The 144,179-nt window shown below is 43.3% G+C and overlaps 1 protein-coding gene across 1 annotated transcript; it reads left to right on the forward strand.

The window, feature by feature from the left end:
* The first annotated feature begins 26,436 nt into the window (after positions 1 to 26,436).
* On the forward strand, positions 26,437 to 91,340 carry LOC138249536 (heparan-sulfate 6-O-sulfotransferase 3-like). The gene is made up of 2 exons (XM_069203486.1): positions 26,437 to 26,462; positions 90,124 to 91,340. The coding sequence occupies exons 1-2, from the start codon at positions 26,437 to 26,439 to the stop codon at positions 90,830 to 90,832; spliced, it is 735 nt and encodes a 244-aa protein (XP_069059587.1). The 3' UTR covers positions 90,833 to 91,340.
* Positions 91,341 to 144,179: the final 52,839 nt, after the last annotated feature.

The raw sequence follows: 144,179 nt of genomic DNA on the forward strand, positions 1-144,179 counted from the left end.
ACTACTACCTGCACCGTGTGATATCCTTTCACCAAACCCTTCCATGTGTCCTATGCGGTGAACAAGCATGTTGACAATCTTACACCGATTGTTGTGCAATCATGGTATATGCGTTACTGTACCTCTTGTTGCACATAAAATTGACATCAGTGGGGATGCTGTGGTAGCTGTGGTGTCCTGATGAATGTGACTGCTCGGCCCCAGACCTGCCCTACCTCATAACTTCAATTCCATCCAGTGGTGAATTCCTACAGTCCTCTATAAACTGTTGTACTGTGTAATTGCTCTGTGACAGGAAATAAATTGTTTCCATGCTCATTAATGGCTTCTTCAAAACTAAAGAGGGAGTGAGATGAATTAAGGGTTCGCTACACATGCGTAAACAAGCAATAGTGCACCAATCCTGGCTCCCCATCCTCCCCATGTATCACAAGAAGCAGAGGCAGGCGCAATACAGCAGGTCAACTTAGAACCAAGCCAGGTGTTTAACTTTTCTAACATCACCCTTTCCTAACTGAAGTGAACATACTTAATAAAGGTTTAGATTTTGTGCCTACTCCGGAGCACATTTCCTCAAAATAAAGATGGAATATTATGAGTCGCAGCAAGATTTTTCTTCAAAACAACCCTGAATTGCCCTGAAATGGAGGTCTAATTTTATACCTCCCCACTAGTCCTCTAAATGTTTTAGTCTTGGGTAAATATATGCAATAACTGGAAACTAGCCCTCAACAGGCTTTCATAGGCTTTTAAAGAAGCGAAAGTGAACCCTCAACTAATGATGCTGATTCAGCGTATATTAGTTCTATAAGGAGGTGTATGTAGAGAGTGTCTATGGTAGTGGCTGTGTCTGCACGAGGGAGTTCCTTATATGGACTTTTATGGACTAGGTGGTCTCACACACATAATAGTGTCATGCTTCATCATTTGACCACCTCCCTATAGAACTAATATACGCTGAATCAGCATCATTAGTTGAGGGTTCACTAATCCAGTTTTACCCTTGTTCTGACCACCCCACACTTCCAGTGGTATATGGATGTGTTAATTCCTCTTGGGAGTATGTGTGGGGCGGTATTACTCCCACCACTCTCTTTTGTGTTTTAATAAAGAAGAGAAAGAACTGTGCACAGTTTTTTTGTGAAATGTTTTACTTCTAACACTACATTGATATTATTAATGATATCAAAGATGTAATAAGTGCTGTAATTTGAGGGGTAATTAGCAGTTCATGGGGAGGGCACGAATTATAGTAAACTTAGGGCATGAGTTATAATTGAGATAACTCTAGCTATAACAGGTGAATTTCTATGGTTTTGTAGGTTTAAAATGTGAGCCTAACTATAACATCCCTTTAACCTTTGTTTATTAAGTGAATTTCAATGTTATTTGAAATTTGATTTCCTAATTATAACGTCCCTGTAACCTTTGTTTTTTTCAGTGAATGTTGATGGTATTTTTAAAGTAAAGTAATTTTAATCACTATATGTTAAATTACCCAACTCCGCGTAAGGCCAAAGGCCATGCGCGGCAGAGGCTGGCCATTGCGACCCTGCAACAACCCCCTAAAATCACCCAACCCCCATGTTGCGCACAGCCTTCAGCTTTGGTTACTATAGGCTAATTCAACCACTGCTACGCACAGCCTTCAGCCTTTGGCCAGGCCCTGCGGCCAACCCTCTATAACCACCCAACCTCGCTGCTGTGCGCAGCAGGGTTGGTCTCAGCAGCAGTTGGCAAGAGAGAACCCACTTGTCACAGTCGCTACATGAGATATTGCGCTCGAGAAAGGCAAGGATGAAAACTCATCCACCAAGGATGACAGATAACTTTCCAAGGTGGAAATGCAGAGAAAAACATTTGCTTTGCCTTGGCCATGCACACAAAGTTAGGCTGATTAGTACTTCACAGAAGTGGAGCTTCAATATGGGCATCTGCTTTGTTTGTGTGTGTAAGTGCTTGCCGCTGAGGTTTGATTTTGGTAAAATGAGCATTGTGCCAGAATGAATTCTGTCATTCATATTTATCCAAGAAGAGGCCACCATTTTCTGCAAAATGCCTGCCCAACTGGAATACTTTTGCACTGGCCATTGAGTGAGTCCTACCTCTTAGGTAAATGTATAGTGCACCTCCTACACTACAGCTGTTCGGAGGATGGTGAGGAAATGTCTCCATTGACCTTATGTATTTGCAAACTTTGTCAATGTGATTGCTCCTCAAACATCTTCATTATATAATTTTCAAGGTGGAGCTGCAAATCTGCAGCTCCACCATGATTTTTTTTTGGTTAAAAAATGTCGGGGGACTGCAGGGGGAGCCTTAATTTCCCCACTGACCCATTGCTCCTGCGAGCATGCAGGGAAACAGATGAAAACTCCCCTTTCTGCAAGCGGGAGCTGTTTGAGCTCCCGCTTGCAGAAAGCTGAGATATCTTTGCTTTTACTTGGTGGAAGCTGTCAGCTACAACCAAGCAAAAGCAAACAGCTACCTCCTGAGATTGGGCACCTCAGGAGGTAGGAGGAGCCGGCCCTGAGGGTGGCAGTCCCCCGGGCCATTGACACCTCCATGTCATTGTTTAATTTAGCCAGGGGGAGGTGGCTGTCCCTGGGGCTATGAGGGAACCATGCAGCCCCTCCATAAATTATGTTTATTGCCCCATGAAGTTGATTGGCTCCAGGACTGCGGGGGGCTGTGGTACCTCCCCCCGTTAAAACAATTGTTGCCCCTAGGAGGTGGTGGTACCCAGTGCCTGGGGGGGTGTCTGTGAAAGTCAAGTCTCAAAATGGCTGCCAACACTTCCCTGTTGAAGTGGTGGCAGACAGTCATATCTCTGCATGAGATCGTCAGTATTTGCGAAGACTTCATGACCTTAGATATCCGAATTTGGATTTAATTTAATTTCTCCTAAACTAATGTTCAGATTTACAACTAATAAAAAAGTCTAATTTACGACCCAAGAGATACCTTTCTGTCAAATTTCGTGTAATTCTGTCAGGAAATCCTTGGTTTCTTTGGCTCTTCCTCTCCAGGTTTTAGGGGTTCTTCGAAGTTTGAAACACCCGCACAATCTGCAGGCTTTATTATGGAGAGTTTCCAGGAAGCGGAGGGCTCTCAAAATGGTGGCCCCTGAGAGTCAAGGTTGCCACTCTAGTGTTGCGGCTGGAGGAGCTCTTGTGGACAGCTGAGTGATTTGAAGTGCGTGCGCAGCCTCTGAAGCGGTGCACTTCACTGAGGAGATTTTGGGAGACAGAAGCCTTTCGGAGAAGTCGTTTATTTGTTTTTCTGAGCCAATTGCTTTACTCACGCAAGTATTGAGAGAGAGAGAGAGCGAGAAGGAATTCTTAAGAGTTCCGGTTTCAAGCCATTAAAACCTTTACTTCCTAGAACATTTGTTTTTGTCATGAGAAACTAGTAAAGAGCAGGAAGGACAGTATTTTCAAGAACATTTGTTTTTTGTCATATTAAATATAGGGAAGAGCAGTTATTCCTAGAGCATTCATTTAGTCCTGAGAAAAGAGTACAGAGCACAAAGAACAGTTATTTAAAAAACACTTGTTTTCTGTAATATGCAAAAGGTGAAGAGCAGTAATTCCTAGAATATTTGTTTTAGCCATGAGAAAACTGTAAAGAATGGGAAGAGCAGTATTTTGAAGAACATTTGTTGTAGTCATGAGGAAACTGAAGAGCAGAAAGAGCAGTTATTTCAAGAACATTTGTTTTCTGTCATGTGAAAATTGTGAAGAATGAGTTTTCTCCTACAATATTCATTTTCAATCACATCCAGTGTGCTGAAGAAGAGGAAAAGAATATGAATACAGAAGTTGTATAACCTCATACCAAAAAACTCCACAAGTAAAATTTCATTTTAAGTTTTACCATTAATTGCAAACACAGAAGAAAAGTTAAAGCCTCTCTACACTGGGGTGGGTCATACTAAAAGTTACCTTTTAGAAAGAAAAGATTAATACCAGTTAAGAAAATAGAGAAGGAAGGACTTAGTGAGAGTATTAATGTTCCGCTTTATCCTACAGCTTGAGTAACATAACCACTAAGCCCTCAAAAACAACTGGCAAAGTGATAGACGAGCGTAGAGTAGAGGACGAGGCAGTCTCTTCTTTCATCCCCAAACCCTTTCCCCTCTAAAAGTTTTTTAGTCTCCGGATAAGAATATAGTCGGGGACTGAGAACTTTAGAGAGGCACTGGGTTCAAGACGTCATTCTTCTCCTGTGAAGATTTGCAATAGATATCGCTCGGGACAAATTCCGTCCTGCGGTTTGGACTACAGGCGTGTCTAAAGAGTCTATAGGAGACACAAGTTTTTTGACTGCACCTTTTTCTCAGCCCCCACTTGACATATCACCCCAAAACTTTTTCTGCACAACAAGATTCTAGGGAGTATGTTTTTTGGACGTTTTCGTGAAGACTTGTCAAGCGGTGGCAAAGATATACGCAAGGCAAAAAACACTTTTTCAATGGAAACTAGGTCCTAACTATAACTACTTACTGGCTACTGCCAGTAAGTTTTATGGGTGTGTGTGTGTATATATATATATATATATATATACATATATATATATATATATATATATATATATATATATATATATATATATATATATATATATATTTAAATTTATTTAAATTATTGATAAATATAAAATAAATGTCAAAATAATTTGATTTTTAGTGCCCATATAGGGTGTGGGTGTTATTTTAGTTCCTTGCCTCCGCTGTACTCCATGAGAGTGTGTTGCATTATCTCTGCGTGCCTAGGTATAGAGCTTTACTTACTCCAAGGCTGTTTTGGAGTGCAATTGAACCTGTTTTAACACCTTTGGGGCTGTAGTAACTTTTAAAGTTTAGTTTGTGAACAGTGATGGACATACTTTTTTGCAGGTGCATGTTTGTATTATCATGTCCTTCCACAAACCTGTCCTTAAATTTCCCTAAACCCTTCCCAACTAGTAGTAAGTTCCCATAATCCAGCCATCCCCCTTATCCCTCCCAGATTTACTACGAAAACGTAGACCTGTGTGTGCATAGATCTCCACGTACTAAAGGTATGAGTGGCGGAGGTGGATGTCTACGACCCTCGGTTTCTGAATAGCATTTTGTAGTGGATGAGGAGTAGCACTGTAATACTACTTTATGTATTACAAAAGGTAGTTTGTGAATAGGCCTCTTGCCCCCTAATTAATATCAGGCTGCCAAGCACATGCAATAATGGGAGCTTCTATGTCAATGTGAGTAAACTGTTACATTATGTAGCAAATTTTCTAATGACGAGAATTTGTAAAGTCTTTGTAGTCTGCTTCACAAAGCTCTTTGGGTGTGTACTCACCATAGGTATTGGTCCCAGTTTACAAGGAGAGTGTTAGTGGAAGAGGAAGGTCATGAAAATGCTGTGCTGCTTTTCATATCCTGGGCCTCCTGGCATACTAAAGCGGCGGGGAGCTTATTCTCTTTGGCATTCAGCTGGCCCCAACCAAGATGGCAAGTGTTTCTCTCGGGTTGCTTTAATTCATTTTTCACCATGCAACACATTTTTTGCATACGTATTATTTTCAGATTAGCACACAAGCAAAATGCACGTTTCTCCAACCCTGCTCCAACACAAGTTGTAAAAAGAAATACATGCTTATGAATCTGGCCCTTTTTGACAATTCAGTTCACATATCTTTTTGCGGTTTCGTGGCGCCAATTATTCGGAAGTCTAACTAGCATCTCCTTCTATATCTGATTCTAAAATTTTAAATAATTAATAATATGGTTGCTTGATCAGAAGATGGCCTTTCATAGGATGACAATCACATGTGTAGAGTGTCCTGCCCTTGTATGTGCTATATTTCCAGAAACTGTCCTAAAGTGCATTAACGAATGAGAGAGCAACCAAGTTCTTGCATATTGTACTTGGAGGCATGATTTTGGCAGCTAGAGATAATCGGCGTGCTTCTCTTGCCAGTTGAGGTGAAGGGCCATTGTTGGACCGGCTGTGTTCAAAGAAGCGAAAAAGCAGAGCACTTTTCTGCTATTATTGGAATACATTAGCAAGGTAAATTGGCCTTTTTTCTGCCATAAAGCACAATTCTCTTCACATGGGGCAAAGGTCTGTATCGAAGAGAAAAAGAAAGTGAACATCGCACATTTATATGTCCTCCACGTCAGCCTTTCAGCACACACAATATTTTCCATGTCCTTCACTTCAGTCTATTCAGGTGTAAGCTCCCTACTGTTATAGTGCAGCAGACATTTAAATGGCTCATGTATTATAACTGCAGGGGGGAGGTGTTTTCTTGACCTAAAACTGGATGCCATTCGGTTTGATCCTCACGCATCAGACAACAGGATACTTTTGTAACTACTGAAATACATTCTAGTAGAATAACACTATAATAACAAGGTAGAACTTAACAAGTTGCTTCTGCTGCAGGGCACAGCGGTCTAATTCTGGAACTTGATTATTTTAAATAGAGCAGACCCATATTGGGAATTGAGTGGGTGAAAAACGTCCTAAATCATTGGAGCCAGCGCGGCGAATGAATCAACCAGAATCCAGCAACCAAAAGGTGGCGTGCAAAGCCTCTCATGGCTCTTCCTTCCTATCCACCCCCTGTCACCACGTTTACATAGGTCATCAAGCAATGCCAATTTCACCTCCAAATGTATGCAGACGACATGCAGATACACCACTGGCTGGATAAAAGGTTTGAGGTCCAATCCAACATCTCTCTTGTTCTTGTGAACTACATTCCCAGGTGAAAGAAAGCTGCTCAATCCAGAGATTGACCAAATATGCCACTAACACTTTCGTGACCAGAGTCACTGGAACCTCTTCCAACTGCAACACAAAAGCAAAAGTGAAAACCTATAAATGATTCATTGACTGATTTTATTTGTTGTTTGTTGTTATTACAACACCATGGACTCTAGACGACTTAAATACTGTTTTTACATGATATTGAGATTCAGCATTACATCATAGGTAAAAAGACTTCCCCTTGTAGTGTATTCATGAATACTCTTCCTGATCTGACCCACTTTTTAATACAGGTACTGTGGGGTGACTCTGAACCCATAAATTAACTACTTGTAACTTTGTCTTTGTGAATGCCTAAAAGTAGTAAATGTAGACTAAAGTGTACAAATTGGGTTCAAATTAGATACAATTTTACTTCCTAACACATGCTTCCTGGATAAACAGCTCTCTTCGCAAAATTGGAGGATAATATAGCTGGTTTCATCTATCCTTAATTCCACCATGAAAAGCCTCCAGGATGCACAGAAAGAGCACAGGTTTGCAGGTTAAAAACGTGGACTTTGACCCGCTGTCTGTACAAAAATTCCTCTTTGTCGGTTCTCCACTCTCCACATACATTTACCTCCGTAAAAGTGAGTAAGCGTTTCAGCAAGTTTAAATGATTCCCCAATCCACTCTGCATCGGCGCATTAGGCATTTTGATGGCCTACCAGGTAAACCTAAGATAGCACAAAACACCAGTTAAACTCAGTAGGGTAGTGCAGATGCCATGCACCCCGGTGCAGGCAAGGAAAATGGCCCCTTTGACTCCTGTTGAGATAGTAAAATACAGCAGTTATCAGGGGATCATTGGGCCCCTTAATACTCTGTGTCAATGCAACTGCTGCCCCAGATGTAGCTACACCCCTGCTTCAATTTGGCTGCAAAAGCTGATGTTCCAATGCCAGCTTCACTCTTTGTTCATAGAATCATCTAATTTTTAACTGATTATGTAATATCCTACTGCAACCATCTCCTAGTCCCCGGAATTGTTAATAAGAGCAATATAACCCCACAAACGGTGTATTCTGATACTATGCTAATTACATGTCCATTCAACCTTCCCACAACATCTCGATTTCTCTAATCCAGGCATTAAATAAATATCATTCCGTTTTTTTACACAGCACCTCATGTTTGAGATGTTCTTGTTGCCTTAAATATTTACTCTTCTAAGATCTTCGCGGCTCCCTGATGAGAGGCGTGTGATGTGTTAAATACATACATTATGTCATGGTTTAAAGCCCTTCTTCCAGAAGAAGCTTCCACCTATGTTTTTGTTATGACCAACAATGAGGAAAATCAGTGAGCAGCCATGTCAGATATTCTTGCGGGACCCCCTCTACCATACTGAAGCGGGGTCTTTTATAGAAGGAGGACCTGTTTCAGAGTTTACAAATATGTCTTGTAGGGAAAATGAAAATCTAGCAGATCGACATCTGGCACTTTCTAGTGCAATTTACTGTGTTTGCTGCTTCGCCATTAAAAAATTATAGTACATTTGTTTTTAAAATCTATACATAAATATGTTGCACCGCTAGTGTGGGTCTCTGCAAAAAGCACAGGCTGGGGAAAATGATCTCTCTGCCCCACTTATGATGGGCCTGACAGTGAGGGTGCGTGAGATATTGGTTTGTTGGTTGAAGGGGCAGGCGGGTGAAACCCGACTCAAGCAACAACCAGAATCCTCCTCTGGGTGAATAATAGTAAGTCATTAAGTTAACCGGTGTTTAACCCTCTGGTATGGTGGCACAAAAGCAGTCAGGCCTAACTTAGAGGCCATGTGTAAAGTATTTATGCAGCAATTAAACAGTAATAAAATGAAAACACAACACAAGAAAAATCCCACACCAATTTCGAAAAAAGAAATACATTTTTAATAATATGATTTGACACCAAATGTATAAACATCGAATTAGTAGAACTAGAGATACGCCATTTTAAAGGTTTAGGTAAAAGTAGAGCATAAACGCACAAAGCACCAACTATGGTTATCTGGTCTTGTATGACCAGGACGAAGTCACAAGTTCTGACTGGCCGTGATCAAGCGGGGACTAAATAAAGGTATTAGGGTAGGCTACTGAGAATTGCACCTTATGTCCTTGATGTGTCAAGGTGCTTCATTATTTTCGATGAGCATTCTGAGTTGTATCATGCTGCGTGGGTTGCAATGAGGAGCTACGAGGGCTGCGTTGGGTTGCGTCATTCTGCGTCAGTTCTGATGGGTGTCGAGTCATGATGGTGCAAAGGAATAACCACAACATTTTGAGGTGTATTTTGAGTCCTTTATTTGAGTATTCCTACGAGAGCATGTCTCGCCCCCTCTCCTCTCTAGGCTGCTATTCCCATGACTGCCTCCTCCCTTTCTGGTTCCCCTTTATGACTTCTTCTGCCAGTGTCCCCTTTTCCCTTGGGTCCTACTGTTCTGACGTTACCGTTCAGCTACAACATTAGATCTCCCTGACTCACAAAAGTTGATTCTCATTAACGGATATATATCTTTAGAGTCCTTTGACAAATTAGTCAGCTTTTCACGATTGGCGTAGTGAAATTGGCTCCATTTGTGCTGCAGCTACAAGGGTGACTACTGATTCCTTGCTCACACTTCTTCTAATGAGAGGTGCCTCAGGTTATCCTTTTGTCATTTGTGGCTGCCATGATCATACTTACTTTTAAATTGGTCATTTGTAATGGCGGTTTATGATCTTGGCTATCTATCTTTTTCTCTGCTCTTGTCTGACTAGGTCCCTTCCTTTTCCTGGATAGTTTTTGCTTTCTGGCAACTGCCCACATATCCTTTCCATCTTGATCTTTTTGCTGAGCTCCTGCTCTGCCATCATTTCCTGGTCTCGAGCATGATGGACATGATCAGCCTGATTCTCCCAAGTGGGAATTCCGGTGTGCACTACTCAGCCTTCTGCCATGTGGCACCATGCACCTTCTTGCAGATCTGACATTTGCAGTGTTGATGGTAGTTCTTCTTTGTCACACCATAAAGCAATCTCTTCTTTGGTGTCTACCTTTTGGTTGGTCCTGCCTCCTTCTAGCTGTCTCCCTATGTCCATTGTGAGATGATGTGCCACATCTTGAAGGGAGATTTCTTCTGTGGTGACTTTTGTGATGGTTTCAAATGAAAATGTAGGAGGTCTCGCTAGATGTCTTGACATGTAGATGGTGGGGTTCCAGCTTTTCCTGGTTTGTGGATTTTGTATAGTATTTCCACTAACTTCAATCGCACTGAAGTGGGCAGGCTAAGTAAGCAGCCTACTGTTCCTGGTTCATCAATCACATGGATTTAAGCTTCTACATTCAAAACTGTCGTAGGCTTGGCAGTGGCTCTTTAGGTATCCAGGCATACACTGGCACCGTGGATTTTTGTAGATTTGGTTTCGGGTTCATCTTGTTGTAATCCATGACACAGATGTAGTTGAGAGATGCCCCACTGTCTAGTATGTATGAATTTGGGCGGGTTTTTCCCCATTCGTATCTGCAGTTTGGGGTATTTCTTTAGCTGTCATGATCAGCGACCATGCAAGCATATTAATCACTGTCCTAAGATGTAGCTGTGAGGGATCTCAAGTCGCAGAACATGGAGCGTTGAGATCTGTAGGTAGCGTGCAACTGTAAACTTGATCACAAACAGCTGACATAATGTTCTTCCCCACCACATACTGCTTTTGCATGATGCCAAGGTCTGGACTTTCTTAATATTTTCAATATGTCTCGTTGTGGTGCCTGACTGGCTTTCTCAAAATGATTTTTTTCCCATAGCACTGACATTTTTGACCTATGACAGGGCATGGTCCACTACAGTGATAGCACTCCGTTTTGTGGTCTTTTGTTTTGTCATTGTGCTTTGGGCTGAGACGATGATCTGTGAATTTGGGTGTATGTTGATACTCAGACTGACGTCGGTCCTTGTGGTTAGTCTGGAGTCAGAATGCTTCCTCCTCTCTTTCTGATTCCCTTTTATGATTTTCCCTGCCAGTGTCCTCTTTTGCCTTGGGTCCTACTGTCCTGACGATACCATTCAGTTACAACATTACAATAGGGACCACAGCTGGGCTGGCATGGCACCTTTATCCCCATTCCTGTGGGTCTATGACTGGGGAGGGCCTACTTGGAGGGGTTAGTACTCACAGCAAGCAGAGGCCAGGTGCAAGGCTCAAGGGTGATGGAGCCTGTTGTGTCCTTGTAGCTCAGAATAGGAGGCCTGCCAACTAACCCTCAAAGACACTTTGGTGGTCCTGGATTCAAGGTGCAGGTCCAGTCCTGCTTCCTCAGGTAATAGTCAGCAGAGCATCAGAGAGCTGGATAGTCCTTCTTCCAGCATGGTAGCAGGGCAGCAGAGCAGTCTTCCACCGGTCCAGAAGTGATCTGAAGAGTGGGCCTCAGAGTCCCCTTTTTGAACCCGGTGTCCACTCTGAAGTGGCAGAATCATATGGAGTTTTCTCCTACAGAGATGCCTGGAATTTCCTGCCCCCCTGCCCTGTTCCCGGTTTGTCTGGGGGTACAGTAGGCTAGTGTGAATTCCTTTGTGCCAGCTGAAATGGTGCCCTAGAAGTGCAAGTGTGGTAGGTGAAAGCTCTGCTGCCTCATTCTGCCAGAGATTGCCCATCCTGCCAATATCCAGACCCTCTAGTGCAATACTGTCTGTGAGGAATACTAAAAGGTCAGTAGCCAACTACTCCTAGTCATGTGACCCAGGAAAAGGCTACAGGCACCAAATAGTTAGGACAGGAAAATGAAAACTTTCTAAAAGTGGCAGTCTCAAAATTGTGACTTAAAATCCAACTGTACCATTAAAGAGGGTCTAAAATTACAGTTTCTCAGGCACCACACATGATGTTCCTACCTGCTCCCAATCACACATTATCACCTATTAAATGTAGTAAAGAAAAGAAACATATTATCACAAAACAATACACCAACAAAAGCAGAATAAAAACACAACAGGTTAACTAAATACACTAACACAATGCAACAACTTACCAGTACAACATGATGGTAACAAAAGAACACAGAAAACTATAAAACATCAGTACAATATGCAAAATCAACAACTAAACACACAATCTAAACACATACCCTCACAATACCCAAACTACAAAGCACCAAAGCTCAACAACACAACAATTACATGGCAGCATACTAGCACAACACAATAACACATAAAAGCAAAATAATAGCACAGCATCACACAATGCAACATGGAAATACAACAACAAAGTTGAGTTATGTTTTGAGGAACCCTAGGTTGTGTTGTGTTTTGTGTTATAATGTGGTAATGTGTTATAGTGCTGTTCTACTGCACTTGCTTTTGTTGCCATTTTGTTGCTCTTATACTTATGTGCAACATTTGGGTGTGGTTGTTCCATTGTTTTGTGTCTGGTCATTTTTCTTGTTTTTTTGTCTTGTTTTGTGTTTTTATGCTGTTACTTTGTTCTGTTGCGATAAGTAGTCACTTTGCAGACCTTACCAAATGCTGTTAAGTTTCTGGAAGAAAGCAACATATTCCAATAAAGTTCAAGTACAAAGCAGCTATTTATCTGTGTCAAAGGTGGTAACACCTTACACTACTTAGCTCTTTCCTATTCGCAATGTGACAAAACAAAATGTACAGTGTGTCCATGGAGATCAGGGTAACCAGACACCTTTCTTGACTGTAGGTGCAAAATATAGTCCCAGTCCTGCAGTTGTACATCAAAGCTGTCTCCACTGTTACTGCCAGGGTGGATCAGGATGCATTGGTGACAGAAGAATGGACTGCTTTCAATTCAGTGGAGGTTTGGGGTCTAATCTGCTTCCTGCTTGTAATACACCTTTTTATAGACATTCCTCTTATCATGTAGGATTGACCTCTCGATCTAAATATTTTCTTTTTACCATCTTCTTTTGCATGGTAGTGGATAATACAACAGGGCACAGCCAGATTTGTAAAGGCAATTCAGTTAGACTTTTAGGGTACCAAATCACAAATTCCAACCCCAGACCTTATGTTACAGTGTTGCATTTGAGCTACCTGGCAGTTGCTCACTTAGGACAAGTTTGGAGCAATCTGAAAGACAGCTCTGAGTGCCCACTGGAATAGATCTTCCAGACAGAGCTCCTTTGCTGGGATCAGATTAGACCTTCTCCACCCTCCACCACCCTCAACAATAGGTCTGATAACTACCCCAACATCTTCCAAGATTTCCGTGTCTCCCAGGACTGCCTTTCCAACTTCTTACTAATCATCAACTGTCTGTGTTGCCACTTGAGCCATATGCAATCCTATCTTGCAGTTATAGTCTCTGTAGTTCAATGATTTCCACTTCCTCTGTCCTGTTTCCTCAGTTCAATATGGTTGGGAAGTTACAGCTGGCACATGGCCCTCCAATGGCAGGTTTGATGTGCTGTTCAAGGATCTGGAACCAGCTGTGATCACCAGAGGTTGTGGATCACAGACTGTCAGGACTTTAACAGTAGAAGTTTGGGTCAATATGGCACTCATGGATGGAATCCATGGGGTCAAATGTCCATCAGATGTAGTGATACCGCCCCTGACACTACACATCAGACATACAGGTCCCCACCCAATCATAAGTGGATTGATGGTTCCTTCTTCATGGCAACAGTCATGTTGCCAGCTGCCATAAAAGAATAGTCTATCTCTTTCTCTCTCTCCCTCTCTCTCACACCCAGTAGACATATGGGTAGTTGTTTTTGGTGTGGATGGGTGCCTCTCATGAAATTAAGGAACTGGACACACTTTGTTAATTCATGCAGTCGCATGCTCATAATGAACCATTTATTCTACGGAAATATTATTCTTAGCTTTCTTCTAACTGCTCTTATGCTAACTGCTTTATTCTGGTGGTTTCTAATTTTAACAGATCCTTGTTGAAACTGCTTGTAAGTAAATTGTTTAGGCAATATGAAACTGTTGTCATGTAAAGCACTCCGACTCCAAACTGAGTCTTAATCAGATGATATAAAGCTCCAAATATAAACAAATTAAATAAACATATGCATTTACAATCCACATGCTAATGCCATCTGAATTGTTGCTCTACTTTCTAAACCATTGCCTCCTTTGCATTTTTTGCTCATGAAGCAGACGTCCATCACAGAACTCAGCTTTTTCCAAGTGCCTACATAAAGTTCTGTATCTGGCCATGTTACTGTTAGGGTAATGTGCCACCATGTCTGTGGTGATATTTTCACCATGCTCAATATATATATACCTTAAATGACTATTGGGTCTTTGACTCAGATGTATATGTTGTGTAGTAATTGATGTACACAGGAGGGTGTGGGAGTGTGTACTTTACGGATTGGATGTGGCACATTTGAAGAGAGTGCAATGTGCTAGAAATTATCCTTAAGACATTTATTTATGTTTAACATTTATATTCCACACCTAGATCAAATTGGTATTAGGGTGCTTTTAAATTAAACATTTTAAGGTGTAGGTTCACATTAAGATGAGGAGGAAGAAGAACATCAAAAAGGGGCTGCACCAGTGAAGGTTTGACTCGGAGCAGTAGATGTTCTTCGGTTTTTAAGGAGAAGAAAGTTATGATGTCTTGAAACCCTTTGATCTCCAGAGATCTTGAGCATTTTGTCAGGTTAAGGTGGTGTGCAAGATAAGGTAAAGCAGCATGCACGTCAGAGGACTCTCTGAGGGTCCAGATGTCAAAGACCATTGACCTGAGAAAGTATTCGAGTAGCAATACATTGTGGGAAAGGCTATGAACCATGGCTAATGTGAAATAACCTATAGAGGATAGTACATATAGTGCATTCAACACTTCTACTTCAATAGGCAGTGGCTGGTTCTCTATGATTCAAGGTCCATTCTTGGATCAGTTCTCTTGTTGAATTTCACTTTTGACTAGGCTCCATTCTAGAATGCCTTTTTGTGCCTGTATGTGCACCTGCTTCGGTTTTTCCTAGGTGTATGTCAGTTTTCAATTTGTTCAGTCGTATCTGCAAACTTTACTTTTGTGGTACATATCACATGCAAATTGCTACTAGAGATTCATCGCTATACCTTGCATGACAAGTCAGTACTAGCCTTGTGCTGTGATTCTTTTTCATTGTTAACATATTCTCTTACACCTGGTACTAGTTTCCTGTTTCCTAATTATTAGTTGCTTATTTAGATTATGTTTGAGTTTCTAAGATAAACAGAAATGTACTAGTCCTGGAAGCATGCAGTTGGATCTTTCAGTTGATCATTTACAAATGGTTTCTAATGGAACTAGTTGTTGGCATTTGGAAATGTGCACATCTACTGCACTCCTAATAAGAATGTTCCATTTGTTTTTAATTGGGACTGGTAATTAGTGAAGACGTCTCTAATGAAATTGTTTTATTACCTGTTTTATCATGTGTGAAGCCCTGCTCCTGCAAGATCACATACATTTGAAGTTAGGTGCTACTTAGCACCATATTACATAATGTAAGGGCTTCTGCATTCCAAAATTGTTTTTTATGTTCTAAGTAATGTTTTGAGATAAGAAGAAACTTATGTTTTGTTGATGTGGACAACATTATAACGTTGATATTTGCTGCTGCATAAAAGAACTTACCTCCAGGAAATTAAATGGGGCAAAATAAGGCTACGGTTTTATCCAGGAATATATTACATATTATGGAGGGCTTTATTTTCATTTCTTTTTGTGCACCGTTCATCAATGTTTTATATTTTGTAATTATGAACAAAATATGCGGTTCGATTTCTGCTGCTGCAAACACTGACTGTTCCTCAAACAAATGGGGAAAAGTAGTATGTTACATTATTGAAAATAGTGCTAAACAACACTTTTGTGCAGACTAGCACTACCTGGGCATTCTGTAATCCGGCCTCTTGACTTTAAGCAGTGACATTTTGAGGATTTTCAGGACTCCTGGTGAGATACATTTTGGGTCCTTTGTTCAGAACAACTTATCACTTGTCAGCTAATAAGCCTTTTTGATACCAACCAATAGTGTATTGTATGTTAACCTTTCAGAAAGTGAGCCCTGCGAGCACTCATTTTCTCTTTAATTATATGAATAAACAGTGTTGTGTGCAAGTAGGGGTAGGTATGCTGAATGCTGGTGGCATAGGAACTGTAATGAGAAAATTACTGATACAGTACCAAGTTTTGCAAAATGTGTGAAGAAAATCCGACACCTGCTTATTCAAATAAGAAGCGGATGCTTCAGAACAACACTTATGAGAAGTACTGAAGGTGTTCACTGAAGCACTGAGTCTCCGAACTGCACCCTTCCTACTGATACACCTTTTCACCCACCTCCTGCAGCTAGTGCCACATCTCTTTCACCCAGGGAACACCAGGAGAGCCTGGCTGGCAAAGGTGGACAGGCTGATTTAACTCGAAATATGCCAATAGGATCTGTTGGTAAACAGCAGGGTGTCCCAGGTGAGTGGGCACTGACAGATGTGGGCTGCCTTGAGAATGTTTTAACTCACCAGGCATGAACAATATATGTACCAGCAACCCAGGCATCGCTCCCCCCACACACACAGCAAGTGCACCCCACCAGCAGTAAATGTTTCACTTACATGCAGAAATGCTACTTCACAGGCAATAGCAGGAACCTCTTCCTTGGCACACATAAAAGGGACAGCACATGTAGGAGCAGAGAAAGCAGATCTCTCACACTGAACAGATGCAGCACAATTATCTGGAAAACACACAGAAGAAGAGTACTTAATTTGAGCCAGTGGTAGCTGATGAGTGTCTCCTGCGTTTATTTTAGGGTAGCTTGGCAGTTTGTATTTCTCCAACATGGCAAGATTGTCAAACATTACAAGTAAACTCAATTTGAAACTATTGTACTGTTATGTCATTAGTAACACCTTGAGGCACAATTACAAACTGCAGCCGGTACTTCTAGACATGAAGCATTAACTATTCAGCATAAATAGGAAACTTCATATATACTGGGGAAATGGTTTTGTGGCTGATTGTTTTAAGTGCCTTAGTTTCAGCGACAACCAGAGTTATGCTTTAGTTTCAGTATATGTAGGTTCCTATTAATTACAAGCCCATGTCAGTAGTGCAAGCGGCAGGGACAGCCTAAGAAAACATGGAGACACCTGCACTTATTTGTTTTACAAAGTAAATACTGAGAACAAGTGGAGCATTAAGAAAACAAGTACATAAGAAACTGCGTGAATCCAGCCCCAACCCACATGCACATATGCAAACATGCACCCTTTTGTAGCACGGTTAGACCTGGCATCTTTTGGCATGGTTCTCCATTACTTTTTGCTTTCTGACTCCTATTTTTACTGTGTGATGAACTTCGTTTTTGCCAGCTTTTGGACTCTATGCACTTTTTCACTGCTGACCAGTGACACATGCAGTGCTAAAGTGCATGTGTCTAAAACATGGTGACGCTGCTTCTCCATGATTGGCATATTTTTTTAACTGGTAAGTCCCTAATAAAGTGCACTATGTGTGCCCTGGGCCTGTAATTCAAATGCTAGTAGTGGGCCTGTAGCCCTGATTCTGCCACCCACTGCCGTAGCCTGGCAAGTGTACCTACTTGCCAGGCCCAAACCTTCCTTTTTACTACATGTAAGGCCCCAAGGTAGGCCTTAGTTAGCCCCAAGGGCAGGGTGCAGTGTATTAAAAAAGTTGAACACGTGCCTTTAAGTTAAACATGTCCAGTTAGTGAAAACCTTGGATATTCGTTCTTGACTATCGCATGGACTATCTCTCCCATAGGCTAACCATGGTATTGCCTTAAAAAATCTTTTAAGCGTAATTTCCGAATGGGAAATGATAGAAATATGGAGTTTGGTGACTCTGAACTCACATTTGAAAAATACATCTTTTGGTGAAGGTGAAGGTGGTATTTAAATTGAGGGTCTGAAAATGCTACTTTTAGAAAGTTGGCATTTTCTTACTTTAACCATTCTGTGCCTTAGCCTGTCTCTGAATACACATCTAAGTTCAGGTGACAGTTACATTTTTCCATTCTCTTCAGCCAGCCACAAACAGGAAGGGCTGGGTGTGACAGGAGATACATCTGCATTTACCTGCATACTGATAGTCATCCTGACCAGGGAGAGGGAGAGCAGGACACACTTAAATCTGAATAGGTTGTGTCCTGCCCTCACACAAAGGGCTGATTACCCCTACTGGTAGTCAGGAGCCAGGGCTGGGTTGAAAGAGATCCCAGTGCACATCAGAGAATTCTTTTGAAGTTACTTCTACATCAAAGACCTTTTTGGGTATACGTACTGGGCTCTGACACCATACTCTCAGGACACTTCTAGACTGAGGACATTCTACCACGAAGAAGGACTACGGTGCTGCCAGGAGGGACTGCCACTTTGCTGTTTAGTTTGCTGTGTTGGCTTGCTGAATGATGCTTCTTGACTGGGAGTGAGAGGACTGGATTTAACTCTCTACCTTCTACAAGCTAAAGTTTTCCCAAGGGCCTGACTGAGCTTGAAGTCTCTGGGACATCAAAGACCTCACCTGCATTTTGGTAGCAGCACCTAGGCTCCTCTGCTGTGAGTCCTACTCTGCCAAGTGATGCCAAATCCAGTCCTGGGCCCTTGGAGGTGAGTGTGGTGCTACAACATAAGAACTGATGCAACAACACCGCACGTCACTTGGAACCGATGCATTCCACTTCAGAAACAATACTTTGATGCTGCCTGCACCGAAGCAGCATACATTGCTCACAGACTGTGCGATGCAACGACCCTGACTTACAGAACAGCCCCTTTTGCCCGATGCAGCCCCAGTGCATCGGAACCAGTACTCATTGTTTCTGGACATCGATGCGCCAACAGCATTGCCCGATCAGGAAACAATGTATCTCCTGCAAGCATGATGCATCCTCTCCTCTGGATCATCGCATCATCAGCAAGTATCAACACAACAAAGGTACTGTCAGTGGATCTGCATGACTCCTATATGTGGCCCGCCCTCCATAGAGGTTGGACTGCACTTTTGGATTTGCCCTGGTCCATCACAATCAGATAGCTCCGGTTGGAGCTATTGCCTTCTAAGCACTGCATTTTGATTTAGCCTTTCAAAATTCATACCTTGACTTGTGTATGTTAGATTTGTGTTGTTATGGTCTTGTTTGACAGATAAATATTGGCTATTTTTCTAGACTGATGTGGAGTCCTTTTGAGGTGTTTTCACTATGCTACTATGTGTATGCACAAATACTTTACACATTGCCTCTTGCGTTTAGCCTGACTGCTATGTGTCAAGCTACCAGAGGATGAGCACAGGTAAATGTTTAGTGTGTATAGTACTTGCCCAGACTACGATTGTGGTCCTACTTGGACAAAGTGTATACCTCTGCCAACTAGAGACCCAAATCCTAACAAGCACTGACAGCAACAGTGCAAGCGTTGCCCCCCTAACAAACACACATATACAATGACTAAGTGGGCATTAGCAATGTTACAACTCCCCTGCCCAAAAATCTGAAATATAGAAAGGCTAGTTTCAGACTTGTAAAAATCTAACAACCAGATTTTTCATCACCTGAAAGAGTGCCTGCATTCAAAGTTGCACTCATGTTTATTTGGAAACAAATAATACAGTAGGTTTGAGAAAAGAAAATCACATTTTTAGGACTGCAGGATATGTAGGAATGTTGGAAAACTGTAATAGCGCAAGCACAAGAACTGGGTCACTTCTTTATATTCTGTACTAAAATGAAGTATTCCAATGTGAAAGTCAGCTTTGACCGTGAAGAGCATGCAAAGATGTATATTGCTGGTGTATTATCTCACAAAATCATTTAATGAGATTCTTTTGAATTTCTCATTGTGGTACAAGCAGAAACTGACGTAGCCTGTAGCTGTTCCAAAACAAAAAAGGTCAATCTTAGCCACCCCTGAGCCTGTTGTCTTGTCCGCTCCACCACTGGCATGCCTTGCAGTTTGAGCAGCAGAAAGCTAAGGCAGAGTAGTCTCACCTAGGCCTGCCAACTTAAAAATAAAACATACCTTATGAGAGGGGGTGTGGCCTTGGGGAGGAGGGGCTTTATGCTGAGAACTTCCTAAAAAGCCCTTCTTCTCCTGTCCCCTGCCCATCAGCCTCCTTACTTCCTTCCTTCCATGAAAAAAACAAAAAGAAAACATTTCTGAGGCTGTTGTTGATGTCCAGTGTTTTTTTTCACATCCCTTAAAAAGACATCAGCAGCATTACAACTACCAAAGAGCTACAAATCCACTCTTTGCAGTGGTTTCCACCTTGCCTTGCTGCCACCGTGTTATATCGGCTTCTCACCGGGTGACCATGTCAAGGAAAAAGATATTGAGTGGCACACACTCGCACTTTGTGAGTTGGTGGGTCTGCTCACTTGTTGTTGCTGAGATCACATTGACCTTAATAAAGGTTTGGTAGAGCGGGGTTTCTTGTATCATAATCTCTAAGGAATGTCATAAACAAAAACATGAAGTGGTCATGTGGACCTTTAGTTGCGCACTTGAAGTGAAAGAAAGGAGGTAACATCAGAAATATATTGTAACACTGTGAAACCAATGTGGCTCCACAAAAAGGACAAAGGGGACAGAAAAATATAGTAAGAACGTACATATTTAAATGTTCATGCCATCTAAACTTATATATGATCAAAAAGAATATGTAAAACAGAATGACATATGGGGAACAAAATATGACCCAAGCAGGTTTCATAAAGGATCTTCGCTTTTATAAATATAGCATATAAAATGGCAAGGGTGATGAAGGTGTCAGCATCAGATGAATCAGATTTAAGGTTCAATAGAAAGAGTCTGAGTATTCAAGCATGAAGTGTAACACTCTGGACAGGGGAAATCAGCAGTCTAGAAGAAGTCTTCTCTCAGCAAAGTCAGGATAGGGTCTGGTCTACTATTCTAAAGAGCTCACAATTAAAGCATGACAGAAGTATCCAGAAAGCTTCTTTGTATCATCATCCACCGAACAAACCAATCAAAAGACAGTTTTCTCGGGGACCAACTCGTTTTTCAGCTTTCATCAAAGAATCAATCATCTGGATGACCTTGGATGTAATGTCAGTCCTATTGTCCTGGTACAGGATGGTGTCTCCCACCGTCTCATGAATAATGTATCAAATCTAAGTTCATGAGGACATAGATGCACCTGCAAAGAAAGGGAAAAACAAGACACTTGCAAAACGTTTTGTAAAATATAACATATGCGCTGGGGCATAGTAACAGATTTGGATTACACTTGATTGAAACAGATTCTAAATTAATATTGTAAGGATAAGTGATTATATCAAATTAAATTTTAAAGAAAGCTAATATTTTCTTTCATTGTGAGTACATTATTGTAGTATAGTAAAATGTGTAAATGGTTCTCATTAAAAGGAAGATACAGCAACTTACTGGAATGGATTAATAAAACGCACACACATTAATAGAGTTAAATATACATTAAGTATATACATTGCATATAAAAAGGGTTGGGCACTAAATTATGCTGCTGCAGGTTTGTTGAATGACAGACACAACACAAGTGGGGCACATAGTCCTATAATGGTGCTGGTGGCCACTAGGTATGTACCTTCCACACAGATTAAATGCTTAGAACACACCACATCAACACCATTGCACACAACAGCAAGGAACTCTTCACTGTGAACAAAGAATTCACCAAACCCGGCACAGATACCACAGACATCCCCCTCCCAAGACCTGTGCAACAACCTCGCCACCTTCTTCCACCGCAAGATCTTAGACATTTACAACAGCTTTGCAACACAAGACCCATCCACCCCACCTGCAACTACTGCACCCAAAGGCTCCAGCTCTAATTTGACCCTACTCAACTGGACCACCCTCACCACTGACTCTACCCTAAAGATCATGAAAACCATCCATTCTGGAGCCCCTTGGACTCTTGCCCCCACCACATCTTCAACTGAGCCAGTACCACCATTGCCCCTGAACTCTGCTGCACTATCAACTTCTCCCTCAAGTCTACCACCTTCCTGGCAGACTGGAAACATGACGAAATCAACCCTCATCTGAAAAAACCCTTTGCTGACCCGACAAACCTCAAAAATTACAGACCCATCTCACTGCTCCCCTTTCCAGCCAAGGTCATCGAGAAGGCCATCACTGCCCAACTCACTGAATCCACACCCTGGACCCCTCCCAATCAGGCTTCAGAAGAAACCACAGCATCAAGATTGCACTCCTCGCCGCAACAGAAGACATCTTCACTCTCCTTGACCAAGGCAAAACCGTAGTCCTCATTCTCCTGGACCTGTCTGCCGCCTTCAACACCGTCTCCGACCATATTCTCTGCACTGGACTCTACGAGGCTGGCATCCATGGCAAAGCATCAGAGGGGATCCTCTCTTTCCTCACCGGCCAAACACAGAGAATAAGGCTCCCACCGTTCTCCACAAAACCTATATATATCAGCTGTGGAGTTCCTCAGGGCTCCTCTCTGAGCCCTACCTTCTTCAACATCTACATGGCAGCGCTCACAAACATCATCAGAAACCACAGACTCAACATCGTCTATTACACTCACGACCCCCAGGTGATCCTCTCCTTCATCACTGAACCTTCAGCTGCTAAGAGCAACTTTCACAACGGGATGAAGGCAGTCGCTGCCTGGATGAAGGACAGCTGCCTCAAACTCAACTCTGACAAAACTGAAATCCTCATCCTGGGCTCCAACTCTCCCCCCATCTGGGATGACTCCTGGTGGCTCGTGGTGCTTGGAATGCCCCCACACCCGCCGAGCACGCATCATCGGAATCATCCTCACTCACAATGAACTGCCAAATCAATCCTGTTTCATCCTCCTGCTTCCACACGCTCTGCCTGCCTCGAAAGATTTTCAAATGGATACCCACTGAGTCCAGGAGAACGGTTACCCAGGCACTCGTCAGCAGCAAGCTCGACTACGGCAACGCACTCTATGCCAGCACCACCCAAAAACTCCAAAAGAAATTGCAGAGAATCCAGAACGCCTCAGCCAGACCTATCTTGAACATACCCCGCCACAGCCACATCATCAGTCACCTGAGAGACCTTCACTGGCTCCCGATCAACAAAAGAATCCCCCAAGCTCCTCACGCACACCTGCAAGGCCCTCCACAACATCGGACATGCATACCTCAACCAGCGCCTGTTCTACACACCCACCAAACATCTCCGCTCTGCTCAACTAGCCCTTCCCACCATTGCAGGGATCTGCAAGAACTCAACTGGAGGAAGATCCTCCTCCAACCTCGCTGCACAGACCTGGAACGCTCTACTGTTATATCTCAGGCAATCACCCTCGCTGCTTCAATTCAAGAAGGATCTCATGGCCTGGCTCTTCGACTAAACTGCAACATACCTCTCCCCTAGCGCCTTGAGACTCTAGTGGGTGATTAGCTGCACTTTACAAGTACACTGATTGATTGATTGAAAACAAATGTTTATTGTACCTGTCTGGGCAGGTGAACCTTAACCCTCTTGTGTAATGATTCTAGTGTCAACTAGTTGGCACTTCAGCTGGCTGATGCTGGTGGCACTGAAATGAAAAAAAAATCTATGATTATGCACACAATACTTACAGACTTTTTAGTGTTCACATGCTTTAAACAGCTTTGACTTAAAGAATTTAATTACCAAAGATATTTTTATGATTAATTTCGTCTTACTCCTGTCTTTGCATTGTACCAGAATACAGTGGTCAACATACTGTATAACAAAAATATTGTGTCGGAAATATCGTTTGACAAAATATTACAAATTGGAGTTTATAGCAGAAAAGCTACATCCAGAAGAGTGATATTTTTGTAAACAATATTTTGACCATGATACTTAAGTCACACAATAGCTTTGTTATGAATATTCTGACATACAACTCCTGTCTTAGACGTGAGTTACACCTTAATATCCAGGCCTCATTCACTAAGTATTTTCTACGAGTATTTCCAGGAGTAAAAATCCATTCTTACTCAACGAGTTCTCGAGTATGAATTTTTCGCCCTGAAAATTCATGTTGTCACTAAGCCTGGGGAAGACACGCCTACTCCTAGAGAGATGTTTGTGAATCGGTTAATCATTTCAACCTTCACCTTACATTTATTTAGCCTAGCTGCTTAGGGAACGTACTTCTTGGTCATTGAGGCACTATTTGTTGATTGTGAATATGAAGAGCACAATTGGTAACGCGAAAATCCGCTGTATCTGTGTATAGGCTGAGCCAGGGAAAAGATCTCTCAAGCACAATCGGTGTTAGTGGCATGTTACCAATGCTGCAAGCGAGCATTAATTCAGTTCAAGCCATGCACTGACCTGCTCAGTGTTTCGAGATTCTTCTTCAGCCATTTTCATCACATTGGGATGGGAAAGCGTGTGGCACTCACCAGCAACGTGATCTATTAAATGTTAAAATGACATGAGATCGAAGAGGACCTGACAGCCTTGTTTATAAAAATAGCCTGTCTGGGAATCATTTTAGCGCTGGTATTGATTAGTGGAAGATAAATGTGTCTTAAACTGGGATTATTCGGTCTAACATTGATCTTCTCACAGCTTCCCCATACTGCTGCAAGTGCTTCCCTGATAGCACAATACGTCATCACCTGTTAATGCGCCATGATAAATAACACAAGAGCTCATGCGCACTTTGTTTACGAGTAGTTGTTCATGTAAATTATATCTAACTGTGTATTCCTTATCACTTATTTTTGGTGCTTGTACGACTGCCTGCAGACTGAGCGGTAGAAGCAATCCCTTTAAATTACACTTGGGCTCACAACATGTGCTGCAGAAATTTGTTCTTTTATAAGGCATACATTCCTAGCAAACCTTTCCCGTGGCTTCAGATGTACGATTCACTGTGACGGTATCTGGGATAGTGCAATATGGAGGCCGGTTCATTTGGACACCGCAGTCTGCCTACATGACTTATCTGGGAGGCCATGCTACAAAGTCTAAACGGGTGGTGCACTAGCCCTCTCAAGACAAAACAACCTGTATTTAAATTTAAGCCAGTAATATCACGTGACAGATTTATTCATTCTTTACGCAACGCAGCAACCGAACTTGGGACCACAGCGATGCAAAGTGGGGAGAATAACAGTGAGTTCTATCTACTGAGATTGGACTACTGCTGCTGTCATCCCTTACGCTGGCACTGAAAGGCTTCCTTGAGTGACATACAACCTCAAACAGAACAGTGTGCTGTCTTGACAAACAGAGAGGGATCCCACTTATTGTGTGTGTGCAGTGCACCTCAGTACAAAGCATCGTGATTTTACTAAGAAATTAAAACATTCTCTATGTTCGCACCTGCTTCAACGAAAGATCAGTTTTTGATGCAGAACCTAGTCCAGTTACCTTAGTAGATCAGGCTTTACGTCAAAACATATTGGTGTTTGCAGTGATCCACTCAAGTAGCATCCTAGTAACTCCCTTGATACAAAGTGGTGCAAATCAGTGCAAAGGGGCATTTGCATTGAAAATAAGGCCCCTTTCCAATGCAAAATGCCCAGTGAGCTGAAAAGTAGATAATTTGTTGCATTGCATCATTTTCCATACATTTGTAACTGTGCCTTTGTGCCTAGTATGCTCCTTACTAGGGTAATATATTGTGTTATGTATAATGCAGAAATTGATCAAGTGTATGTATATAAGGGCCAGATGTAGCAAAGGGTTTTACCCATTGTATGTCTATGGGAAAATGTGTTTGTACATATGGCCCTAAGTGTGTAAGTGATGCAAATTATAACGTGTTACCAGGAACATAGTATAGGGTGTTTACAACACTGCTGACTGCTAATTTCTCATGCCAGAGACCCGATTACTATTTGGTGTTTTAATACCTGCCTCTTGTGCCCAAACCGTTTTTAACATATTCAGGGTCAGCATAGTTATAGAGAATATTAGTACGCCTCTGTTGGGCTCGGTGGGTGGTGGGGTTCATTGTTTTCAATGTTGGATGAACTAGGGCCCATATTTATACTTTTTTAGCTCTGTATTCGCGTTGTTTTTTTATGCAAAAGCGGCACAAACTTACAAAATACAATTGTATTTTGTAAGCTTGTGCCGCTTTTGCATAAAAAAACGACGCAAATGCGGGCCAAAAAAATTCTAAATATGGGCCTAAGTGATTCTCAACCCATTCAACCTTGTGAGAGCAGCACGCCTTGGCCCATATTCATACTTTTTTTGCACCGCATTTGCGTCATTTGTTTTACGGAAAAGCAGCACAAAGTTACAAAATACAATCGAGGCCCATATATATACTTTTGTAGTGCCAAATTTGAGTCATTTTTTTATGCAAAAGCAGTACAAACTTACAAAATACAATTATATTTTCTAAGTTTGCACCGCTTTTGCGTAAAAAAATAACGCAAATGTGACTCTAAAAAAGAATACATATGGGCCTTAGTATCACCAGCTGTGGGCTTCTAAGCAAAAACCTAGGGCCCAAACAGTTGTTCCTCTACAAATTAAGCACTGGATATTTCCCACTTTCTATTCCTTTTCCAAGCTTTTTCTTGGGCAGAAGTAGGAAAAGCATAAAGGCTATGACAACACTATTCAGAGGATCACATTGAGGCATTTTGCTCTTCTGCGAAGCAGTTAGTGGCAACTGCTTCTTTCAAGTGTAGACACTCAGTCAACTAATGTCAAGTTAACATGGCCAACTGGGAACTTGAAGGCTGGTACAGAACATAAGTGTTTTGGAGGCATTGGCTATCTCTAATCCAGGAATTATGGCTCCAGTACTACTTTAAGAAAATTAGAAAGTTTCAAGTGTAAGTAGTGTGTCATTGTAAAAGGGAGACATTAGTAGATGTGGAAGGGAGTGGTGATGTACAAAGGGGTGTGGGATACGTGGGGTTGGACAGGTAAACTGGTGTTATGAGTAATCAAAATGAGATACATATATCCCTTGATACTGAACAGCAGCTAAGGCAAACATAAATACCATACTCCAGGTCATTTCTTTGTAATATCTCTGATGGGAGTGCACAACCTTCAGGGATTAGCTGCTGCACTCCCCCTACCAGTAGTCCTCCGATAGAGTGGAGCTACCTTCTATAGACAATCCACAAATTGAGCAGTTGATGTGTGCCTTTCAAAACTGCACACATTGGAAGCACACAATAGACAGTCCATCAAAATAATTCATGTTTTCTTTATTTTTATACACATTATTCCAACTGCACATTTCATTTCCTTTCAATTGGAACTTCTTCAGGGTTGTGATCAAAATGGAATGTACAAGAATAAACAGTTAAAAAAGATGATAAAAATATATATATTATTTTAGAAATTGCAGAAATTTGCAAAATCCTTGAACCTATAAGAACAAAATAACATAATTTTCTGTTCTGAGTGGTAAATGCCATTATAGATTCTAGAATCCATAACTATAATATTTGAGTCCAATAATTTATTTTGCACAGTTGGCATGACATAATGCAATAAACACACATGAAAACAAAATTGATGTAAATGTTATGTGCACTGTGAACACATACTAGTGCTTACATAATTGTCAAAATGTGGTTTGTTAGACTTTTCATCCTTGGCGTGGTCTCCCTTAACTTTTTGCCTTTGGTTCTCTGGTTGTTGATGTGTGCTGGACTCTGATTTTGCTGTTTTTGTTACTCTGGGCACCTTACCACTGCTAACCAGTGCTAAAGTGCAAGTGCTCCTTTACAAAATGTGTACGTAATTGGTTTATCCATGATTGGCATATTTGATTTATTAGTAAGTCCCTAGTACAGTGCACTAGAGGTGCCCAGGGCTTGTGAATCAAATGCTACTACTAGTAGGCCTGCAGCACTGGTTGTGCCACCCACATACTTTACTCTGTAATCATGCCTCAGACCTGCCACTGCAATGTCTGTGTGTGCAGTTTTAACTGTAAATTCGAATTGGCAATTGTACCCACATTCCAGGCCTAAACCTTCCCTTTTCTTACATGTAAGCACCCCTAAGGTAGGCCCTAGGTAGCCCCAAGAGCAGGGTGCAGTGTATGTTTAAGGTAGGACATATAGTAATGTGTTTTATATGTCCTGACAGTTAAATATTGCTAAATTCGTTTTTTACTGTTGCAAGGGCTGCCCTCTCATAGGTTAACATTGGGGCTACCTTTAAATATGATTAAAGTGTTGATTCCCTGTGTTTATAAAATTTGGATTTCTGGTAACCAGATTCATTGAAAGAGTTTATGATGTAAGGGAGTGTTGGATCAATGAGATTAGTTTTAGCTTTGGACATCAAAGCTTCGGATTTGAGTTTCAGAAATTGATAGAATTCAATATTTTCTACTTTGTAATGGGATTGTAGATTATTGAAAGTGAGGGGTGAGGTCTGTCTGCCAAGTTATTATACAATGAATTCCATTAGTGTTTCAAGATTTTCCAGTAGAGAGGAGAGCCTCCTTTCTGAAATGTTGGGGTCTACAAAATTGAGATGAAGTTGGATTGTTTTATTGGAACGTCTAAAAGGTTGTCTACCTGTAATATTGCATTGTTAGCATTTTTAAAAATGTATTTACACAGTTGTGAATGACTAATTTTAGTGGATAGTAGCATAACGGGATCCATGGCCTTTCAACCAATAGCCAGGTTGTAGTATAAGTTTCTGGTGAGGAAAACCAAAGGGTTCACTGTTTGGCCAGGAAGGCAGACTTATAATTTCTAAAGTAAGTTAGGTTAACACCACATAAATTGATTGGAAGATGAAGTTGTTTTAAATTATATCTTAAGTCATTTATTTTGCCAAATAAAGTTAACTACAAACATCATTTTTTTTATTGGAATCGTCTGGTAATGTGAGGGGAAACATGCTGATAAAGTAGTGAACTACTGGGGTGATCATCATCCTCATTGTCTCTATACGTTCCCACTAGGTAATGCATTTAGTATTCTAACCATCTAGAAGCTTTGTTACTTTCGTTAGTGTAAGTTTTGTCTTTAGGTGGAATAGTATCTATTGCTTCAGAGCCAAATTCCAGCCTAATTATTTCAAGTGGAGATTATGCCACACTTAATCTGTATCTCCAAGGTTATCCTTAGAACTTAATGCATTAAGACTTCTGACTTCTGATTTATCTTTAAAGCCTGACACTGAACCACAGTTGTCAATTGTGTAAACTACTTATTTGTCCTGCATAGTGTTTTTTATTTTACACCATCAGGATCAAAACCCAATACTCATTACTGTATCACACACACACACACACACACACACACACACAAAACAATATGGCCCTCATTACAACCCTGGCGGTCGGTGTTAAAGTGGCAGTAATTCCGCCAACAGTCCGGCGGTAAAAGAAATGGGATTTTGACCCTGGCGGTTCCCGACATCCAACACCACCACTTTAACACACCGACCTCCAGGGTGGTAACGGCCGCTGGGCTGGAGACTTCGATCTCCAGCCTGGCAGCCATCACATTCCCACCATCGGGATTAAGACCCAGCCTACCCCCATGGTTTTCGTTCCAAACTTACCGTCACGAAAACCATGGCGGTAGGCACTATCAGTGCCAGGTAATCCCTTCCCTGGCACTGATAGGGGTCTCCCAGACCCCTCACCCCCTCCCCAGAGTCCTCCCCCACCCTCCCCACCCGCTCCTGCCCCCGCACATATACACACACGCATCCATATACACACATGCACACACGCATACCCACCTCTACCCACACATGCACACATACATACCCACACACCACTACACACACCAACATAGCTTTTCACACACATGCATCCACAACACACAACACTCACAATCACTCATTCACGCATGCATCCAACGTGACTCACCACTGCATCCACGCATCCCAAAACATACACACATACCCCCCCAAATACACACAACACCCTCCACCCCCGCTCCAGTCGGAGAACCTGACTTACCTGCTTGCAGGGGGGTCCTCCTGCTGGAGACGGTCTGCAGCACTGCTGTCAGCAGCAGCGTCCACCAGCAAATCACCGCCAGGCTGTATCATTGCTCATGATACGGTTGGTGGTGTTTTGCTGGCGTGGCGGTGCTGCTGTCAGCAGCGCCGCCTTACCGCCATCTGCCGCCATGGCCGTCGGCGGTGTTCTGCCAGATTTCTGGCAGAATACCGTTGGCAGTCATAATACGCGTTGCCGGCTGGTAGCCACGGCGGTGGAATGTTGGCGGCCGTCGCTGTGGCGGTAGGCGGTCAATACCCCCAATGTTGTAATGTTGATTTCTAACTGATGTTCTGATAATTGCACCTACAAATAATCATTCTAATTCTTTGTTAACATGTTGAATTGTAAATGATATAAAGGTAAACTCAATCTAAGTAATGAAAAAACTCAAAACAAGAAACCTGTTTTTGGAGTGAACTGAAAACATTGACTACCTCCTAAATTCATAATCTAAACTTTCTTGACATTTTATCTGGTCCTGACGACAATAAAACAAATTGTAACCAGAACCTACAAGATTACAGAAATGTTTATGTGATATACCAGGACCACTAGATTCATCTGACTTGAGATTGACTGTCAACTGTCTTGCTGAAATAGAGTCAGACGATATACCTTTGGTCCATATTTTAAAATAACATTGGTATGGTCATAAGCTCTAAAACATCATAATGAAAAGTAAACTGGTGACAGGTCATGTGAGGAGCATAGCCAGAAGCATTAACTATTACAAATTATTTATGAAGCCCATACAGCTCACAGAGCTTTTGTTTCTCCCCAGTGAACAGGAATGACTACGGAGAATACTCCTGATGTATTTTTTTTTTAAATCCAAAAGATCTTGGTTCTGTCTCAATTTATCACTCACCAAAGTTATAACCAGAACAGGATAAATAAAAACAGACAAGCCCTCTAACCTGTACCCAGCATTTTATATATAAGTGATTACAAGCTGCTACTGTTCCTGTGATGCTGTTGAAGTTGCCTTACCTTATCAAACATTAGACAAAACATTTTTCTCTGTTCCAACTGAGCCAATTAAAAAAAATGAGAGGTATAAATCACATATTTATTTCATTGTTCATTAACAGGCTGAAATGCTCATATGCTTATAATTAACAGTTTGCGCAATAGCAATATTAGTATTTGCATTCCCCTACTATAAGACCTTGGCTAGCAGAAATCAGGAGGCATAGTTCTCTGTCTGCCTTATCTTCAGCTCACACTGTCACCCTATAATGCAGTAGAAACCGCCCTGCTGAAGCCAAGCCAAGCCTCCTACAAAATGTTCTTTAAGCCCTCGCCACTCTATGAACAAAATTATAATGTCCTAAGAGTGCTTGAAAATATCTCCCCTTCTCCTTCTTCCTAGCCTAAATGTCTCCAACAAACTTAACATTATCACATTTTTGTTTTGCAGCAAACATGTTTCCATCACTACAGAGACTTAATCCCCAAAAACGTTAGGGCCACTACTGGACCTACTGTCTTCTTTGATGCAAGCGGAACCCTGCCCACAACTTCCTGCACAACTTTCAGCAACTTTGGCTTCACTGCCCCCACATGATCTGAAGACCCATCTGCTGTCCTGGGGCTCTGAAATCCTAAGCTAAAACCATAATGTTATCCCTTACAAATGTAGTTTTGCATCATCTTGCTTATCGGACAACATCAACTTTGTCTTTACTGCCCCCACATGCTATTGAACTGAAAACCCATCTGCTAGTCCTAGCGCTCTGATATCCTAACCTAAAACCATCATGTTATCCCTTGCAGGTGTAGTTTTGCATCATCTTGCTTGTTGTAAAACAGTCACCAATAATGTAAAACATACCCCTTAACTGCATACAAGTATTTTCCTAATTAGCCTTGCTCTCATCTCCTATGGCTGGCTGGGACTGGCAAGCACCCCTTTGTTCTTCTTGTAGCCCTCCAACCTTGGTGAACAGTGGATGACTGGATACTTGTCACCACACTTACAGTGCTCATGTCTAAACCTGCAGCAATCCCTGTTGAAAAAACCTTAGTTAAAAACATGACCCCTTATAATATCTGACCTCTGCCTGCTCCACCAACCTCGATGTGGGTGACTCATACATGAAAAAGATAATAAACTGGGAGACAGCTTGTCATATAAATTGGCAATGCCAGCCTTGTGGGTACCATCTATTGTAACTGTAGGTCCATATCACACTCTCTGCTTTTCTTCAGCGTGCACTACCATAAAAGTCCAAAACTCTGTATTATTATGGATCCACAGTAATCCACCAAATGTTATCCACAAGTTCTCAGTCATATTGCCATATTGAAGAAGCACCACATCAACGTTTTTGATGCTAATCCTGCAAAGCGCCAGACTAGCATAAAAAATTCTGATGCTAGTCCCCTAACTACTGCCATGGTGCGCCGTATTTAAAATATGATGTACACATGGTTGCGTTGGAGGGGGCGCTAAGGGGCACAAGAAAAGTGGTGGAGCACTGTGTGCAGCGCCACTTTTTTCAAATATGCCCCATAGAGCAGTGCTTAATTTTTAAATAAAAAGGTGCCGATGCCCAAAGCCCTCCTCTTAAACATGCGGCTGCTGCAATGAAATGTGAGAACATGTAATTCAGAGGCAGCGTAATCCTGAAGCCATCTCGGGCCTCTTCAATCCATTTACAGGCACTCGCTGCCACTTCAGCTCAATCTTGCGGATTTCTGATTTTTCCCACTGTGACTCTTTTTTCGTTTTCTCTTCCTCCGTCTTTCGCATATGTGTCTTTTTCTCACAGTAAATGCTTGAGGCAGAAAAATAAGCACTGGCCCTCAAAAATAAGTGCTGGTGCTCCGCACTGGAAACAAATTAAGCACTTCCATAAGGGCATATTTAAGAGCCCCTAGTGCCATTCTAACCCCACAATATTGTCATTTCTTTACACTAATGTGGCGTTAGAAGGCCAAAAACGTTGTGCCATATTTACAAAGAGGCGCAATGCATGCATTGCTCAACTTTGTAACCCTTTGCCCTACAATTTGCCTCGCCAGGCATAATGTATGCACAGGGGGCATCCTCCTGTTAGGGGGCAAAAAAATGACCAAAGAAATCTGTCAGATTTCTTTGCGTCATTTTTTTCCGGCACTTTTAATGCCTGCTCAGATCAGGCATTAAAAGGAGGCTTCCATTGGTTACAATGGGCCTCCAGGTGCTTTGCAAGATTATCGTCAACATTTTTGACACTAATTCTGCAAGTTGATGCAAGTCCCCTAGGTAGGGCCATGATGCGCCGTATTTTATATATGATGCACACATGGTGGTGTTAGGGGGGGCGCTAAGGGGTGCAAGAAAAGTGGCGCTGCACTTTGTGCAGCGCCACTTTTCCTAAATATGCCCCATAGTTCTGTTTTTTTGCAGCAGGCATATTAACCCTCTATGCTACTTTATGTTGAATCAAAGCTGCCACTAGGCAAAGCTCCCATCTCTCTCTCTAGCAGGAACATTAATCACAAGAGGTATCTTGACATTTTAATTGTTTCTTGACGGCTAAACGCACAAGGAACATTTCAGCAGGTGCTTTTAAATCGCAAGTTTCGGAAGTTATTGCTAAACACAGCGCCCCCTGAGGTCAGCGCCCGGTGCGGTTGCACCGCTCGCACCACCCAAAAGACGGCCCTGTCAAGCCTGCATATGTTTGGATTCCACCTCATGCCTCTTTATTCAATACATGCCAACATTTTAATACACTAATTAGGGAGATTTTGGAAAAGTTTTGGGGAACTTTATTTCCCACAATGAAGTACATTGAAGTAAAGGCAATTTTAGGAAGGAGAATGCTAAAATAAAATAATTGTTGGCTTAACAAATTAGGACGCTCCCTCTTCAATCGGTTCCGTACCATTTATGTTACTTCATCCCAAAAACTCCCTGCCCCTTTACCTCACTCTAGCAGGTTTCCGCTTTCTCCATTTGTCACGTTTTCCCATTATTTCTCCCTACTCCTTTCCCCTCGTGTTTTTTCTCTCTCCTGCTTTGAGTCAAAGTCTGATCTAAAACATTTGCCAGTCGAACCATGGCTAACTTCTGGCTCAAATTAAGCACTGGCGAAATTTCACATTTCCTTAATAAACTTTAGAATGAAGGGGTGGTTTGGGGGTAATTGTCTATTATATTTGCAGCTTCAGCTCGCTCAGTTTCTTTCCGCGAGTTGAGACACTTCCCACAGACAGTTGAAGCTTATCCCCCTCTTTCTCACCACTCTACACTCTTCGCTAAGTCATTTAACAATAAATTACAACACTGTGGCTGATTTAATGCAAAGATAATGCTGTTGTTCTCATAAACATGGTCTCATCCCATGTAGGAAGTGCGACGTGTGATGTTTCCAAGAACAGGCTCGCTGATGGAAGGCGCAGTCTGGCGATGGGCATGGGTCTAATGCCAGAGCGCCAACTGCCTGCAAATGGCTGTGTTGCTCCTGCCTCTCTGGGTGTGGTGATTAACGCCCTGCTGGTTGCAGCTGTAGGTCTGTACGCAGCTTCTGAGTCGGGTAATGCGCGGGGAGTACATGATCTCTGGGTCCTCAAGGCTATTTATTGCGCATGAAACAATCCGAAGCAAACATTTTCTCTTGGAGATCACACAAGGGATGTATTTCTGAACACACGGCTCACGTCTTCCCAACGAATTCCCTGGCAAAACAAAACAGACTTCTAGATTCACTTCAAGAAATGTATTGATTCCAACTGCGGAGGCGTCTCTCTCGAGCTGTGGTGGGAAGTGTTGGACTCTGTGCCCAATGCATTTCATGCCAGGCACGAGGCAGAGCCTGCTTAGCCAGGATTGATGAGCGAGAACATTTGTCAGTTTACCCATTTCAGGCAGGTGCATTTTTAACTAGGATTAATAAACATATGTCTGCTGGCAGCTTCTGCGTGAAGTAGTGTTTTGTAATGGAGAGGGAAGATTTACTTCTTGGACAGCTGGTGCCTTTTCTGTCAGCAAATCCTTTAGGGGAGACACATTAACGCGATCAGGAGGTGTGAAAATGTACAGAATTTTCCTCTGCTGACATTGTGTTTTTTATTCTTTGTGCTCTGGAATTTGCAGACTCCTAATCAGGCCTGAATCTTCATTATTCTCTCAGCCCCACACTTTTCAGTAATAATGTACTACAGTTTGTTTGCTCTAATCAAAAAAGAAGTGTGACCGTGTGTCAGGGAAAAATACCAACAAGATGAATCACGAAAAGATACACGCGTTGTTAAGACCAGTAAAATAAATAGGAATAGAACGATGGCAAGACGAGGTTGGATAAAAATAGTGTAGTGTAAGAAAAGCGAATGAACTTGCATACCTTTAATATTTTGCATGGCAACCATTTCATGGGAATCACTAGAATACTCCTGGTCATCCAAAGCTGCAAATATGGCCTGGACATGCTGATATTATTCATTTTTAACGTGAATATGTTAGACACGCCGCTGATGCGTTCCGTTCAAAAACAGACCAACAGTGCCACCATGTGGTAAATTGTCTAGTGTTGAGAATTAAGTGCCGGTGCAGAGCACCAGCAAACACTGACTCAAATGAAGCACTGATGAATAGAAGTCCCTAACCACTCTTGTACAGTACGCTGCCAAGAGGTTTAATTTCACTGTCATTGAATATGAACGGATACTGAATATTATCATCACACTTTGATCTATATTATTTAATATATGAACTTATTCCTACAGGTGCTCTCCTCCTTTTTGTGACCTCAGACCACGATGGCATGATTTTAGGGTTACAGGGCACATTAAAGATGCTTTACTCATTTATTCATTAAGCTTTTATTATGGCATCAGGGTGGCTAGGAGGCCATTAGCTCAAACTCTAGAAGACAAGCCCTGCCTTCCACGCTTCTGTGTTTGATAAAATCAGTACCTAAAATGGGTAACAGTAACATTTGTAACTTCCAGTGCCTAGAAATGACAGAAACGCACTTTTTAACACTACACAAAACAATAAAAGCAATTTATTATTTTATTGAATCAGAAATTATTTTTAGATTGCACCTCCACCAACCTCTTCCCTAACAAAAATGATTTTTTTATAGCTGTGTCCTTATTTCTTGGTACAGTGCAGAGAAATCAATGTGTGTGTGAATTTTACTTAATTTGCTTTTGCATAATTATGCAACATTTCTGAAAAATTACACTAAATTAAGAATAATTAAGTGAAATGCAAATCCATCATTAAGCGCTATATTTTAGCGTGAAATGCATTGTTGCATCAATTTTTTATGTGAAAACACATTTTGCCCTAATCAAATAGCACTGAAAACAAAATTGTTGCAAACAGCTATCACCTTTATTTTAGTTGTTCATGTTGTCCTCATGACCCAGTGCCTCATTTTGCCACAAATGGCAGCATAATGAAGCAGCGTGCCATAATAGTATTATTTAGGGAAATTGTACCTAATAAGCATATTGTGAAATTCCCCAAATCACACAAATTACGCCTTTGTAATTAAAATTTTACCCAGGTCCACGAAGAGGCTTTTTTTCTATTCTTTAACGAAGATGGAAAAGCATGTTTCTACTTCCACTCAGAATCAGTAATTGCCCGTGAAAGGCAAGTGGCAAAGTTAGTAAAGAAAAACAAACATAAACACAGAAATATGTCACCATACCTTATCCATCATGCAATAGTTTGTGCAACTAATCATGTCCAAATTTAAGACAGTCTGTCTCATACAATAAACTGGTACAATACAAAACACTTAGGGCCTGCTATGCACAGATTACATTGTCAAAAAGTGTTTGCAGACTGCACACCTACTTTTTGGGAATGTATTCTTATCTTTCAAACTGATGTATGTACACGTAGGTTGGTTCGCACAATGCCTAATCACAGAGGGGTGCAGAATGAGCAGCCAAGTTAACATTCATTAGGCAGTTCTAAATCTGGGACACCATGTGCTTTCCCACAATCACATGGTGGTGGCTTGCAAAGGTCAGCAAACCACCATGTCTGTGACTTTGTTTAAATAAAGATAACTTATTTTGTGATGCAGCCCGCTTTCCTTAACTGCATTTATACTTACAGGTAACAGGGCTGTGTTTTAAAAAAAGTTTTTTTTTTTTTTAAATTTCACTGACAGTTGTCAGTGTTCCTATGTACCACTGCCCACTCTCCCTGAAATATTTTTCAACACAACAGTCACAAAAGGGGAGGTGTGCCCACTGTGAATCAGTTATCACCCTAGCTTGAGGGTCAGTAACTGATCAAATCAATGATTTGCAACCAGAGTTATGATTGCAACCCATTGATGCATCAGGGTATGAATCTAAATTTTGAAGTGAATATCACAACATTGCCCCTTACAAATAGCAATTTGTAATCCATTTGTAAGCCCACTTACAGATTCAAAAACACTTTTTTCAAAGTGTTAAGGGTGAATAGTGAATACAAAAATGCTTTTTAACAGTTGTAGACCCTCCTTTGTTGCAGTTAAAAAGTTTTGTACATTAGGTCCCAAAGTGTTCTTATGGCACTCAACAAAGGGACCCAAATATCCCCACAAGTGTCAGCAAAGTCCCCTTAGAAAGTCCTTCAAAACAGAGGACCATTAACCTATACATGCAAAGCCAGGGCCATATTTATATCTATTTCATGCAGGGCAATGACACAAGACATCTCTCTGCTCTGCATGAAAGGAAGAGGGCAGGAATGTGCTATATCTACAAAGATATAGCGCATTTCCCCCCCCCCTGCAGCTTTCTCACCGTGAATTGTTGCAGCCGCCTGCCATCTCCCATGTTGAGAAAATCTCGCAGGGTGGCCTCCTAGCATCTGAAAACTGTGCTAGGGGATGCCAATTCTCATTCGGGCGGTGGCGATTGAAAGCATGAGAAAAAACTCCAGCACACAGCAGCCTGCTGAGTTTGACTGGGAATCCACACTACAAGCATAATACAGAGTCATCAAAATTCCATGAACTCACCCAGCGGAGTAGAATTCATTTCTCACCCCTACTTAAAACTCAGTAGAGTGTCATTTATCAGCTTTTGAAGATATTTAAAACAGAGACGGATGTGTGTGTGTATTTGACTGCATGTATATGTAAAAATCTCAAGTGAAATCTGACAAACATCTCAGCATACCCGACTTAAAGCACTTGTACCCAACTATTTACTATAGAATGCATTTATGAAGAGGTGTAAAACCCGCCAAAACCTAAACCCCTGCCTTCAGTTACAATGGAGCTCAAACTACGAGCAGCAGTAGGAAAAACGCAGTGCACAGGCAAAAACACAATAAATATGCCTGTTCAAACCAGAGAATTTAGATTGATGTGGATTGACTGGCTACGGCACATAAAAACTATAAATCCAAGGTGCAACATTAAGTGTGTGCACAGAAAAGCTGAATTAGAGAAGGACTGCCCCAAGGGCAGCTGATGATGAAGAGGGCATTACAGGTAAGAAGAACATAGAAGAGGAAATGGACAGAAATAGTGAGGGCTCCCTGAGAGAAAAAGGGGCAAACAGCTAAAAAACTAAACATCCACACAGTAATGCAAACTCAGATGAACCCAAGTGTGACTCAAGAACACTTCATTCGTCCCTCAGGACTCTTAGGGGCATTTTTATCAATCATTCATGCAGCGCAACACAGCAAGCCACCTTGATGCACTGTGCTGCATGAAAAAGAAATGGAACCATACATGGGTTTACACATCTAACCCTAAATAGCCTGGGCATCAAACTAATGTAAAACAAATAGAGTAAGCAATCTGGGGACTGATAAACAAAAATTTCACTGAGGTGAAAACTTGAATTAATCAGCGGTATATAGAAGATATAAATCATCAAACACCTTTATTTTACAAGTTCTATATACAAGCTCAAAACCCGGTACTCTAGTTACTTATATTCGAAAACACCATGAGTTTGCACTTTACAAAAAACATGCAAATACATAGACACCACAACATAATTCAAATCATACATAACCAAAATATAAAAAGGCATATCTGCTGCCTTCCATTCTCTTGTGTATATGTGGCTTAGGCAATTCTTTAAGAAAAAAAAGTTCACAGAGGTCGTCAGAATTACATTACACACTGCCCTCTTGACTATGGGCCTCCTCATGACCAAAGAAGAAATGCAAAAATGCCTATGACAATATGGGGCATATTTATACTTTTTGATGCAAAACTGCACTATAGCAGTTTTGCATCAGAAAGTTTAGCATCGGCTTGTGTCATTCCTGAGTGCCAGCCTGGTGCCCTATTTATGGAATGGCACATGCCGGTGCAAAGGGTGGGGTAGCGTGAAAAAAATGGTGCTAGCCAGGTGGGGGTGGCGGTATGGAAGAAGGGGGTTTTGCACCCAAAATTACATTAGGCTGGTTAGAGGCAAAAAAAATGCCTCTAACCAGCCTAGCGTCATTTTCTGATGCAAAACCATCCATACCACAAGCTCCTGTCTTAGAAAAGACAGGAGTCAGGCCCACCACCCCAATGGCCAGCTCAGGGGACCAGTGTCCCCTGGGCATGGCCACTGCACCCTGTGCCAGGCAGGGGGCCCCAAGTTGTGCCCCAATAGCACTTTATTAAGAAAAAAATACTTACCTATACTTACCCTACTTACCTGGGTTCCCCATCCTCCGGTGTCCCTCTGGTGTGGGTAAGGGTGTTCCTGAGGCTTGAGGAGGGCACCTGTGGACCCATTCCATGGTTTTTAACCACAGAAATGGGTCCACAGGTCCCCCAACATCTGCTTTGACCCAGCTTTGCACCATTATTTAGCCCCTTCTCCCACCTGGGCATCATTTTAGCATGGGGTGATAAATATGGGGCTCTGGGGTTAGCACCAATTTTCAAATGGGAATGCCTACCTTGCATCTCATTGACGCAAGGTAGGTTCATACATCTAAAAAATGGTGCAAACTCCAATATTTTGATGCTGGACGTGTCTAACGTCAAAATATAAATATGGAATCATTTTTGCACCGAATTTGCATTAAAAAAATGACACAAATTCGGCACAAATGGAGTAATGCCCCTAAGTAGCCAGGAAAAGTGAAGTTGAGATAAGCCTCTGTGCTCTTAAACCTTTCTTGGATAGGTAAATATCACACTGAAATGCCTTTGCATTGCTGAACCAAAGCCAACCACAACTCCACAAACTAAAGATCTGTCAATCCTTCCACCCCCGAACAGGATTCAGGATCCAAACAAAAGAAATGATTGGCTTTCTCAAGTAACAGAGCCTCATAGATCCAAATGGAGAGTACTCAAAATGCCTCGTGTGTGAGGTCAGCATTTTAATGGAAAATGCCGGAATGTGCCATATTTAACATTAAATGGAACATTTCTGTTTTTTCCTTGCAGTGGTGCAATTTTGTCTCCCTAGACTCAACTTATGCACCCATGCATCATGTTGCAATGGTGCCTGCGCTGTGGGCAGGATTGTGTTTGGGCAGGAAGGGACATCTTCTTGTATGAAAACAATCTTTGCTGCATCTTCCTCTTTCTACATGTGCCTCAGAATGTAGCACACATACAAAGAGGGAAAATGAGGTAAAATAAAGATGTTTCTTGTCGTTCCACTTCCCCTAGTGAGGTGTAGCATTTTGACACATTCCCAGGTTTACCACTTATGGTAAATCTGGAAATGCACCAATATCCATGGGTGGATGCATGGGAACACCCACGTTCCACCAATGGTATGCCTCCCTGGGGCAGAGTAATGCAAGGCGGCGATTTGTGCTGCCTTGAGTTTCTCCAGATTTATCAAGCCATGCAGGGCCACGCCTTCACAAAATCCAAATTGTGAAGGTGGGGTTCAGAAAACTATGCATATGTATAAACTCCTGATTAAGGGGGTCAACTTTTCAAGGCTACCGAGTGAGATGATGTTAGCATCCCCAAATCCCAAGACACATCAACCGTGTTCCAAAGGAGAGCTAGATCTTCTGTTTCAGAAGTCCACTGCAACCAGGGACCTCTCAAAGTGTGCCAAAAAGAAAACCTAAAGGGTGAAACTTTCAACCAGAGTTGAACTGCTTTCAGCAGCCAAAATCTACAAGAGAAAGTAAACAGAATTACATATGTTCCAGTGGATTGTATAAATCCAGTGGGACTAGTAAATCCCTTTACTGACCACAACAGAATAAAGGGGCAACTTGGAATGTGGGCCAGTATGTGCTAATGCATTTCTGGTGTTAGCACAGAATGTTAGCCTACCTTTTCTGCTCTACTGCAGGGCTCATCTGCAAAAGCTAAAATAAATGTTCATGAAAATATGCTTGTAAATGCAATGCTTTGCCTCCCATTTGGGTAAAGGAAATCCTGTGAACCTGGTTAAGTGTTTGGCCAGCTATATTTCCATTCACTACCAAGGACGTACATGAACATCTGGCATTCATTGTATTCCCTTTTTTGTTTTCTATTGTCAGCTGAGTTCATTAAGAAGAAAGCTCCAGCAGAACGTCTACCAGTGCTCATCTCTGCTGGCAAAATTGTTGCCACTATTATTACACCCTAGAAATGTAATGTCAAACTGGGATTACAATGTCTGTATCAACAAGTTTAGTCTCCCTAACATGTCCGAGCTGTTCTAGACAAGTTGCCAAAACCTTACATCCCTTGCAGTGAAAGTCTAACTTCTTTCCATTGGCAGTATCTCACAGAGGCATCTGTGCCAGATGTAAAGGATGGCTAGTCACTCTAGATTAGAGTCAGCCACAATTTCTGTCAGAGTTTCCACTGCACCTTGGTGGATTAGATGATGGAGATGAACAAATTAGAGTGGATTATTTATTTCCCAGTTTCAGAACTCAAAGTCAGCAACTATCCTGCTAACAAGAGTGTACAGGTAAATCTGCTATTATCGGTTAATTTATTGTTACCCTCATACAACTGCCAGTTTTCTTTCTTTCTATGTTTTGCTCACTTTTCCTAACTGATATGAAATGTTTTCTGATCTCTGTTCTGCACAGCAACTCATTACATGCATATTTCAGCTTTCTTCAATTGAACACAATGGCCCTCATTACGAGTGACCTGATAAATAGGCTGGGTTTTCCCCACCCCCAAAGTTACCAATACTAGGCGTACTGGTAAATCCAGGGGTGGGGAAAATCTGGCCCATTGCAAGTAGGACAATTAGGGTCCACTCAGAAATAAGGAATTAAAGAAGCAGTAGATAATTTCGGGTCTTATTCCCCTGCTAATTCCTAATTTTAGGATAGACTTTCACCCTGATATTTTGGCTGTTTTTAGCTGACAAATTGTCTAGGTGAAAAAGATCTGTGGGTGTCTTGGCAGATCTCATAATCCCAATTGGGCCAGTAGTTACTGTTACCTACCCCATCTGAATTAAGAGGCTATTTGTAATAATGGCAAATGTCTTCAAAAGAGTGAAGTGTGACTACAGTGTTCTGGTTTGTATGACAGGAATGAAAGTCTTGCTTAACTTTCATATTACTCCTGTCAATCCAACTCTTCACTTTTCTGTATTACGTTCTGCAGAACTCAAAAAGTGAGGAGGAAGATCCGATGTGTTTAGGGAGGTTGTTCTTTTTCTTGAGAGTTATATAGGAAAATGAGCAACCCCCTGTTTTGCTTTTGCAAATACGGGGAGTGTGTGTGAGTGAGATTGAGGCAGAGCATGGACTTCTGGTGGGTTGCTGAAAGTGAATGCAGCTGTTCAGGTATTCTGGTCCTGTTTTGTGTAGGGCTTTGTATACGTGTGTGAGAAGTTTGAATTGGCTTTGCTTGTGAATAAGACCCAGTGAAGCTTCCTGAGTTGCAGTGTGAAGTGAGTCAGGTGTGAGAGGTCAAATATGAGCCCTGCAGTGGTGTTCTAGATGCTCTGGAGTCTGAGTTGGAGTTGTTTGGAGATTCCGGTTTAGAGACTATTGTCGCAGTCCAGCCTGCTGGTGATGAGTGCTTGCCTGACGGTTCAACCAGTTGGAGATTTTTTCACAGCATCCATAGAAAGTGGAAGCAGGGAGTGTACACTTCGTTGACTTGAGAGCAAAACCAACTAATATGGCATTAAATGCAGTACTACAAGTCCCATAGTACCTCATGTTTATCAAGAAAAAGTTGGAACAACAGAAGATAGCTCAGAATTCTGCTTAGAAAAGATGAAGGAGGAAATGCACGCTGAGGTATATTTCAGACAAGACATGCATAAAGAAGATGAAATCTTATCTCACTTAGAGCAGTGGTTCCCAACATTTTGACTTCTGTGTACCCCCATGTTATCATTACTGGAACACATGGACTTCCATTGAATCATTATTGGATTCTGGAGACCCCCCTCTGAGTCATGGGGACACACTCTGAGTTATTACTGGAAGATGGGGGCCCAGCCTTATACATTGTTGATGACTTGAACTGCAAAACAATATACAAAAATGCAGAAACAAGCATTCCATCAAACACATACACAAATGACAACACATTTTATTTAATTTGCAAACAAGTAAAATAAAAAAAATAAAACATTTTAATAGGAAGGTTGGAGCTTTTCTAAATTCAATTGATGTACACATCATCCATTCTGTAGTCTGTTTGATGCAGCTGCACTGCTCCCACAAATCAATTTGAGGATACTAATTTAATTTTTATCCTCCAATTTCAGTTTCTTTGACATTTACAGTACGTTTTAAAATTCTCCATCGTACATCTAGCTACTTTATTCATATATACTTTATTAATCTGTTAATATTAATTAATTTACTAAGCACTCATAGATCCCCTGAGAAGCCTTCGCAGACCGACTGGGTTCTCGGACCACGGGTTGGGAACCACAGACTTAAAAGATATGAAAGTCAAGCAAAATGGTTACTGTCAGGCAACATATACCTCGAGCTTACTATCTGCCGCAATGATTAACAAGGTGATATAAATGAAGTATAAAAATGTGAAACGTAGTTTCAGCAAGCACACAGTATATGTAAAGGAGTATGGAACTAAGGGCCAGATGTAGGAACGTTTTTGCAAGTCGCAAACAGCGAATTTCGCTGTTTGCACGTGCAAAAACCACATTGCGATGCCCAATCCCCATTTTGCGAGTTGGTAACCTGGTTACTGACTCGCAAAACAGGACTGTGAGTCGCAATTAGGAAGGGGTGTTCCCCTTCCTAATTGTGAGTCGCGGCGCGATGCTGCATTGCTTTGTCACCTCAAACGCGGTCGCAAAGCAATTGCAGTTACCACCAGTGACCAGTGACCACCACCTGCTCTGAACAAATGAAACTAAAATGTTTCATTTTTTCATTTTGTAATGCATACCGTTTTCCTTTTAGGAAAACGGGCTGCATTACAAAAAAAAAACTGCTTTATTTAAAAGCAGTCACAGACATGGTGGTCTGCTGTCTCCAGCAGGCCACCATTCCTCTGAGTGCTGCGAGTCGCAAGGGGTCGCAAATTGTGACCCACCTCATTAATATTAATGAGGCGGGCCTTTGCGACCCCCTTGCGAGTCGCAGATGGTGTCAGGGACACCATCCTGCATCCTGAATTGCGAGTCGCAAATTGCGAGTCTCTCTGACTCGCAATTTGCGAGTCGCAATTCAGGAAGTTCGTACATCTGGCCCTAAATGATACTCAAAGCGTTCCTCTGTTGTAAATAGCGAAAAATGGAAAGGGTCAGAGAGTTTGTAATGACAGGCTGAGCTAATTTTATATTACCACCGCAGAAAACAGCACCTTCCTATGTGCCTTTGATAGCAGAATTTGTTTTGGCACAATAGGCCTTCTTGTATTTAGGTTGAGCTTAGCCGGCACTTGCACCGTCTCGAGACGTGTAGTATCTACTCTGTGAGCTTACAGACTGCCTCTTTCTTGCTATTTGTTTGTTAACGTCTCCTCCAAAAATCCTTATTTCCAAGTGGTTAATGTTTGTTTTTTTGTACTTCCCTTTTGTTTTTTATTCACGCCTATGGAGCAGCATCCCAGTACTTGTCAACTTCCACTTATCCTGTTTTAGTGTCTGCCTCAGGGACTCTTTTTAAATTTTAAATTGGGAAACTACATTTCTGAGGAGTGTTTGGTGTTTTGACTAAATCTCATTCATCTCTTTCTTCCCCACTCCCTAGCCAGTCCATGCTGATATCTTCTCTTACCCTACCCTGCTCATTGATGTTGCCAATTAGCTCGTTAGCAGCCTTTCGAATTGCCTCTTTTAATCATCACTTTCAGAAGACCCAGCAGTATCAATGTTCAGTACAAGCCTCCTGGGAGTTTGCTTGAAGCTCTGTTGTTTGCCTCACCTAGTCCACATCTTATCGGCTGCAGTGGCCATTCTGGTGCCAAACTCAGAGCGTGACATCCAGTACAACTTCTTGCCATTTCATATCTGGGCTATGCCATGTTCATTTAATTTGTAATCGAGCATCCACAGCGCTACATTTAATTCCAGTCCATAGGAATATGGAAGCAGCCCAGCTCCTTGCCTGTGTTGTTTTCGTATCCACCCCCCCACCCAACTCCATTGTTGCTTTCACACTTGTCTACCAACCCTTCCCTGTGTTATCTCTATGCTCACCGCCCACCCCTTTGTTTTTATTCTCTGGGCAGAGTTCAGCCTCTCACCCACAGCAGAAACAGTCCTACTGCAGTCCAAACATTCTCTGTCCAGACCTCCTGGGACTTTGCTCCAGGCTCTCCTGTCTGCCTCAACCGGTCCGCAGTTTGTCACAACGCTGTTGGAGTGAGGAATGCTGCTTCTGCTCATGCCCCTCCACATATCACCCCTGCCCCCGGTGCAGTATGGTTCTGCAAAAATCAATTGTCAAAGCTAATAGGTCCCGAAGGCAAGACCTATGAGCTATGCCAATGTGTGTTCTTTTTAATTAGGAGGGTTTTTGAGGACCACTACTTTTCTTGGCACAGTAATTCTGCTGTGGCTCATCGCTTGAAAGTGAGATAGTTGTTTCTAACTGGGCACAACATATCTGTAATGGACAAATAAAAGTTTTTTTTACAAACTCTCAATGTACAGTAGCTTCAAACTGTGAAGTATAAAATTATTTCTTGAGGTCACGTCTAAAGCTATCTCTTATATGTTTCTGATGAGTTTCTGGGCTCACTCAAGTAGGGCGTTTTTCCTCTGTTTTACAGTCTCAAAGGCAATATCAGTAACATAGCCTCTGAAGTTATTTTTGTTAGGAAATTGCCAAATAATGAGCAGGGTTTTGTGAAGAGGTGAACTAATATTCAAAAGGGAACGGCGCACTAACTAGAAGTTGGATCACTTTTAGGAAGTGGGTCTCATGCAACAGGGCACACCTAAGTTGCAACATCACAGTTTCTCAGGTTTGTGTTTAAAAAAAGACCACTGTTAGTTATAATTTCGTGAAAATATATTCCAAATACATTACCTCACCATTCTGCCGCTGAATGATTTTGTCCCATTTGCTCCACTTCTGCTTCATTCAAGAAGCTCCTGAATTTCTCATAAACCCTTTAATTGGAGTAACGTTGATGGGCAGCACTCCCGAAAATTGCTCCAGTGGCACTGGAATGTACAGAACCACTGTTTACACTAACAACTTTACTCAAAGGAGAAATGTCCTTGCTAAAAAAAAAAAAGAACTAGCATTGTTTAAAGCACACATTATATCTGCTTTATACAGCGAAAATCTTGGGCAAGCGATGGTTAGACAAAGTGACCGCCCACCTCCTTTGTTCTGCCACTTTTAACAAGTGACTCGGTGAATGCCTTGGCGGAGTAATGTAGAAAAAACTAGATTGTAAATGCAAGGTACAAATACACTGTCTCACTGTTAAACTATGTAAATAAGAAAAACAAAATATTGTCTGCATTTGCAATGCATGAAAGTGGTAATTGCAGGAAACAAAATGAAAAGCTGTTAGTAAGTAGTCAACTGGAAACAACAAAGCAATGCTCATAAGAATACAAATTGTCGATGATTTCACTGAACTGTCTCCAAGGTAAAGCCGTCCATACTGGTGTGCAGCATGCAAAAGGATTTTGAAGAAATACTGCACACTCCTGAATCGTTTCGTAGGACCATGGTACAGTAATATAATTTCACAAAAATAGTAGTGACATCAGAAGCTGTTTAGATCTAATGACATCACACAACCTCTTCTAGGGCCAGGGGCTATATAACATTCTCAAACAAAATGAATTCTTCGGACATCACCAAGTTAATAAGCGGTAAATCCAGCAGGCATTAACAACCAGATATTGAAAGCACAAAGAAAGGTAAAGGCGCACTTACTTTTAAAACAACAGGTGCTCGAATGTTCAACTAATTAGGATTACAAAATGGTGCACATAGTTTCCTAGTCGCATCCTGACATTTAAAAAAAAAACGATGGGGCTGATTTATGAGCCCCTAGCGTCTCCTTGCTCCACATTAGCGTAATTTATTTTCAGTAATGTAGCCCAATGAGGCCAAAATTGCCATGCCAAATGTGTGCATTGGCCCACTTTGTAACCCTTTGCGCTACATTATGCCTGCACCAGGCATAATGTATGCAAAGGGGGCATTCCCCTATTAGGGGGGCCGACAAAATGATGCAAAGACATCTAAAATATTTCTTTGCGTCATTTATTTCAACACTTTTAACGCATGCTCAGAGTAGGCGTTAAGAGGAGGCATGCCATTGTTTTCAATGGGCCTCAGTGGGCTTCTCAGGATTAGTGTTCACATTTTTTACGATAATCCTGCAAAGCCTGAACAAGCGTAAAACATTTTGACGCTAGTTCCCCCAACTACCGCCATGGTGCACCATATCTTAGATTCAGCATTTACACGGTGGCATGAGGGGGCCACTGAGGGGTGCAAGGAAAGTGGCACTGCACTGGGTGCAGCTCCACTTTTCTTAAATCAGGACCTATGTTTCAATGCAAGATAATTTCGTTTTTAAACTAACCACACTAAACATGGAAACCCATAGATACTAAGGCCCATATTTATACTTTTTTTGCAACGCATTTGCGTCAATTTGTGACGCAAAAGCGGTGCTAACTTACGAAATACGATTGTATTTTTTATGTTTGCACCGCTTTTGCGTCAAAAAGTGACGCAACTGCGGCGCAAGAAAAAGTATAAATACAGACCTAAGATTGAAAAGGGTTAAGAATGATGTGTAGGTTAGAGTCAGGACTATGGTAAGAAGGAGGGTTAGAGTCCAAGTAAGAAACACACTCTTACAAGGGTAAGGGATAGGATGAAGATTCTGGCTAGAGTGATGCATTGTCATTTTACGTCATGTTAAGTCATTATGCTTTACTGCCTTATGTTATGAAGTGTAATGTAGAATATGTCAACCAGTTACGTGACCCCTAGCACTTTTCCTTGTAGATGTATGTGTGTGCTGGTGTAGGGTTTTCTGCAGAGAGGCTATCTGTGCAGCTATTCAGAGACCAACCATGCTCAATATATTAGGAGTGGATTTGTGATGAATGTTGACTTTTACTTTTAGTGGCTTTCCCATAAAGTGTGATCATTGCAATTTGCTGGTCGAATCCAATTCAAGATGTGGTGTTCTTAGGTTGCTTCTGCAAAGCATATTACACTGGGAGTGCTGATCATTTGACCCTCTCTCAATCCATGTTACCTGTATCAATTATTGTATCTACTTGGGATTATGGCAGAGCTAATGCTGTACAAGTAGAGCTGTAGTCATCTAAGTGAAGGGCTTGTGTGAATGGATGAGTGGGGGTAGTGGGGTGATTATATTGTGATTTACCTGGACTGTTTGCAAAGATTCTAATGCCAAAGTACTCATTTAGTGATTTACATAGTCAGGAGTAAGATCAAGGTTATTGTTAAGCTGTGAGTTAGGATGAGGTCAGTTAATGAGCTACTGACAAGGTTAGGGTCAGGGTTATGTTTAAGTTAGTGAAAGGTTTAGGCCCATATTTATACTTTTTGACGCTAAACTGCGCTAACGCAGTTTAGCGTCAAAAAGTTTTGCGCCGTCTAACGCCATTCTGAAGCGCCAAGCGGGCGCCGTATTTATGGAATGGCGTTAGACGGCGCAATCAGACCGGCGCTGCCTGGTTTGCGTGGGAAAAAACCACGTAGACCAGACAGCGCCGGCGTAGGGGGAAAATGGCGCATGGGCGTCTTAAAATGGGGCAAGTCAGGTTACGTCGAAAAAATCGTCTTAACCCGACTTGCGCCATTTTTTAACGACGCCCATCCCCCATCAACATGACTCCTATCATTGTAAAGATAGGAGTCATGCCCCCTTGCCCAATGGCCATGCCCAGGGGACTTCTGTCCCCTGGGCATGGTCATTGGGCATAGTGGCATGTAGGGGGGCACAAATAAGGCCCCCCTATGCCACCAAAAAAAAATATAAAAAATAAAAAATTATACTTACCTGAACTTACCTGAATGTCCCTGGGGTGGGTCCCTCCATCCTTGGGGGTCCTCCTGGGGTGGGCAAGGGTGGCAGGGGGGGTCCCTGGGGGCATGGGAGGGCACCTGTGGGCTCATTTTGAGCCCACAGGCCCCTTAACGCCTGCCCTGAGCAGGCGTTAAAAAGTGGCGCAAATGCGCCGTTTTTAGCCACGCCAACTCCCGGGCGTCTCTTTTGCCCGGGAGTATAAATACCACGTAAAGGCCTGGGAGTCATTTTTTAGACGGGAACGCCTCCCTTGCATATCATTAACGCAAGGAAGGGGTTCACGCTAAAAAATGACGCACATTCCGGGAACTTTGGCGCTATTCGCCTCTAACGCCATAGTATAAATATGGCGTTAGTTGGCGTTAGTTTTGCGTCGAAATTGCGTCAAAAAAAACGACGCAATTTCGGCGCAAACGGAGTATAAATATGGCCCTTAATGTTAGAATTGGTGTTATGGCGGCAGTTATGCTGCAAGACACTAAAAAAACTGCTTTGCGAAAAAAGAGGAATTCTTTGCACATCATCACTGTGTTTCAATTAAATACTGTAACCTATCATTGGCTAATGAGATATCCATCCATTGTATATAAAAATCCGAATTTTATGTTGAAATAGTTCGCCATGAAATAATTGCAGCACGCTTTTATTTAGGTACAATGTACCGAAATAAAAATTAAAGATCCTTGGGAAAAGAAGCACAAGTTTACAATAGCTACAGGTCTAAGTATGCTTCAATTACTGGTCCTGCGTGTATACGAGAAGTTTTTATTGTTCCTTTTAGCATCCCTATTTTTATGATCTCTGCATTTCTATGAATAACAAAAGTAGTTACTTGTGTCTATGACATATTGTGTTAAACCTTTGCCCATGAGGGGGCCTTTTGGTGCAGTATGAGAAGACTGAATGAGTTGAAAACCAAACGAAATCACTGCTGGAGCATGATGGTTTTTATGAATATCAAGTGGTGCAGCACGGGTGGCTGAGCATTTCATTTCTGAAAAAGCTTGAGACAAATCATCTATCTTCAATTTTACTTTTACCAAAACTGTGCATTAATAAGCAATAGCAGTCAATCGACAAACTATTCCTTCTGGCACAATGTCTATTAGCTTATTAAAGTGAACAATTGATGTATTGTTATCGAGTGCCTTATGTACCAGATTAAGGAATGTAAATAATAACAGTACACATCAAACATTTTCTATAGCATTAGAATGCTAACAGCACAAACCCAAAGCAATGTAGTTGGCTAAGTGTTGAAACCTCAGCAGCACATACATATCACACCATTCAGAATATATTTGCATGTGCACATCTTACCCACATAATTGATAATAATGGAAAAATAGGACGGCTGACTCTTTTGTCACACATATCCATACACGTAACACGCTACAAAAAATCAGTGAGAGGTTTGGAGTCCATTATCCAATACAAACCATTTCAATCCAAGACATTGGACAGACTTGGAAGAGGGTGGAAATCACCTCATAAACAATATTAATATTTTTCAGCACTATTACTGCACCTTAGGTGATGGACCTTTGAGATGTTTAATGAGACAAATAGATGTTGCAATCAAAACCTTCATAAATTTCAATTTTAGAAGGACATTTCTATTAGGAGTCAATACTAAGAGTTTTGTAGAAGATTTAGGGCCTCATTAAGAGATTGGCGGTCCCACCACAGACCGCCAAACTCGCAGGGAGGACACCACTGCCCTATTACAATGTTCCCACTGCTTAGCATTGTAATAGAGCATTCCCAATGGTCAGACTGGTAGGAACAGTGCTATGAGATAGCAAAGCAGACAGTGCACATTCTGATAGTGCTTTGTAGGATGGGGGCCCCATGGCCCTCAGCACACCCTCACAGCCAGCCTTTCCACTATGGTCAGACCGCCATAGAAAGGATGGCGGTGAGGAGAGTTGTAATCAGCCATGTGGCACTGAGTTCAGTGCCACCCTGGCTGAGTACAACTCTGACCACCATCATGCCATCGGGAACCATGTTCCCGGTGGGGAAAGGTGGTCCTTTGGCAGGTCTCCCCACCAGGTTTGTAATTGGACAGACCGTTTGCCTGGAGTGCAGGAGACCGACCATCAACGCGAGTGTGGCAGTCCTCAGACCGCCGCACTCATAATGAGGCCCTAAGCATTTTATTTTCAGTTTTTTTTCTTAGTTTCTCATCTTTATTGACAGAATCAAAAATCATTTATCAAGGGTAACAGAACAATGCATAAAGCACATTCCATATTATTTGATATCCTGATCTAATCTAGAGGATAGTTTTATAGAAGAAGGCAAATCATTTAGCTATAGGAAGCCATAAAGTGTTCATAAATCAAAGATGTGAAAGCATTTAGGAAACTCAGTAGAGCTTTAGAGTAAAACAACGTTCAGGCAAAAAGTCTTGGATTGATTCTAAGTGTCAAAAATAAAGCAGCTCAAAGTGAGTCTGAGTAGTATCTCAGACAGTGTCTGCAAGAGAACAGAGTATCCGAATGGAGGACTGAATCGCTGCTAAGAAGCCTTCTGAAAAAAGAAAAAGCTCCCTACTTGGCAAAAATCTCAAAATGTTTCCCACACTACTCTCGGAACAGGCTTTTATATGACTCAATTTTGTAACTTGTATCTTCTTTCTTTATCTCTACCACTTGCTCAGCCAATCAAAAGCAATGACTTCATGAGAACAGGATGGTTTCCATTGGCTAATCATTCTAGCAAAACAGCTAAGAAACCTTTTAATTCAATTTGTTTTAACATTGCAACTAAACTATCTACTGAATGTCAGTTCTCAGCCGCTAAATTAATAGGAGAGAAAATGTTCATGATTAATGTAATGCATTTTCAAAACATCATCTCCTCTTTCATGCACTCCTTTCTATCCATTATGACATTGTTAACATTTCTATTCAATAAATGAACATATGAACAGGTGAAGGTCAAAAGAATTATACATTTCACAGCATGGTTTATTGGTAATGTTGCTACAAAAATTATTACAGTTATACATAATACATTTTGACCTTGGTTAATAACGACAAATCATAAAAAATATGTGATCAATTTAGCATTCTTTAGTTAAAGACTACAGTTATTGCTCCTTCGTGTTTTCAGCTACTGGACTGTACAGAAACAAAAAGAATAAATGCATTTAATTCTCGTTTTCAGGACTACATACATTTCTACACATTTAGGGCCTGATTACGACCTCGGCGGAGGGGATTACTCCATCCACAATGTGACAGATATCCCACCTCTGTATTACAAGTACCATTATATCCTATGGAACTTGTAATACTGCGGACAGGATATTCGTCATGCTTGGGACAGAGTAATCCCCTCCGACAAGGTCATATTCAGGCCCTTAATTTTTCACATATAATTTTTGTTAATTAGACCAATGTTCTTTAAGAAGCCTAAATAAACAACAGACTACTTTGATCCAGAGAACGCTACTAATACTCAGAAAGCACATAGGGGCCATACAAGTGGCAGAAGTGTGCTATACATGTGCTGGTACGATAAGATAACATAGTTTAACTAAAATATATCACCAGCAGGCTATGAAGATTCAACTTAAGTATAAACAAAAAAACCTGCATCAATACATGTCAAATGTATCAGTTAATTGTGATATATTATTGATATTATAGATACATTATAGATACCTTATTTGCAGAATTAATCATCTCAACCACATAATGTTTTCTTTGCAACTTAAAATGTAACAGATTCCTTCATAGCCATTTATATTCTTGAATTTACTGCCTTCATTTATTATATAAATAAAGTCCTTTATCAATCACGCTCAATTTATGTAACAAAAATGTTTCATTTTCTGCCTCAATTCAACATATTCAGATGGACCAAATCAATATTAAGTACACATGGTATGCACTCTGACAGTTTTTACAGTCCTTAAATGCTCTTCCAATCATTCTTTTAGTGGTCTGATAGTAAACCATTAGTAAGCAATAAGCATACTCAAAAAATCATATAAATGCATTGCCATAGTATTGCAGTTCAAGAAATCCATAATTTTAAATGTTCTTGATCATTCAATATCTATTATTTTAAATTCCTTTATCTCCGTGTAATTACAATAAATCCAAGGCTGTGGAGCTGAGAATTTAGGCTTTAACAACATAGGTCAAGATAATGAAACTGTGGCAGTGAGTGTGAACGGCTAGTGGGTGGAGGAAAATTTAAAGGGGGAGCAAAGGGGTCTAACCAAGAGAGTGGTGGAAGGTTGGGGTAATGGTGTACTGCTTGGTTCTTACCAGAAAAGTATGAATCCATTCAAGAGCATTGTCTCAGATTCTGAGTTCAGCATGGCAAGACAAATTGATTGAGTGGTTACAGAAAGAAAGGATCCCGACAGATCCAAATAGATGAAATTATTGTCCTTTTTTTACACTGCGACAATCTACACACAGCCAATATCACTAAAAGGTTGACAAATAAGTTATTCAATGACATGGAATGTGATCATTTCCAGATAACCAGAAAATAAAAATATATCCCATATTGAGAGCATGTATTTATTATGACACCCATTTTAGGACATACCTTCTCTCATCCATCATTCCTCGTCCGTCATCACTCATCTAGCATTCAATATTCCTTATCCATCATTCCTTGTTCATCATTTATCATCCCTCTTCCATAATTTCTCATCCACAGCCCCTCATTCCTAATGTATTATTCGTCAACCATTATTCATAATTCATCATTATCCGTCATTCTTCATTTACCAATCATAATCCTGAGAGATGAGAAGCGGGGGTGATGAATGAAGGATAGGCATGTCCTAAAATGGACAGCAATGTGTTGATTTGGACATCAGATGTCCTCCAAGTTTCTCATAACTCCTTAAGTGAGAAAGAGGGCTGATCAGTGAGGAATGAGAAGTGACGATGAAGGGTGATGGATGCTGATAATGAATGAGGAATGATGGATAATGGGTGAGTGAAAAAAAAAGGTGGTTGAGGGATTTGGAATGAGTAGTGATAGATGAGGGATTAGAAATAAGGGATGAGGAATTATGGGTGAGAGTGAGGGGTTTTGGATGATGGAAGATGGATGATGGCTGAAGGATGGTGGATGAAGAATGATTGAAGAGACATGAAGATATCCTAAAATGAATGCTGTACCTGTCAGGAAGGGCATAAATCTCCCTCCATCCTCCATGGATACTTTTTGTGCAGGAAGGTATCCCTTCCTGCACACAGACAATCCTGCCAACAACGTGGACACCCTTGCACCATAGTGCAAGGGTGCCTGCGTAGGCTGAAAGGACAGGAATGCACCTCATCTCATACATATGGTGCATTCCTGCCCTTTCAAATTGGCATGAGGCAGCTCAGCAAAAAGACTTGCTGCACTGCCCTAGGCCAATTCGTTGTAAATAGTCCCCTATGTCTTCAAGGTGCTCATCCATGACATTTGCTACAAAAATATATACCTGTGTTTGTGGAGATCACCTCTACCTTGACAGAAATCTCCACACAGAAAATATAGGAGAGATGGAGGTCTCCTTCCACAGGTTTGCCAATAAAATGTTGGAGTACGTAAGTAGTACTGCTGTAATACTACTTAATATACTACAAAAGGCAGTTTATGCATTGAGCCCATCAAGACTTGACAGGTTATCCTCTGTCCCCATTGTCCACTATAATTATCCTTCATACTTCATTTATCTCAAGGTGGCATTGAAAACTCAGTTTTAAAACTATGCTTGTGAGATTGTTTTTATCTTCTCTCATATACATGAAATGCAGAATTATATGCTGGATAGAAAAAAGATGTTAACTACATGATGGAATGTTCACTATTTGAAAGAAAATTGGCAGTTGACATGTGAGCTGTGTAGTGCAGGTAGCATCTGTGGCATAGCCTTGCTTTATTTATGTACATATTATTTAACATACGTGTCCTTTTGAGTGCAATCCCCTGTACCCTCCAAGGCATGTTGCCTTAGAACTAGCCTTTTACCAAAATTTAAAGTCCAACTGAAAAAGCACTCAAAATCTTAAGGTTCAACACTTTAAGTTAGATTAATTTATTTCCTATTTTTCCATCTCATGAAACCATATCACAGTTAAAAAAAAAATGTTTGCTGTAGTCTAGTGTGTACCAAATGTTGTAGAACCGCAACCCAATTTTTACAACAAGAAACTTTAGTGACCTGCCCAGCTTTAAAGGACATGAGGCAGGGGTGATTGTTAATGTATTAGTAGTCCTGTTTTCAAAATGGTGCTATTTAGCAAAACAAAATACTCTTTACAATTATTTGCATTCCTCTCTAATTGCAATTGTCTGTAAATGTCACAACCTTGCCCACACCCTTTGATATGCCTTTATTGGCCAAGCTTTTGATATGCACCTAGAATAGGCAGATGGTGAAATGCACTGCAGCTGGAACACGTTTCAGAGTCAGGTGCTGACCTGTGGCATCCATACACTAAAATCACAAAGGCTTCTGAAAAATCTTAGAGGCATATTTAAGATCCCCTAGCTCCACAATTGCGCCACCATAGCATCATTTGTTTACACTAAAGCAGCGCTAATGTGTCTTTTTCCCCGCAACATATTTACAAAGTGGCACAATGCATGCAACCCCTTTACTCATGGTTCCATGCTTGTTATCTTACACATGGGTACATGTTAGTGTGCTATGCTGTGTTTGAAAAATGATTCCAAGCACCAAGGATTTTGTTCAGTCCATTTCCTCCATTCAGTTTAATTACCTTTTGAGGGGGCTTGGTGACAACTGGAAAACATGTCCCAGCTGACCATGCAGAAACTCTTGGGAAAGCTTTAAATGTTTAGGGAAAGGTTTTTTTTTCTTTTTCACCAAAAATGAAAAAGGGGTTTACATATCAGGTCCCCGCCTACATTTTGTGTGCTATGCTGAAACACCATTGTGGGGCAGATGGAAAACTGATAATTCATTCAATAAGAGACATTTTTATACTGCAGCAGTGTAACAATCGAATGGAAATAGAAATCTATTTTCCTCCACTGTGGGCCAAGTTATAAGTGCAAGTGAAGTTCAGCTTCTGTGTTATGGCCCCAGGGAGCTTCTGTGGCCAGTATTACAATCAATTGTGACTTCTCTCACCTTAATTCTTTCTTCCAATCGCCCCCACAACTGTTCGTCCTTACATGCTTTATTCCATAATATTTGAAAGCTGTCAACGATCGGTTGTGATACTTTAAAAAAGGGCAAGCCATTGAGTAGCTTTTGTCCCCAATCCTAATGGTCTGCATGTGTTGCAATATCCTAGTCCTCAATCTGTTAATAGTATTGCCAACAAACAATTTATTGCAGTCACACTTTAAAACATACACCACATGATCAGCATCTCATGTTATAGAGTCATGTGTTTTGATCATGTGGCCCTCATATGTTTGGTAGTTTTTCTGGTTTAATCTTTACTTGCAAGCTTTGTAGGAACTGCGCTTAATAAACCCAGTCATTATTTTAGACAACCAATTCTTCCCTCCTTTTGATTCATAAGAACTATGAATAAAAATGTCCCCTCAAGACCTTGTTTTCTTAGATGTTATATGTAGGCCTCAGCCACTGACGTCTTTGATGTGCTCATCCTTTTCAAGTATTTTCCACTTTTTCAGCAGAATACTCCTAATACTTGATTTTGCAGGGCTAAATTCCACGAATAGTCGTTTCACATGATTGTCCACTTTACTACGGTCAATTCTTTGTTTACATAACACTTGTTCCCATGTCTTATACTCAACTCCCTCCTTGGCATCCTTTAACACACTTAGGGGTATCCTCACTGAGTGAATCTTTTAATCATTACAAGTGTCTCCTTCTCATATTCCTCAGTGGTTCAGCATATGTTTTTCACTCTCAGCATTTGGCCATATGGAATACTCCACTTGAGTACTGCTGGGTGGCCACTGTTTGCACGGAGGATTAAGTTTGCAGCTGTTGCTTTCCTGTGCATCCTCATTTTCAATTCCATATTCTCAACTGCCAATTCTATATGTAGGCATTCACAGTGTTGTCTGATTGCACTTGTCAATTGGATGTTCAATGTTTTGGATTTCAGTTTAGCGATGAGCATCTCCAATTGTGAGACATCTACTTCCCAGAAGATCAATCAATCAATCAATCAGGAATTTGTAAAGCACGTTACTCACCTGTGAGTGTCTCAAGCACTGAGGAGGGGAGGGGTGAGAAGGGGGGGTGATGCTACTGCTTGAACAGCCAGGTCTTGAGAGGTTTCCTGAAGGTGAGGAGGGTTTTGGTCTGGCGCATGTGGGTGGGAAGAGTGTCCCACGTTTTGGCGGCGAGGTGTGAGAAAGATCTACCGCCGGTAGTAGTTCTGCAGACACGTGGGACGGTTGCGAGGGCAAGGTCGTCGGAGCAGAGATGCTGCGTCGGGGTGCAGAAGTAGAGTCGTCTGTTGAGGTATTCTGGCCTGCTGTTGTGCAGTGCTTTGTGAGCGTGGGTGAGGAGATAAACAGGTCATCAATAAACCTGGTCTATAACACATCATTTCTCATGTGTTCGTTATTCACCTCAGTGCAGGCCACCTCCTTCTTCCACCACCCCATGAACAAATTCACATAGTTGGGGGGCGAAGGAGGTACCCGTGGCTGTACCTTACCGTTGCCAATAGTACTTTATCATTTAATGTAAACACATTATGTGTGAGACAGAATCTCAACATCTCAATTATGGTAGAGTACTACAGTTTGGGAAAAGCTGCCCTAGTCTTTATCAAGGCTGCTAATGATAATCACAATTTGGAAAGCACTTTAAAAATTATTGGAAAAGAACACCATCTAATTTGGTTATCATAATGTCACATGTATGCATGGATCTCTTGCACTCTCTTTCTCTGTTTCTCTCTCTCTCTCTCGCTCTCTCTATATATATACATATATATGTACATGTATATGTATATTTATATATAGAGCTACATTTAAAAAATCCTAGAAATTCAATAAAAAAAGGTCAAAGTGATGTTATGGTTAGGTGAAAATAACACTTAAAATGTTACATTTTAAACTCTAAAAACCACTAAAATTCACCATCATAGTCAACTCAAGAAACTATAAATTGGGGCTCTAGAATCACTTAGTGCCCCCCCCCAACCAACAAGGGCCACTGAGAACTGGATACCTCTGCCCTGCCCCCTCATATGTTTTTGTGCTTATTTTGAGGACATGGGAACCCAGCACCTGAGTCCTAAAATGGTGTTGCAACATTTTTCTTCCTTTTGTGACCAGCCAAACATCCCTTGGTTCATTGGGACCGGTCTTGGTCCCAAGGATCCAGTCAATCAATATACTTTGTTTTCAATTTAGTACCTCAGTACTTCTCACTACTGTCTCGGCACTACCTCTGTAGTACTGTGTCACTAGTTATTATAAAATGTAAAGTTTATTTCTCTAAAATGGCTGAACGCATTTTCACCAAATTACAAAAGGCACACTTTTTGGGCAAACATAACGTTTTCTACCATATTTGATGTAATTCTGTTCAACTGTTTTAGCTGTAAAATTGTCTAAAGTTTCTATGTGAAATTTTATGGGGAAAACTCAGCTTGAGACCCTCCCTTTTGTTAGGCAGGTCACCCCAAAACTTTCCATGAAGTTGCTGAAGAGGCTGAATTTGTTTTTGAGGAATGTTTTGTGAACATTTGTGAAATAAGGCCAAAGTTATTTTCAAACCAAAAAAACTATTTCCTATAGAAACATGGTCCTAACTATGACTAACCAGGGGTGACTGCCACTGGTTAAAATAGACAGATAGATAGATAGATAGATAGATAGATAGATAGATAGATAGATAGATAGATAGATAGATAGATAGATAGATAGATAGATAGATAGATAAAAAACTGTTTAAAGTGAAGTTACATTTAAAAAAATGTATAGTTAGATGTTGAAAGAGACATGAGCTCACAATAAAACCCCCAAAACACTGAAATGCACCAGTTCTAGTTTAGTTAAACTATAACTTATGCCCCATCAAGCACTTGTGTTCAGCCCGGCCCTGCACCTGTCCATATGCAAACTCTCAACCCACATTCCCGTCCCTTTTTTCATTTTCACGTGTCATAAGTGATGTTATATATGCAGTTATAAGCAGTGGGTTTTTTTTGCATTCCTTTTGGATTGCAGCAAGTTTTGAGGTTTCTTCCTTTCACCGGAATTACTGTCCACCTGTGTGAACATTGGTTTATATACTTAAGCACATTGTTTACAAAGCTCACAAAATATTAGGCTCTACAGCAGGGTTCATTTGTCAGCTTTTGATCCTTACTTTTGCATTGTGCTGAGACTCAGAATATTTGTAAATATTTTGCGGAAACAAGATATCACTGTACCCGTTAATTTCTGTAAATATAGACAATGTTGTAGTGGCAGTGGTGATGCATCTGGGTTTAATGTATATGAGATCAAATGAGATAGCACCATATTTTGCAGTCATGTATTTTACTTGATTATTGTGCTCGGAAATGCAGGTATTTTGCAGTTATGATGATCCCAAGCATATACCTGGTCTTCTAAAATATAACCATCATCCCACTCTAGGAGAGATAGCTAATTACAACAGACAACAGTGGAAAAGGTGTTTTTAAGAACAGAGATCTGAACCAAGAAAAACAAACCCTGTCCATATCTTCCAGATGAGAAACCATTTGTCTTCACTAATACATTATAAAGTCTAAAAAACCTACTACTCTTAAACCACACAGAATTTTTCCTTGGCACCCTTTCAACAAAGTCAGCAAATTATTTATTGTTCTCGGTATTTGCCATCACAAACACAATAAAATAATACAAAAATGACTAGAAAAATAAGACAACTGCTCAATACATATTTTAAACATTACAAGGTACTAATAACACTATACAGTTAAAATTAGCTACTTTCCCATTTCCCCGTCAAAATTCAAGCGCCCCAAATAAACATAGAAACTGCATGGTAAATCTCGGTGTAATCTGTTCTGTAACAGAGAGCTAAAGTGTCCATTTCATTCAAAAATTATAAGTGTAAAATAAAGTAGCAAGCCACTTCATGCCCATACTCGCTGCATTTCCTTTGCAACGTTCCTCTAAATGCAACGCAGCCCTCTCAACCAAACCTGTTGTCACTCTGAATCTCCTAATGTGACCTTCATTTTAGCAATATGTATTTGCGTTTTTCCAGCCTTTTAACATCTGCATAGTTCGTGCTTGTCCTTACTGCACAGCTCAGCTCCAGCCCCAACCGCAGCCCCTCCCTCTAATACAGTTTTCCTATTCTAGGTCCAAGCCAATCCTACTCAAACCTATAATCAACCCACAATACCTTAACATAAATACCCTAACTTGACAAACACGCCCAGACATTAGTAAAGGATACATTACCTCTGCCCTCCTCCCAGATCTGTCCCCAAAAGCAGCTATCTTGCTTGAAAAAAACAGAAATAACACAAGTCTAAGCACCCCTTCCTCCCCACTCCCCAGTGTTTAGGGAAAGGGATAAGACGTTTTCCCCAGTGAGCCCACAACAACACACCAAGCAACCCTGCCCCTGACCTCCAGGATCAAAGCCAGATTCCTCGTTGGTCAAATAGTGCAATAGTGCACAAAAGGCTTGCCCTGCAACCTCATCTCCCATTGCATAATTATAAAAAACAATAAGATAGTGTGGAAAAGTCCTCTTTATTTAGGCTGGTCGTTATTCGCAATACCAAACCATTGCTCAGAGACTAGAAAACGCCCATTAAAAATATAATAGCTAGCAAAGCAACCACCCATAAATCTCTTGCACAGAAGCAACCTGTACTAACAGTCCTTCAAGTATTTTAAATGTCCCTTGACTAAATCTGTCACTATACCTGTACTCATGCCAGTTTATCTTTAATATTCATGTGCCTCTTTCATGACTCTAACCCTTTAACTTCTCCTTTAACAGCCTTGTAACAATCTCCCTGAGCTTCTGGATGAATTATTAATTTTGTAGGTGTGATAAATGTTCTCCATGCTCCTTGAGGAACATATGTGCTCGAAAATTTATTTCATTGGAATGGATTTCTTCAAAACCTTCTTACCCAGAAAAAACACCTTCATACCTGTTGAATTTTCTCTCCTCACTTAGGACTTTATCATGAGTTTAGCGGTCCCACTCTGGGACTGCCAAACTCTCGGGGAGGGTGCCACCCACATGGCAGTGGCATCCCCCCAAGCATATAACAGTGCTACAATATTGGCCTTGGGAGCCGAGGTCAATACCATAGAACACAGCACCCTCGGAATACACACAGTCTGCAAAGTGCTGGACAGGGGAGGGTATGCCATGAACATGGGCAATACAGGGGCCCCTCTGTGGCCCCTGTCACTGGCTTTCCTCCAGCCTTGTCAAGGCCAGCAGAAAGCTGAGATGTAATGAGCCAGATGGAGCTGAACACAGTGCCACCCTGGCTGAGTACAACTCAGACTGCAGTCGGACCATCAGGAACCATGTTCCCGGTGGAGACGGCATTCCCCTGATGGGTTTGCAGTCAGACTGCCACAGTTGCGGTGGTCCGACCGCCACCACGGGGCTGGCAGTCCTTGGATCGCCAGTCTAGTAATGAGGCCCTAAGTCTAATCGCATCAGTTTTAATCCAACTGCCTTTCAAATGACTTTGTCTTCCTGCTTTGCCATCCACTTTACAAAAGAAAGACGGTGGCCCTCCTTACGAGTCTGGTGGTGTGCGGGCAAGACCGCTATGCAAAATGCCATGGTGGCGGTAAAGCAGCTGCTGTATTACGAGTCACAAAACACAAACCACCCAAACACAGACACAAAACCAACACCCCCAAGTCAACCCATGGCGAAAGAGTGACTGATCAACTGTCGGCCCCGCCACGCCGACACCATTCCCACCGTCATAGTATGAGGCAACCTCCAGAACATGCACGGTGGAAAATGTTGGCGGTTCGCACTGTGGCAGAACAAAAAGGTACCGCAGAAAAGTACCCAACACTACATTGACCAGTTCAAATAACCCACACCTGATAACCATACACACACCATGGACACCTGACCTCGCCACCATATGACTCCCTACCCACCCACCTACAATCCCTCATGTCTGATCCGATCAGCCAAAGCCAAAGTCGAGAAGACGCATACCCCAAACACAGCTAACAAACATCACACAGCACACATTGCGCAAATCAACACCGCAGCCCACCAGCACACACAGCCAAACACTCCCACATCTCCACACACCCCATACTGCACCCAACACGCACTGCATATACCCACTCCACAACATGTCACGCCAGAAGCACCCACAGTCCACCAACAATGAGTTGCAGGTCATGGTGGACGATATCATCAGAGTAGAGCCACAGCTCATGGGATTCCAGGTTCAACAAACATCAATTGGCAAAAAGACAGAGTTATGGCAAAGGATCGTCAAAAGGGTCAACGCAGTCAGCACACACCCACGCACAAGGGAGGACATCAGAAAGAGGTGGAATGACCTCAGGGGGAAGGTCCGGTCCATAGCATCCAGGCAGAGGAAAGCCAGTGATAAGACCGGCAGGGGGATCCCAGCTCCTCCCCTCCAGCTGACAACCTGGGAGGAGAAGGGCCTGGACATCATGTATCTATGGCATCAGCGGAGGGCTTGACACTGGTAAGTTAGCAATACCCCCCAAGCACCAACCACACATGCCCAGCATGCTTCCCCAACACTCTCCAAACCACTCCAAAACACCCCACTGACCCCGTGCCAAGCACCCCACGCCCCTCCTCTGCATGCCACAAAATCCCACTCCCACCATCCTTTCTCACACACCCCGAATGCATGGATGTCAAGCACATTGTGGAAGAACCACAGCTCCCACAAACCAATCCAAACCAATGTCTGCAGTGCAGCAGCTGTCATTGCTATTACTGGATAACAAGTCGAGCCACTACATGCATCACAACAGGGACACAACAACAACAGTCACACAACTAACATCTACTGCATCCATCCACAGGTACCCCTGCCACTGACACCCTGCAGAGTATGCCAGGCTCAGACAGCTCTCCCCAGGATGAAGGCCCCACTGGATGTCTGGATGAGGACAACTTGCCTGGACCATCTGGAGCCACTGGGCAGTCCACCAATGGCACACCCACCCTCAACACACCGGAAGACCCTGCCTGTGTGACAACAACACCACAGCCAGAAGCTGAACCCCAAACCTGTGTCCCAGGGACCCAACAATCAGAGGTGTACCATGTAGTACAGCGGCCAGGGTCAAGGGCCACAGACAATGATGGCCCTGCTGATACTGGGAGTGGGCACAGGCACAAGGGGCCAGAGGTAGTGGGAGTGGAACCGTGACCCAAGGGTCGGGACAGCCACACCAACTGTCTGCCCAGGAGTGCCTCAACCAAGTCCTAGGTGTATATCAGCACACCCAGGACACAGTGGCCTAGATCCTCACCACAGTGCAGGAGACCCAGCAGCTGCAGGGTCAATACAATCAGGAGGCCATGCAACAGTGGCAGACACACAATACTGCCATGGCCTCCATTGTAGGGGTACTCAAGGACCTGACCAGTGTCATGCGTGAGTCCACCACCCACCAGCAGGCACCTACCACTGGCCAAATACCATAACAGCCCTCCACGTCAGTGGCAGCCAGTGGTATGGAGGCCCCGCCACAGGTCTCGCAGGACACCACCACCCCTACCCCTGTAGCTGAGGAACCCCCAAACAAGTGAGTACGTCCAAGTAGACATCCAGCCGGACATGATGACCAGACCAAGATCACCGCCAGGAAGTGACCCTCTCCTGAACATTCTCCCTTGTGTGTGACACCCTGTAGACTGTCCACTCCCTTATCACCGTCTATCCATGGCCAGCAGACTGGACTACCTACAGCTGGCCTTACCATTCTGATGACCTCCACTGCCATGACTCCACTTATCACCCATTGCACTTGTACATTGCAAATAAATGACAACTGAGCACAGTCCATGCCTAAGTGTTTATTTCCCATGAGTATGTATGGAACAGCCAATACATGTACAAGTGGCAACCCACGCCCAGCACATTCATGGGAGGGTGACAGCGTGGGTGGCAAAATGTCGGGAGGTCGATCGTGGAGCAGGCAGTGGCAGGACATATGTGTCAATGGAGGCAACTGCCCAGGCAGGGAGCACAGAACACCACTACATTGTCTTGAAATGAGACCAAGACAGGGACAACAATCACTGTAGGAGTCACAGATGCCAACTCCCCATAAATGCACTGTAGGAACAGGAATCCAGGGCAGATATGCCAGACAGGAAACCAAATGGCTAGTACAAACACAAGTACCAACCCAATGGTCCCACTCTCACATGACCAGCGTCAGACCTGACCCTACACCCGCTGCCACCAACAACAATGTTGCACTGCCACTCAATGTCGACTCCCAGGATGGATGCTGCACAGATGCAACCACCCTGTGTGGCACACACATAGCTCTTGAACTGGCAACTCAGGGAACATTCCACATACACGTTGATGGCACTAGTGCACCAGCACAACACCTGCCTGACTATGGGCCTGACCTGTACACTGTGACTACCTCAGTCATGGCCACATGTGACACTCCCCCAACCCACCCTGAGTCAGAGCTGCAACCAATACCGTCAGTGATCATACACAACAGGTGGCAGCAGGGATATGGCAGACAGTTGTGGACGACACATACACTGTTTGCACATACCTGCATCTCAGCCGAAGTAATGTTGAATCAGCTTCTCCCTGGAGTCAACTGCACCCTCATCACCCTCCTCTTCATCACTCCCTGTGTCCCCTTCATCAGCCACTGGTACAGCTACCCCCTCCTCTGCCTCAGGGAAGGACTGTGCAGCATTCAGCAGGCCACAATGATCTAGCACACCTTCTGTGGGTTGTAGAGCAGGGCATCCCTGGAGACATGCAAACACCAGAACCTGGCCTTCAGCAAACCAAATCAATGACCCGTGTGGTACGACCGTGGGCCTCATTGTAATGGACCTCTGCAGCTGATGATGGACGCCTCACGGGTGTCAGGAGCCAGGGCAGGTTGGGATAGCCAGAGTCACCTGTGTGCATAGAGGGAAGAGGCATGTCAAGACCAGGAGGGCAATGGGGCAGGGACACAAGGGTGCAATGAGCTGAGGAGCACACATATGCAAGGGTACATACAGATGAGCCAGGCCCTGTCCCCCTGAAGTGATGCCATCATGTGTGGGATGCTGCTGTTCCGCAAGATGTAGGAATCATGCACAGAGCCTGGGTACTTGGCTGTCACCTGGGTGGTGTACTGGTCCGTGAGACAAACCACCTGCACATTGACCAAATTAAAGTTCTTGCGCTTTCTGTACACCTGTTAATTCCTTCTGGGTGGCACCAGGTGGCACCAGTGCATGCCGTCAATGGCACCAATGACATGTGGGACGTGTGCCGCAGCGTAGAATGCAGCCTTGACAGTGGGCAAATCTGCACGTCGGGGGACCCGGATGTAGATGAACATATGTTTAATCAGGGCACACAGTACATCCCTCAGGACATTGCTGAACATGGGCTGCGATATCCCACTTGCAAGGCTCACTGTGACCTGGAAGGAGCCAGAGGCAAGGAAGTGGAGGACTGACAACACCTGCATTGGGATTTCGTCTGGCAGGCAACAGATCTGTCTCAAACTGGGCCACTAGTTCCATTATGGTCACACGGTTCCGGCAATGTATCTGGATGATGTGACGCTCCTCCAGGGTGGCAAGGATGACTAGGGGCCTGTACACCAGTGCACCAGTGCATTCCTCATCCTCAACCATGCATTGTACCTGGGGACAGGGAAGAGGTTGTAACATGTCATGCAGCATATACGTATGATGCATTAAATTTCACACACATCCTAAATGTGAAATGGTTGACGCCCGTCTGCATGCACGGGACAGGTGGAAGTGAGATCATCCTGCCGGTGTAACACGTCATGGTGGTAGGCAGTCACAACCACCGTGCTACACACCATTGGCTCACACTGTTGCCAATGGGAGGCAGGAGCCAATGGTGATAGCCACCGCCGGCGGTGACGACGATGTCTGCAGCGGCCGTGACCGCCATTTCATGTGCTCATGTGCACTTGACTCCTGAACCTCGTGCACTGAAGACCTCCACCTTGTGCGCTGTGTGTGTACTGACTCTGGTAGCCAAGATGCCGTGTCCTGCTGGAGACAGGGACCCAGCTTTCATTCAGGAATGCCCCTGTATGGACAGTTGTATGGGGCACCAGAGCAGCAGGTGAGCCACTTGTCTTTGTCCTGTATGTTAGTTGTGAGCATGGGGTTGGAGACCTTGGTAGGTGGCAGTGTGAATGGAGCATGGACATGGATGAAGGGCCGAGGGCTAGGTTGTCTGACGACGTGTGGGTGTGGATGTGTGATGTGTGCTGTCCACTACTGTCCCAGGTATACCATCCTACATGACTGTGTTCTTCTGTCTCTGTCACCCATGCAGGTCAGCACCCATCAGAAGAAGGGGATTTGGTGTGCCATCGCCAAGCAAGTGCAGACCCTGGGGGTCCATGCCCGGCGGAGCACCCACTGCAAAAATCGGTGGGAGGACCAGAGACGCTGAGCCTGGAAGACTGCAGAGGCCCAGCTGGGGACGTCTTCCCAATGAGGGAGAGGTGCCCGTCAGACCCTACCCCCCTAATGGCCCAAATATTGGTGGTGGCCTACCCTGAGGTGGATGGGTGTCTGAGGGAAGCACAGCAGCCACATGGGGATGAGTACTCACTCTCACTTGTTACATGTGTTGACATGGTGGCTCTGGGTGGGCACCATTGGGTAGCTGTAGTGTGGATGCTTGGTACACTGATCTCCACTGTGGGTTTTGTCCATCTGGACAGGATTGACATCACAGGTGTGAGTAATGCCATGCAGTCAGTGGTAGCAGAGCAGACTCCTCAATGAAATATTGTGTGGCCACCTACTTCCTAGATCTGCCTGCCAGCACATGTCAACTGGATCTTCAGAGCTGGGGTGTCATGTCAGGGCATTGTGGTTGGTCCTGGCCAACCTCTGTGCCAGGGTTGTATCCATGACCTAAATCAGCTGGCAGGCACTGCATGTATGGTGGGGTGGGTGCACCAAGTGGTGACAGTGCTTCTTGACATTAGCCAAGGGGGCCATCCAACTAGTCGTGTAGGATCCTCATGGGTGTCCAGTCCTTTGCATGCGTGTCACAACAGCCATGGGTAGTGGGCAGGTACTGGAAAGGTGTGGCGGGTATGACACTCCTTATGTCGAGATGTGCCTCAGTTAGACCATCAGCGGTTGACAAATGCATTGTTGCTCTTTCCTCCATGGTGTCAACAAGTAGTAGGATGTTCAGAGGTGGTCAAAATGTATAATTGCATCAAATGCAGATGTACTACCCTGTGCCCTGTGTGACTGTTGTTCTGGCATTGATTGATTGCACCCTGTCTTGCTCTCTCTCTCTCTCTCCCTGTCCTCCTCTATCTTTGTGTGCACCAGCATCATCTGACGAAGTAGAAGGGGCACGGGCGAGGGGGGAAGCTGCAGCCCACAGGACCCAGGTGGCTGACACCAGCGGAGCCGAGGGGACAGTTGGGCGGAGGGTGAGGGGAGTGCCATGGGGAGACCGGATCGACCACTACATCTTCTGAATCCTCCTCTGAAGGCAGCTCCCTGGCAGCGGCAGCTTACCCATCTGGGACCACCCCAGCACCATCCTGGTCCACCACCCCCCATACCAACACCGACTTCCCTGTAGCTCCCCACCAAATTGCCTGTGCCCGCTCACCCAAGAGGGTGGGCATCTCCTTCACCGCAGGCACCTCTGCCCTTGCCTCAGTCAGCCCTGCTGCCCTCAATGAAGAGGTTATTTACCTCCTGAGGTCCATCTCTGTGGGGCAGACAACTATTGTGAATGCCATCCAGGGACTGGCATCCCAGATGCAACTGACTAATGCGTTCCTGGAAGGCATTCACAGTGCCTTGTCTGGCCTACAGAGATCGTTTCAGGCTCTGGCCTCCTCGTTGACGGCAGCCAGTGTCCCTTCTTCTTCCATCCCCCCTCCAGCTACCTGTGCCCAATCCCACATCCCTCTCCCCTCACCAATCCAAGGCACACCTACTGACCCACATGCATCCACACCAATAGACGCAGTACTCGAGGACAAACATAGGCACCACAGATACCGCCCTGCACACACTCAATACACCCATGCAGACATGTCAACATCCACACCCTGCGCTGACTCTCCAACCACCTTCCCCTTAACGGTTGACACTACACTCATACCTGCAGTCAGCATCACATCAGTCACTGTTCCAGCCACATGTGCCCTTACTGCCACCGTCACCACATCTTCTGACCCCCATTCATGCACCCCATACACCACTGGCACAGACACCACAACTATCAACACACCCACAAGCATGTACATCCATCCTACCTGCAGACATCACCCCAACATTCACTCACACTTCCCCCTTTCCATCTCCCTGCACTTCATCCCCATTTCCTCCCAGTCCATCTAAACGCACCCACTCACCCACCCAACAGTCCCCCTGCACACACATTTCATCCACCCACACACCTGCACCCTTGACGCACCCACGTACACACCTCATAACCATACCCACTCCCTCCACTCCAAACTGTCTTTCCAGTGACCTCCCATGTGTTCCCAAAAAACATTTCCTGCGCATGTTTTCCCTGTTGCCCACCACTGACCCAGTCCTTGTCCCCCCCAAGTGCCCTGCTACCCTTCCTCTGTCCCAGCCTTCCGCATCCCAGTCTGCCACTGCCCCCGCCCATGCCCCTCCGCCACCTGACACTTCCAGCCCTGTCACGTTAACTGCTCCTGCTGCCCAACCCAAGCCCACCCCGAGGTGCCTGCATTCCCCATTGATGCCCCTGCCCTATGGAGGTCTGCACTTTGCAGTCAGGAGTCAAGTTGGGGCGTTATCTTCTTCCCAGTGTGCTCGGGGCACTATGGTTTTTGGACTGGCCCTTGAGCCTGTATGTACATACGTTTTATCACATATTTTAAAATATATGGTTCTAATGCTGCACTACACAGTTGGTGTTGTTGTTACTTAGCTAGACATGGCTTTCATTCTCCATTTATGTGTGGGGAATATGGGTACTGGTGTGTGTGTGTGTTGTACAGGTGTTTGTTTGCCTGTGTGTGAGTGTGGGCATGGCTTCCTGTGTTGTTTGTGTGTACTAACGTTGTTCCCTCCAGTGTGTGCTAGGCCGGTGTACTTACCGTTGGTGTTGTGGTCACCGTCGCTGGTCCGGGAGTTGCAAGGCTAGGTAGAGGATTGGAAGGAGTTGCATTTTGCGTGCCATGCCACCTATGGATGTGCCTGTGTTCCTGAAGGTAGATGTTCCCTTTATCTTGTTCATTTCCGCCAGGGTTTTGGTGGCGGTGGTTCCACCCTGGAAATCATGGCGGTGTGCAACCTTGTAATATGGTCGTGGGATGCTGCCTGACCTCCAGGCTGGAGATGGCAGCTGGCTGGCAGGCCAGCACGTCTGCTATGACGCCCCAGACGTTAACTTGCCTGTGTCCTGCATGTACCTTTCTGGGACTTGTAATGTGGCAATCTTCACCGCCAGACCTTCAACGGTGTGGCCACCAACTCCACTGCGGCGGTACGCTGACCACCAAGCTCGTAATGAGGGCCAGTATATTCACACAGACATCCTCATTTCTGCTAGTCCCATTTCTCAATCCACATGCACAGATGGGATACTTTTACTCACTAAGCAGGGTAGTTATGTATCTGCAACTTCTTTTTCGGTGCTGCAATACTTTAGGCTACAATCTGATGCACATTGTGATTTTCATTAGATTGTAAATATCAACACAACCCTTTGCATCGGGTCTGATACAAAGTCTTTGTATATCTGGGCCCTGATATAATTTATGTGTGCAAAACAGTCCAATATATGATTCTGTAATCCACATAATAGAGTCACAATATTAGGAAAATTTGAATTTTTGATTCGTAATGCATGATGGGTGGAAATACGCTGGTATGCAGGTATTCCACAGTTATATGTTTAGAATCATAAGTGGTTATGTGGATGTTCATAGGAGAAGAACAAAGGGGGACCCAACATCATGTCTCTATGAGTATTTACCCATAATCCAAAAAAACATTTTCACTCCATTTACACACCTAAAGATACTCTTGAAAAAAAGGTTGCATAAGTAATTAAATTGGGTGGAAATATTCCCCAACAACTCAGTTTTTCAAGGTGGTGTAAAGCAGTAGGTATGTCAAGGAAAAAAATTGCTTCCCTTTGGAAAAGAAAATTAAATATGCACATTTTCGCCGGATTTACTCATACTGATTTTCCACCTTTTGAAAAAAATGCATAAATAAATATTGCCCATGAGGACTACTCCTGGAAATGTATGACTGTTGACAAACTACAAGAATACTCAGGTGCATGTCTACAAATTACCGAAAAGTTAGAAAACAGTTCCAGTCAAATTAGGAGATCTTCATCAGCATATTCCCGACTTTCAAGCATTTTTGGGAACTACGCCCTATCTTGTGAACTGAGATCTATAACATTCAGAATCGTTTGGTGGCCTTCTATGAATCACTGAACTTCGGGGAGGAGGACTTCTGAGGTGTATCTATTAATCCCAAGCAATTAATTCTTTAATTATGTTCAAATTCAAAACCATTGTGAATTGTTTGATTTCGTGTTTTTTATTGGCTATCTGTAGGCATCCACTCACATTGCATCTTGTGTGCAAAGTTCCTGAGTCTTGTTGCTTCAAGACATTATGATATGGTTTTCATACTGCTATAATAATTCGAAGATGCAAACTGTAATCTGAAGAGTTAGAGAAGAATTTTCAATTGAGAGGATGACATTTTAATTATATTTATTGTCATCTGATAATAATAAAAGGAAGCCCTTTTAGCCATTACCCACCCGTTGCCAGGCCAGTCTGCGTGATGACAAGCTACAGCTTAATCAAGGAAGCTGCCTCCTAAGCACACACTGATCTTATAGCTTGATTTGCCAGACGTTCTTTTTCAGTACTGCTTCGTTAAAAATCGAAGATTCCTTTAGTTTAATCCCATTCGGGTTCTTCTCCACAGTAACCTGACAGTTGTAAGCTTATTTAATAGGGTAGATCTATGATATTGCTGTAGCTGGTTCGTAATAATACTTCCACACGTTCTCTTGTCAGAAATAATTTAGTAATAAACAAGCAGGGTTCATTTTATGGACAGGGCACATTACTCTGGTCTGCACTGTGGTGCATTTTCAGGGTCGGACTGGGAGACAAAATAGGCCCGGTCACAAAAATAAAAATGTCCCCCATTAGTGAATTAGTTACCTGAAAAAGGGATCCATTTTTGCAGATAGGGGCAGTTTTGAACTTGTAAAGACATACTGTAGTTTTTTGTAAGGTATGGAACATGGCATGGATTTGAGCTTGCTGCAGGCAATGATTGCTTTAACATCAGGGAAATAAGCAGTAAAGAGTGGCCCAGCAGACCACAAAACATGCAAACAGGCAGCTGAAAAAAAGTCACACACACTGAGATGTCATGTCAGATCATTCCATCAGGCAATGCCTGATTGCCCAATAGGCCAGTCCGACCATGCGCACTTTTAACTCAGTCAGTTCGTCCTTTTACAAATAATGCACTGTCCACAGTGCAGCTGCACACTTGAAACGTTATGGGTGGCAGTGTATTAGCGAAGGCCAGACTGGCTGTTTGAATCAGTCATTTCTCCTCTCACCTTGCAGGTGACAAGTGGCTCCCATTTTAAAGGGGCGGCAGAGAAACCCCTCCAGGTGGGTGCAGTGAATTGAGTGACTGCACCTGGGTGCAGGGAGATAGGCCAGTGGTTTCCAACCTGTGGTCTGGGGACCCCTGTTGGTCCGCCAAGCCTCTTCAGGGGGTCCCCAATTGCTTTTAAATATTAACAGATTAGTAAAGTGTATATAAATAAAGTAGCTAAATGGACAATTGAAAATTATTTTTAAAAAGTACTGTAAATGTCAAGAAATTTAAAATTGGAGGCTAAAAGTTAAATTAATATCCTCAGGAACGTCAAACAGAATATAGTATCGACGATGTGTGGCTTCAATTGAATCTAGAAGAGCTCCAATCATCCTATTAAAATTGAAGATATATATATATATATCTTTATTTATCAGTGGAAATTGAATGAAATGTGTTATTTATTTCCTGCATGTGTTTGATGAACGCATTTTTTGTATTTTCTGTATATTGTTTTGCATTTCAAATCATCAACAATGTTTAGGCCGGGGTCCACGGTTTCCAGTCATGACTCAGTGGGAAGGTCCTTGGATTCCAATAATGATTCAGTGGGGGGTCCCCGGGTCCCAGTAATGATAAAGTGGGGGTCCACAGAGGTGAAAAGGTTGGGAACCACTGACTTAGGGGGTTCTCTGGGACATCCTTTGCAAGGGTGTCCTCTGTGAGAGCACTGACAGCTCCTTTGCTTCTGCGCCTGAAAAAGCAGAGCCAAATTGTCCACTCATTCCTTCATTTGCATGGTCCCACACACCTTTGACGACATGCTGGTGCTAAATGTGCACATACATGATCTATTTCGCACATAAAGCAATAAAAGCGTCCGTGGCCACTTCTGTAATAACAAAGTGTTCCTGTTGATGCAAAAAGCAGGCAGATGTGCCCATTGTGCCTCCGGGGCACTTTTGTTAATACTGCCCAAACAAGTGATTTCTCAATGGTGGCAGGTATGACACAATCACTAACAAAAATTGTATGTTTTTTTTTTGTTTTTTTATTTAAGCGAGTTTTTTTCTCAAATCCGTTTGAACTTGTTTTGCTAAATTACATTGTGATCATGGGTATTTTCCATGGCTTTTTCCCCACTCACTGAACTCATTGGGTATTTAAATATTTCATGCAAAGAGCTGTGATACAAAATCATTTGTTATCATTTACATTTAAGATGAGTTATGGACTTCCCCGCCCCATTCTCCGCTACTTTGCCTCATTCTGAGACTATGGAACCTCTTTGTTTCCAAATATGGTGCCCTAAGTGGCTCTTCAGGTGAAAACAGTTTGCAGCCCAGTTGCCTCAGGGCCTCTGGCTTTTCAGTACCAGAAGTTCTGCCCAGTATAGGGCAGGCCTTCAGATGCTGTTTTTTTTTGCTGTTTGTGACCGCCACGACAAGCACAGTGGTCATAAAAAAATAGTCAACAGTGACACCCATTGTCTGGGAGAAAACTCGCCTCACATCCAGCCCATTGTGATTTTTTACTGAAGCAAACTCCTTTATTGGATTTTTTCCTTGAAAGGCAACACAAAAATGCCAACAGAGCTCTTTGATATGGCGGCCCAGTCAGCAATACATTTTCACCAAAAAGTGCTCCATTTTGTCGGCTGGAGTGCATTTGACAATAATATCCCATCACCAGAGTTACAACTTTAAATACAGTGTGTTATCCTCTGCTGGATCGGTGTGGTGTTGTGGCCCTGCGATTATTTACAAAGATTTGGATTGCTTGCCATCTAAAACATGTCTGTTCTCCAATAAACATACTCTAGCTATATTTAATATTCGAGTTTGTAGTTAAATGGGATTTAAAGGTAATAATGCGAGTGTCTGTGTTTGAGTGACTAGACTCCTCGTTTTCTGTATCTTGAAGTCCTCGATATTCCCTCCACTTCTATCCCTAGTACTTGCTAGAAACTCCACTGATACCTCTTCCAGAGGTTGTCTGGTACAAGGAAGTGAATAGGAACCGAAAGAATAAGCAATTCCTAACAAAACTTGCTATTGTCTGCTCTTTCAAGTCCATACCTATTCGCCTGGGTAGCCTGTAGGTCTTTGCAATTCTTGCAAAGATGAAATAGGTGGGGCATAACATTTGCAAAACCCATTGCTCTCATGTTTTTCTGTCACCATATTGTCCGATACTTTATAATGGATAAAGTAACTATCAGATTCGTTTTTATCAAGCACATTATGTTACAGCCCTGGGTTTTTCATTTTCCAAATCATTGTTTTCAAGTGTCTTCGTGTTGTATCTGGCATCTCCCATGGCTGTAGTACCTGTGTATCCTGGGTCCAGCATCAATGACACGTGACCAGTGTCTCCTGGGGCAGTGTCAGCTGTCATCCCTCGAGTTTGGCACCCTTGCCATAAACGTGCCTCGCAGAGCTTGGTGTATATTGAGTAAACCTCGCCGCTCTAGGCAAGGGAAAGAGTGCGCCAGCTTTTCCAGGCCCTCTTGTGTTTTTTTTGCAATCCATAGAAGCTGCCATCTCTATTCAGATTATATCTAGTTTACAAAACAATGCTGGATGCTTACAGATTTGTAATAAAATCACTTCCTTTGCAGGCGATGGATGTGTCGTATCACACAAATTTTTGCTGCCTTCGTTTACCACTTGGTGCCCCTCATTTTTGTCACATTTTGCAGATACAGGATTCCTGTTGGGCTCCTGAATTACATACGTTCTTTTGCTTGCTCATTTCCTCGCAATAATCTTCGATGGCTTTGACTAGAAGCTTGCTTTTTCATCCTTTGGGAGTGGGTCAAGAAGGCAGTTGTCAACTGTCATGTGTCTAACGGTGCAGGGTGGTACTGCGGCTACTAAAATGTGTTCCCCGTGCCTTAGGCAATCTAAATCAACCAGAAAGGAGCCCTTGATGGTTTGAACAATTGGTTTAATTGACATGAATCAGCAACATAACTCCTAGAATGCAACAGGTTAGAAGAAAGTCCAAGATGGAAAAACTCTGTCTATCTCGATTTTTCTCCCACTGCAAAAACTGGTACTGGCTGTTGTTGCTCTACTGGTACTAGGAGCATGGCAGTGATTGGAGCCTGAACCAAAGAGCAGGTGAAAACATTTCACCTGGGAGAGAAGTAGGGGACAACCAGGAGAACATGTAAGGCATGTTAGGGATGCTATCCCCATAAAAAGCAGTTATCTCAGCAGTTGCTCATCTACAGGAAGTTCCATCACAGACACTTAGGGGGTCATTACGACCCCGGCGGTCGGTGTAATAGTGGTGGTAGTACCGCCATAAGTCTGGCGGTACCTACCGCCACTATTATGACACTGGCGGTTTGGCCAAAGCCAAACCGCCAAGTTAACACACCAACCGCCACGGTGGTAACGACCGCCGGGCTGGAGACCACAATCTCCAGCCCGGCGGCCGTCACTAGGCTGCCCATGGCATTTTGACCCCGCCCACCGCCATGGTTTCTGTACTGCCACGAAAACCATGGTGGCAGGCACTATCAGTGCCAAGGAATTCCTTCCCTGGCACTGATAGGGGTCTCCCCTGCCCCCCTCCCCACCTCAGAGTCCTCTCTCCCCTTCTCGACCCCCCGACATATACACACATACATGCACATACATACACACCCATACACACGTGCATTGCCACATTTACACATGCATGCATACATTCATACACACTCACAGCAACACTCACTAACATATATCCAGGCACACACGCAATCACATGACACAACATGCACGTACACACACACCCATTCATGCACATACGCATGACACATGCATTCACGAATTCAGACACAGACACAGTCTCACACACACACACACACACAAAACATCCCCCAACCCCCCTCTCCTGTCAGAGAACCCAACTTACCTGCTTGCAGGGGGTCCTCTGGCAGGAGACGAGACACGGTGCTGCTGCCAGCAGCAGCTTCCACCAGCAAAACACCGCCAGGCCATATTATCGCTCATGATACGGTCGGTGGCGTTCTGCTGGCGTGGCACTGCTGTTGGCAGCAGCGCCACCTTACCGCCGTCCGCCACCATGACCGTAGCTGGAATTCCACCAGCCTTATGGCGGAATTCTGGCTACGGTCATAATTCGTTGTGTGGTCAGTAGCCACGGTGACGGTATGTTGGCCGCCATCGCCGTGGCAGTAGGCAGCATTTGCCGCCAATCCCAAAATGAGTGCCTTATTGTTTAGATTGCTGCGTGCAAAGGTTTCAGGCCAATAATGAAATATTATATTTAGGCTTAATGACGACTTTTAATTATCCTGTCTATAAAACTTGAGAAGTTCCTTGATACTTTCCTGACCTTCTCACCATCTTGGGTCCTCCTCAAGGATCAACACTGTTTAACAGGATTGACCGTGCTTCTCAGTCCTCTCAAATTTAAAATGTCAACAACTAGCAAACAAGTATTTTGGGTAGCAGCAGCATCAACATAGAATGCTCTTCCTGCACCCTTGAGAAATCCAACCCTGCTAAGGACATTTTCAGGAAGCTTCTTAAGTCACATCTTTTCAGACGGCTCCTGAGCCAGTCAGTGCCTAATTTGTAACATAATAAATGTGGATGCCCAAAGCACTGCTTAAAAGACAGTGGACTGTTCTATTAAATGTCTCCTCACCGAATGGCAAGGTTGTATTTTCCTGATCCAGCTCATGCCTCTTTAATCTACTTCCAGACATACCCTACCCTTTCATCTCACTCTGGCAGGCTCCTGCTTTCTCCTTAGTTAACAGTTTTTCTGCCTTCTCTCCCTTCTTCTTTCCTGTTTATGTGTTTTCCCTCTCTTACTCTCAGGGAATGTGTGATAAGGAAAAATAAGTGCTAGTGGGCCCCATCAGCCCCAAAAATGAGTGCTGGTGGGCCCCTCCAGCAACCACCAGCATAATTTAAGCACTGGAGGCAGTAAAACATGGCTTTTCCAGGCATTCTTTGAATGTTTTACAGGCTCTCCTTACTGGGTTGGCTGTTCATCTTATTAATTGCTTTAATACTCTTCCCTGTCTCAATATATCTATCTATGTAGATAGACATATCAATATAGATAGAGATAGAGCTATATATATTCATGTATATATATATTTATATATATATATATATATATATATTTGCCACCAGTTGTCTTGTAGTTGCTGCTTGCATCTTCAAAGCAATGCACATACTTCACTGACGTGTTTCAACTGTAGCTTTTAGGCAGCAATAAAAAAGTCAAGTAAGTCTTGTGATTATGTTTCTGCTACAAAAGGATCAGATTTTTGTCTAGTGGCAGTTTTGATGCAATAAAGAAGCGCAGAAGGTTTATATGCCTACTGCAAAGAGCAAATCTGTATTTTATGTAAATAGCTGAGTACATTAGTAAAGTCAGCCATTACCTGCGCTATAATACAAATGAAATGTATGTGCTGGGATGGCTATGGAGAGATGAAGGGCACTTCTGCTGGGTGGTAGTGAGGGAATTCGAGGAGGAGGACATGGGAGTAGGAGCACCAATAATGATTGTTGGACTGGGCACTGGAGGTGCTAAAGACTGTGACGTTTGGTATGTGACAAGGTGTTTTTTGAGTGTCTTGAAAGAACATGCTGATTGAGGGAAGAAGCGAAGGTACGGTGACCTCTACTGTTGCACATATCACACACACACACCAGCAATTTTGTGACTGTCTATGTAGGCTAGTGTTTTAGAGCAACAGTTTAGCCAGTAGCAAAGATGGCATTTCGTTGGATGACTGCTGCTCACGCCCTCACTCAGGTTATAGAGGACAGCTCTGACATAGGATCAGAGACTGAGACAGCAGATACTGAGACAGCATTTGAGGGCCAGGATAATGGCGCAGACTCTGGGAGTGATTTTTCAGTCAGAGGAGTCCCATTCGATAACTCCACTTCCAGTAATTATGAGAGAGGTGATGAGGACAGTCCTGCTGTCCCTTTCTCAAGCACAGTCTGTGCAATGGGACAATAGCGGGTTAGCCCAACCCAGAGAGCAGGTGAATGCGGCGGCATGCACAGAGAAAGAGTGCTCTTTTGGGAGCTCCCCAATTAAGTTCAGCCCCAAATTCCACCACCTAAATCGTATTGTGGAGACATCAAAATTATATATCACAAAACAAACTGGTTTTGTAAGGCAGGAACCTGTGTTTTTGTTCCCGGGCTCGGCGGCCATATAGGGAAACATACTAAACCCAGACATTTCTGGAAACTAGACATCCGGGGGAGTTCACAGAGGTGTGACTTGTGTGGATTCCCCAAAGTTTCCTTACCCAGAATACCCTGCAAAGTTGAAATGTTGAATAAAAACTCTTTTTTCTTGCAATTCTGCCACACAAACTACAGGAATATGCTGGGATCCACAAAATTCCTACCACCCAGTGATTCCTCACCTGTCATGATAAAAACACTACCCCACTTGAGTGCCTGTACCTAGTACCTGCGTCAGGAATGGATCAACCCAGGGTCAACAGTTGGCTCATGTAAGGACCAACATTGATCGCTGTGTGATCTATTCCTGTCACAGGCACTAGGCCTACCCACACAAGTGAGGTACCATTTATATCAGGAGACTTGGGGGAATGCTGGGTGGAAGGAAATTTGTGGCCCCTCTCAGATTCCAGAACTTTCTATCACCAAAATATGTTTGCCAAATATTGAGGTTTGCAAAGGATTCTGGGTAACAGAATCTGGTGATAACCCCACATGTCACCCCATCTTGAATTCCCCTAGGTGTCTAGTTTTAAAAAATGCACAGGTTTGGTAGGTTTCCTTAGGTGCCGGCTGAGTTAGAGGCCAAAATCCACAGCTAGGCACTTTGCAAAAAACAGGTCTGTTTTCTTTGGGAGAATGTGATGTGTCCACTTTGTGTTTTGAGGCATTTCTTGTCACGGGCGCTAGGCCTACCCACACAAGTGAGGAACCATTTTTATCGGGAGGCTTGGGGGAGCGCTGGGTGGAAGGAAATTTGTGGATCCTTTCAGATTCCAGAACTTTCTGTCACCAAAGCAAGAGGAAAAGGTGTTTTTTTGGCTAAATTGTGAGGTTTGCAAAAGATTCTGGGTAACAGAACCTGGTGAGAGCCCCACAAGTCACCCCATCTTGGATTCCCCTAGTGTCTAGTTTTAAAAAATGCACAGGTTTGATAGGTTTCCTTAGGTGTCGGCTGAGCTAGAGGCCAAAATCCATAGCTAGGCACTTTGCAAAAAACAGGTCTGTTTTCTTTGGGCAAATGTGATGTGTCCATATTGTGTTTTGGGGCATTTCCTGTTGCGGGCGCTAGGCCTACCCACACAAGTGAGGTACCATTTTTATCGGGAGACTTGGGGGAACGCTGGGTGGAAGGAAATGTGTGGCTCCTCTCAGATTCCAGAACTTTCTGTCACCGAAATGTGAGGAAAAAGTGTTTTTTGGCCAAATTTTGATGTTTGCAAAGGATTCTGGGTAACAGAACCTGGTGAGACCCCCACAAGTCACCCCATATTGGATTTCCCTAGGTGTCTAGTTTTAAGAAATGCGCAGGTGCCGGCTGAGGTAGAGGCCAAAATCTACAATGTAAAAATGTGATGTGTCCATGTTGCATTTCCTGTCGCCAGCGTTACGCCTGACCACGCAAGTGAGGTACCAATTTTATCGGGAGACTTGGGGGAACACACAAGTGTTATTGCCCCTTGTCTTTCTCTACATTTTATCCTTCCAAATGTAAGACAGTGTGTAAAAAAGATGTCTATTTGAGAAATGGCCTGTAATTCACATGCTGGTATGGCCACCCCGGAATTCAGAGATGTGCAAGTAACCACTGATTCTCAACACCTTATCGTATGCCCATTTTGGAAGTACAAAGGCTTTCTTGATACCTATTTTTCACTCTTTATATTTCAGTAAATGATTTGCTGTATACCCAGATAGAATGAAAACCCATTGCAAGGTGCAGCTCATTTATTGCCTCTGGGTACCTAGGGATCTTGATGAACCTACAAGCCCTATATATCCTCATAACTAGAAGAGTCCAGCAGACTTAACGGTATATTGCTTTCAAAAATCTGACATTGCAGGAAAAAGTTACAGAGTAAAACGTGGAGAAAAATGGCGGGTTTTTTTTGGCTCAATTTCAATATTTTTTTATTTCAGCTGTTATTTTCTGTAGGAAAACCTTGTAGGATCTACACAAATGACCCCTTGCTGAATTCAAAATGTTGTCTACTTTTCAGAAATGTTTAGCTTTCCAGGATCCAGCATTGGTTTCACACCCATTCCTGTCACTAACTGGAAAGAGGTTGAAAGCACAAAAAAAAGTACAAATGGGGAATGTCCCAGTAAAATGCCCAGATTGTGTTGAAAAATGTGGTTTTCTGATTCAAGTCTACCGGTTCCTGAAGGCTGGGAAGATGGCAATTTCAGCACAGCAAACCCTTTCTTGATGCCATTTTCAGGGAAAAAACCCCAAGCCTTCTTCGGCAACCCTTTTTTCCTATTTTTTTTTTTTTAAACGAAATTATTGCAGTATAATGGCTAATTTCTTGGTCTCCTTCAAAGAAACTCACAAACTCTGGGTACCTTTAGAATCCCTAAGATGTTGGAAAAAGAAGATGCAAACTTGGTGTGGACAGCTTATGTGGACAAAAAGTTATGAAGGCCTAAGCACGAACTACCCCAAATAGCCAAAAAAGGGCTCAGCATTGGGGTTGTGGGGGGGAGGCCCAGCAGCTAAGAGGTTAAAGAACCTCCAACAACTGAAGTATTTTAGTCAAGTGCCCACATAAAAAAACACACATGATTCTTGAATAACGCTTATGATCTGTATGATAAGACCACTTAACCTCTCCAGATTCAAGTCTAAGATGTCCTACGAAACCAGGAAATGCACTAGGACCAGAACATTTTTCTACCCTGGGTTACGTGCATGTTAGAAAATTTTCATGTGATACATGGGTCTGGTAGTTCAGGTGAATAATGCATTCACTGCAAAAATCTGTGTTTGACCCCCATGATAACGGGTTAAAATCCTGGTTGGTCCAGTCATCCTTTCTTTGTCAATAAAATGAGTACCCTTCAGTTGGGTAACAATAAAAATCTGCTATTCAGTGCCAAGATGCCACTCAGCACATGCCAAATATACTTGTAGATGCTGTGTTACCCTTTGAAGGGTATTGGCTGGTTCTGTAATTTGGGCTTAAAGATATTGTATGCATGCAGAACCTACTAGTGCAGAATAGATACATCAGGGAGTGGCATATCAACCAGAGACCCTCAAATACATAGAGATTTGGACTACCCCTGGAAATGACAAATGGGCATCAAGTTGAGACCACTATGGGATTGTGCCCACTTCCAACTAATAAACTCAAATACACATTCGAGTGATGTCTTTATGAGGTCTCCTGTAGAGTTATCCAATAGAATAGTGAAGCTGAAAATGTTTTTGGGACAGAATATTGTGTCAGAAATATTGAGGACCAAAATATCGAGGAGGCAAGTGCAAATAGGCAAGCGTAGATTTACAATTCTTAACTCCCCGACTATGTACCTTAAAGATATATATATATATATATATATATATATATATATATATATATATATATCAACAAGGTGCATGTATGTGGAGTTAAGTATACTAAAACTTTGCTTTCTCCTATAAACTTACTTTCAAGATATTTTTGCCCTCCACGTTCGTGACACAATTTTTTGTTCACATAATATTTTTGACTCAATATTTTGTCCAAACACCCTCCTATAGTCTAGATACCTTCTCTGTTTACAAGCAATGTTTCCATTGCAAAAATGTCTCTCTCTCAATGTGCACATCTTTTCATATTCTAAGAGCTTCTTTTAACCATTTTTATCACCAAGTTCTTTTTTTGGCATAGCAAACTTCACCACTCAAGTTTCGTCAGATCATCATTATGTGTATCAAGGTGACCATTGGCCGGGCCTTTAAAATTAACTTGAGTTCAGGACTCGAAGTGGGTGTTTCCATGTATCTCCATCAACGCAAGCCTATTGTAATGCATTTGAAGATGCATTTCTTGAACTTATAATTGTGTATGATCAAGGCTTTAACTTTTTACTAAACAGGATTGAAACTACTGTACTAAACAAGATTGAAACTACTATACTGCTGGCGCCATGGCCATTGGCATTGCATTATTTATGGATACTAGTCAGTTATTTTATCAAAATAACAACACTCTTAGGCATGCAGTCAATTTATAGGTCACGCCATGCTTTGCTTCACACTTTACTCCCCAATAAAGGCCCAGTAGCTCCATGTCCTATCTAGAGCTCAGCAATGTGGGAGCAATCAGGTTACAAACTAAGTAAATATAGCATTGGCAAAGTCACTATGTCTGTCCTTGACAAGCATGTTGGAAGGTGATATTTATTGCAAGCATTTGTCACAAAAATAAAAAACAAAAAAAAGGAAACATGCAGTGCTTAATTTGACCCGATGGTTTCCAAAACTCGGCTTCAACACTTAATTGTCTACACCGTCACTTATGACACATGGTGGTGCTGTTTGTCTAATTTTTTGATGAGCACAACAGTTAATTAATAATCCAATATCCATTAAAAATTACTAATACCTGTCTCCCAAAGCTATAATAATAGAATGGGTGGTAGGTATTAGTCATGTTTATTTATACTAAACATCTGAATTGTCACAAATATTGTAGTGTGATTGTTGGTTGTGTTGCCACTGTCATTGGTAGCCACAATGGGTGGTGCAAGCTGCACTGGCCTCTTGAGAAGGGCCCTGGCACTCTTTTTTTTTTTTTTTTACAAATTAAACACTGGAACAACAACATTACCTAAACAGAAAGGCCAAATGGTTGCAATCAACAAATAAAAAAAGTAGTATACAAAATATTTTAACATCTTCATTGCATACAATTGAATGGAAGAATGTGGGTGCTTCGTAGCAAGGAGTTATACTTAGAGCAGGCAAAGAAACCCTGTTTAATTTTAAAGCAAATCACAGGATTGTTATCCACACAGAGAAACAAGCGTGGCTTAGAAAACAAATGCATTCTAAAGAATAGGAAGAACAATAATTGGCCAAATAAAATATTGGACCTTATATCTCACTACTTTTCCTATGTGATTAGTGTAAAATGTTACTTAGTGCAAGGAATCTCTGTGGTGTATGCTTTTGGGGGCAAGGCCATATTTAAACGGCATTTGAGCAGAACAATGGAGATTGGCTCACCACAAAACCCACTATGTAGGCACATATATTTATGCATTTTTATGACACGAGGATGGTTAGGCAGCTGATGCTCTGTAAAGTCAGGACCGCAAATATAAGCGCCCTTTCTCCTCGTAAAGGCATTTTTGATTTTAAAAATAAAATTGTGTATGAAAAGGTTAATTGTTACTAATGCCCTTGATTTCGATCATTTAGGTCTGTGGCAGCCTCTTCCTTAAGGAGTCAAAGCATGTATTCCACCCACTCCTCTACATGCCCGGTTTTAAGGCGATGCGACCGGTGCAGCTGCACCGGGCGCTAACTTTAATGGTGACGTGTGGGTTTAAAAGCACGTGAACTTCCTTGTGCACCTTGCAGTTTCTGGCAACAATAAAAATGTCAAGATAACTTTTGTGATTAATGTTACAGTTGGTGAGAGATGAAATTTTGTCTAGTGGCAGTTTTGACTCATAAAGTAAGGCAGAGGAATGACATGAGTGCTGCAAAGAACACGTACTATGCAGATCACAAAACTGAAGCCCATATTTCTACTTTTTGATGCAAACCAGTGCCGGCGCTGGTTTGCGTCAAAAAAATTTACAGCTGGCTAACGCCATTCCTACGCACCATGTGGGCGCCTTATTTAAGGATTGACGTTAGCCGGTGCTGAGGGCTGGTCAGAGTAAAAAAAATGACTCAAACTAGGCAGCGCCGGTGTAGGGGAAAATGGGGGTTGTGCGTCAAAAAACGGTGCAAGTCAGGCTTGAGTAAAAAATCATGGCTCAAACCGGACTTGCGCTATTTTTTGACGCACAACCCCCATTGAAATGACTCCTGTGTTAGCAAAGACAGAAGTCCTGCCCCCTTGCCCAATGGCCATGCCCAGGGAACTTCTATCCCCTGGGCATGGCCATTGGGCACAGTGGCATGTAGGAGGGTCCAAATTAGGCCCCCCTATGCCACCTTAAAAAAATTAAAACAAATACTTACCTCAACTTACCTGTACTTACCTGGGATGGGTCCCCCCATCCATGTGTGTCCTCCTGGGGTGGGCGAGGGTGGCAGGGGGTGTCCCTGGGGGCAGGGAAGGGCACCTCTGGGCTGCTTCCATGGTCTGAGACCATGGAAGTGAGCCCACAGGTCCCTTAACACCTGCCCTCACCCAGGCGTTAAAAAACGGCGCACATCATGCTGTGTGCTGTTTTTTAAGGCCCGCCCCCTCCTGTGTGTCAAAATGACGCAGGAGTATAAATAAGGCTCACAGGCCTTAAAGTCATTTTTTGGACTGGAACACCTACCTTGCATGTCATTAACGCAAGGTGGTTTCCCGCATCCAAAAAATGACGCACACAGAGGTTTTTTGACATCCGCGAGGTTGGGCGTCATAGTTTAAATATGGGGCAAGGTTTGCTCCGAATGTGCATCCAAATTTTTGACGCACATTCGGCTCAAACAGAGTATAAATATGCCCCTGAGTGTGAGGGAACTATGAGTGGCGCTTTAAAAATATGAATTGTATGTCTGACAGGTAGTAGGGAGAAATGAGGGACACTGTCGGGTGGTAGTAAGTGAATCCGTAGAGAAGGAGGTCATTGGGGAGAGGGGATGCGCGCCTAAAAAACACTGTCGCACCGGGCGCCAGCAGACCTAAAACCAGCCCTGCTCTTCTAGCTCCTAAAAGTCCTGCCATCGGGCGAAAGGGGAGGAATGACTTTGATAAAAAAAAAAAAAAAAGACACAGACCACATTCCAAAGGAGTATGCGGAATTTTAACATATCAGCTGTTTCTTTTCGGAAGCAGCGCGCTCCCTCTTGCGGCAGGAAAAGGCATACTCGCATGGAAAGCAAACCGCAAGCACGACGTTAATGGAGAGGGGACTTTCCAATTTGGTCGTATTCTCTGTCATTGAAATCCATTTATCGCAGCTGAACATTTCAGCTTTAAATCAAGTAATTTTATATCGCATAATGGGTGCGAGAACACGCATCAGCTGAAAGGTCAATGGTACATCCTGTAATTGTATCACTCTGCTAACTGCGCATTTATTGCTCCGAAGTAATGAAAGTGGAGGTTGCAGTGTATTAAAAAGATTCACAGGAAATAGCAAAAAAGAACCTTCCTGGGATGGACTTCTTATCTCACGATATACCGAGGATCAGAAAAATTCCAGCAAATGAGCTTTATGTTTAAAAAAAAAAAAAAAAAATTACACCTTCACTTTGGTTTACCAGAGTGCAGAGAAGCTAGAGGTCGGCATTTTGTGGAGAGACACAAAGGTACATTTCTGAAGAATCGTTTTTTTAGTCTAAGCAATATGTAGTACAGACAGGAAATATATTTTAGGAAATATATAAATGGCCGTATTGAAATATTTTTTAGTTTGCCACCGGTTTCATCTACTTCTCCAGCTACATATTGCTCCCATTAGTTAAGCCCCACTCATTCTGCGCCTTTTCCTGACATAGTGTATCAGGGACTGCGGCGTGAACAGCTTGGCGCAAAGCTGCATACCGGTTTTATGCGATTGTATTTAACTTCTAATTTCTCCTTGGTAGTTCACAACCATAAAGCATTTACCAGTGATAACAAAGGATTTTCGAAAGGCAAGCCCTTAAACCAATGATAGTGTTGGCGTGCGGTGGGAGTGTTTGAAAGCCCACAGGTAGAGTACACGAGGCCAGAGCGCTTGCACGCTCACACAAAAAATGTGTCACAAAGTCCATATATCCAGCTCAGAAAACAGTGGCCAGTAACTGTGTCTGTTTCAGAGCAGTGCTTTCTGTTCGGAGAAACTTTAAGTTAAATGTATGCGCCCTAGACGTTTGAGTCATGTGGGCGCCTCTTGGAATCTAAAGTTAGCCAAAAAAAAGACAAGCTGACTGGTCCTGTGTCATGGAATAATAATGTGGGAACTGCACAGGAAGCAAACACTGACCTAATTTCTGGCTTTTGTGAGTCCATGAAGCCACGTCAGTGGCTGTCCCTGCATTGGGGTGCAGAACGTTTGGAGAGATATAATGTGGCTTTGGCGCAACTGCCCCTTCGCTATAGTAGAAGTGGCCTTTTTGACACAAAATGAGGGCCTTGCCCCCCACTATTAGTAATGATATTGCAGCAGCAATTTTCCTATTCAAAAAACTGCCTGGCCTCTGGAGTCATTGCAATCAAGAATGGAAACACATCAGTTATTATCCCGGCGTGTGTGCCTCAGTGTGTTCTGCTGCGGAGCCTGGCAAATTCCTGCCTAAATTAGGCACCGAGAACAAGCCTTATAAAGCAATTCTACTCTCGCCCAATATCACAGAAGTAGAATCTCAAATTGTTCTAGCCACAAAAAGGAAATCAGAGAATTATGTTTGTGAGCCACTACATTGTGAGATCTGCTCCCTTTGCTGGCCTTTACACCAAAATTCATGTTTTTTCCATCATTGAAAGCTTTGCAAATCGATATGCAACAAATGATTATTGCTTTTATTTTTGTTTGTAGGCTGTATTGAGTGTTTTGTGCTTGGTTAGTGGATTTCCTTGAAGTACTCCTTGAGGCAGTAGGCTAGCAATTCATGCACGCCATTGCAGTGACGTGAACCTGGATTACATATAGATCTTACAATTTGGTCTAAAGATTTCAGTTTTTCCATAATGCTGTTTTGTCAGACCAACATGCCGCTATCAACCCCTCAATGACTGGCCAAGTTCAATACGAAAGGAGAACACAATTCTTTCAAATGCATAGGACCAAGAACTTTAATTCATATTAAATAGTCTATCTTAAGTTTAACACACCCAAGTAGAGCACATGCTAAGGTGCAGCCAGTTCTAGTCCAGAAGAAAGTCGGATCGGGGTCAACAAATTACAGCTTTAGGACTTTTCCCCTTGCTCTTTGCCAAGCTAATGTCCGAGTGGCTGCAAAAATTACCTGCTCACCTTTAGAGGGTGTGAAAAAAAGCCCAATATGTCGGTAGAAGCTCCGTTTCTTAAATAGTATCAAACCGTTCCGCCTAACCCGCACCGTTTGTGCCACAGTGCAAGCACTTGTTCTTTTACACACTGACATGGGCAACACTGTTCGTGGCCTTTTCGATTCCACCCTCACCCCCCCTCAAGACTGCGAACTATGCGCATTCCTACCTCATAGAATATAGGAGTAATAAGCCACGAGTACTACAAAAGGACTACAAAGGACGTCAGACCTACTCATCACACAGTTTTGGGAAATTTGGCCCTGTGTCTTTCTTGTCACTGTTATTTTACTATCGAAAATACACAAAACATCGGTCATTTTTGTAAAGGTTTAAGTGGTTCATTTGTAATCTTGACTCCTTCCGGGAGGCCTACTTTAGTTTGAAGAAGTCTACTCCTTAGAAGCAGTATTGTCTTGTACCATAAGGCTCCACTGAATATGTTCACTGGCTCCACTGAATATGTTCACTGACTTCACTGAGTATTTTCACAGACTCCACTGAGTATGCTCACTGGTTTAACTGAACATGTTCACTGGCTCCACTGAGTATGTTCACTATGTTTTTAGCCTGGCCCGTCCTATCGGGAAAAAGTCCATAACTCCCTTGTCGGAGACTTATAGGAAACATTTCTCCCCATTTTACTGTATGGCTCTAGCCTGCGGGCTATGGTAATGCTAAGCCCCTTCAAGGAGTGCACTTTTGGGAGGGCCACCTACCTGCTCCACCCATATTGCCCATCAGGAACTGGGATGGAGAGTGTAGAGGATGCTATTAATTTAGCTCCCCTAATGCTGTGGGGCGCTATATGGACCAGCCCACATGCTGGCTTCAATAGAGAAATTGTTCAGGATTTTCTGAAACTTGACAAGTCGGCTTACATCCCCTGGCTCTAATATGTTAAGTCGGAGCTGTGTGCCCTGGGAGAGCCACAACGTTTTGATCATCCTGATGGGATCCTTAGACAAGATCTGCTTTGTGTAAAGTCCCTGTTCAAACAAAAAAAGACAAACCACTAGAGAGAAAGTCGAATTCTCTAAAACCACAGTTAGACAATAGCCACCTCCCATGTGTCATCATGGATGGCTCCATACTTGACCTGGATTGACTCCTCCTGGGAGAGAATGCTGCTCACATGATTTCACTTGGGCTTCATGAGATGGCACTTCTGCTTTCCACTAGGTCAGTTTGAGGCAGCCAGCATTGCAACATACCCATGGGTTGAAGTGTCACCCGAAGCCTACTACATTTTACATTCTTTTTTAAGTTCTACCAGGAATTTAGCAGGCTGTATTTGCTTCATCAGGTTAACAGTAGTGTTAATCAGACCTTACTGGCCACTTTAGAACCTCTCCAAACCTTGGAATCGCCCTCGGACTGTGTTATAGTTGGCCTCCTCCTGAAATGTTCTGCAAAAAGGAGGAACTCATTGCTGTTTCAATTCTTTTTTTTCTTAGCTGATTTTTTTTTGTTCAAATGCATTTTGGTGTTGCCTATTTATTTGGTTATGTTTTAATAATCTCCAGTCTGTGCAGTGGTTGTAGTGGCCTAAGACATATTAACCATATCGATTTACAATGATCATTGATGGTTTATTTAGGAATATTTTGTACCGTACTGTATTTTTAATTTACTTTGCATTACTGTGTATTTATTGCACTTTTATGGCCATATTCTTGGCCAAAATAAAGATTTTAACAAACAAATAAACAAACAAACTTCATAACGTGTTGAAAATTTGACACCCTCAAATTAAACAGGGTGTCATCATCATGTAGTAAGTCTTTTTGCCACTTTGATAAAGTATCAAAAACGAAATGTGTGAAACAGTGCTGAAACCATGTAGTTTTGAAATATATTTCAGATCTTTCAGGCTTCCCAGTTCCATGCATGAGTAGCTCATCCATTTTAGGGTTTTCTCTTGGCATTCTGAGATTTGTATTTCTGTTTGTCCCATTTTAAAATTAGAAGTACAAGTCACAGAGTTTATAAAATAGAACTGGACAGAATGAACCACTTACACACTGACAAATATACCACTCAAAGATTGTGGTGTTTTAGTAACTTAGGGCCTGATTTAGAGTTTGGTGGAGAGGTTACTCTGTCACAAACTTGACTGATATCCCGTCCATCGTATTATGATTTCAATAGGCTATAACGAAATGGTAATACATCGGAAGGGGTCTCCATCACATTTATGACGGAGTAAACCTCTCTGTCATACTCTAAATCAGGCACTTAGGGCCTGATTCTAACTTTGGAGGACGGTGTTAAACCGTCCCAAAAGTGGCGGATATACCACCTACCGTATTACGAGTTCCATAGGATATAATGGACTTGTAATACGGTAGGTGGTATATCCGCCACTTTTGGGACGGTTTAACACCGTCCTCCAAAGTTAGAATCAGGCCCTTAGTCCTTGGCTATCAAGTAACATTGTAAAATAGTACTTAAAGCTCCCTTTGCCAAAGGAGAAATAATTTAATGCAATGACACTTTGAATTCAGTACCAGGTACTTAGTTGTGACTTACACGCATTTGCGGGAGTAAAAAATGCCCTTGACTCACAAAGCTTTTTTTCATGACAAAGCCTATCCTACTCTTTAGTAAATCATGTCTCCAAGACTGAAGTAGTACACAACTACTCATAGAAAGTAATTTGTGGCTTGAGTCTTATGTTATTAGAAGGTAGAGCTGCATTACTTATTTTCCTATTTCTGGATTTCACAAGAATTACGTAGAATATATCTGACTGCAACCTCAAGGGGAGTCTTTGTGGTACTGCAACTGCATAGTCACAAATGGTGACTTGTACTACAATCCCATCAATATAGAATTGGCACAGCAGAGGCTCTGCATACAAAGAAGTGTGTGCAAAATGTCTGCTGCACATGACATGGCTGTAAACTCCGGTGTTGTTTAACTATTAGAATGCCTCCTATGATATGTTGAATACCTAATAATTAGGACTAACCATGAGTATGTACATTTGTTCATTGTTTCAGATTTGTATGTACAATCTTTTTATTGAATATGTTTCTTTCTATTTCAGGAACTTCTATTACATCACTATGCTTAGAGATCCAGTTTCACGCTACTTGAGCGAATGGAAGCATGTCCAAAGAGGTGCCACTTGGAAGGCCTCCCTCCATGTATGTGACGGAAGAAGCCCAACACCGGATGAGCTCCCAACATGCTACCCGGGAGATGATTGGTCTGGAGTTAGTTTGCAAGAGTTCATGGATTGCGGCTACAATCTGGCTGACAACCGTCAAGTCCGTATGCTGGCTGACCTAAGCCTTGTCGGCTGCTACAATTTGACTTTTATGAATGAAAGTGAAAGAAATGATATCCTTCTGCAGAGTGCAAAGAACAACCTTAAGAACATGGCCTTTTTCGGACTCACAGAGTTCCAGAGGAAAACGCAATATCTGTTTGAGCGGACATTCAATTTGAAGTTTATTTCTCCATTTACTCAGTTTAATACAACAAGGGCCTCAAATGTTGATATTGATGAATGGTCACGCAGGCGCATAGAGGAGCTAAACTATCTTGATATGCAATTGTATGAGTATGCCAAGGACCTCTTCCTTCAGCGCTTTCAGTTCACCAGGCAGCAAGAACACCAGAGAAAAAGGCAAAAGCGGAGAGAAGAACGACGGCTCTTAAGAGAGCATAGATCCCATCAGTGGCACAAAGAAGAGGAACCTTCAGAAGTGACAGCCACTGAGGACTACAATAGCCAAGTAGCAAGATGGTGACACTATTTTCTAATTTGATGCAAATTATTGGAACAAACATTTTGATATTTTGAGAAGAGTTTGGTGAACAAGGAAAATCTTGAGAAAGGGCAATGGCCATACTTCAAAGTTTCTTCGGTGTCTTTAATAATTTTGCTTAAAAAATTTAAACCTTTGTGTGTTTCTAACTCGTTAACATCCTTTATGGAGAATTTAAGGCAAAGAGTAAAATTGGAGGCATTCCTATATTCATTGCATCCCGAATATGAAGAGCCACTGCATAAGTGAAAAAGACATGACTGTTTCACCAAACACCATGTTTTATTGGACGTTGGGAATGAGTGTGAGACAGCTAACACTGTTTTCATTGTTATCATTCCCTACACTGGAAGTTGTCCAAGTATATGTTCCCTGTACTCAAAAATAAAATTGGACATCAAAGAGAATGTAACATTTCATATAAGGTCAGATTGTGTAACATTATTTCCATGTACAAACAGTTCATATTTATACGTAGCAGTGTATCATATTTTCCAATGTCTTTGTTCATTTCTTTTAAAAAAACAACCCTCATTTTGAAAATGTTTTTGCTTTACAATTGGCTTAGTTTGTTGGTGTGTTTGTAGCTGCAAAGTATTTTTTCTTCAGAGAAGCAAGATTAAGCCCCAGTATTGTTTGTTTCTTTAGTATGGATAAGCATCAGCCTGTCTGAGACATTCTTGTGTTGCAAATCATTTAAAATAAATTGAGGTTCCAAAATAAATGCAAAAAATGCAGATTAGAACAGTTCTGATTCTGTAATATTTGATCTAATACTTAGCTGAACTGTATTGTACTGATTCATCAGTGACTGCAACATCAGAAAAGCCAAAACATTTATTAATTGAGTGAACAGCAAGAGGTATACTAACAAACTTAAAAGGATAATCATGTTCATAATTTAAAGGAATACAAATCAGATTTTAATGAAACTTCAACATACAAGTTGCCTGTATAAATTTACTTTAGCTGTGTAGAAATCGCCTTCAAATGTTAAAAAATCATAGAGTGAAAATTGCTTAGCTATCATGTTTATTTGTTTATATAGTTTAGTTCAGTTACAACCTTTGACCCCTTTGGAGTCAGTGTTTGGACAAAACTGACAATGCTTTGACAAAACTAGATATTACTTAAAATGACTAACACTGGTTGAGTTAAATATTCTACAGCATCAGAGACAGAAAAATGGCCCAGCAATAGCCCTTTGATGTTATCCTTTTGGTGTTTCAATTCCAACCACCAGTGTGAAAATGTGATTGCCACAAATATAAGCAATTGTTAAACTTAACCTTTTCTCGTGCATAAGAATCTTAAACACGGGGGTACACCAAATAGTGGAACTCAAACACATGTACATGCACACGTGTGGATAGATCTGCACCCATGAATGTGACCCACAGCACAGACAAACATGAATAAATAGAGGTATGCTCACAGAGATACATAGAAATACAGTGGAAACAATAGACATAAACAGTCCCCAATTTACACAGACAACACAAATTCTAACACTACAAAGATTGACCATCTAAATACAGACACACATAAAGTAGTGTAAAACACACAAGCAAGACGGATGGATAGAAAATAAATGTATCTGGAGTTCATGATGATGTCATATTGACTTAATTTATCACTTTCCAGGCCATACATGTTATAAATGACAACAATATGTTATAGCTTGTGTTGAAAAGTTGGTTACAAAGTTCAGGTAGTGTTTGCACAGTCTGCATAAAATATGATTCTGAATAACTGGAGAAGGCTTCTGATTTCCATTCTACTGTCAGGACATCTAGTAATAAAAATGTACAACAGTTCCATTTGTAAATGGGGAAGTGATAATAGTAATTGTGAAATATATATAATGTCATATTGAGAAAAAGAGGTATCTCAAAGAAGTATTCACTGAACTATGGAAAAAGAAAATCATACATCACACCACATTCAGAGAGGCTTGCCTTCAAATGCACACAAGCTATTACAGTGACTGCTCAACCCCATGATGGATACTGTCAGGTTGGCACTGTTTTAAAGAGAACCCATCGCGAATAAATTGAAACCCCATACTTAAAGTGAAACATTTAAATATAAAGTCTACAATGTTTCATTCCAGTTTCACCCAATTGCCCTTCTTCTATGTGCAATAGATTTGCAATGGTTTGCCATGTATGAGACTACAATAGCTAAAAGGTGTGGTAGGGTGAAGTTGCAAATAGTTTTTTGCAGCCTTCATAAAGATCTATAGACCACTTTGCAAGTTTGGGAACTTTTTCACTGTACCACTTCCACATGAAAACTGTGAAACTATAGCACAAATGTAACACCAAGAAAATGTTATCATGCATAGAAAAACTCTGAAACGGTAACCTTGGAGAGAAAACATATGTAAACAATCACCACTGTGCATAATAATTTTTTACAAACTTCAAACTTGCAAAGAAATATCCATAAACAGCGCCCTGGCCCAGAAGCCTTTATAGATGTTTTTATTATACATATTTACTTGATTTAGTCTACCACTCTAATCACTAATTGACTGCAGCTTTGCATTTGACCCAGCGGCACCCTGCAGGTCTTAAATATGGTGGTGTGCGATGGTGCCAAACTCACCATAAATGCGGCTTCCCTGCCATCCACGAGCAGGAATGAGGGACTTCCTCCCTGCTCAGTGGAACAGGATTCCAACCAATCCTGAAGCTGTTCTCATGCTGTTTTCAGATTGAGAGCAGCTCCAGTAATGGTGGGAGCAGTCTAACCCAGCACTCATTTTGAGGCTGGGGTCCTGTGCCATCAATTCCCTAGCTGTTTGACAGCCCTGGGATTGCTGAGTATACAGTGCGCATGTCGGGCTTGCCATAGCTAGACAGCCGACCAACCCGACATGCACACTGTAAGGGGCAGCAGTCATCCTGGAATTGCAGGATGCAGCCCCACCCACTGGCCTCATACTCATGCCGTACACAGCACAAGCATGAGGGCAAAATAAAATGGCATTAATATGCAATTTTATTTCTTTGTTTGCCTGTTGTGCTCCCAGCAGGTGGGGCAAGGCTCCTACACTCCGAGGAGGAACCGCCCCTGCTTTGACCTGGTACCATAATCTGCTGCCTACTTGCTAGATTAGTGCAAAACCCACATATATACATACATTTCATCATCATCATTACACAATGTAAACTCAACCTTATAGAAAGACACAAACTCCACTTCCTTACAAAAGTGTAAGGCAAAATGTTTTCAGATAAAAGATTGACCCTCTTTTTATATGCTGAGTGTGAATAACAAAAGCCAGCTACAAGTTTCACCTGAACAAACAAGGTTTAGGTCATTGCCTGGCCTGCTTTTCAGTTGTAAGCTGCCATGTTATATTTTCAAAAAGCTGCTCATGAGTTGTCTGCATTTAGTAATGACCTGTGAAATGAAGCTGACTTCACTCATTCATTTTCCTGATGCGTTCTAAATAACATGATTTTAGAACAGTCCAGACGTCGTCTCTATATATTGTGCATATACTACTCTGTTAGTTCCTAATTTCATGGTGCTTCACAAAGCATGCTGTCTTTTGGTGGGTTTTGTAGTGTTTTTTTACAGTATAGAAATCATTTTGAAGTCACAAAAAACTTCAATAATTTCTATGCCCTATTTCTTCTGAAGACCTACGAAAATGGAATGAGTCAGAACAAACAAGGACTTATGTTGCCCTCACTGTTCAAAGTTTACTTCTACCAGATTGTTAACAAAGACAATCACATAGGAAATGGGCCATGCAGAAAATATCACACTTGGCTAAAACAATGTTACCAGACATACATAGATCAGTCAGAACCTTTTTGGAATAGATAACATAATTTGTCACAACAAAGCTTTGTATGGAAAGGACACCCCACATGCTTGCAAATTCCCTCTTTCAGGCTGGTGTCCCACTGGCATACTTCTTTGTTAGTTTAAAACAATTATTTAATATGGGCTGATGCACATTTTTTTCTGCACGGAAAGTGCCAAATCCATCATGAGTATTCCTGACAGATGTTTTGTAAATTCCATTTCCCTTGAAAACTGAGAATTAAGATATACAGCATTTATACTCAATGCATAATTAATTGCCCTCATGAAAACACCACAGAAGGCCAACATTAAATTTAGAGACAGCATATTCATTGATAGATAAGAGCTAGCAAAACAACCATCCTGTGGATTGCCTACTTAAACATACTTTTTTCTAACCAATTTTGAGATTTAGAATAATCCTTCAAACAGTTAACATGTATCGCAAAGTTCATATGATTTGCTACTCAAAATCAATATAATATTAATAGAGTTTATCTTTTATCAACAGCATTTAGGGTATTTTTTTAATTTCTTAACTAAATGTTTATAAGAAACTGCATTTAGAAATCACAGGACATTCAGCAGTTTTGTCTACTTGCAAGCATTGCTACCACCACCATTTCTGTGGTTATTCAGCACTACAATGTGGTAATGGGGTAGTCTTGTCTTATTGTTTCAGGTTGATTAAGCCCCAGATTATATTAAGTGAATTATGTAGAGTGGGTTTACATGACAAAGATACTGAACATCTTTCAGCTATTGATAGTGAAGTTTTTCCGAAGGAGTTAGTCCACAGCTTAGCTCACAAACAAAATGTGTTGTATGTGCAGCTGTGTTAGCAATGCTTTTGATCATCATCATCATCATCATATACTTTATTCGACCATAGGTCATAAAAGTTACATATTAAATTGTACAAAAAAGGTACGTTTTCTTCATTATACTTTTACACTGGCTGAAAATAGTAAGGTTTAGAATAGGAAAAGCTTCTATAGGCAATGGCCTACTATAATCCACCATTAATCCCGATACATAACTTAACATTTAGATACCAGGGTTTCTGAGACAATTGCTTCATAACGTTAAAATAGTACAAATATTTAAAACTCTTAAAACAATATGGGGTGATTTCAAAATACATATTTCCCAGATGGTATCATCATCAAGATAAATACAAACTATCCGACCCAAGATGTAAAAATTTAAAGTGCTGATTTGATGTTACATAATAATATAATTCCTTAATAATTTAGATGGCATACTTTAACAAAGAGAGCCTACTACCGGCACAATCATTTGGCAAATTTAAGCACTGTCAAGTCGTTAAGACACAAGCACAGTGTGATAAAAAGCTTATATATTAACTTAAAATGGTTATCGGATTCATGTTAAAATGGCACGAGTACCAGACAGATGCATAAAAAATAGCTCTTTATGGCTAAAACTAGTGTTAAAATGGCAGAAACACATAATGATTACCTACATAATGTCTGAAAAATCTATTCCAAGCCCTATCCAACCCACTTCATCCAGATCATCTTCATCATCAACTTAGTTCATCAATGACCATAGAAGCACATAAAACAGAATATAATAATTCTTAAGTAAATAAATAAATACATGTCTGTAAATAGGTGTAAAACATTAAAACAATAACTTGGTTTGCACATATGGCTCTAAATCTTACCTATATAGAGATAAGACCTTAAATAACTTTTTGAAGATGGCAACGTATGCGCCAAGCTGTTGCTAAATACTTACTTATTGAAAGAATTACGTCAGCTGAATTATGGCTTTTTAGAACCCGTAGAGCCAAGGAGCAATTCTTGAATCCCATGTCCCTGCAAATCTTGCGGATCCATTTTGTTCGCGGAATCGCATAGGCTGGGCAGAAGAACATAAAATGCTCAATGGTTTCAAAAATACTGCCACAGGCAGGGCATGTATCGGGAAGATTAATCGACCCCCACCTATGAATCAATGACATCAGGGGCAGTGAGCCAAAACGAAACCTTGCGTATAAGCTCTTGCCTTGCAAGTCCGGTATCACATCCAAATAGGATTCAAACTTTGGGGACCATTTAATATCAGTAAAGGAATTAGTTAAGCGACCATGGGATTTATGGATTATGTAGTTGTCCTTAACGTAAGACCAATAGGTTAACTTTAAAACATTTTTGTGCCGTCTCTCTAATTTGTGGGGATTTTCCCAATAGTCGCCCAAGCCCAAAAGCCGAAGCCAATGGGCCACATGGTGAATCCAGGGAAGAGTATTAGCATTTTGGCATTTCAGTAAATCGAGTAATGCGGTCCTATATATATCTAGTTCGGGGGTTGTCCATAATCTAATCCAATAAAGGAGAGGTCTTAGAGTAGCTAGGTCTGCTACTCGGCTTAACCCCAGATCTAGAAATAATGGAAGCAAGGGTGTAGTGCGTGGACATGCAATTAAAGCCCTTGCAAAGTTGTTTTCCCCCACACTGATCTTATTGCAGTTAGCGTAACCCCATACCTCCGCTCCGTACAGGGCTGCACTTTGAGCCTTAGCCGTGTAAATTTTTATTGCTGGGGAAACAACCTTTGTAAAGGAGCTTTGATAAAAACGCAATATGGATGAGGCTCTATGTTGAAGGAGCCCTGCACTTTTCGTAATCTGCTCTTCCCATAGTAGTTTACTGGTTAACCTAACTCCCAAGTAATCTATAGAGCTTACTTCCTTCAGCGGTACTCCCTCAATGTGGATGGAACATCTTTTCCTAGGTCCCTTGGATAAGACCATCAATTTTGTTTTGTTAATGTTAACCTCCAGCCCATAATCGCTACAGAATTGGTTAAACCGGTCAACAAGGGTCTGCAACCCCATTGGTGTCTTAGAAATGAGGAGTGAATCATCGGCAAAGAGCAAGATAGGGATTTTTTGTGTATTCAGGGAAGGGGCATCATTCTGGCCTGTGGACACAGCCTTTACTACTTCGTTGATAAATATAGTAAACAGTAGGGGGGCTAACACGCAACCTTGGCGAACTCCTCTTCTGATTGGAATCCGTTCTGTCAGTTCGCCTTGTTCACCCCACCTCACTTGGGCATAAGTGTTCTCATGCAGTCGTTTTAACAGGAGTAATAGATCCTCTGGGATTCCCAATCTACCCAGCACTTCCCACAGTTTGGCTCTTGGGACCAAATCAAAAGCCGATCGCAGGTCTATAAATACCACATACAGGCATTGTTTGGCCACAAGTACATATTTCCAGTGCAATATGGCCAATCGAAAAACCTGGTCTATCGTGCTTGTTTTTGCACGAAACCCTGCCTGTAGATGGGAAAGGATTTGGTACTCCTCAACCCAATTGATTAACCTCTGTAAAATTTGTTTTGCAAAGATCTTTTGTAGGTTGTCTATAAGGCTAATTGGCCTGTAGTTGGCTGGGAGATTAGCATTCCCTTTTTTATAAATGGGTATGATCTCTGCCCCCTTCCATGTACCTGGAAATTGCCCCCCTGCCGCTATACTATTTGAAATGGCATTTATATACCAGGACCAGATATGTGGTTCTGATCTATAAAGATCTCCAGGAAGCTTATCTGGTCCAGGTGCTTTGCCAGGTTTTAGGCTATTTATAGCCTCAAGGGTCTCTTCTATTTTAAAAATGAGGCAACGCTCAGGGACACACTGAGACTCCACTTGGGGGGCCATACGGGAATTTGGTTCCAACAATTCTGTTGGAGAGTGGACCACATTGGTGTCCATTGGGCCCTCTGGTAGGGCATAGAGAGTAGTAAAATGCTCTACCCAGCTTTCTGGTTGGATATGGTTGCTGGGACAACTCCTACCTCCATTTTCTCTTTTAGACAGAAGCTCCCAGAAACGCTTATTGTTCTTCTCTCTGGAAGCATCTAATAATTCCTGCCACAGGGAATCCTCCCACTGCTTTTTAGCATTAGACAAAGTTGCTTTGTATAGGGACCTGGCTTGTTTAATTTCCCCCTGGGAACCAGACATTACTGCAACTCTTAACCCAGACTTAGCCTTTGAGCACCTCTCATCAAACCATCCCTTGCGTGCCCCTTTCCCTTCATGTGGCTTTGACCGCCTTGTTTTATAAAAAAAAGACCGTAGTTGGGTATACATGTTATCATGTATTTTGAGAATCGGAATATTCCCCACTGCCTGGTCTTCATACTCTGCCAAATTATTTAAAAAAATCTGATATATTGCTCTGATATGATGAGGGTTGGACACCACTTTTGGCCATGTAATCTTGGTGAATTTGTTATTCCAACAAGATGGCGGAATGATTGTGACATGGTTATTAAGTGTTCTCCTGAACGTTTCTCCAGAAAGAGTAAGGAGCAAGGGGAAATGGTCACTGTCACATCTTACTTCTATTTTCATATCTACCAATTGGGGCCACAACCTAACATCGACCAAGAAGTAATCAATAGTGCTTGTCGACATGCCCCTTTTAAAAGTAGGTGCGCTGTTCATATCAGATGGAGTTCTACCGTTACAGGCCCTAAGGCCATGATTTAAACATAATGTGGCTAATTGCATGGCCACCCGAGATTTTTTGCAAGGCTGGGTAATAGATAGTTGTGGGATCCCCCACTGCTCATCTTCTTCATCAGTTAAACCACTTGTGAGAATAGACACAATCAGCACCAACAAAAAACGTAAGTCAGAAACCCTCTCAGGCCACTACATTTCTTCCTGTTTGAGAGCAACTCACCTGCAGAAACCACAGACCACTGAACTCTACTCCAGAAACGAAGTGCAAAATATGGAGCTTGTTTTAAAATTGGGACACAAAGCAAGTCATGGTAAAGTGGATGTATAGAATATAGAGACCTTATGATGTAAACAGTAATGCTTTGTGGAAGGTGATCAAAACACAATGATCAATACATCTCTACATTGAAGTAATGATCTCCTGAACTTTGCTTAGAATGCTAGCATATCATTGAAAAGAATCACTACCTGAAACGGGAATAGTGGTATTAATTGGTGGGACAGACTTTGAGCAAACTGTGTCTGATTCATCAGTTTATAGGGCCCAATTCACAAAGGGACTTATGACTTGTTAAGTTACGAGTGTGGAGTTTCTGCACTGCAGTGCTCAGTGCAGTGACTCCGACACAAGTGTGGCGACTCCACCCCGTGTGTGGAGACTCCGCACTCGTAACTTTAGTAGTCATAAGTCCCTTTGTGAATTGGGCCCACTTTAGCTCTGTAGTTTGCAAGCACAAAGGCTGGTATTACTTGGGACTCCATTACAAGTTTTTTGGTAATACCAAAATGGTCATTTTGCATCTGAAATTTTGGGATGCAGAAGTACATCTCAATTACAAGTAGGTGGAACCGTCAATGTCACATAAGACTGCATTGCAGCAGTAATTCACCCTTGGGCCAACTCAGTCAACCCTCCTGGTGCTCGTCAGTAGGCACTTGCCTGGGTCTGCAGCTGCTAAGACACTACCTTGGCTAAGGATAGAGCACAGTAATCCAGCATGCAAAACTATGTGAGACACTAGCAGTAGTCATCTATGCTGTGCCTCTGCAGAAGAGTAGTGCAGGCTCAGTGACAGGAGATTCCATTTAGGGATCCATGTGTCAGATCTCAGCAGCTCAGCAGAAATCTTTATCACTGACTGGGATGAATACTCACTCATGGCGTTATCAGCGTGCTTGTCCCAGTGTTAGAAGTCTTTTGCACTCCTTTCTCTTGCCTATTCCATTAGGTATAGACATCACAACGTTCAGTCAATGGGACAGAGGTACCATACTGAATGCTACAATGCATCAAGTTGGCTTTGCCTCTTTGCTAGCCTCTAAGCAGCCTTGGTGGGGGGGGTGAGGCCAGACAATTCAGCGGGTTTGTACAAAGTGGCTGACAATCCAGGAAAATAAATAAAGACACAAATAATCCAAAATGCCTAAAGCGAACTGGGGACTTCATCCAAGCTAATGGTCCTATTTTAAGGTGCCAAAAGGGTCAGTTCACACATTGTTGGTATATAGTTATTGGAGCTACTAGAGATCAGAAAGTGCTTCGGGCACAGCACACAGTTTATGGTGGATCAGTGAAAACTAGGTTCATCGCGGATTGACCGGTGTGGGTACAGGGATTTCAACCCAACTCTGGCCAATGTCACATCCACAATTTTCAAGAGCTGTGACCAATAATTACAGTTAATGAGAGAACTGACTGGACCCACGAATCACCAGTTAAGATTCGAGAAGTGCTATTTAGGTTAAAGTCCAACCATGCATTCAATATGCAATACTTTTAAAACCAAGCAATAGGCCTCTTCAAGCAGGTCACAGCATAGGAGTCACTTTTGTGATCCTAGACCTTTTCTTAGGCTGAAGGGAAAAAGGTGATACACAGGCTTGTTTATGATCAGCACTTCTCTGTGCTGGTGTAACAGAGACATCTCTTGTTTCAAGGTGAAGCATAAAAATACTGATATAGTGGGGCAGTATTTATTCTCCTTTTGGGGCACTAGAAGGAAACCAGGGCCACCCAAACTACAAGCTGCCTGTAAAATGTTACCACTTATTTAACCCTCCCAAGAATGCACCTTGCTGGGATTTTTCCTGCCTCCCCCAACGCATTGTTGCAATTTGTAGAGAGTGAGTTTAAGAGGTGAGATCCGTTTTGCAAATTAATTCATGAGTGCCAATGATGATGTCTTTAACACAAAGAAAACACGAATTCTTCCCTCTATAAGAACGGAATTACAGCTTTTGTTCAATTACCATGAATGGGCTCTTAGTTTATTAAAGATAACTGATTTATTTTATATTCATCGTAATCATTTTACTGTCCTAGTGTGCGATTCCTATCACATTTCCATTGGTTTCCAATGATCCATCAACACAGCTGGTCGAAAAAAGGCTGCAAACTTATAGTGTTCTAGGTGCAAATGTACAGTTTCATGGTTGGAACCTTACTGTGTATAAAGACATAACTGACAATTTCCCTTTGTCAGGAGGGTCAAGTGAAGGACACCTTGATTTTCAAGAGGCCTGTGTGATTTTTTTATCCTCTTTAATAGTGTGCAATTCCAAAATTATGTGTTACACGAAACGTGCGAAGTGTTTGTCATTTTCCAAATCTTGAAATTTAACAAGAATTCTTCCCAGCAGGGGGCGAAGTCGAGTACAAAATCCCTCCTGTTTGCCCTTGCATGACTTTCTATGTAAAGTAGATCTTCACGGAGAAAGGTTATTCAAGATGCCAGTAAAAAGTGTTTTGGGAAATATCTGTAATTTCACAAAAACACTCCTATTTGATTGAAAAAAACGTACATTTTGCACAGTCGCACTATGACTTGTTCTTATGCTTTTACGTTTTTAAGAATGGGCCTACAAATCGCAGCAGACAAAGTTGTGCCAACGAAAAAGCCATGAATAGATGACGGTGACCCTCATGGCATAGAACTACTCGGAAACTGAATCTTTTACGGCATCTACAGAATGATACAGTGCCCATTTTTCTTTAGGAGAAAAGAAAGGGCGGTATGAAATACACAAAGTCATAAAAGCATGTTTAAAAAACAAAGATCTGCGTGTCAGCTGTGGCATATTCAGAAAACCTTTTAATCGTCAACTGTTTCTTAGATGCTGAAACTGGTAGTTCCACATTTACCATTGTAAGTATTAATTCAAGAATCCGGTATGGAAAATGTTGTTGGCCAAAAGTCAGAACTGGCTAAAGGTAATTGAGGGTTTAGTGTTTGAGGAGATATAATCTCACATACTCCAGAACTGCCATTTCCAAGTCAAAGTGCATATAAGGATTTGTAAAGTATGTTCAATACAGGACTTTATTTTTTTAATTAGTTATGTGCAATAAAAATAATTGATAGCACTGTCAGTATCTATTTGTAACATTATGGAAGGTTGTAGCTGGGTGTTTGGAAAATATAATTGATGTGAAGCGCAGTTTACTTAATAACGTGTTTAATCATTGTGATGTCAGCAAATTGCTTTGTCATATGCTTTTCCATATCGGTTTCTCTATGTTTTATGTAAAATAAGATGATTTTGATTGAACATGAATGAGCTTGTACAAAATAAATACTGAGACCCGAAATATTTTGCTTGATCTTTAATGGTCCTTTCTTCATGCATTTAATGCTATCAAACATTATTCACGTATTTGCACTGCTATCTATTGTTTGTACTTAGGCTTAAAAATACCATTGCTCGGGAAAGTGTAGCCTAGAAAAATGTGTTTTTAGACACAATGTCGATTTCCTCTCATGTCTTTGCTACAATAAAAGAACAAGTATTACCGCAATTTTCGCCAGCAACATTAGGGTCATATTTACAAGCCCCTTGCGCCCCTTAGCCCAGCCGCTACGGCAGCTCTAAACAGGCCCTCACCCTGCGCCCTATATACAAAGTAGTGCAGAGCTAGCAATGTGCCACTTTGTAAACGATTATGCCACATTTTACCTGCACCATGTAAAATGTATGCAAGGGGGGGCGTTCCCCCACAAGGAGGCCCAAAAAAATGGCACAGTGAAATTTACAAGATTTTACTGTGCCATTTAACGTCATTGTTTAATTGACACTATTGATTTATCCTATGGGCTTTCCTGACCTTTGCCGGTCTAGCAACAACATTTGTGGTGCTAGTCCTGCAAAGCGCCACAACAGTGTAAAAAATGTTGACACTATTGTGCTAACGAGCACCATGTTGCACCTCTATTGTAAATACAGTGTTACCATGGTGTCGTTAGGGGAGCGCAGGGTGACACAAGGAAACTGGTGCATTGGACCCCATGCGCCAGTTACTTGTAAATATGCCCCTTAGTTGTAGTCCAGTGTTCTCTCCTGGAGTTTTAATAACGTGTCCGAAGAGATAATCAGAAATTGGCCAAATCAAGTAACGCATGGTGAAACAATTAATTTTTTACAAGATGCAGCCAAATTCCTTGAGCAGCTGAGATACAACAAGCTTAAATAAAAACACAATACACATATTAGTAAAATGAATAGATAAACACAACATACAGTTTTTGATTATTTTATAAGAAAAAAACAACTCTATATCTATGCAATGTCAAAAAATATAACAAAGGAGATGACACGTAAACTATGCATAAAATAAGGATTTTCCTTGCTTGTGTCACAGAGATCTACATTTTATTAAAGATAAGGAGGTCAAAATAATATGACACCTTCCTCTCAGCCAGAAAGCTATGCTCATGCTTTGGTGAATTGTGATTCAGAGAACATTCAAACAATGCACCACCCACCAGCCAAACAGGAAAATGGATTTAACAAAGCAGAATGATAAATGAAGATCGGGCCAGTATGAGGACGACTGCAAATTCCAACACAGGTGTCGTATGAGGAACTGACGAAGTCCAAAGGTAAAAAGCAGGCAGACTAATACCAGGTCGAGACAAATGAAAATAATCCGCTTGGCTTAAAGAAAAAAAGAGAGATCAGAGTGAGAAAAAGGGCAGTGTAGACGCTGTGCAATGGAAGAGAAAAACTGGAGACAAGAATAACAAACATGTATAAAGGGGCACTAAGCATCAAAATAAATGCATGAGGTTAAATAGAATATAACATGCGGGAGATTAGGACCAAGAAGAGAGGAATATCCTTTCTGCCTCCTTTTTTATAATAACATTTAGATTTCCTTGGCACACACTAAGAACGTCCTTATTTTATCACTATGCAAGGAGGCATCTTTGTATGGCATGTTCAAAGCCTAGCAAGCATAGCATTTTCTTACATGCAAAATAAGCCAGAAACAGAAGGCCTGAAAATCGTAGGCACTTGATCATTCAGCTGCTTTTAAAATATCAACCAAGCCACAGAGAGCAAAGTAGGCTTTAGAGGGGAAATCTACCCTAAGGCTGAGTGAGCTCTGAACCTTAAACAGTTGATACCGATTTCCTACAACAGTCAATAGAACCATTTGGTCGGGGTAGGAGAACAGACCACTTGATGCAGTGTCCTGGAGAATATACAAATCTGAGAAATGGCAGGAGGCCTGATAGTAAACAACTAAGGAACAACCCATTGTGGTTATTCCCAAATTAAAGATTACATCCCCTTTGGTGAAGGACCTTTCCCAAATAGAGAGAGCCCTGACATTGGACATCCTTTCAATGTATACTAAGCAAAGGTGGACAGTCATGTTAGGTATTAGTGGCTTAAAAGGCAGATCAGAATTAGCTGTTCAATCATCACGGCCCTGAAGTACTGTGTTAACATCCCACTCCAAGGAGTAGAGAAGGGGGGAGGAGGTGGATATCCTTCATCAATCTACATTCAAGAGATCTTTTACTCAAATGGTAGAAATGCTTGATAGGGACCCTAAGTGGATACAGCCAAAGCAAATTGATAGCTGTATGAGACAGGCCTCTCTCAAATAAAGAATTAAGGAACCTGGCTAGAGCAAGAGGAGAGAGATGGAGAGGATTCATGTCCCCTTTCATATACCAGACAACCCCATTTATTCTGTAGGCCTCTTTGTTCTGGGAGCCCAAGAATCTTTGACAAGATAGGAAGCCAGGTGCAAAAGGAGACATAGTGTGCCACAATCAGTAACACTTGCCAATACAGAAGGGGAAGATAGCTAGCCAGGAATTGCATATGGGGATTCTCCAGGGATCCAGTCGAATGCCCAGAAATGACAAAGGAAGTCGAAGGAAGTCCCTTGCTCATTCTGAAGGAGAAGGAAACTAAGCCTGGAAGGGCCAAAAAGAGAATGCTAGTAAGATGCAATATGTGCAGAAGGAGAGGAAAGCAAGGAATCAGAGAGAATATGAAAAACATGTAGAGCAGAAAGGGCACCCATCTTGGAGAATGGCACCTACTGCCCTCACATCCAGGTCCAGCTCTCAAATTTCAACTGCTTGTTGAGGAAGTAGGTGAAACAATTCTCTTCTAACAGACCACACAGAGAGAAGACCTGATTATCCCTCATACAATCATTGAAATTTAAGATGAAGAGAGAACAATTTTGCTACTGAAATGGAAAGGCAAGGGATATACTCCACTTTGATTGTGAGATTGTGCTCAAAGCAAACGTTTCATAGGCCCAGATACAAGCCACTAGGTTCCAAGACGTGGGCTCCCACACCCTATTTACATTGCAAACCATTAGATGCTCTCAATTTGAAGCAGAACACAACATCTGAACTTGGGCAGAGGAAACTCTTCACAGCAGAGGTACCAGCCAGAAACCCTTGGGGCCTAATATGGTGGGAACAGCCCTCCGAGACTAGGAAACCATTGTAGAAAATAAACTAAAGGTCAAGCCCCAGCCAAGATTGCTTGCATTTGACACAATAACGAGGACCGGGCAGAGCTTAAAATGGTCCACCCACTCTACACCTCCATGTGGGTCAGTCACCAACAGGATGCGTAACACTGTCCAGAAAAATCTGTTGGCATATGAAAGACCCTTTAGGGGGATGAAGGACTTTCCATCTTTGAAAGACCCTTAATGCAAGGGGCCCAATAATATTATCTAGACAAAGAAGGAGAAAATGCCTTCAAGGCTGACCACCTTCCTTAGAGAGAGGGATGGGTAAGATAAGGCCAGACAGAGTTCCCTTTGAATGCAGCCGAGCTTGTCCCTGCGGATCCTCAATAGGGTGTGTGTTCACTGACAGGCCAGTAAAGTCTATCATCTGATATGGTAAGCATGCATTCTTCTTGAGTTTTTGCTATGAAGCCCAAGGAGTGCAGGTCATTGATGCTGTGTTTCAGATGAAGCAGAACAATTATATCTAAGTATGTTATTAGGTGATACCCCTAATCCTTAAGAACATCACTACAGTCTGAAGAAGCTTAGTAACATTCCAAACGGTGGAGGAAATGCTAAAGGGAAGGTAGCAGATCAGCCACATGTGCCCGTTTCATTAGTATTTGAGCAAATGATCCAAGCAGATCATCTATTCACCCAAAACCTGTTATCCTGAAAAGATAGTTGCCTTCCATCTTGTGATGATACAGAAAAAAGGTGTGGGCAGTTGAGGTTTATCAATGGTCTCAAACCCTTGAGTTGTATTCAGACCAAAAAGATATGGCTGATAAACCTTCTTCCCCTTCCTTTGCCCCAACAAGATGTTGGGACAATGCCCCTTTCTGTAGCAAATTGTTGACCTTCTGATCCACTAGGGCAGACATGTCCCATGAAAATTCATGGAGAAGCATAGTGGAGTTTTAGTGCAAGATTCAGAAAATGCATGATAATTTTGAGCATGCAGGGGTCCACTGTCATTTCTCTCCACCAGCAAAGCAAAATAAATACTGCACTACCCTGTCCACCACACCCACAGAGGGATAAGGGGTTGGAAAGTAAGAAGAAGAAGATCTTAGGCTTACCACAAGGGAATTCATAAGGGGCTGGGGAAGGCTGCAAGACACATCTGCTGCAGCACCTGCCTCAAACTTCACTTCATCTGCCAGATAGGTTTTCACTGAAGAACTAGGGACTTCAACCATCAAGGCAGCAAGGCAAGAAGTGGTGAGAGAACTAGCTTCTAAGGCAAGTGGGATGCCCCATGCATTTCAACAGTTGTCCTACAAACAAGCCTCTTGGTCCAAGAAGTCACCAAATGGTAAACTGCACAGGGGATTATAGTGTGTGCTGACACCCACATCTGCAATCTTCGTGTACAGAAGCATAAGGTTGCATTTCCTATGATCAGTATGAAGGTAGCACTGGCCTCTCTGAAAAAATACAGCACCTTCAGCCATAAATCGGTGTCTTTGTGTCAGTCTTTGAATGTATAACTCTAAAGGGGTTACCTGTTTGCAAAGTTCAAAGGAGACACTAGTCATTTGGAGTGCGGGTGGGTGAGCCCAGGTGCTGGGGACAAACCCTCCCCCCACTGTTAGTGGCCTTTGGCTGTGCCTGCCATGGGGGTTGACCATCCACAGAGGTTTAGGTGCTGGGCCTGGCCAGAGGTCTGGCACGGTGGCCAACTCCATGCTGGGCACAGCTGAAAAAAGTATGCAGTAGAAAGTTGACTGCCTACGGGGTGGTGTGGACATGGAGGGATTGGGCCCAAAGCCTGGCCTGAGGCCAGACCATGTGGTAAACGTCCCACTGCGTATTGCCAAAGACAATGTGCCACTGAGTTTTGGACACCCACAAATGCAGCAGACAATTGGGTTTCTGTGGGATGATTGGATGTTGTTTTGTGGGACTGGACACAAGATCTGCTTGTAGATATCTATACTTTCCTCTTTTACATCCTGAGAAAGAAATTGAAGCTGAACCCATGTGGAGCCATTAGATAGCACTCTTTAGAAAGTGTTAGAAAAGTGGGCTGGTGCTAGTCTTACTGAAGGGGTGAGATTTGTCTATAGAAACTAGATTTAAAACTCACTTTGCACCTTAGTCATCCAATGAACATAGGTGTGGTATACAAGTAGCATATCTAAAGAAGTAGAAACAGTTGGTTAACCCAGGGAAATGTATGTTGAATACTCCATCAATAGCTAGTAAAAACCTGGAAAATGAATGAAGGCACAAAAAGTTAAAATCATTTGATCTACAACAGCTGTAGAGCCTTAGCTTGCTATGGTCTGACTGATGATGAGTAAGTGACAAAGAGTATTTCAACCTTATCCAAACTGTCCAAAGAGTATGGGTGAGATTTGTATTGAAAACTGTACTGAAAACTCACTTTGCACGTTAATCATCCATTGAATATCAGCGAGGTACATATGTGATTATGGGGGTCATTATGAACACCGCGTTGTTTACCACCGTGTTCATGCTGGCGGTTATTTGACTGACCGCCAGCCCCCTCGAGACCCTGCTGGCTGCATAAACAACATTCTGCTGGGCCGGCGGGCGGAAACTTTGTTTCCCCTCGCCAGCCCAGCAGAATGCAGGGCCGGGACATTGCCGGTGGCTCCACATGGAGCCGCCTTCAATGCCGCTGTGCGGCGGGTGCAGCAGCACCCGTCGCGCAGATCACTGTCCCTAAATCGGGCAGTGACCTGTGCAATGGGGCACTGCACGGGGGCCCCTGTGCACCCCTCCCGCCAGCCTTTGCCCGGCGGGGGAACCCACCAGGGAAAGGCTGGAGGAAAAGAGATCATTATCTGGAGCAGCGCTGCCCTGTCGGATAATGATTTAAGCCATCGTCAGGCTGCCTGTCGGCGGTAGCCTGGCAGTATTGGAAGGCCGCCTCTGGCAGTTCCCACAGCCTTCATTATTTGGCAGCTGAGACCGCCATGCCTGTGGCGGTCATTACTGCAGCCACCGGCGTGGCGGTCTAAGCTGCCAATGTTCATAATGAGGGCCTATATGTGGATTTGGTAGAGGAAGAGAGAGACAGAGACTGATTCCCAAGTCCAGCGACATTTCCTCTCTCAATCATTCAATTAATCTGTCCTACTGGTGTCGTACAAGAAGGGACTATGAATTTGAAAGCTGCTTCCTCCCTTGTGTCCCTTGTGTCTGCTAAATGATGAAGCATAATTTGCCAAAGCCCAAATAGAAAGGGGCTGAATGTTGTCCACTGTCACAACTCTTGCCGTGTTTGCCCTTGCTAGCAAATGCCAAGCACACATAGGAAAGCCTGTGAAACACACTCAAGCCTTGGAGGTGTGAGAGGTTATAACCTGAGGTGGTATGTACTCGCCTTCAGAAGCAATTTTTTTAAACCTCCAAAAAGGTTAAAATGTAAAAAGAAAAAGAAAAGCAGCCATTTGATTTTTTAAGCTCTATAGGGAACAACTTAACACATGAAGGGGTTCTTTTCCTCTCAGCTACAAGGCATCCTAAAGGATTTGAGTGACTTCTTCTCTGTTTAACTTGCCCATGAATACATATCTATTACAAGTATCAAAAGGCCCAAGGTATTAAAAAAACTAAAGCTTTCCATATCACAGAACAAGCTCATTTTTGATATATTTAACCCAACCAGGTTTTAGGAGAATATGAATTAATTTTCACACATGTTGGAGGGTTTATATGTACATTAGCTGAAGGTCTAAATGCTCAGCTCACACGCAGAAACAAAACAAAAGCTTAACTTTGATCAAGTGAGGCTCAAACTCCCATATTCACAAAACAGGACAGAAAGATGACTTCACCGTTCACTAATCCTCAGTCAGTTTGACCATTTTATGCATCACGTTGTCACAGAAGAGGTATGATCGTGACTATAGGGTATACACAAACTGAAATCCCTTAGAGGAAATAGCTTACTCATAGCTCCTAAGGCAGTTGAAACTAATCCCAAGTAAAAGTTTAAATGTCAATGGCCATTCTACACAGAAGCCTATCCTGCTTTTGGTTAAAGAAGATATTAAGACCCAGATTTATACTAGCTTGGCGCTGAATTAGCGTAGTTTTCTAATGCTAATTCAGCACAAGCCTAACTCCATATTTATACTTTGGCGCTAGATCCGTCAAGCTCCAAAGTTATGCAGTTAAAGTCATTTTTTGATGGCGGGAAACTACCTTGCGTCAATGAGATGCAAGGTAGGCGTTCCCGGGCAAAAAATGACTCTAAGGCCCAGACACCTTATTTATCCTCCTGTGCAAAAATGATGCACGGGAAGGAGGCGGGCCAACATAATGGCGCTAAGCTTGCTTGATGCCATTATTGAACGCCTGCGTCAAGGTAGACGTTAAGGGACCTGTGGGCCCATTTCCATGGTGGAACACCATGGAATGAGCTCACAGGTCCCCTCTCCAGGCCCCAGGGACACCCCCATCCACACCAGAGGGACAGCGGAGGATGGGGAACTCCATCCCAGGTAAGTATAGTTAAGTAGAGGTAAGTATTCAGCTTTTTTCTTTTTAAATACCATTGGGGCCCTGCAATGGGCCCCCCTACATGGCACTGGGTGCAATGGTCATGCCCAAGGGACCCTTGTCCCCTGGGCTGGCCATTGGGGTGGTGGGCATTGTTAGCACGTCGGACCTTAACAAGTAAACTTACAAGGGGACGCGAATAGGTCGATTAACCTTTTGACTCGCAATTAAAATGTTCTTACCATAGCTCCAGTACATAATCAATAATCAATACACAATACCAATAATCAACAACAATCAATAATAGTAATATTCAATGGAGTCAGTAATTATCATACACCATGACCTTTCACTCATGAATAACCACAGCTTTTAGTAAAAGTTAGAATATTTAACTCCCTATATTAACAATGCTAAGGTCTTGTAGATTAATCTTAATATCAAATGAAGCACATACAGAAACAATACCGGCTGTCCAAAACGGCAGAAGAAACGTAATCTAATCAAAGCATGAACTACAACACATTCTAAGGTTACGGAGCAAATCAGTAACAAAGTCAACTGCGTCAAAGTAATCACATACATTAAGTTTAGCAGAGAAATTCATCAAGCATTAATCCCTGTTAGCATGATTTCATTAGTGAGGATCCTTCACTAACACCAAATTAGCATCAGCATGTTGGGCTTCATGCAAAACAATTTAGTAACACGAATTTAGAAAAACGTCTAACTATAGCTCCATCAAAACAATGCCGTTGGCACCTGTTAGAAATGGGGTCTTTGGTTGGCAGTCAGGTTACCCCCTGTCCAAGCAAGGAACCTCACTCTAGTCAGGGTAAGTCACACACAATCCAAATTATCCTGTGCTCACCCTCTGGTAGCTTGGCACTGAGCAGTCAGGCTTAACTTAGAAGGCAATGTGTAAAGTATTTGTGCAATAAATCATACAATAACACAATATAGCACCATAAAAATACACAACACAGTGTTTAGAAAAATATATAATATTTATCTGGATATTTGCAGGTCAAAACGATCAAAGATGCAATAAGTAAATGTAGAGATATCACTGAAAAGTGATATAAAGTGTCTTACGTCTTTTTAGCACAAAGTACCTGGTTCGCGTGAAAAATCTCCGAAATGGGCCACAGAGGAGGTGAAACGTGGAAACAAAGGGGGTGTGTGTCGATTTCTCGGGCCGCACACGGTGATGCGTCGTTTAGTTTCCACGCAGGGACGGCTGTGCATCGATTTCCGGCCCTTGGTCGTGGATCCTCTTCGGGTTGCTGGGTTTTCAGACACCCCGTGTTCTGTGCGTGGAATCCTGGGCTCGTGGAGTGGAGTCACAAGCGCTGCGTCGCTCCGGTGGGCGTTGCGTGGAAATTTCATCTGCACAGCAGGCAATGCGTCGATTTCCCCTCTGGAAGTCGGGCCGCGTCGTCCCAGGTTGGCTGTGCGCCGATCCGGTGGGACGTGTGTCAAACTTCTGGTCGCAACGCAGACGTCGCGTCGATCTTCTCCTTGCGAAGTCAGGCTGCGTCATTTCGGTTCGGCGTGCAATGAATTTCTCACCGCGGGGCAGGCTGTGTGTCGTTTTTAGCAAGCTGTGCATCGAATTTTTGCCGCACAAGGAGTCCAGTTGCAAGAGAGAAGTCTTTTTGGTCCTGAGACTTCAGGGAACAGGAGGCAAGCTCTATCCAAGCCCTTGGAGAGCACTTCTTCACCACAGCCAGGGGGCAGCCAGGCAGCAGGGCAACAGCAAGGCAGCAGTCCTTCACAGAAAGCAATCAGGTGAGTCCCATGGGCAGCCAGGCAGTTCTTCTTGGGAGGATGCAGGTTCTGGTTACAAGTTTCTTCTCCAGGAAGTGTCTGGGTTGGAAGGGGCAGAGGCCCTGTTTATATACCCAAATGTGCCTTTGAAGTGGGGGAGACTTCAAAGAGTGGCTTAGAAGTGCACCAGGTGCCCTTTCAGTTCATTCCTGTCTGCCAGGGTCCCAATAGGGGGTATGGCAGTCCTTTGTGTGAGAGCAGGCCCTCCACCCTCCCAGCCCAGGAAGACCCATTCAAAATGCAGATATTTGCAAGTGAGGCTGAGTATTCTGTGTTTGGGGTGTGTCTGAGTGACTGCTGAAGGAGCTGTCAACTAAACCCAGCCAGACGTGGATTGGAAGGCACAGAAAGATTTAAGTGCAGAGAAATGCTCACTTTCTAAAAGTGACATTTCTAAAAGAGTAATATTAAATCCAACTTCACCAGTCAGCAGGATTTTATATCACCATTCTGGCCATACTAAATATGACCTTGCTACTCCTTTCAGATCAGCAGCTACCACTTAAACAATATATGAGGACAGCCCCAATGTTAGCCTATGAAGGGAGCAGGCCTCACAGCAGTGTAAAAATGAATTTGGGAGTTTTACACAACAGGACATGTAAACTACATAGGTACATGTCCGGCCTTTTTCCTACACAACACCCTGCCCTATGGGTTACCTAGGGCATACCTTAGGGGTGTCTTATATGTAGAAAAAGGGGAGTTTTAGACTTGGCAAGTACTTTTAAATGCCAAGTCAAATTGGCAGTGAAACTGCACACACAGGCCTTGCAATGGCAGGCCTGAGACAAGGTTAAGGGGCTACTTAAGTGGGTGGCACAACCAGTGCTGCAGGCCTACTAGTAGCATTTAATCTACAGGCCCTGGGCACATAGAGTGCACAGTACTAGGGACTTCTAAGTAAATTAAATAGTCCAATTGGGTATGATCCAATGTTACCATGTTTAAAGGGAGAGAGCATATGCACCTTAGCACGGGCTAGCAGTGGTAAAGTGTGCAGAGTCTAAAAAACAGCAAAAACAGTGTCCAAAAAGTGGAGGGAAGCAGGCAAAAAAGTTAGGGGGTGACCACCTAACGGCTGTCAGGTCTAACAGTACCTAGAAAGAAAAAGCAAATATGCATAATAATCAACAGTCTAGCTCACTATACCTATCCTCAGTGTGGATCAGCAAGCAGAGTCAGTCTTCGTCCTCAGGACATCAGTCGATCAGCAAGGAATCAGGATTCAGCATCAAAGTTCAGAAAACGCAAAGTCTTTAAGCATTAAAGTTAAGCACGTCTCTTGTCAAGATGCAAGATAAACAAAAATAAGCCTTTCGGCCAGCAAGAAAATGGGCAATCACGGTAATGGCAAAATGCAGAATGCTTAAGGCAAAATGCAAGGGCAGAATGATGGGTTCTTCTCAGTGCAGAGTTGTTAAATTAAAACTACTAAAACTACTTCCCAAATCCCTACTGGTCAGTTCATCGCATTTTCACACTTTGTCCAATAAAACTAAAACTCCAAATCTATGTCTAGGACAGCCATTTATTAAACGTTAAGAAATACAGCTTTGATATGACGCCTGGCAAACTAGGCCAAGACATTCGCTAAGTTAAGGCCTACAATTAATAAAGCTAGAGCATAATGCATAACCCTTAATCTTAATATGACATACTACTGCATTAGTCAAACATATATTCAACATTTCACAATATTGATTCACTAGTGAGTACACTTTATGAACATTGGCCGACACTTCATAATCACATTTTCAAATGTGTGCACTATTTTTGTACGTTATTATATTTTCTACATAATCTTATTATTCAGAATACATGAGCACTCATTAATAATTTTTATTAAAACACCTGCGCTAGCAGTATGACTCAAGTCTTTTATAAGACAGGAGGCATGTGGTATGGTAGGTTTTGCATCAAGAAATGATGCTCGGCTGGTTAGAGTCATCATTTTTTACTCTAATCAGCCAAATGCCATTTTTTGGTGCAAAACCCCCTTCTCCCATACCGCCACCCCCACCTGTCTAACATCATTTTCCTTGAAGTTAGCCCACTCTTTGCACGGATTGCACCATTCCATAAATAAGACACCTTGCCGGCGTCTTGGTATGGCGCTAGCCGGCTGCACGTTTTTTCAGGCAAAACTGCGTTAGCTCAGTATTGAGTGAAAAAGTATAAATATGGGCCTAAGTTTTAGGTTCTCTTTGCCTTCACAAGCTGAGAAAAGAGGAACATTCAAAGCCTAATTCCTCATAGTTTCGTGCGCCAGAATTTACAGACAAGAGTAACCCGCTGGATGGTACTCCCAATGGTAGGTTATCTGCAGTGCCCACCTCCATTAGAAAATGCATTTTATAAACACAGCCTCTGACCATATTCTGGCACTCTCAGCTTCAGCTTATCACTCATTATATGGCTTATCAGTACCGTAATACCCAGAGGCAATGCTCTTCTCCTGAGATGACTCACAGATTCATGACTCCTAGGCCCAAATTACAAGTTCATGGATTACAGGGTGCAGTAAATCCACATCCAACGATACCGATACTGCTAGGGATTTTCTGGGCACTCAGTATTTGCATTACTAGGCACAGATTACCACAACAGCTATGTTTGGCCGCATAAATACTAGCTACAGGAATCAACAATACCGTGCATGCATGGTGCACAAATGTAAACAAATAACACATCGTCAAGCATGTCCAGGTATTTAACAAGGTGGAAAGGGCTCTGGAGAGCCAGATAAAGTACAATTTCTTTGTGTACTCTGCAGAAATCTACTTCCAGATACGTCAAGGATGCAGCTATTACGTGGCAGTCATCTTGTGCCTAAATGTACATTTCTATTTACAAATTCGATTTAGTGCATCCTATACCGATATCTTCCACACTTACGGACCACCAGCAGCGGACAGCATGGCTTCCCCCAGTAAGAGAAAAACGTACGTTTCAGAAAGAGAGAGTTCCAAGACCTGCTGGAGTGGAGCAAAACGTAAAGAAGACGGCAAGGGCTAATGGGGCTTCCTGCTCAAAACTTCCCCACAGGTCCATACCGGAATCTGGCAGACAGTCAATGTTAACATGAATGCTGTGTCTCCTCTCTGCTGCAATGCAAAGGACTGAAAGAATAGACTCAACTATCTCAATTAGGGTCCCAGTGACCCCCTGGAGAAGCACAATCGAAAAAACACAGCTGCTGGAGATGCCCCTACATCAGAACTTACACCTGAGCCTTGGAATAGACTGCGTCACCATCCTGAAGAGAATTCCTGAAGCAGCTGAAGCAATTTTGGACCACATGTCATCTAAGGACCATATTTATAATTTTTTTGAGCTTCATTTGTGTCATTTTTTGACGCAAAAGCGGAGCAAAGGCACAAAATGTAATTGTGTTTTCTAAGTTTGCACTGCTCTTGCATCAACAAATGACGCAAATGCGGCGCAAAAAAGTATAAAAATGGGTCTAAGCGTCTTTACAATGTAAACATTGTTAGATCATGTAGGAAACTTTTGGCTAAGTGCATGCAATATAAATACCTCGTACATGCATATGTAAAAGCAGTAACAGTACTGCACAAAAAAAGTTTTTGTACAGTGCTAAACACTGAACGTCTGCTGTTTTTATCCACTGTTAAATTTGTTTACTAACTGTGACAGAAGTGGCATAATGCGGTTGGGGCACCATCACCAAAAGTCTATAGATCAAGAGGGTAGTGCCTTGCCCATGCATACTCAAATGACCCAAGTACCATATTGAAGAATGTAAGTGTAGGAAAGTACCATCTTGCCTGGCATGTTACCCCCATATTTCACTGTATATATGTTGTTTTAGTTGTATGTGTCACTGGGACCCTGCCAGCCAGGGCCCCAGTGCTCATAAGTGTGCCCTGTATGTGTTCCCTATGTGATGACTAACTGTCTCACTGAGGCTCTGCTAACCAGAACCTCAGTGGTTATGCTCTCTCATTTCTTTCCAAATTGTCACTAACAGGCTAGTGACCAATTTCACCAATTCACATTGGCATACTGGAACACCCTTATAATTCCCTAGTATATGGTACTGAGGTACCGAGGGTATTGGGGTTCCAGGAGATCCCTATGGGCTGCAGCATTTCTTTTGCCACCCATAGGGAGCTCCGATAATTCTTACACAGGCCTGCCACTGCAGCCTGAGTGAAATAACGCCCACGTTATTTCACAGCCATTTACCACTGCACTTAAGTAACTTATAAGTCACCTATATGTCTAACCTTTACCTGGTAAAGGTTGGGTGCTAAGTTACTTAGTGTGTGGGCACCCTGGCACTAGCCAAGGTGCCCCCACATTGTTCAGGGCAAATTCCCCGGTCTTTGTGAGTGCGGGGACACCATTACACGCGTGCACTATAGATAGGTCACTACCTATGTATAGCGTCACAATGGTAACTCCGAACATGGCCATGTAACATGTCTAAGATCATGGAATTGTCACCCCAATGCCATTCTGGCATTGGGGAGACAATTCCATGATCCCCCGAGTCTCTAGCACAGACCCGGGTACTGCCAAACTACCTTTCCCGGGGTTTCACTGCAGCTGCTGCTGCTGCCAACCCCTCAGACAGGTATCTGCCCTCCTGGGGTCCAGCCAGGCTTGGCCCAGGAAAGCAGAACAAAGGACTTCCTCAGAGAGAGGGTGTTACACCCTCTCCCTTTGGAAAAAGGTGTCAGGGCTGGGGAGGAGTAGCCTCCCCCAGCCTCTGGAAATGCTTTGATGGGCACAGATGGTGCCCATCTCTGCATAAGCCAGTCTACACTGGTTCAGGGATCCCCCAGCCCTGCTTTGGCGCAAAACTGGACAAAGGAAAGGGGAGTGACCACTCCCCTGACCTGCACCTCCCCTGGGAGGTGCCCAGAGCTCCTCCAGTGTGCTCCAGACCTCTGCCATCTTGGAAACAGAAGTGCTGCTGGCACACTGGACTTCTCTGAGTGGCCAGGGCCAGCAGGTGACGTCAGAGACTCCTTCTGATAGGCTCTTACCTGTGTTGCTAGCCTATCCTCTTTCCTAAGTAGCCAAACCTCCTTTTCTGGCTATTTAGGGTCTCTGCTTTGGGGAATTCTTTAGATAACGAATGCAAGAGCTCATCAGAGTTCCTCTGCATCTCTCTCTTCACCTTCTGCCAAGGAATCGACCGCTGACTGCTCTGGACACCTGCAAAACCACAACAAAGTAGCAAAGATGACTACTGCAACCTTGTATCGCTGATCCTGCGGCCTTCTCGACTGTTTTCCTGGTGGTGCATGCTGTGGGGGTAGTCTGCCTCCTCTCTGCACTAGAAGCTCCGAAGAAATCTCCCGTGGGTCGACGGAATCTTCCCCCTGCAACCGCAGGCACCAAAAGACTGCATCACCGGTCCTCTGGGTCCCCTCTCAGCACGACGAGCGTGGTCCCTGGAACTCAGCAACTCTGTCCAAGTGACTCCCACAGTCCAGTGACTCTTCAGTCCAAGTTTGGTGGAGGTAAGTCCTTGCCTCCCTACGCTAGACTGCATTGCTGGGTACCGCATGATTTGCAGCTGCTCTGGCTCCTGTGCACTCTTCCAGGATTTCCTTTGTGCACAGCCAAGCCTGGGTCCCTGACACTCTAACCTGCAGTACACGACCTCCTGAGTTGTCCTCCGGCATTGTGGGACCTTCTTTCGTGACTTCGGGTGAGCTCCGGTTCACTCTTCTTCGTAGTGCCTGTTCCGGCACTTCTGCGGGTGATGCCTGCTTCTGTGAGGGCTCCTTGTCTTGCTGGGCACCCCCCTCTGTCTCCTCATGCAATTGGCGACATCCTGGTCCCTCCTGGGCCACAGCAGCATCCAAAAACCCTAACCGTGACCCTTGCAGCTAGCAAGGCTTGTTTGCAGTCTTTCTGCGTAAAAACACCTCTGCAAGCTTCTTCACAACGTGGGACATCCATCCTCCAAAGGGGAAGTTCCTAGTCCTCTTTGTTCTTGCAGAATCCCCAGCTTCTACCATCCAGTGGCAGCTTCTTTGCACCCTCAGCTGGCATTTCTTGGGCATCTGCCCACTCACTACTTGAGTGTGACTCTTGGACTTGGTCCCCTTGTTCCACAGGTACTCTCCTCTGGAAATCTATTGTTGTTGCATTGCTGGTGTTGGTCTTCCTTGCAGAATTCCCCTATCACGACTTCTGTGCTCTCTGGGGAACTTAGGTGCACTTTGCACCCACTTTTCAGGGTCTTGGGGTGGGCTATTTTTCTAACCCTCACTGTTTTCTTACAGTCCCAGCGACCCTCTACAAGCTCACATAGGTTTGGGGTCCACTCGTGGTTCGCATTCCACTATTGGAGTATATGGTTTGTGTTGCCCCTATACCTATGTGCTCTCATTGCAATCTATTGTGACTGTACATTGCTTGCATTGCTTTCTATTGCTATTACTGCATATTTTTGGTATTGTGTACATATATCTTGTGTATATTTGCTATCCTCATACTGAGGGTACTCACTGAGATACTTTTGGCATATTGTCATAAAAATAAAGAACCTTTATTTTTAGTATATCTGTGTATTGTGTTTTCTTATGATATTGTGCATATGACACCAGTGGTATAGTAGGAGCTTTGCATGTCTCCTAGTTCAGCCTAAGCTGCTCTGCTAAGCTACCTTTTCTATCAGCCTAAGCTGCTAGACACCTCTTCTACACTAATAAGGGATACCTGGACCTGGTGCAGAGTGTAAGTACCCCTTGGTACTCACTACAAACCAGGCCAGCCTCTTACATTGGTGGCAGCGGTGGGATAAATACTTGCAACTACTTACCACTTTGTCATTTTGTACTTTTCATAAGAGAAAAATATACAAAACAAGTTCAGTGTATGTACACCTAACCAAAAAGTTTTGCTTTTCTTCTCTTACTCTATTGCTAAGTGCTGAAAAGTACCTCTAAAACTTTCAAAAAGTTCTTAAAAGTTGAAAACGTTTTTTTCTGTTCCTTAAAAAGTTCTGAAACTTTGTCTTTCTTTTTCTGTCCCTTAAACCCTTTTCTATCATGTCTGGTACAGGTCAAACTCTGGATCTGGCCAGCACAGCTTATGACCATCTTAACTGGAAAGGTGTAAGGAGTCTCTGCATTGATAGAGGTTTAGGGGTAGGGAAGAATCCCTCTAGAGAATTGTTAGTTAATATGCTCATAGAAAATGATAAGGCCTTAGCTGGCACATCAGGTGACAGATTAGCTGATGGTTCACACTCTGATTCTGGGGTAGCCCCAGCTAAAGTGTTATATGAGAATCTTCCCAACCTGCCCCTTAGCAGGACACCTAGCATGGCTGGTACTAATGTGAGCTCTCATCACAGTAGGAATATCACTCCTTTAGGCCAGGTTGTTAGAGTGCCATCTGTTAGGGACAGGTCTACCTCTGTTCATTCACACCATTCTTCTGTGTCTAAGCATGCCCAACCCACCCACCCTGATGACAGAGTGTTAGAAAGGGAACTCAATAGATTGAGAGTGGAAGAGTCCAGGCTGAAGCTTAAAAAGCAACAGCTGGATCTAGACAGGGAAGCATTTGACTTAGGAAAACAAAGGCAGAGGTTGGGGTTTGGACCCCATGGTGGCAGCAGCAGTATTACAGATAGTAATCCTGTAAAAGAGCATGATTCTAGGAATCTGCACAAGATAGTTCCCCCTTTTAAGGAGGGGGATGACATTAACAAGTGGTTTGCTGCACTTGAGAGGGCCTGTGTTGTACAGGGGGTCCCTCAAAGGCAGTGGGCTGCTATCCTATGGCTATCGTTCAGTGGAAAGGGTAGGGATAGGCTCCTTACTGTGAAGGGAAGTGATGCCAATAATTTTACTGTTTTAAAGAATGCACTCCTAGATGGTTATGGCTTAACCACTGAACAGTACAGGATCAAGTTCAGAGAAACCAAAAAGGAGTCTTCACAAGACTGGGTAGACTTTGTTGACCATTCAGTGAAGGCCTTGGAGGGGTGGTTACATGTCAGTAAAGTTTCTGACTATGAAAGCCTGTATAACTTAATCCTGAGAGAGCATATTCTTAATAACTGTGTGTCTGATTTGTTACACCAATATCTAATGGACTCAGATCTGACCTTTCCCCAAGAATTGGGAGAGAAGGCAGACAAATGGGTCAGAACAAGAGTGAACAGAAAAGTTCATACAGGGGGTGACAAGGATGGCAAGAAGAAGGATGGTAAGTCTTCAGACAAGTGTGTGGACAAATCTAAAATTGAGTCTTCATCAGGCTCACAAAAACACTCTGGTGGGGGTGGTGGGTCTAAATCCTCTTCTAATCAAGTAAAGAAACCACGGTGCTATTTATGTAAAGTTAAAGGCCATTGGACAACTGATGCCAGTTGTCCAAAGAAAAGCACCAAGCCTCCCACCACTACAACCCCTGCTGCTACACCTAGTGCCCCTAGAAATAGCAGTGGTGGTGGGAGCAAACCTACTAATAGCCAATCCAAGGGAGTAGCTGGGCTCACTTTTGGTAATTTAGTTGGGGTTGGTCTTGTTAGGGAGACCACAGAGGCTGTGTTAGTCTCTGAAGGTGCCATTGATTTGGCCACCTTGGTTGCTTGTCCCCTTAATATGGATAGGTACAAGCAACTTCCCCTAATAAATGGTGTTGAGGTTCAGGCCTACAGGGACACAGGTGCCAGTGTTACCATGGTAATAGAGAAACTGGTCCACCCTGAACAACGCCTACTTGGTCACCAGTACCAAGTGACGGATGCTCATAACAACACTCTTAGCCACCCCATGGCTGTTGTGAATCTCAACTGGGGGGGGGGGGGAACTGGTCCAAAGAAAGTTGTGGTTGCCTCAGATTTACCTGTAGACTGTTTACTAGGGAACGATTTAGAGACATCAGCTTGGGCAGAAGTGGAGTTTGAGGCTCATGCAGCAATGCTGGGCATTCCTGGGCATAGTTTTGCTTTGACAAGGGCTCAGGCCAAAAAGCAAAAAGGACAGGGTGACTTAGATCCTGGAACAATGGACCAAGTGCTCCCTAAAGCTAGGGTTAGTAAAGGTAAATCCCTACCTACTATCCCTCCCTCTATAGTGGATTCAACTTCTGAGGAATAAGAATTTCCCCCCTGTGCAGAACCTTCACCAGAGGAGCTGGAAGCAGACACTGCTGAGCTTTGGGTGGAGGGGGGCCTGCCAGAGAGGAGCTGAGTGTGGCACAGCAGACCAGTCCCACACTAGAGGGTCTAAGACAGCAAGCTGTCAAACAGCAAAATGGGGATGTCAGTGACTCTCACAGAGTTTACTGGGAGGACAACCTCTTGTATACAGAGGCAAGGGACCCAAAACCTGGAGCTGCCAGGAGATTGGTTATTCCCCTGCAATACAGAGAGTTCCTCCTAACTCTAGCCCACGACATTCCCTTGGCTGGACATTTGGGAAAAATGAAAACTTGGAACAGGCTTGTCCCCTTGTTTCATTGGCCTAGAATGTCAGAGGACACAAAGGAATTTTGTAAGTCCTGTGTCACCTGTCAAGCCAGTGGCAAAACAGGTGGCACCCCAAAGGCACCCCTTATTCCACTGCCTGTGGTTGGGGTCCTCTTTGAAAGGGTAGGGGTTGACATAGTTGCCCCCCTTGACCCTCCTACTGCTTCAGGCAATAGTTTATTTTGGTGGTAGTGGACCATGCCACCAGATATCCTGAAGCAATTCCTCTAAGGACCACTACAGCTCCTGCAGTGGCAAAGGCCCTCCTGGGAATCTTTTCCAGGGTGGGCTTCCCAAAAGCGGTGGTATCAGACAGGGGTAGCAACTTTATGTCTGCTTACTTGAAGGCCATGTGGAAGGAATGTGGTGTAACATACAAATTCACCACACACTATCATCCACAAACAAATGGACTGGTTGAGAGATTTAACAAAACTCTCAAAGGTATGATAATGGGACTCCCTGAAAAACTCAGGAGGAGATGGGATGTCCTGCTACCTTGCCTCCTTTTTGCTAACAGGGAGGTACCCCAGAAAGGAGTGGGCTCAGCCCCTTTGAACTCCTATTTGGGCACCCTGTAAGAGGTCCTCTAACACTTGCAAAGGAGGGTTGGGAACAACCTTTAAAAGCTCCTAAGCAAGACATAGTGGACTATGTACTTGGCCTAAGATCCAGAATGGCTGAGTATATGAAAAAGGCCAGCAAAAACCTTCAGGCCAGCCAAGAGCTCCAAAAGCAATGGCATGACCAGAAGGCTGTTCTGATTCAGTACCAACCAGGGCAGAAAGTGTGGGTCTTGGAGCATGTGGCCGCAAGAGCACTCCAAGACAAATGGACTTATTGTTGAATAGAAGGGAGAAGTCACCTACTTGGTTGACTTAGGCACTGCCAGGAGTCCCCCTTAGGGTGCTCCATGTCAATCGCCTGAAACCCTACTATAACAGGGCTGATCTCACCCTGCTCATGGCAACAGATGAAGGAAAGGAAGAAGAGAGTGACCCTCTCCCTGATCTCTTCTCTTCCACAGAACAAGATGCTCTAGTGGAAGGTGTAGTTTTAGCAGATTGTCTTACTGCTGAGCAGAAAGACCACTGCATAAATCTCCTGGGTCAGTTTTCTGAACTCTTTTGTACTGTGCCAGGCACCACTTCTTGGTGTGAGCACACTATAGATACTGGAGACAGCTTGCCTGTCAAAAGTAAAATCTATAGGCAGCCTGACCATGTCAGGGACTGCATAAAACAAAAGGTTCAGAAAATGCTTGAACTGGGAGTGGTTGAGCACTCTGAAAGTCCATGGGCCTCTCCTGTGGTACTTGTACCAAAACCTCATTCCAAAGATGTAAAGAAGGAAATTAGATTTTGTGTAGATTACAGAGGTCTCAACCAGGTAACTAAAACGGATGCTCACCCTATACCCAGGGCAGTTGAGCTAATAGATACACTGGCATCTGCCAAGTATCTAAGCACCTATGATTTGACTGCAGGGTATTGGCAGATCAAGTTATCAGGGGATGCTAAAGCAAAAACGGCATTTTCTACTATTGGAGGGCACTACCAATTCACAGTAATGCCCTTTGGTTTGAAAAATGCACCTGCCACTTTTCAGAGGTTGGTGAATACAGTCCTGCAAGGGTTGGAGGCTTTTAGTGCAGCATATCTAGATGATATAGCTGTCTTTAGCTCCACCTGCGATGATCACCTGGTCCACCTATGGAAAGTTTTAGAGGCCCTGCAAAAGGCAGGCCTCACTATCAAGGCTTCAAAGTGCCAGATAGGGCAGGGGCAAGTGGTTTATCTGGGACACCTGGTAGGTGGAGAACAGATTGCACCACTTCAGGGGAAAATCCAAACTATTATAGATTGGGTTCCCCCTACAACTCAGACTCAGGTAAGAGCCTTCTTAGGCCTCACTGGGTATTACAGGAGGTCCATAAAGAACTATGGCTCCATAGCAGCCCCTCTTAATGACCTCACATCTAAGAAAATGCCTAAAAAGGTATTATGGACAGCTAGCTGTCAGAAAGCTTTTGAGGAGCTGAAACAGGCCATGTGCTCTGCACCTGTCCTAAAAAGCCCTTGTTACTCCAAGAAATTCATTGTTCAAACTGATGCCTCTGAATTAGGGGTAGGGGCAGTCTTATCACAACTCAATTCTGAGGGCCAGGATCAACCTGTTGCTTTTATCAGCAGGAGGTTGACCCCTAGAGAAAAGCGTTGGTCTGCCATAGAGAGGGAGGCCTTTGCTGTGGTCTTGGCACTGAAGAAGTTGAGGCCATACCTGTTTGGCACTCACTTCATTGTTCAGACAGACCACAAACCTCTACTTTGGCTAAAACAAATGAAAGGTGAAAACCCTAAATTGTTGAGGTGGTCCATATCTCTACAGGGAATGGACTATACAGTGGAACATAGACCTGGGAGTATCCACTCCAATGCAGATGGACTCTCCAGATATTTCCACTTAAACAATGAAGACTCATCAGGTCATGGCTAGTCTTATTGTCCTTCGTTTGGGGGGGGGGTTGTGTAGGAAAGTACCATCTTGCCTGGCATGTTACCCCCATATTTCACTGTATATATGTTGTTTTAGTTGTATGTGTCACTGGGACCCTGCCAGCCAGGGCCCCAGTGCTCATAAGTGTGCCCTGTATGTGTTCCCTGTGTGATGACTAACTGTCTAATTGAGGCTCTGCTAACCAGAACCTCAGTGGTTATGCTCTCTCATTTCTTTCCAAATTGTCACTAACAGGCTAGTGACCAATTTCACCAATTCACATTTGTAGGAAAGTACCATCTTGCCTGGCATGTTACCCCCATTTTTCACTGTATATATGTTGTTTTAGTTGTATGTGTCACTGGGACCCTGGTAACCCAGGGCCCCAGTGCTCATAAGTGTGCCTGAATGTGTTACCTGTGTAGTGACTAACTGTCTCACTGAGGCTCTGCTAATCAGAACCTCAGTGGTTATGCTCTCTCATTTCTTTCCAAATTGTCACTGACAGGCTAGTGACCATTTTTACCAATTTACATTGGCTTACTGGAACACCCTTATAATTCCCTAGTATATGGTACTGAGGTACCCAGGGTATTGGGGTTCCAGGAGATCCCTATGGGCTGCAGCATTTCTTTTGCCACCCATAGGGAGCTCTGACAATTCTTACACAGGCCTGCCACTGCAGCCTGAGTGAAATAACGTCCACGTTATTTCACAGCCATTTTACACTGCACTTAAGTAACTTATAAGTCACCTATATGTCTAACCTTTACCTGGTAAAGGTTAGGTGCAAAGTTACTTAGTGTGAGGGCACCCTGGCACTAGCCAAGGTGCCCCCACATTGTTCAGAGCCAATTCACTGAACTTTGTGAGTGCGGGGACACCATTACACGCGTGCACTACATATAGGTCACTACCTATATGTAGCTTCACCATGGTAACTCCGAATATGGCCATGTAACATGTCTATGATCATGGAATTGCCCCCTCTATGCCATCCTGGCATTGTTGGTACAATTCCATGATCCCAGTGGTCTGTAGCACAGACCCTGGTACTGCCAGACTGCCCTTCCTGGGGTTTCTCTGCAGCTGCTGCTGCTGCCAACCCCTCAGACAGGCAGCTGCCCTCCTGGGGTCCAGCCAGGCCTGGCCCAGGATGGCAGAACAAAGAACTTCCTCTGAGAGAGGGTGTGACACCCTCTCCCTTTGGAAAATGGTGTGAAGGCAGGGGAGGAGTAGCCTCCCCCAGCCTCTGGAAATGCTTTGTTGGGCACAGATGTGCCCAATTCTGCATAAGCCAGTCTACACCGGTTCAGGGACCCCTTAGCCCCTGCTCTGGCGCGAAACTGGACAAAGGAAAGGGGAGTGACCACTCCCCTGACCTGCACCTCCCCTGGGAGATGTCCAGAGCTCCTCCAGTGTGCTCCAGACCTCTGCCATCTTGGAAACAGAGGTGCTGCTGGCACACTGGACTGCTCTGAGTGGCCAGTGCCACCAGGTGACGTCAGAGACTCCTTGTGATAGGCTCCTTCAGGTGTTAGTAGCCTTTCCTCTCTCCTAGGTAGCCAAACCCTCTTTTCTGGCTATTTAGGGTCTCTGTCTCTGGGGAAACTTCAGATAACGAATGCATGAGCTCAGCCGAGTTCCTCTGCATCTCCCTCTTCACCTTCTGATAAGGAATCGACCGCTGACCGCGCTGGAAGCCTGCAAACCTGCAACATAGTAGCAAAGACGACTACTGCAACTCTGTAACGCTGATCCTGCCGCCTTCTCGACTGTTTTCCTGCTTGTGCATGCTGTGGGGGTAGTCTGCCTCCTCTCTGCACCAGAAGCTCCGAAGAAATCTCCCGTGGGTCGACGGAATCTTCCCCCTGCAACCGCAGGCACCAAAAAAGCTGCATTACTGGTCCCTTGGGTCTCCTCTCAGCACGACGAGCGAGGTCCCTCGAATCCAGCGACACCGTCCAAGTGACCCCCACAGTCCAGTGACTCTTCAGCCCAAGTTTGGTGGAGGTAAGTCCTTGCCTCACCTCGCTGGGCTGCATTGCTGGGAACCACGACTTTGCAAGCTTCTCCGGCCCCTGTGCACTTCCGGCGGAAATCCTGTGTGCACAGCCAAGCCTGGGTCCACGGCACTCTAACCTGCATTGCACGACTTTCTAAGTTGGTCTCCGGCGACGTGGGACTCCTTTGTGCAACTTCGGCGAGCACTGTTTCACGCATCCTTGTAGTGCCTGTTTCTGGCACTTCTCCGGGTGCTACCTGCTTCAGTGAGGGCTCTTTGTCTTGCTCGATGTCCCCTCTCTCTGCAGGTCCAATTTGCGACCTTCTGGTCCCTCCTGGGCCCCAGCAGCGTCCAAAAACGCCAAACGCACGATTTGCGTGTAGCAAGGCTTGTTGGCGTCCATCCGGCGGGAAAACACTTCTGCACGACTCTCCAAGGCGTGGGCGATCCATCCTCCAAAGGGGAAGTCTCTAGCCCTTGTCGCTCCTGCAGTATTCACAGTTCTTCAGCCTAGTAAGAACTTCTTTGCACCAACCGCTGGCATTTCTTGGGCATCTGCCCATCTCCGAGCTGCTTGTGACTTTTGGACTTGGTCCCCTTGTTCCACAGGTACCTTCAGACAGGAATCCATCGTTGTTGCATTGCTGATTTGTGTTTTCCTTGCATTCTCCCTCTAACACGACTATTTTGTCCTTAGGGGAACTTTAGTGCACTTTGCACTCACTTTTCAGGGTCTGGGGGAGGGTTATTTTTCTAACTCTCACTATTTTCTAATAGTCCCAGCGACCCTCTACAAGGTCACATAGGTTTGGGGTCCATTCGTGGTTCGCATTCCACTTCTGGAGTATATGGTTTGTGTTGCCCCTATCCCTATGTTTCCCCATTGCATCCTATTGTAACTATACATTGTTTGCACTGTTTTCTAAGACTATACTGCATATTTTTGCTATTGTGTATATATATCTTGTGTATATTTCCTATCCTCTCACTGAGGGTACACTCTAAGATACTTTGGCATATTGTCATAAAAATAAAGTACCTTTATTTTTAGTATAACTGTGTATTGTGTTTTCTTATGATATTGTGCATATGACACTAAGTGGTACTGTAGTAGCTTCACACGTCTCCTAGTTCAGCCTAAGCTGCTCTGCTAAGCTACCATTATCTATCAGCCTAAGCTTCTAGACACCCTATACACTAATAAGGGATAACTGGGCCTGGTGCAAGGTGCAAGTACCCCTTGGTACTCACTACAAGCCAGTCCAGCCTCCTACATTGGTTGTGCAGCGGTGGGATAAGTGCTTTGAGACTACTTACCACTCTTGGTCATTGTACTTTTCATAAGAGAAGAATATACAAAACAAGGTCAGTGTATATACACATAGCCAAAAAGTTTTGCATTTCCTCTTTTCACTCTTTTCTAAGTGCTGAAAAGTACTTCTAAACTTTCAAAAAGTTCTTAAAAGTTTAAAAAGTTTTTTTCTGTCTTTCCAAAAAGTTCTGAAAACTTTTTTCTCTTTATCTATCACTTTAACTCTCTCTAAAAATGTCTGGCACAGGCCAAAAAGTTGAACTGTCCAAACTTGCATATGATCACCTTAGCTGGAAAGGAGCAAGGAGTCTCTGCATAGAGAGAGGTTTGAGTGTAGGGAAGAATCCTTCCTTAGAACTGTTAATTAATATGCTTAGAGTACAGGATAAGGCCATAAGTGCCCAATCTGTAGAAAAAGTAGCTAATGGTTCTCAATCTGATCCAGGGACTCCCCCAGGAAAAGGTTCAGGAAAGAAACTTCTCAGCCTGCCCATTACTAGACAGTCTAGCATAGTTGGTACAGAGGTTGAATCACATCATACTGATGATGTGCTCTCACATTATACTGGTAGCCAAGCTGTTAGGGTGCCCTCTGTAAGGGACAGGTCTCCTTCTGTTCATTCCCATCACACCTCTGTATCTCGAAATGTCCCTCCCACCCACCCTGATGACAGATTGTTAGAAAGGGAGCTCAATAGATTGAGAGTGGAGCAAACCAGACTGAAGCTCAAGAAGCAACAGCTGGATTTGGATAGACAGTCTTTAGAAATAGAGAGGGAAAGACAGAAAATGGGTTTAGATACCCATGGTGGCAGCAGCAGTATTCCCCATAGTCATCCTGCAAAAGAGCATGATTCCAGGAATCTGCATAAGATAGTTCCCCCTTACAAGGAGGGGGATGACATTAACAAGTGGTTTGCTGCACTTGAGAGGGCCTGTGTTGTACAGGATGTCCCTCAAAAGCAGTGGGCTGCTATCCTATGGCTATCATTTACTGGAAAGGGTAGGGATAGGCTCCTTACTGTAAAAGAAAATGATGCTAACAATTTCCAAGTTCTTAAGAATGCACTCCTGGATGGTTATGGCTTAACCACTGAACAGTACAGGATAAAGTTCAGAGATACCAAAAAGGAGTCTTCACAAGACTGGGTTGATTTCATTGACCAGGCAGTGAAGGCCTTGGAGGGGTGGTTACATGGCAGTAAAGTTACTGATTATGACAGCCTGTATAACTTGATCCTGAGAGAGCATATTCTTAATAATTGTGTGTCTGATTTGTTGCACCAGTACTTGGTGGACTCTGATCTGACCTCTCCCCAAGAATTGGGAAAGAAGGCAGACAAATGGGTCAGAACAAGAGTGAACAGAAAAGTTCATACAGGGGGTGACAAAGATGGCAACAAAAAGAAGGATGGTAAGTCTTCTGACAAGGGTGGGGACAAATCTAAAAATGGGCTTCATCAGGCCCACAAAAACACTCTGGTGGGGGTGGTGGGCCCAAATCCTCCTTTAATCAGAACAAGGAAAAGAAACCATGGTGCTATTTATGTAAGATAAAAGGCCATTGGACAACAGATCCCAGTTGTCCAAAGAAAGGCACCACAGCTCCTACCACTACAACCCCTACTGCTACACCTAGTGTCCCTACTAATAGCAGTGGTGGTGGGAGCAAACCTACTAATAGCCAATCCAAGGGAGTAGCTGGGCTCACTTTTGGTAATTTAGTTGGGGTTGGTCTGATTAGGGAGACCACAGAGGCTACTTTAGTCTCTGAAGGGGCTATTGACTTAGCCACTTTGGTTGCTTGCCCCCATAACTTGGAGAAGTACAAGCAACTAACCCTAATAAATGGTGTTGAGGTCCAGGCCTACAGGGACACAGGTGCCAGTGTCACAATGGTGATTGAGAAACTGGTGCACCCTGAACAACACATACTTGGACACCAGTACCAAGTAACCGATGCTCACAACATAACACAAAGCCACCCCATGGCTGTTGTAAATCTCAACTGGGGGGGGGTATCTGGTCCAAAGAAAGTTGTGGTAGCTTCAGATTTACCTGTAGACTGTCTATTAGGGAACGATTTGGAGACATCAGCTTGGTCAGATGTGGAGTTGGAGGCCCATGCAGCAATGCTGGGCATCCCAGGGCATATTTTTGCTTTGACAAGGGCTCAGGCCAAAAAGCAAAAAGGACAGGGAAGCTTGGATCCTGGAACAATGGACCAAGTGCTCCCTAAAGCTAGGGCTAGTAGAAGCAAACCACTTCCTACTATCCCTCCCTCTACAGTGGATTCTACTTCTGAGGAAGAAGAATTCCCTCCCTGTGCAGAACCTACACCAGAGGAGCTGGAAGCAGACACTGCTGAGCTTTTGGGTGAAGGGGGGCCTGCCAGAGAGGAGCTGAGTGTGGCACAGCAAACCTGTCCCACATTAGAGGGTCTCAGACAGCAAGCTGTCAAACAGGCTAATGGGGATGTCAGTGACTCACACAGAGTTTACTGGGAGGACAACCTCTTGTACACTGAGCATAGGGATCCTAAACCTGGAGCTGCCAGGAGATTAGTGATTCCTCAGGAGTACAGAAAGTTCCTCCTAACACTGGCACATGACATTCCCTTAGCTGGGCACCTGGGTCAAATGAAAACTTGGGACAGATTGGTACCATTGTTTCATTGGCCTAGGATGTCTGAGGACACAAAAGAATTTTGCAAGTCCTGTGAAACATGTCAAGCCAGTGGCAAGACAGGTGGCACTCCAAAGGCACCCCTTATCCCACTGCCTGTGGTTGGGGTTCCCTTTGAAAGGGTAGGGGTTGACATAGTTGGCCCCCTTGACCCTCCTACTGCTTCAGGCAATAGGTTTATCTTGGTGGTAGTGGACCATGCCACAAGATATCCTGAAGCTATTCCTTTAAGGACCACTACAGCTCCTGCAGTGGCAAAGGCCCTCCTGGGAATATTTTCCAGGGTGGGCTTCCCAAAGGAAGTAGTATCAGACAGAGGAAGCAATTTCATGTCTGCATACTTAAAGGCCATGTGGAAGGAGTGTGGTGTAACTTACAAGTTCACAACACCCTATCATCCACAAACAAATGGACTGGTGGAGAGATTTAATAAAACTCTCAAAGGCATGATTATGGGACTCCCTGAAAAACTCCGCAGGAGATGGGATATCCTTCTACCATGCCTCCTTTTTGCCTACAGGGAGGTACCCCAGAAAGGAGTGGGCTTCAGCCCCTTTGAACTTCTTTTTGGACACCCTGTTAGGGGTCCACTCACACTTGTAAAGGAGGGTTGGGAACAACCTTTAAAAGCTCCTAAGCAGGATATTGTGGACTATGTACTTGGCCTCAGATCAAGGATGGCTGAGTACATGAAAAAGGCCAGTAAAAACCTTCAGGCCAGCCAAGAGCTCCAAAAGCAATGGCATGATCAGAAGGCTGTTTTGGTTCAGTACCAACCAGGGCAGAAAGTGTGGGTCTTGGAGCCTGTGGCCCCAAGAGCACTCCAAGATAAATGGAGTGGACCCCACACAATTGTTGAAAAGAAGGGTGAAGTCACCTACTTGGTTGACTTAGGCACTGCCAGGAGTCCCCTTAGGGTGCTCCATGTCAACCGCCTGAAACCCTACTATGACAGGGCTGATCTCACCCTGCTCATGGCAACAGATGAGGGACAGGAAGAAGACAGTGATCCTCTACCTGATCTCTTCTCTTCCACAGAACAAGATGCTCTTGTGGAAGGGGTAGTTTTGGCTGATTGTCTTACTGCTGAGCAGAAAGATAATTGCATAAATCTCCTAGGACAATTTTCAGAACTCTTCTCCATTGTGCCAGGCACCACTTCTTGGTGTGAGCACACTATAGATACTGGAGACAGTTTACCTGTCAAAAGTAAGATCTATAGGCAGCCTGACCATGTCAGGGACTGCATAAAGCAAGAAGTTCAGAAGATGTTGGAACTAGGAGTGGTTGAGCACTCTGACAGTCCATGGGCTTCTCCTGTGGTACTGGTACCAAAACCCAATTCTAAAGATGGAAAGAAGGAAATGAGGTTTTGTGTAGACTATAGAGGTCTCAACTTGGTAACCAAAACTGATGCTCACCCTATACCCAGGGCAGATGAGCTAATAGATACACTGGCATCTGCCAAGTATCTAAGCACTTTTGATTTGACTGCAGGGTATTGGCAGATCAAATTGTCAGAAGATGCTAAATCTAAGACTGCATTTTCTACCATTGGAGGACATTACCAGTTTACTGTAATGCCTTTTGGTTTGAAAAATGCACCTGCCACTTTTCAGAGGTTGGTGAACACAGTCCTGCAAGGGCTGGAAGCTTTCAGTGCAGCATATTTGGATGATATAGCTGTCTTTAGCTCCAGCTGGGATGATCACCTGGTCCACCTTTGGAAAGTTTTGGAGGCCCTGCAAAAGGCAGGCCTCACTATCAAGGCATCAAAGTGCCAGATAGGGCAGGGTAAGGTGGTTTATCTGGGACACCTTGTTGGTGGGGAACAGATTGCACCACTTCAGGGGAAAATCCAAACTATTATTGATTGGGTTCCCCCTACCACTCAGACTCAGGTGAGAGCCTTCCTAGGCCTCACTGGGTATTACAGGAGGTTCATTAAGAACTATGGCTCCATTGCAGCCCCTCTTAATGACCTCACATCCAAGAAAATGCCTAAAAAGGTATTATGGACAGCAAACTGTCAGAAAGCTTTTGAGGAGCCGAAGCAGGCCATGTGCTCTGCACCTGTCCTGAAAAGCCCTTGTTACTCTAAAAAATTCTATGTCCAAACTGATGCATCTGAATTAGGAGTAGGGGCAGTCCTATCACAACTTAATTCTGAGGGCCAGGATCAACCTGTTGCTTTTATTAGTAGAAGGTTGACCCCTAGAGAAAAGAGTTGGTCTGCCATTGAGAGGGAGGCCTTTGCTGTGGTCTGGGCTCTGAAGAAGTTGAGGCCATACCTGTTTGGCACTCACTTCATTGTTCAGACAGACCACAAACCTCTACTTTGGCTAAAACAAATGAAAGGTGAAAATCCTAAATTGTTGAGGTGGTCCATATCCCTACAGGGAATGGACTATACAGTGGAACATAGACCTGGGAGTAGCCACTCCAATGCAGATGGACTCTCCAGATATTTCCACTTAGACAATGAAGACTCATCAGGTAATGGCTAGTCTTATTGTCCTTCGTTTGGGGGGGGGTTGTGTAGGAAAGTACCATCTTGCCTGGCATGTTACCCCCATTTTTCACTGTATATATGTTGTTTTAGTTGTATGTGTCACTGGGACCCTGGTAACCCAGGGCCCCAGTGCTCATAAGTGTGCCTGAATGTGTTACCTGTGTAGTGACTAACTGTCTCACTGAGGCTCTGCTAATCAGAACCTCAGTGGTTATGCTCTCTCATTTCTTTCCAAATTGTCACTGACAGGCTAGTGACCATTTTTACCAATTTACATTGGCTTACTGGAACACCCTTATAATTCCCTAGTATATGGTACTGAGGTACCCAGGGTATTGGGGTTCCAGGAGATCCCTATGGGCTGCAGCATTTCTTTTGCCACCCATAGGGAGCTCTGACAATTCTTACACAGGCCTGCCACTGCAGCCTGAGTGAAATAACGTCCACGTTATTTCACAGCCATTTTACACTGCACTTAAGTAACTTATAAGTCACCTATATGTCTAACCTTTACCTGGTAAAGGTTAGGTGCAAAGTTACTTAGTGTGAGGGCACCCTGGCACTAGCCAAGGTGCCCCCACATTGTTCAGAGCCAATTCACTGAACTTTGTGAGTGCGGGGACACCATTACACGCGTGCACTACATATAGGTCACTACCTATATGTAGCTTCACCATGGTAACTCCGAATATGGCCATGTAACATGTCTATGATCATGGAATTGCCCCCTCTATGCCATCCTGGCATTGTTGGTACAATTCCATGATCCCAGTGGTCTGTAGCACAGACCCTGGTACTGCCAGACTGCCCTTCCTGGGGTTTCTCTGCAGCTGCTGCTGCTGCCAACCCCTCAGACAGGCAGCTGCCCTCCTGGGGTCCAGCCAGGCCTGGCCCAGGATGGCAGAACAAAGAACTTCCTCTGAGAGAGGGTGTGACACCCTCTCCCTTTGGAAAATGGTGTGAAGGCAGGGGAGGAGTAGCCTCCCCCAGCCTCTGGAAATGCTTTGTTGGGCACAGATGTGCCCAATTCTGCATAAGCCAGTCTACACCGGTTCAGGGACCCCTTAGCCCCTGCTCTGGCGCGAAACTGGACAAAGGAAAGGGGAGTGACCACTCCCCTGACCTGCACCTCCCCTGGGAGGTGTCCAGAGCTCCTCCAGTGTGCTCCAGACCTCTGCCATCTTGGAAACAGAGGTGCTGCTGGCACACTGGACTGCTCTGAGTGGCCAGTGCCACCAGGTGACGTCAGAGACTCCTTGTGATAGGCTCCTTCAGGTGTTAGTAGCCTTTCCTCTCTCCTAGGTAGCCAAACCCTCTTTTCTGGCTATTTAGGGTCTCTGTCTCTGGGGAAACTTCAGATAACGAATGCATGAGCTCAGCCGAGTTCCTCTGCATCTCCCTCTTCACCTTCTGATAAGGAATCGACCGCTGACCGCGCTGGAAGCCTGCAAACCTGCAACATAGTAGCAAAGACGACTACTGCAACTCTGTAACGCTGATCCTGCCGCCTTCTCGACTGTTTTCCTGCTTGTGCATGCTGTGGGGGTAGTCTGCCTCCTCTCTGCACCAGAAGCTCCGAAGAAATCTCCCGTGGGTCGACGGAATCTTCCCCCTGCAACCGCAGGCACCAAAAAAGCTGCATTACCGGTCCCTTGGGTCTCCTCTCAGCATGACGAGCGAGGTCCCTCGAATCCAGCGACACCGTCCAAGTGACCCCCACAGTCCAGTGACTCTTCAGCCCAAGTTTGGTGGAGGTAAGTCCTTGCCTCACCTCGCTGGGCTGCATTGCTGGGAACCGCGACTTTGCAAGCTTCTCCGGCCCCTGTGCACTTCCGGCGGAAATCCTGTGTGCACAGCCAAGCCTGGGTCCACGGCACTCTAACCTGCATTGCACGACTTTCTAAGTTGGTCTCCGGCGACGTGGGACTCCTTTGTGCAACTTCGGCGAGCACCGTTTCACGCATCCTTGTAGTGCCTGTTTCTGGCACTTCTCCGGGTGCTACCTGCTTCAGTGAGGGCTCTTTGTCTTGCTCGATGTCCCCTCTCTCTGCAGGTCCAATTTGCGACCTTCTGGTCCCTCCTGGGCCCCAGCAGCGTCCAAAAACGCCAAACGCACGATTTGCGTGTAGCAAGGCTTGTTGGCGTCCATCCGGCGGAAAAACACTTCTGCACGACTCTCCAAGGCGTGGGGGATCCATCCTCCAAAGGGGAAGTCTCTAGCCCTTATCGCTCCTGCAGTATTCAAAGTTCTTCAGCCTAGTAAGAACTTCTTTGCACCAACCGCTGGCATTTCTTGGGCATCTGCCCATCTCCGAGCTGCTTGTGACTTTTGGACTTGGTCCCCTTGTTCCACAGGTACCTTCAGACAGGAATCCATCGTTGTTGCATTGCTGATTTGTGTTTTCCTTGCATTCTCCCTCTAACACGACTATTTTGTCCTTAGGGGAACTTTAGTGCACTTTGCACTCACTTTTCAGGGTCTGGGGGAGGGTTATTTTTCTAACTCTCACTATTTTCTAATAGTCCCAGCGACCCTCTACAAGGTCACATAGGTTTGGGGTCCATTCGTGGTTCGCATTCCACTTCTGGAGTATATGGTTTGTGTTGCCCCTATCCCTATGTTTCCCCATTGCATCCTATTGTAACTATACATTGTTTGCACTGTTTTCTAAGACTATACTGCATATTTTTGCTATTGTGTATATATATCTTGTGTATATTTCCTATCCTCTCACTGAGGGTACACTCTAAGATACTTTGGCATATTGTCATAAAAATAAAGTACCTTTATTTTTAGTATAACTGTGTATTGTGTTTTCTTATGATATTGTGCATATGACACTAAGTGGTACTGTAGTAGCTTCACACGTCTCCTAGTTCAGCCTAAGCTGCTCTGCTAAGCTACCATTATCTATCAGCCTAAGCTGCTAGACACCCTATACACTAATAAGGGATAACTGGGCCTGGTGCAAGGTGCAAGTACCCCTTGGTACTCACTACAATCCAGTCCAGCCTCCTACAACATTGGCATACTAGAACACCCTTATAATTCCCTAGTATATGGTACTGAGGTACCCAGGGTATTGGGGTTCCAGGAGATCCCTGTGGGCTGCAGCATTTCTTTTGCCACCTAAAGGGAGCTCTGACAATTCTTACACAGGCCTGCCACTGCAGCCTGAGTGAAATAACGCCCACGTTATTTCACAGCCATTTACCACTGCACTTAAGTAACTTATAAGTCACCTATATGTCTAACCTTTACCTGGTAAAGGTTGGGTGCTAAGTTACTTAGTGTGTGGGCACCCTGGCACTAGCCAAGGTGCCCCCACATTGTTCAGGGCAAATTCCCCGGTCTTTGTGAGTGCGGGGACACCATTACACGCGTGCACTATAGATAGGTCACTACCTATGTATAGCGTCACAATGGTAACTCCGAACATGGCCATGTAACATGTCTAAGATCATGGAATTGTCACCCCAATGCCATTCTGGCATTGGGGAGACAATTCCTTGATCCCCCGAGTCTCTAGCACAGACCCGGGTACTGCCAAACTACCTTTCCCGGGGTTTCACTGCAGCTGCTGCTGCTGCCAACCCCTCAGACAGGTTTCTGCCCTCCTGGGGTCCAGCCAGGCTTGGCCCAGGAATGCAGAACAAAGGACTTCCTCAGAGAGAGGGTGTTACACCCTCTCCCTTTGGAAAAAGGTGTCAGGGCTGGGGAGGAGTAGCCTCCCCCAGCCTCTGGAAATGCTTTGATGGGCACAGATGGTGCCCATCTCTGCATAAGCCAGTCTACACCAGTTCAGGGATCCCCCAGCCCTGCTCTGGCGCGAAACTGGACAAAGGAAAGGGGAGTGACCACTCCCCTGACCTGCACCTCCCCTGGGAGGTGCCTAGAGCTCCTCCAGTGTGCTCCAGACCTCTGCCATCTTGGAAACAGTGGTGCTGCTGGCACACTGGACTGCTCTGAGTGGCCAGGGCCAGCAGGTGACATCAGAGACTCCTTCTGATAGGCTCTTACCTGTGTTGCTAGCCTATCCTCCTTCCTAAGTAGCCAAACCTCCTTTTCTGGCTATTTAGGGTTTCTGCTTTGGGGAATTGTTTAGATAATGAATGCAAGAGCTCATCAGAGTTCCTCTGCATCTCTCTCTTCACCTTCTGCCAAGGAATCGACCGCTGACTGCTCTGGATGCCTGCAAAACCGCAACAAAGTAGCAAAGACGACTACTGCAACCTTGTATCGTTGATCCTGCGGTCTTCTCTACTGTTTTCCTGGTGGTGCATGCTGTGGGGGTAGTCTGCCTCCTCTCTGCACTAGAAGCTCCAAAGAAATCTCCTGTGGGTCAATGGAATCTTCCCCCTGCAACCGCAGGCACCAAAAGACTGCATCACCGGTCCTCTGGGTCCCCTCTCAGCACGACGAGCGTGGTCCCTGGAACTCAGCAACTCTGTCAAAGTGACTCCCACAGTCCAGTGACTCTTCAGTCCAAGTTTGGTGGAGGTAAGTCCTTGCCTCCCCACTCTAGACTGCATTGCTGGGTACCGCGTGATTTGCAGCTGTTTCGGCTCCTGTGCACTCTTCTAGGATTTCAATGTGCACAGCCAAGCCTGGGTCCCCGACACTCTAACCTGCAGTGCACGACCTCCTGAGGTGTCCTCCGGCGTCGTGGGACCTTCTTTCGTGACTTTGGATGAGCTCCGGGTCACTCTTCTTTGTAGTGCCTGTTCCGGCACTTCTGCGGGTGCTGCCTGCTTCTGTGAGGGCTCCTTGTCTTGCTGGGCGCCCCCCTCTGTCTCCTCATGCAATTGGCGACATCCTGGTCCCTCCTGGGCCACAGCAGCATCCAAAAACCCTAACGGTGACCCTTGTAGCTAGCAAGGCTTGTTTGCGGACTTTCTGCGTGGAAACACCTCTGCAAGCTTCTTCACGACGTGGGACATCCATCCTCCAAAGGGGAAGTTCCTAGTCCTCTTCGTTCTTGCAGAATCCACAGCTTCTACCATCCAGTGGCAGCTTCTTTGCACCCTCAGCTGGCATTTCTTGGGCATCTGCCCACTCACGACTTGAGTGTGACTCTTGGACTTGGTCCCCTTGTTCCACAGGTACTCTCGTCTGGAAATTCATCGTTGTTGCATTGCTGGTGTTGGTCTTCCTTGCAGAATTCCCCTATCACGACTTCTGTGCTCTCTGGGGAACTTAGGTGCACTTTGCACCCACTTTTCAGGGTCTTGGGGTTGGCTATTTTTCTAACCTTCACTGTTTTCTTACAGTCCCAGCGACCCTCTACAAGCTCACATAGGTTTGGGGTCCACTCGTGGTTCGCATTCCACTTTTGGAGTATATGGTTTGTGTTGCCCCTATACCTATGTGCTCTTATTACTGCATATTTTTGGTATTGTGTACATATATCTTGTGTATATTTGCTATCCTCATACTGAGGGTACTCACTGAGATACTTTTGGCATATTGTCATAAAAATAAAGTACCTTTATTTTTAGTATATCTGTGTATTGTGTTTTCTTATGATATTGTGCGTATGACACCAGTGGTATAGTAGGAGCTTTGCATGTCTCCTAGTTCAGCCTAAGCTACTCTGCTAAGCTACCTTTTCTATCAGCCTAAGCTGCTAGACACCTCTTCTACACTAATAAGGGATACCTGGACCTGGTGCACAAGTGTAAGTACCCCTTGGTACTCACTACAAACCAGGCCAGCCTCTTACAGTAAATCCCAAGCTAACTAGATAATTTGACAATTAAGTGATGTAAATATGTCACCCATGGTTAATATTCTACCACTAATACATTTTAAAGAGCATCCTCGGCCTTACGTGAACATGTGAAAAACAGCTTATGCCAAATGCAGGTATTATATGTTAAGTGCATAATGTCTGTTGACATAACATTATGCAAGCCTGTCATTCAGCGAGTCTGTTAAAAGCAAAGGTCAATGAAACCAGAACAGTTGCAAAGGTGTCACAAACATGACATTTTATGGCATATGGCTAGAAACAGTTTTTTTCTTCCAAAAGGGGTATTTTAATGAGACAAAATAACACTAATGATGCACCAGAAATGACCACTCTACTATTATTATCATCATCAAACATGATCAGAAATATTTATTTGGGAAAATAAGTTTCATATGAACATGCAAAAGACATAAAATCCATAACATGTAAAATACAACTGGACAGTTTAAGAAATCCACAATAGAAAATTAAACCCCTGAGTAAAATATGAATTAATTCTATCAGAAATACAAATTTAAGTTAATTACCCTGACTCAGGCTTTTCATTTCAGCACCCATTCAGAACCCAACACTATGAAAACAAACACATTCTGAAGTTAACATTTGTAACAACGTGAGAGTGTCTTACTTGCAAAAAGTTAATGCCCTTGAGAAGAGGAATGATACATTTATGACGTAGATCAGTATAGAAATCACAAAACATGATAAAATGAAGGGTATCTTGTTTATCATAACAACAGAGTTGAAGTTTCTCCACCAAGGACCAACTGTAGGTACAGCCAGTAATTGATGTATCAGCTCAAGGCGGAATCTAGTTAGATTGTAATGATGGTAATAATTATTTACAAAAATTAAATAAGGCTCAAAGTACAAAGTAGTTTTAAGAGTAACATAGGCACTGTGCCACACACCCACCTGTTTCCAACCACAGAGGGGATGATTGACCTCTATTTTCCCCCAGAGGGCAACTTACGATCACAGAATCATACACTGCCCTCCAGGAGAAGGGTTGGTTTGGGACAAAATAAGAAAAGATAGACGTGCAGCGCTGGTCCTGCTCTGCTGCCTTGCAACACTGCGTAAGAGGTTCTGCAGTCCCTGAATATTTTGTGTTGGTGTGGATGTAGTGCACTGGAAATAACAAGAAGAATGGTTACCAACAGTTCTCGGCATAAAAAGATTAAATAGGTCTTCACAATATTGTACACTTACAAGCTTCACCTCAAGTACAAATCAAGATTTAAGGCTGGCGTTTTTGGCACTCTCAAGAATCATTTTACATTCAGTTATCTGTACAACTTTGTATACATATATAGTGCACTTTACATAAATAGTGCACTCTTATAAGTCTTCTCTCGTTCTTAAGGCAGCAATTTGTCAAGAATTAGTTGTTGCCGGATTTCAGTTCTGATATAATTCAAGTCTGAAGCACCCACTCTAGGAGTTCAGAGCGCTAAATCTATTGAAACAAAGGTAGTGTCTGATTTCTGGAAAGCAAACTTTCTCTATTTAGAACTCAGTTTTATAGATAGTCTTAGATTTAATCCAAGGATGAGTGCGGACTAGCCTGTAATCAAGTACTTAGCCTTGTTTCTCCTATTTAAAAAAGGAATTTGGAGGAAGACTTTGTGGCCGTAGTGCAGAGAGGTGGAGTGGAAGAGGAATTGTCACACTGGAAGCAAAGACAACAAAAGCGTTGATGGCACCAGGATCGTAGGAGCTGCAGGGGGGTTTGGGCTGAGGAAGACCAGAGCGCTGGAGGAATCCAGCCAACTCAGGAGGTGAGTGCATTGATGATGCTTGGTCAGGAAAAGAACAAAGCCAAGCACTAACTCGAGTTTCAGGTGCAGTTCGAATACTCTATGGGTGTGGCTGACTCCTGAAAGGCAGGTGGTTCCCATGGGAGACAGGAATGTCCCAATGGGCCCTGGGAGAGAACACCCATCAGCCCAGTGTTTCTGGCCGTTACTGCAAGCAGGTGCAATCAATTAATCGACATTAGCAGGTGGAGTCAATAGGTCATGGCAGTTGGAACCAATAAACTGGAAATATATATCCACCTCTTTCAAGTGTGCAAACGGAAAAACAGTCAAACAACAGTCCCAGAATGTTCTAGTGGTCTGGGAAGGGGTCTGCCAAGGGGTCAAGTGAAGTGGAACCATGGGGCCTGAAGGGTGCCTTTTCCGGCATTGCAGGAGGCCATTAAGTGCCACAGGGGAAACAAAACATAAGCCCTGTGCGCCAGACCCACTGCACAGAGGGCACAAGCGTGGCTTATGACACACGGATAGTCCCCTTTTGCAGTTCATGGTCCTCTCTCTTAGACTTTCTGAGCGAGATAAACTTAGCCTTTGTCCAGGATAATGTGGGTTTTGTGAGGTAGGCAGGTGTCAAAAAAGTCCAGTCACCCTAGGGCCTAAAACCCCAGTTGCACATAGTTAAGCCAAACAATGTTTTACATAGTCCAAAGAGAGATAATGCCTAAAAAAATAACCAATTGATTTTGAAATCTGGATTGGTGCAGATCAAAAGCCATTTAATAGGGGTCAGAGAGCCATTGTATCAACAATATATCCTTTCCCTAATTTATCACTGGCAATAAAAGATGGCATAACATATGGCAGGGCAAGCACATGTTTGAGAAAAAGGTTTTCAATCACTTGTAAAGAAGAGCAGTCCACATAACTCCGCAGATCACTACCATGCAAAACTGCAGACTCACATTTTGCATCATAAATCTTCAAGAAGGATTGAATTGGTTTATTCTCGAGCCCAGCCACAAAGTCCAAAAGGGCTTCCCCAGTCCTACTAAAAAGAAGCCTTTTCAACAAGATCAAGGGCGACCAAGAATCTTTGGACCTGATTTAGATATTGGCAGATAAGTTACTCCGTCACAACGGTGATGGATATCACATCCCCCGGAGTCTAATTCCCACAGAATTTAATAAGATTTTGATTTCAGCAAATGGCAGATCCATCATGGTTGTGATGGAGTACCCCGTCCGCCGAAATTTAAATCAGGCCCTTTGTCATCGAACAAGACCTGAAGATATGAAAAAGAAGGGACCCTGGAGACTTCTACCTTCTCAATAGCTTGTTTTCTGCTCTGGGTCAATCTTGGGCCACTCACCATAACAAAACGACTTCCACAGGTTTGTCAATAGGTCCAGAGAGGACCTAAAGCTCACAAAAGGGTCCAAAGGGCATGACAGCCCCACTGCTTTTCTGGTGAGAAGGACTGCATCTTCTGCATGGAGGAGGACTGGGATAAACCCTTTGCCATTTGTGCTAAATCAAAACCTTCACATTACAATGACTTTTGAGGTGATTGACATACAATGCAAACAACACAGGGACTGAAATGTATCCCTGCCTGACACTGCCTTTAATTGCAAAGCGGTCCGTAAAATCTCCCTTACACAATAACTGACACAGGCAGTCATACGCTGGCGCTGGTGAAAATCATCCAGAAAGTAGACAATCTCAATGTCAATCCCCAAGGAAACCATCAAAGGCCATAATTAATTCCTGTTGACTCTATTAAATGCTGATGTGAGGTCCATGAATACTAAATGGTTCCTACCTGACCTCGCTCCAGTAAATTAATTAGTAATTAAGTATATGTTCAATGCCTTCTCAAAGGTGCTTGTCCCCTGCCTAAAGCCATACTGGATACCTGAGAGTATCTGATTTTGACGGGTGACTCAAGCAGTGAAATTGGCCTCTTGCAATTGGGATTTGACCTTGCACCCTTTTTAAAAATGGGAATAATAACAGAGTGGAACCGTGAGGTAGGGATTTCTGTCTTGACCACTGCATTAAAATACATATTGAGGAGCAGAGCCTACAAAATGGTGCCAGATTTAAGCAAACCTGGGGAAACTCCATCAGGGTCAGGAGCTTTATTGCAACTTATCTCAATTGCTTCTCTAAGTTCCCCCAAACCAAAGTCAAGATTAGAAGAATACAACACTACAAAAAAATCAGCCCCTTGTGCCTTACTGGCCACAGATCCATACATACCTCTGAAGTGGGATTTCCATTTATCAGAGCAATAAAATCACGAAAAGCAGGTGAATAATTACTGGAAAAAACAGAACAGTTAACAATTTCCCCAAATTTGGTGCAACATTTCAGAGAGAAGACTTCTGCCAGATCTACCCAAGCTTCATGCCTCAGGGCATTGTTCCTGTTTTTAATAACTATTTCATAGTTCCGCCTCTCTAAGTTTACAGTTGAGAGCCTGTAACAAGTCTTGATGAGCCCTCAAAGAAGCTGTATCAAGCCAATAATGGTGAGTTCTAGTCCCTTGACTCCCTTGCTGGATTAACATAACGTTCACCCTAGTGCTCATGTTAGAAAAAGTCTCCACCACACACTCGCTGAGCAGGTATCCAGAAAGACAATCAACAATGTCCCTAATGCAGTAACAGATGAACTGCTTAAAAAACCTTTTACAATTTATCCTTCTCCTCTGGGGACCACCGTACCAACACTATTGTTTTGTACTAATAGGTGACAGCAACTATTGCTTGTAGTCAAGGAAGATGATGCCATACTATTGTCATTAAACCATAGAAAGAGAAAATATATCACAAGACACAAACAGGTCACTATCAGAAACAAGCACTGGGAAAGTCAGTAGGTCTCGACGTTTGGCTTTGCCAATGTGTTTTACAGATGCTGTACTGCAACAGAAATCTCAACATGACAAATCCAGTGTCTCTTGATTTGGACCCAGACCAAGAATAATTAAATAGAGTAGATTTAGGGTGTGTTAGCTTTTTAAAACAGGTTTACAAAAATGGCATTTGTTTTAGGGCACAAAGTGCTACAGGATCTTAAAAAAATAATTTATGGATCACTAGGCACAGAGATGTTTACGGAGTAATGACAATCGGAAGTGAAACAAAACAGCACCGAAAGTACGCTACTACTGAAAACCTTCAGCGTTTTTCAAGTACCTGGCAAATCTTAGTTGATCCAAGGACTTGAAAAAAAGTACAGGCCTAGCTCAAGACGAGGAAGACCAGAGCTCATCTCTGCAGTGTATAGTAAGAGAAAACATTGCAGATGGATGGATTTACAGCACTTCAGAAAACAGAGATATTTTGCACAGGAAGAGAAGGCAATGCACTGGAGGCAGGACTAAAAAAATTGAATATACTTGCAAATGTACCAGCAAAATTAGAACCTTAAATGACAGATTAGTAAAAATTAATCAAATAAGATTGAAACCATTTGTAAAGACAAACACTGCTGTGCAAGGGAGCAATAAGTAACGGAAACATGCTTCAAATGCACTGTTGAAGCAGCAGAGCAACAAAACAGACCCCACAGGAGAGAGCACAAAACCACGTGGGTGCCAATGGAGTGCTGCGAGCAAAAGAAAAATCTTGTTCCCAAATGTATGCAGTGAAAAAATACTGGTCATCCAATTGAAAGGATTCTGAAGACACTATGATCTGGAGGTGGGGCAGACACAAGGTTAAGAAGGAAATCCATTGAATAAGACAGAAGCAAACAAGATTGACAAGCCAACCAATGATAAGCAGAGAACTGACCCAAAGCCCAATCTATGTATTGGTATTGCACACAATAGGGTCTTTTGATAATAAACATCAAAAACTGTCCGTAGATGAGACCTAAAAACATTGTTCTATCAACACAGAGATTCA

This window comes from Pleurodeles waltl, chromosome 8, assembly GCF_031143425.1.
Source record: "Pleurodeles waltl isolate 20211129_DDA chromosome 8, aPleWal1.hap1.20221129, whole genome shotgun sequence".
Classification (NCBI taxonomy): domain Eukaryota; kingdom Metazoa; phylum Chordata; class Amphibia; order Caudata; family Salamandridae; genus Pleurodeles; species Pleurodeles waltl.

Bases quoted from the DNA above. Each gene is read 5' to 3' on its own strand.
- LOC138249536 (XM_069203486.1), top strand. From the start codon at position 26,437: ATGGCCAACTGGGAACTTGAAGGCTG. The intron at 26,463-90,123 runs GTACAGAACATA...TTTCTATTTCAG, and splicing joins AACTGGGAACTTGAAGGCTG to GAACTTCTATTACATCACTA.